The 121,896-nt window shown below is 41.6% G+C and overlaps 16 protein-coding genes across 18 annotated transcripts; 4 read left to right on the forward strand and 12 right to left on the reverse strand.

Moving 5' to 3' along the window:
• Window positions 1-14,676: 14,676 nt before the first annotated feature.
• hyal1 (hyaluronidase 1) lies at window positions 14,677-18,169 on the reverse strand. The gene is made up of 4 exons (XM_068712223.1): window positions 18,086-18,169; window positions 16,438-17,348; window positions 16,254-16,343; window positions 14,677-15,661 (listed from the first exon to the last, which is right to left on the reverse strand). The coding sequence occupies exons 2-4, from the start codon at window positions 17,344-17,346 to the stop codon at window positions 15,335-15,337; spliced, it is 1,326 nt and encodes a 441-aa protein (XP_068568324.1). The 5' UTR covers window positions 17,347-17,348; window positions 18,086-18,169; the 3' UTR covers window positions 14,677-15,334.
• Window positions 18,170-19,293: 1,124 nt separating this feature from the next.
• On the reverse strand, window positions 19,294-24,374 carry hyal2a (hyaluronidase 2a). Its single transcript, XM_068712224.1, has 4 exons — window positions 24,127-24,374; window positions 22,595-23,567; window positions 21,922-22,011; window positions 19,294-20,405 (listed from the first exon to the last, which is right to left on the reverse strand). The coding sequence occupies exons 2-4, from the start codon at window positions 23,522-23,524 to the stop codon at window positions 20,013-20,015; spliced, it is 1,413 nt and encodes a 470-aa protein (XP_068568325.1). The 5' UTR covers window positions 23,525-23,567; window positions 24,127-24,374; the 3' UTR covers window positions 19,294-20,012.
• A 3,998-nt stretch (window positions 24,375-28,372) lies between these two features.
• Window positions 28,373-30,765, reverse strand: tusc2a (tumor suppressor 2, mitochondrial calcium regulator a). The gene is made up of 3 exons (XM_068712227.1): window positions 29,589-30,765; window positions 29,147-29,267; window positions 28,373-29,052 (listed from the first exon to the last, which is right to left on the reverse strand). The coding sequence occupies exons 1-3, from the start codon at window positions 29,735-29,737 to the stop codon at window positions 28,987-28,989; spliced, it is 336 nt and encodes a 111-aa protein (XP_068568328.1). The 5' UTR covers window positions 29,738-30,765; the 3' UTR covers window positions 28,373-28,986.
• Window positions 30,766-30,853: 88 nt separating this feature from the next.
• rassf1 (Ras association domain family member 1) lies at window positions 30,854-42,118 on the reverse strand. 2 transcript variants are annotated; one of them, XM_068712225.1, is made up of 7 exons: window positions 41,816-42,118; window positions 39,958-40,307; window positions 38,691-38,815; window positions 32,755-32,859; window positions 32,379-32,664; window positions 32,158-32,273; window positions 30,854-32,070 (listed from the first exon to the last, which is right to left on the reverse strand). In XM_068712225.1, exons 2-7 carry the CDS (start codon window positions 40,271-40,273, stop codon window positions 31,924-31,926), a joined length of 1,095 nt encoding a protein of 364 aa, XP_068568326.1. In that variant the 5' UTR covers window positions 40,274-40,307; window positions 41,816-42,118; the 3' UTR covers window positions 30,854-31,923. The 2 variants fall into 2 exon arrangements, with proteins under 2 accessions (XP_068568326.1, XP_068568327.1); XM_068712226.1 differs by lacking the exons at window positions 38,691-38,815; window positions 39,958-40,307; window positions 41,816-42,118 and adding an exon at window positions 34,958-35,471.
• Window positions 42,119-42,511: 393 nt separating this feature from the next.
• LOC137873498 (zinc finger MYND domain-containing protein 10-like) lies at window positions 42,512-47,545 on the reverse strand. Its single transcript, XM_068711716.1, is given in 12 exon segments — window positions 42,512-42,859; window positions 42,861-42,914; window positions 43,178-43,303; window positions 43,400-43,521; window positions 43,613-43,738; window positions 44,170-44,342; window positions 44,425-44,519; window positions 44,831-45,081; window positions 45,931-45,984; window positions 46,067-46,183; window positions 46,359-46,467; window positions 47,335-47,545. Coding segments are annotated over 12 exon segments (1,353 nt in total). The 5' UTR covers window positions 47,424-47,545; the 3' UTR covers window positions 42,512-42,822.
• Window positions 47,546-48,225: 680 nt separating this feature from the next.
• On the reverse strand, window positions 48,226-52,041 carry nprl2 (NPR2 like, GATOR1 complex subunit). Its single transcript, XM_068711717.1, has 11 exons — window positions 51,544-52,041; window positions 51,155-51,246; window positions 50,834-51,002; window positions 50,621-50,729; window positions 50,307-50,443; window positions 49,901-49,998; window positions 49,553-49,589; window positions 49,072-49,165; window positions 48,870-48,987; window positions 48,610-48,752; window positions 48,226-48,528 (listed from the first exon to the last, which is right to left on the reverse strand). Exons 1-11 carry the CDS (start codon window positions 51,622-51,624, stop codon window positions 48,461-48,463), a joined length of 1,146 nt encoding a protein of 381 aa, XP_068567818.1. The 5' UTR covers window positions 51,625-52,041; the 3' UTR covers window positions 48,226-48,460.
• Window positions 52,042-52,252: 211 nt separating this feature from the next.
• hemk1 (HemK methyltransferase family member 1) lies at window positions 52,253-58,493 on the forward strand. Its single transcript, XM_068712228.1, has 11 exons — window positions 52,253-52,553; window positions 53,780-53,953; window positions 54,053-54,144; window positions 54,236-54,329; window positions 54,435-54,572; window positions 56,218-56,282; window positions 56,373-56,422; window positions 56,522-56,627; window positions 56,854-56,949; window positions 57,218-57,328; window positions 57,555-58,493. The coding sequence occupies exons 1-11, from the start codon at window positions 52,491-52,493 to the stop codon at window positions 57,616-57,618; spliced, it is 1,053 nt and encodes a 350-aa protein (XP_068568329.1). The 5' UTR covers window positions 52,253-52,490; the 3' UTR covers window positions 57,619-58,493.
• cisha (cytokine inducible SH2-containing protein a) lies at window positions 58,285-60,989 on the reverse strand. Its single transcript, XM_068712229.1, has 3 exons — window positions 60,180-60,989; window positions 59,418-59,581; window positions 58,285-59,233 (listed from the first exon to the last, which is right to left on the reverse strand). Exons 1-3 carry the CDS (start codon window positions 60,197-60,199, stop codon window positions 58,737-58,739), a joined length of 681 nt encoding a protein of 226 aa, XP_068568330.1. The 5' UTR covers window positions 60,200-60,989; the 3' UTR covers window positions 58,285-58,736.
• Window positions 60,990-66,046: 5,057 nt separating this feature from the next.
• twf2 (twinfilin-2) lies at window positions 66,047-75,683 on the reverse strand. The gene is made up of 9 exons (XM_068712233.1): window positions 75,343-75,683; window positions 71,823-72,001; window positions 70,621-70,716; window positions 70,398-70,502; window positions 70,263-70,277; window positions 69,844-69,969; window positions 69,543-69,693; window positions 66,966-67,087; window positions 66,047-66,726 (listed from the first exon to the last, which is right to left on the reverse strand). Exons 1-9 carry the CDS (start codon window positions 75,437-75,439, stop codon window positions 66,559-66,561), a joined length of 1,059 nt encoding a protein of 352 aa, XP_068568334.1. The 5' UTR covers window positions 75,440-75,683; the 3' UTR covers window positions 66,047-66,558.
• Window positions 75,684-76,684: 1,001 nt separating this feature from the next.
• Window positions 76,685-81,319, reverse strand: wdr82 (WD repeat domain 82). The gene is made up of 9 exons (XM_068712234.1): window positions 80,950-81,319; window positions 79,859-79,956; window positions 79,414-79,480; window positions 79,207-79,306; window positions 78,975-79,091; window positions 78,739-78,894; window positions 78,386-78,455; window positions 78,105-78,247; window positions 76,685-76,910 (listed from the first exon to the last, which is right to left on the reverse strand). Exons 1-9 carry the CDS (start codon window positions 81,108-81,110, stop codon window positions 76,881-76,883), a joined length of 942 nt encoding a protein of 313 aa, XP_068568335.1. The 5' UTR covers window positions 81,111-81,319; the 3' UTR covers window positions 76,685-76,880.
• A 74-nt stretch (window positions 81,320-81,393) lies between these two features.
• glyctk (glycerate kinase) lies at window positions 81,394-85,643 on the forward strand. Of its 2 annotated transcripts, none has more exons than XM_068712230.1 (5): window positions 81,394-81,616; window positions 83,722-84,093; window positions 84,169-84,320; window positions 84,414-84,589; window positions 84,685-85,643. In XM_068712230.1, exons 2-5 carry the CDS (start codon window positions 83,738-83,740, stop codon window positions 85,579-85,581), a joined length of 1,581 nt encoding a protein of 526 aa, XP_068568331.1. In that variant the 5' UTR covers window positions 81,394-81,616; window positions 83,722-83,737; the 3' UTR covers window positions 85,582-85,643. The 2 variants fall into 2 exon arrangements, with proteins under 2 accessions (XP_068568331.1, XP_068568333.1); XM_068712232.1 differs by lacking the exon at window positions 81,394-81,616 and adding an exon at window positions 81,649-83,127.
• Window positions 85,644-85,886: 243 nt separating this feature from the next.
• Window positions 85,887-88,190, reverse strand: tcta (T cell leukemia translocation altered). Its single transcript, XM_068712235.1, has 3 exons — window positions 87,797-88,190; window positions 87,655-87,706; window positions 85,887-87,317 (listed from the first exon to the last, which is right to left on the reverse strand). The coding sequence occupies exons 1-3, from the start codon at window positions 88,005-88,007 to the stop codon at window positions 87,275-87,277; spliced, it is 306 nt and encodes a 101-aa protein (XP_068568336.1). The 5' UTR covers window positions 88,008-88,190; the 3' UTR covers window positions 85,887-87,274.
• A 754-nt stretch (window positions 88,191-88,944) lies between these two features.
• On the forward strand, window positions 88,945-94,847 carry mon1bb (MON1 secretory trafficking family member Bb). The gene is made up of 6 exons (XM_068712236.1): window positions 88,945-89,051; window positions 89,667-89,761; window positions 89,855-90,451; window positions 90,551-91,343; window positions 92,083-92,230; window positions 93,206-94,847. The coding sequence occupies exons 2-6, from the start codon at window positions 89,683-89,685 to the stop codon at window positions 93,431-93,433; spliced, it is 1,845 nt and encodes a 614-aa protein (XP_068568337.1). The 5' UTR covers window positions 88,945-89,051; window positions 89,667-89,682; the 3' UTR covers window positions 93,434-94,847.
• Window positions 94,848-96,459: 1,612 nt separating this feature from the next.
• brpf3a (bromodomain and PHD finger containing, 3a) lies at window positions 96,460-105,112 on the reverse strand. The gene is made up of 13 exons (XM_068712237.1): window positions 104,791-105,112; window positions 102,376-103,905; window positions 101,954-102,110; window positions 101,393-101,524; window positions 100,723-100,851; window positions 100,303-100,615; window positions 99,859-100,206; window positions 98,958-99,500; window positions 98,798-98,858; window positions 98,265-98,353; window positions 97,959-98,056; window positions 97,692-97,846; window positions 96,460-97,607 (listed from the first exon to the last, which is right to left on the reverse strand). Exons 2-13 carry the CDS (start codon window positions 103,884-103,886, stop codon window positions 97,424-97,426), a joined length of 3,720 nt encoding a protein of 1,239 aa, XP_068568338.1. The 5' UTR covers window positions 103,887-103,905; window positions 104,791-105,112; the 3' UTR covers window positions 96,460-97,423.
• A 2,076-nt stretch (window positions 105,113-107,188) lies between these two features.
• On the forward strand, window positions 107,189-112,184 carry si:dkey-183j2.10 (glutamate receptor U1). The gene is made up of 10 exons (XM_068712238.1): window positions 107,189-107,297; window positions 107,468-107,553; window positions 109,388-109,419; window positions 109,516-109,695; window positions 109,903-110,126; window positions 110,290-110,387; window positions 110,484-110,701; window positions 110,777-110,996; window positions 111,105-111,349; window positions 111,615-112,184. The coding sequence occupies exons 2-10, from the start codon at window positions 107,469-107,471 to the stop codon at window positions 111,717-111,719; spliced, it is 1,407 nt and encodes a 468-aa protein (XP_068568339.1). The 5' UTR covers window positions 107,189-107,297; window position 107,468; the 3' UTR covers window positions 111,720-112,184.
• Window positions 112,185-112,238: 54 nt separating this feature from the next.
• plch2b (phospholipase C, eta 2b) lies at window positions 112,239-121,623 on the reverse strand. The gene is made up of 21 exons (XM_068712716.1): window positions 121,272-121,623; window positions 120,108-120,254; window positions 119,204-119,447; window positions 118,929-119,058; window positions 117,699-117,869; window positions 116,984-117,077; window positions 116,651-116,854; window positions 116,423-116,543; window positions 116,143-116,314; window positions 115,911-116,030; window positions 115,586-115,669; window positions 115,417-115,508; window positions 115,243-115,331; window positions 114,956-115,141; window positions 114,761-114,868; window positions 114,553-114,677; window positions 114,376-114,460; window positions 114,145-114,291; window positions 113,620-113,699; window positions 112,453-113,527; window positions 112,239-112,326 (listed from the first exon to the last, which is right to left on the reverse strand). Exons 1-21 carry the CDS (start codon window positions 121,621-121,623, stop codon window positions 112,265-112,267), a joined length of 3,888 nt encoding a protein of 1,295 aa, XP_068568817.1. The 3' UTR covers window positions 112,239-112,264.
• Window positions 121,624-121,896: the final 273 nt, after the last annotated feature.

Genomic DNA, 121,896 nt, shown 5'->3' on the forward strand with positions numbered 1-121,896 from the left:
GCCTTCTGACAATAAAAACCATGGGGAGAAAAAAAAAAAACATCATTTTCTTCAGGCAATGCTGCTTTCCAGTGCTAGCTGCTACATGAACACCTTCACAAAAAGCTGGAAATGCGCATTTTAGTCGCAGTTTCGTGTGAATTGCATTTCTACTTCAAACATAAACATTTTTTTACTTTCATCCCAAGGAGGCGGATACGACATGGTGCAACAGAAAGGCTGCGACAGAGTAATGATTTAATTGCTGGCAAGAAGTAAATAGAAGCAAAGGCTGTGATTTTGCTATACAACATTTATCTTGTTTTCAATTACAAGTTACACCCAAACACAAGGTTATAACTGCCACTGAAGACACAAAGAGATCTTTAGTTTGTCCTTTTAAATGTTCACTTCCCTTTTTGACATAAATTAATTCATATTTTCTCTCACTTTTTTCCACTTTGAAACAAACATTTGAGGCCTGCACTCATTTGCCCTTACCCGTGAGACACACACACACACACACACACACACACACACACATACACACACACACACACACACACACACACACACACACACACACACACACATGCACGCTTATATGCAGTAAATGAATGAATGCAAACATACAGATGGGATGCTGCAAAAATATCTGGGCAGTTTCAGTGCCAACCCCCCCCCCCACCTTATTCATACATCCATTCTCATGCATGTATAAATAACTGAATCAACAAATAAACACAATAAACAAAAAATAACTAAAGACGTGCATCTGTTGCGGTTACAGAGTAATCGTTTAAGGACTGTTTAAACCCCGTATGGGTAAGTAAATATTACTAAAAAAGTGCGAGGCTGTGTGATCAATCTGAAATCGCAGCATACCAATAAGCATGAATATAACGCCCTGTGTGATTGTTGAACATCTGATTCCAAACATGCTAGGATTTCAGCCTCGCCTCTTCTGGGATGACTTTCTGCATGATTTTGAAACCTGGCTGCAGTGATTTGCACTCATTCAGTCACAGGAGTGTTGGTGGTGTTGGGTGATGAGGCCTGGCTCAGAGCCTGCCCCAGCTGACCTCAAAGGCGTAGGATGGGGTCAGGGCTCCGTGGGCCAGATCAAGTTATTCAACACCTGACTCGCTTTGGGCTTTCCACAGACTATTGCCACAAATGAACACAATTGTCTACAATAGACTACTTTTTGCCTTTGCCATTATTTCCTTCATGTGCGTTCACATCTTTCTTTTTGCTAAAAAAATAGGTATTTTACTTTCAAACCTCTGTAAAGACGAAGTGTTACAGTATTTCATAATAAAAGAGAGCTGAATGAGAGTTGGGGTCCAAACCTGGCTGACAGGGAACACAGATATTGGACAATTCTTAAGAACCTAGGATTATGTTTAATGAAAAGATTATACAACGTGATTACAGTTCATGAAACAAAAAAAAAACATTAATTGTAAGTCTGTGACTACGACTGTCTAATGAGCCCGAGGCTGGACCGAAGGCCCAGAGGCGGAGTTGAATAAAATGCTCTACGCTCCACATAAAGCAGTAGGTCGCCAGAAGAGCCGCTTCATTTTATCTGAGTTTTTTTTTACTTGGAAGTCAAACCTTTTGACGTTTGCTTCATGTGCATCTGAGCAACTTTCATAGAAACAAACAGGAGTCCACCTCCAACACTGTATCCATTTGTCTTCATACATCCGTGGCCTCGCCTCATTTCAGGAACACTACTTCCTGTACTGGCACTGCAAATGTGCACTGGACTGTATATAAGAAGTCGACGTAGTCAACCATTGGTTTAAAGACAGTTTTGAACCCTCGGGTTCTGTATTTTGTCCATCGCCATCTTGGCTATTTCCAAACAGAAGTGACACGAGAGGGTGGAGCTAAATACAACCGAACGCTGCATTTTTTTTGGTGTCCAAGAAGGTTACAATTACTTTTATGAGCTGAAAACACGCTGTAAAAGGGTTGTAAGACAAAAACAAGGACAACTCCCAGACCGGACAACGCGGTGGTAACAACCTGTCCATCAGGAGGTAGCCACGCCCCAAAGCATACCCTGCTTTATCTTCTATTTTACTCTAAACGTGACCATCATTTATTTAATAAACATCATGCTGTATTGGAGAAGCTTTGGAACTAGCTATTGAGATCATACATTTATGTTTGCAATGTTTCCTGAGGTAATAAATCAAGTGAGAAGTAGGGACATTTTCTCACTTTTTTTGCAACCAGAGGAGTCGCCCCTGATGGCCATTAGAAAGAATGCAAGTTGAATCACTTCTGCATTGGCTTCACTTTTCAGACCCTGAATTTGCCATCTGCACTGGACATGAATTGAAGCGTATTTCTTGGGGATACTTTGCTGTGGACTATTCTCCGACTATGACACCCCTGCATTAAAAAAAAAAAAATCAGGCACATACATTTTGTTCAGGTATCCAATATTATGCAAGACATCATCCATTATGTTTGGCTACTTATTGCTGTAAAGAACATCCCTCTCTTTTATCTTATTTTCTTTTCATCTTTTGCTCCCCTTGAGGACACAAAACTGACTGAAATTTAAGATGACAGGACAAGGTGAGTGAGAGGAGAGGAGGCTCTAAGTGACTTAAGAGTAAGAACTCTCCAAGAAAGAAAGAATAAGAGAAGAGAGAGAGAGAGAGAGAGAGAGAGAGAGAGAGAAACGCAAACCCAGAGTGAGAGTTGTAAGAAATGTCTTTGAGTGGCAATAGTCTGGGGCTTTGAAAATGAAAGGAAAAGTGCAAAGAAAGAGGGTGAAGGAGACAAAGAGAAAGAGAGAGAGGACAGTGGTTGAAGGGTTAAGGGCGAAGTTGGAGTCTATGTGACAGTATCAAAGCCACAGGAGCAGCAGAGAAAAGCTGTTAACGGGAGCTCACCGTGCCTTAATCGATTGTGAACTGTGCTGCAGAGCACAGCCAATCACGAGAGCTCCTGGAGACTTCTCTGGGTTAGAGCACTTACACGCTGTCTGCCGCCCGATCAGGGAGACGACACAGGGAGAGGAGAGTGAAAAAGACAGAAAGAGAAAGAGGGAGTAAAATAAAAAAAATAAAAAACCAAGAGATGAGGAGAGAGGGTGACGTTAGTCAGGGAGACGGAAAAGTGGGACTTCAAGATTATGGTTTCGCTTTTTCATCTTGGTGACCTTGAAAGCCCTTTTTTAGGGGGTGTTTATTGGAGTGAATATGCATCAAGTCTCCTTTCTTTTGCTCAATTTGTCTGTCTTCTCTCTATCTGCCTGATTACCTTTAAGAATTCCTTTCTCAACTTCACATGGGTCTTTTCTTCTAGATGAAAATATGCTGCATGCATGACCTTTAAAGGCACGTTGCATGGCATCAAATGGAGATCTGAACATTGTAACAACACATGACATTTTGTAAGGTCTTGAATGCGTCTTGAATGGACAAATCCCTTTGACGTGAAACTTCTGGAAAATCTTGCCCTTGCAGAATATTTTAAAAAGCCCCCAGATATGTCTGCAAATACTCAAATGAAATCCTATTTTTCTGACACAAACCCAATGAAAATGTAAATAGATGCAGCAAAGCTGATTATATCATCTGGTTCTGTCATCTTCATGTATTTGTTTGATCTCACTATTCCTGCCGTTAACGTTGTAACTGCCTCATTAGTTGAAATAACTCACAAAGCATCCATTAAACTCAACAAGTGACATACTGATGTGACTTGAGACAGAATGAACTGACTAAAAGCTATGACGTGTTTTTGTGACGACTGCAGGACTCATTTGTTTGTAGCTGTAAGTCTTCAGTCTAATTAACATTTGCTTGCTGTGATTTGACATTTGTAAATGAGCACTGTATTGTAACAGCTCAGAAGTGACTCAGTAAAATGGGGCTTTCTGTCACAGAGAGAATACAGCGGTGTGTGCTGCCTGGTGCCTCGACTGTGAACGGAAACTGTTCCCGTTTTTGAAAACCATGAGTCTGCACAAATGATACAGCATCAACTAGTCTCATGGCATAATAATCTACACGACGATGAAGTAATAGCAAGTAAATATAACTCTGAATCATCTGCTCAAAATTGAAATTAAGGTTGAGCTTTGAAGCACTAAAAATACCTTCACCTGCAGATATTTCAAAGGAAGTTAGAAGTTCAGAAAATAAATTGGGTCCAGTCTACTGTATCTATCCAGTCTATTTAATCACAATTTTAAGGCCTCTACGGAAATAACTGAAACGAAAAAGAAATGGTCTCTTCTCTTTGTTCTTTTTTCAAGCATAACCGTTGTTTGATTTGCTTGAATAAAAAAATAATACAATAATGGAATTTGTTTAACTGTTGTTTTTAAAAAAAAAAGTCAAATTGAATCCAGTCTGGACCAATACAATTGTATCCTCAGTCAAAGGATCAAAACATTGATTATTTATAGATGGTTTATCTTGCTCCTGATCGAGCTTCTCAGGTAAATACATCTGTGTATCATCAGCATAGCATTGAATCTAACCCACCGTGACACTCACAGTATGGCGCATTTAAATGAGAAATGAGAAAAGACTCTTTCTAAACTGAAACTCTGAAAAGATATTTATTGCACATTATTAGATTGCAATCAAAGATAATGTGTATTTATACAATACTTTAATTGAATCAATCTCACAAACACAGGACTTTCAACCACAAGACCGGTGTTGTTGTGGTTTTGTTACGTTGGTGACAGTTTTCCTAAAGCTAACTGTACGTCGGAATTTTAAAACCAACCATGACGTTTTTCCTAAATCATTTTAAGTGCTTTTGTTGCATAAACCTAACTTTCGCTTTGTAATGTAATGTCCTCCTGAAATAAGTCGTTCCAAGTGACACAAAGAAAACTGACGATTTGTGTCGCTGTGCATGAAGATTGCATTTTGTTACTATTTCACAAACTGTCGTGAGACTGTGTTGAATTAACATTTTAAGAATTGATCATTGTTATATTACAGTGCTTCTTTTTTGTTACATTGTTATAAACTGAACAAATCTTTACAGTCACTGGCGTGCGTCACTTGACAGGTGACTCACTTTTACGAGTCCCTATATGGTTTTGGACAGAAGACTAATGTGGCCTTACCAACACTTGGGACTAAATCTGGATTCATAGGACCGCTTTGAGGGTTACGATGTAGCTGCATCGTAGCTGATGTATGCCTCCTCAAAATGTAACCACACTGAGTTAGCTTCTTTTCTCCCACAAGCTTCAGAAGCTTCAGTGAAGACAACATTAAGCAAGTCAGACTCGGTATTCTGCTCATTTTCTAACGTAAACCCAGTAATTGCATGTCAGCGGTCTCCTATTCAGTCGGCCAAAGAGACAAGAAAGAATAAGGCCTGAACAATCCAGTTTGAAAATCAGGATCTCCGGACTATGCAGCTTCCATTTTGATTTCTTTTATAAAAATCTGTCTCTTGTGAGTCCAGCAGTCTTACAGAGGTGGAATACTAAATCCCTGAAGAATCCTTTACAAATCTCCCTGTTGAAAATAGCCAGAGGCAAATCCTGTGCCGCTACTCTGAGGTGAGAAATCCCATTATTTGTGCTTGACTGGTTTCACCTGTTAGTGACTAATTTCACCATAATCATCGGTATGAAACAGGAGATGGGTGGCCAGATTGAGACGTCAGGCTCTGCGTGTGTCCCCGGTGGTTTCATTTTAAATGGTGGTGGGGTGGTTACACCAGCATCTACATGAACCTGTCGTCCTGTTACTTAACTGATCTACGCCGGCCGGCTTGCTCATCTCAGCCACACTCACAAAGAATGACTCAAATCAATCCATGGAAATCTTTTCTTGAATTAAAATGTACGCTTTTTTTCATCCTGTTGCTCCACGCAAAAGGAAAAGTTCTCATATAGTTTGCGTCTGACGTTGTTTGTTCTTCTACGACTATCAGCTGCCATGAAGGGACAGTGAGTTTGCTGGGAGCTTCAGGGGGAAAATAACAAAATAGTCACCAGTTGAGCCAAACAGTTTTCAAGTGCAAGCAGAGTGCTGGTCAAGGGCAAACAGTCAATAACCAGAGCCACCCCTTTAAATGTCAGTTGTCTTGGAAACAGGTGCAGAAATGGAGTATTTCGGATGGTGGCTGAGCAACTGCCGGGGAGCCGCTGTTTAGTAACGCCCAAGAACAACAGCATGCCGAGAGAATGTCACCCCATGGAGCCGCACTGCTCCACTGAAGCACCGAAAGATGCAATTCAGGCAGACTGGGGGGTAAAAGAGCAGGAAAAAAAAAAAAAAACACAGAGAGACCACCTGATGTTATAATCCTCATCTTCAGTGTAATTCATGAAGAATAAGCGTGGGACTCACAAAGCATGCAGAAGTAAACAGTTCGAAAGAATAGTTGTTAAAATTAACATTTCACGCACATTTCCGCGGTGAAATGTTCCCGCAGTTCACATATATTTACACACGTATGTCTTTAAGCATGGATGAATAATGATGGAAATGAATGTTGAATTGTTTGACTTGTGAACTTGCCCAGAAACACTGATAGAAAACCGGCATCTTAGTTTAGGCTTTGTCACCGTGCCTCTCAGCGGAAACACTATTCACTACTGCCCCCTGCTGTGAGCATGAATCTAACCTGGAGCCGAACGCAATCACAAGTGAACACGTTCACCAGAGGTTGATCAGATCATCCTTCCTGTGTAGAACTGAAGTTACATCACTTAAATAACAGTAAATGTTACTTGTGTTGAGAAATATTCAGTAGGAGAACATTAGCAGCTCATTTGACCACTGAAAACGGATCACTGTGACATCATAGTGATTTTTCTTTCCATTTGAATATGCTGCTACTCAGTAACGCTTTCTCAAGGTCGGTTTTATAAAATAGAATAAAATTGAATATCCACCCAAACAACACAGCTGTAACTCTATAATTGTTTTCAATTCCCAGAAGCATGGTAAAAAAATCATCACAAATGTATGTATGTAAAAATAGAAAGAGCTTGAACATAGTTTAGTTAATATGTGTAACTCAACATTTTTTAAGGATGATCTGTGCTTTAAACCACCTGGTCTGTCTCACATGTTTAGTGGGAGAGCAAGTTCAAAGGCTGGAGTCATTTTGTCCTCTCCATCCTCCATATGAAGTATCGAAAAAGGGTGAGAAACGAATGCATCTCTCATGCCGTCGCCTGTTTAAATGTCTGAGTCAGCTGGTTTTATGTCGCATTATCACTTCATGTTCATTGTTTTATAAGTACATAAAGTGGTTAGATCCACCACTCTGGTCCAGAGTCAAATACTACTGGATGGATCGCCATATAATTCTGTAAAGAGCTTTCAGACTCAAAGCACCGCTGTGCCTAACTACAGTGCAGCCTCACAGGGCCGCTAATGTGTCCGTTGACTCTTGTTATTATATGTTTTATGTCTCATATTATGTTTTATTTTCAAGTCCCGGTGTGTTCTGTGCTTCACCTGGCTGCAAGAGAAATTCCCTCTTGAGGGACAATAAAGCTGAAAGTAGGACACAGTGATGGACACGAAACATGAATAAAAATGAATTATTTTTTTGCAATGCAGAGTAAACGGTTTTCCTTACTCTACCTATAACTGTTATTATCAACATGCCGGAGGAAATAAAGATTTAGTTAAGATGGAAGGAAGCATCCCTGCGGCTGCCTCTTTTTTTCTTTTTTTTTTTTATGCACCATAGTTTATGTAATGCAGATCTCCATTTGTCTATCCAAGCTGACATCAAGGACAACCTCTGATCTGTGTGGTTGAAGCAAGGAGCTGACATTGTCAGTTTCATAACTCACGACCCGTAGTGACAGATACACATGTCAGCACTTGTGCAAACACATCTGCCTTCTAATACCACATCAGTCTTTTCTCCCCCATCTCTCTCTCTCTCTCTCTCTCTCTCTCTCTCATAACCCTCTCTGCCATTTAAGCTACAATTTAAACAAGAGCAGCTGAGACTCGGCAAATTTACTTTTCGATTTTTGCATCGCTCTCTCATTCTGCGTCATGCTTCTTCACGTCCTCTCCCAAAAACGCACAGGGTGACCCAGCTCCCATTCTCCAGCCACACAGCTCATTAATCGAGGGCAGGGAGATGCAGATTCGGCGGGACAGATCAGATCCTTGAGACTTTGCGACGTGCCGTATTGTGCTGGTGTGGCTGAACTGTGGAGGCAAGATAGCCGGTGGGCATGACTTGGATGGGGACCTTTCAAATCAAATCGCGTCGCGTTTTGCTCCCCCGTCCCGGGCCCCGGCCCCACTATATCAGAGCAGATAACGTGCTCCGGTAAAGGTTAAGACTCACAATGACATTTGTGTTGAGACCCAGCAATCCTTGAATCCCCGTGGACTAATCTTGAATTCATACAAGTGTGTGCTTCTTTGTGTGCGTCTGTGTGAGTGTGTGCATAGCGCTGCATACTGTAGTTGTTTAGAATAAAAGTTGGTAAATCAAATACAGGAGGAACAGACAGTCCATTAAGATAGTGGAATAGGAGTCAAGAATCCCATTAAATCACATTCTGCCTTGATGTGTTTCAGTATCAGAGACCAGAACCCTTTTCCAGAGGCAGGAGATGACCGTTGCACCACTTTGATGACCTTATTCATACGTAATATAAAGACGAGAAATCATCAAGGAAAGGAAATGATTTCCTGTTCTCTTGAAAACAGTTTTCATTTTTTTTTTTAACTACACAGCGACAGTGTATTAGGTTTTCTAAAGTGAAATCACTTTACCAAGGTGTCTAGAAAGCTTCATCTGAGCTCATATTAAATACAATTTAAAACAGCAATACTATAAAAACATCACTTTTCTCACTGCAGCTGACTTCTGTGTGTGTTTATGTGTGTGTGTGTGTGTGTGTGTGTGTAGTGTGTGTAGTGTGTGTAGTGTGCCTGTGCACATGTGGCACTTATGGGTGTCCACAGGAGGCATTATAGTTGGTGACAAATACATGCTTATAGATGCTTACGACTATATTAGAGTGAGTTATAAAGAGTAGTGGAATGTACTGTACTTTAGTGCAAATTCAAGGTACTTGAACTTTACTTGAGTATTCTCATTTTATTTAACTTTATACTTCTCCTCAACAAATCTCAGCGGCAAATATTGAACTATTTTCTCCATTTATCTGACAGCTTTACATGTTTTTCAGATTACAGTTTTTTTCTACTCTTCCTGTCCGATAAAAACCATGTATCTCAAAATATGGTGATTTTGAATGTTGAATGTTTTGAATCTGAAGGGTGAAGTGTTCCTTTATGGGTTGAGAAAATCATCCTATTCTGAAGCTAAATAAACAATTTTAATTCTGAACTCAGGCTTGTTTTATTTTTTCTTACAGAACAGCTATTATGGGATTAAGGTTTAGTGTTGCTAAACTCAACAACCTGTTTGTGGCGACAAGACTTCTACTCAATCCAACATGGAGACTGGGATCTATGGTGCTTTGTGAATAAAACCCCACTTTCCCATTTCTCTTCACATTCAAACTTAAAAAAAAATTTAATAATTACAAGTCATTATTAATATTCTGTATTAAATTGAATCTGGTATCCAATCAGCAATTTCCCCGCTGAGGTGACCAGAGTGACACAGCAGTCTCCACTCTCGTAACAAAAGCATTTTTCTTCTGAGATCCACTTCATTACCCAGACTAATATGGAGCAAAATGTTTATTCAAATGAGCCAAGTTCAAATCCTTCAAAATGAATGAGGAAAATGCTGAAATGGATTATATGCTTGCAGAAAAAAAAAAAAAATCATATTTGAATTAATTACAAACTGAAAGGGCGTCTGGGTTGAAAAAAAGGGGGAAAAAAATGCTTATTCTCTTTCCATTTCCTTCGTTACTTTCTTATTAACTCGCATTTATTTATTCACGCAATCCGTCACTGCCCAATGCCATCAATATGTGTCCATGAAACACAAGGATAATTGCATTTTATCACAATCAACAGGACGACTGCAGGCATTGTGAGCCACTGATTGGCCATTGTTTCAAAAGGAAAAGGCTCATCGTGAGCATTCGATTGGCCGCTGCCGGAGGAAAGACCGTCTCTTAGCGAATGATTGGTTCAGTGTAATTTTCCACCTGAATGGCTCCTGGAGGGGGGGGGGGGGGGGCGGCCCACACACGCAGTTATTGTGTGACTGTGGCAGGAGCCACCTTTGTATCACCAGAGAGTGTGTGTGTGTGTGTGTGTGAATGGGAGTTGCTCTGAAATGGTAGGCCTATTCTCCGAGCTCCGATGGGGTCTTGAATTGAAGGTGGGGGGGGGGTAAGTCACATGGGACAGTCTGTCAGGTCACCTCTCATCAGGAGGCATACCGCAGAGAAAGCAAATCCTCAAACGCACACAGTCACTAAAACACACTGCGATACGTGTTATTTATTCGTGCGCATCCCTACAATCTTGAGTTCTCTACAAACGTATCGATAAGCATCAGCTTGTCTGCATCCGACCGTGCAGCGACGCACTCCTGCAGGTATAGTGATGCTGGTATAGTGATGCCGGTATAGTGATGCCGGTATAGTGATGCTGCCGGTCCACGAGCCGCCTCCACGCACAGACGTATCAGAGCTCCGTCTCTTCACAGATATAGGACGCTGTGACCTCTCTCACACTTCGCCTCTTCTGCCTTTTCATTTCACGTCTCCGATGCCCTGCTCTGATTTCAGTTACGCACATGGAGATGTGATAAAAAAATAAAAAAAAGTGATTCAAGGATCCTCCTCACTCACAATCAGTTGCTGTAAAGTGTGAATTAGCGGCATGTTATTCTTGCTCTTACAAAAAAAAGTGCAGCTTCCCATCTGACAGATGATCATGTGGAGCTGCTTTTCATAACATCGTTTTACTTACAAACTGTCAAAACATCATTAGGGTTACAAGAATATTTCAACATTTTGGCACAAAGAAAGAAAATGCATCTACCCAGCCCCTCTAAAGCTCACAAATCAACGTGTAACATTGTGTCCGTTTAATCTGCACAGAAACCGTCTTCAAGACGTCACCACCAAGAAACAGTTTGGCACATAATCACTCGGTAACAGTTTAGGATCAAACGAGGTGGCCTGTAGGGTGACGCCAAATAGTCGACCGATTCAATCTCACAGTTGAATCGTCGCAGTGACGGAAAATGTGGTAAACAAACAAAGGCTCATTTATAAACAACATGGTTATTTCAAAAATCAAAGAATAGGCCTAAATGTAGTATTCTGAGCACTAAAATAAGAACGTAGTACAATCAGAGTGCTCAATATATCTGTTCATTTTCTAAATTCGACAGCTGTTTGTGCCTCTCTCTCTCTCTCTCTCTCTCTCTCTCTCTCTCTCTCTCTCTCTCTCTCTCTCTCTCTCTCTCTCTCTCTCTCTCTCTCTCTCTTGTTTACTGTCTCTTAGCTTCCCTGTTGTTTCCCTTCTGTGCACAATGAGGAAAAAGGGAATTAGGACCGAAAGTTGGATTTACAACCATAAAAAGGAAGCAGGACAATGTCTATGGATCTCTGCTACGTGTACTACACACAAACACACACTTCACAAACAGGGCTATCCGTTGTTCTGAAACAAGTGATAGTAACATGAATCTTGGCCAATAATTTGTTTTGACTATTATTTTTTTTAGATACATAAAGAACAGACATGATTTGACGATCAGTTGATTGTAGGCAAGAGTTGACCAATCAGACTCAACTATGTAAGGAGCAGAAGTCGGGGACACCTCTAGTCGACTGATATTAAACAGGAATCGGGTGACCGTGGCTAAGTGGACAGCAGGGCCCGCCTTTCAATCAGAGGGTCGGCGGTTCGATCCCCGGCTCCTGCTCTACTAGTCTCATTTCAGTGAGTCCTTAAGCAAGACACTTCACCCCAAAATTGCTCCTACGTGCGTCAACGGTGTGTAGATAGATACTGAATTCTAAGTTGCTTTGGATGAAAGTGTCTGCTAAATGTGGCTCAGTAACACTAGCATTTAGTTTGCCCTTTAGACAGAGCCATGCTAAGAGTTTCCCTCAGTTCCCAGTCTGTGTGTGAAGCTAAGCTAACCAGCTACTGTCGAGTAGATGGTTGCATTGAGTGACATCGATATTCATACCCAACTATCGGCAAGACAGCAAATAAGTGTATGTCGAACTTCTCCTTTGAGCTCCACGGTTAATAGCCCGATCGATGCGCGCGGCTTTGGTGACATGTACGCACAATAAATCACGCAAAACAAGTGCGCATCACGTCTTTAAGAAACCTGATCAGAGAGTCGAATCCTCTTGAAGGACAAAGACACAGAGCGTGACAAAACAGTTATTAAACCACGAGCAAGCGAGACGATCTCTAGACCGAGCAGCAGGGAAAGGGGAGACGTGACCATGGAGGGGTGACAGAGCGAGACGCCAAAATGAAGAAATGCAGAGATGAGAGGATAGAGAAATAGAGGGCCTGCCACACCTGACAGAGGGTGGAGGGAAAAAGAGGAACATTCAAGCCGGATAAACAGATCAAGACCGGCTTCTGTTCGTGGAGTGTATGAAAGTATTATGGCATTGAAAGGTAATTTTATAGTCTGTGATCTAATTTTTAAAAAAGGCTGCTCAAATTGTGTCAAATTCACCGTGTTATGTAAAATATTACAGCAGTTTATATTTCAACCTGTTGTAACACAATGCAAGTTTTGCTTTTGAATGTTCATGGTCTAAATGTGCAAACACAGGTGGAACATTTTAACTGTGACATTTTGAATACGATTTTAATACTGCAAACAAAACAAAAAAACTTTAATGAACCCAAGCCGATTAAAACACATCATTATTATAACTCCTGCTCTGTATTTGGAGGGAGTTTGGATTTTAAGCCGTCTGGGCGAAGACAACAATAATAACGAACAGACTGACAAGCGGCGTTTATTGTCAATCAGTATGAGAGAGAGCCTTGTTGTGGGGTTTTTTTCCTGCCATTATCACGTAACGCCAGGTAAATACGGTGTTTTAGCTTAGACATTAAATTCTGTCCTCGGCCTTTGGAAGTCAATTGAGCAGTTTGTCTGATTCAAGAAACTAAACAATCAACTCCAAAGACTAAAATTATATTTTTTTAAAAAAAAAAAGCTCACCGGCTGCATTGGAAACATCATTCAAAAAAAAAAGTGTCTGTCTCCTGCTTATTTCCTCACAATCAAGTGAAGATAAAGCCGGAAGTAGGAAACAGCGGGGCCTGGTGGGAGTCTGTCCTCCGGGGACGGAGGGGGGAAATTACTACCAGCGACACCAGTTTGGAGCAGCGGTGGCCATCAGATAAAGACAACATTGTACACACCGCTTGTAAATCAATCGAGGTCACCTTGTTCTTCTCTTCCAGTTACATCATCATGAACACCTCAGCGGCTGCAGACTCGGGGTGGAAAGTTATCAGAATCTGACATACTGAGTTAAATATGCTTATTACTCTACGGTGATTTGACTCTTCTTGTGATTACCGTCAAAAGCCAGAGCTCTGACCTTGATGGCGCCTACGTCTCTTCTAGTTAGCTGTCCAACAGCACCACCTGCTGGTCAACACCGCTACACAAATATTGTAAATGAAAGCCACAGCACGTGGATTACATCTGGTTGTTTACTAAACTGGCAAACAAAACATCTGGTCTTTTACTTTAGTAGTTTGATTCCTATAATGTATATTTTTGGATAACTTATGTGTATCTATAAAGTAGGTGGCTTTCACAGTACAATATGTCACACTAAATGTAGTATAGCAGTAGCATAAAGTAGCATAAAGTAGCGGCTGAACCTAAACTTAAAGCTACTATGGGGCGGGGCTTAAACAGGCTGACGTTAATTGACGCGCTAGCATCGCTTAATCTCTAGTAGCTAGCTAACGCTAAATAACAAGAGTAAAACTTCTGCGTCTTTGTCTTTGGTGGAATATTTATTGCTCACCGTTCATGGTCTTCAACGAGGCAGCGTTCACCTAGCAACACGTGACGGTTAGAAAGCTATTTGTGCTCCTCCTCCGTGCAGCAACACCTGTCACCTGAGTGAAAGTTCCTACCTTTATTGCGTTCATGACCCAAATCTCCTACCGGACACACAACTCAAGAAGCAGCTCCTACGGTGGTAAATACCATGTTAACTACAAGTACCACAATTAGTATAGTATATGAGTAAATGTACTTTTACTTTCCACCACTGGTTGTTTTGGACTCGGAATTACTTTTTAATTATTTTTTTTTGCAATTGCCAAGACATAAAAGCTAGTTCTTGTGGCACCAGTATTGAAACCACTAACTCATGTGATTATATACAGACCAGGTACACATTGTTAGTCTACTGTTAGAGATTCTAAAATGCACTCAAAGCAAACATTCACACGCCTTATTTGCATTTGGAAACATCATTCAAAACTAAAAGCCTGAGTGTCATTTGCTTAACTCTGCCACTGAAATGCCACACACTCAATTGTCATTACCCTATCAACACCTGTAACCAAATAGATCACTTAGAAATCAGAGCTTGAACACTATAGATATGATTCAGGTTTGCTCTTTGGTGTGTAACAATGGGCCCTAGTTTCAGAAATTGTGGTTTAGCAATTTAAAAAATACTGTAAGCTGTGTTTACTTGATAACTAAACTCCCAACAATGGTAATATTAAAGACATCCCCAAGACACACTTTAAGACTGAAATACTCTTTATTATTTGATATGATTTTTCCACAAAAGAAGTTGAATTTACTACTTAACAACCAGAATCTATGAATGTGCAAATATTGGTAATTTCAAAAGTTCAACTTGCTGGACAAAAGATATCTTCTACTTGTAAGTCCATTCTCACTGTGTGTTACAATACCCGTACTACCATATATTTAATATGCCAGAAAAAAGATTTTGATACATACTATTTCAAATGCAGTATGACAGAAATTCCAGGATGTTTGACTACTTTTGTGGCTATTCTGACCCACAGTCGTTTGCCATGTTATGAGGAAGTAGTATGTCCCAACTGAATGCAAACTGCATAGAACAGTATGCTCTTTGTAAGGACAGCTGCAGTATGCACTACAAGTAAAAAGAAAAAGTATGCACACAGCATTCTGCACAGTGAAGCTCAGACATCATAGTGAAGTAACAATAAGCAAAACTCTGAGTGGAGGGGGACTTTCAGAGTGAAATCTCAGACAGAACAACATTCTTCAATTATTATAGTATTTTTGTATTAGTCTGCTTACATTGTTAAATGGGGATTTAATCAACCATTTAAATCAAGGAATCGGTATTAGGTAAAAGGTATTAGTTAAGAAAACACAAACATTCTCCCTCCAGCAAAGTCTTTTATCCCTGAATTTGTTTGGAGCAGCTCTCGCCGCCCCACCCTGGGTAACACTTGCACTGAAACTCAGACTTCAAGAACGTTACCTCGCGCGTTCTCATCTGTCCTATAACTGTGTAGTTCTTCCGTCTGCCTGGTTTCTTCTCAGACACCACCTTCCACGCGGTCGGTTCCAGGTGGAGGTAGACCCTTGAGGTCGGGTTGCTCCTCTGGCATCTTCCCTGAGAGGAACAAATGGTCTGGCTGCAAAGAACGGCCGCCGCCGTTACGTTCACCAGGTAAGGACCCAGAGTCTCGTCGATGTAGGACTTGATAGTATTACAAATGACCTGAAAGAAGGAAGGAAGCAAGTTTGAGGAAATGATTTAGCCTTTAAAAAATGAACTGTATATTTGTGCTCCATGTTTAAAAGGTGCATATATTCAGTAGGAGTGCCATTGGATGGGATTTGCTGACAAGAAAAGAGATGCAGAATAATGGCAGAAGAACAATTCTAACACATGAACTATAACAATAAAGTAATGCACAATTTAAATAGTTTTAAAGAAAGATTTTTTTTTAAACTCTGAGGAAGGAGTTACATCTCCAAAACATATTGGTTCAATACAATTTACGAAAAGGATCAAGTTGCTTTTCTTGTTTTTAAATTGTCCATCAAAATGAAAACATGCCACACAGCTCTGCTCCAGTACACTAAGCTTTATCTTTATGTCATTTTTTTTTTTGTCTATCGCCATAATTACAGTTTTTTTTACAAAAGTCTCTTGACCAATAAAGAGAAATATACACGATCATAAAGACAAAACGTGCGGGCAGGTATTGAAACAAATTGCGTGCGTTGGTTTCAGTATCGGAACCAAGAAAGTGATGAGCGGATCACCTCGACAGCCATCCAATCGATCTCGCTAACTGTTGGCCTACCTGAGATTTGGAGAAGGCATGGTCGCCCCAAAGCACCACCCCGGCAGATCCTAAAGCAGCACTCTCTCCAATGGTGTAGACCAGGTGCTCCTGCAGGAGGACAAAAACCAAGAGGTTAGGCAGAACGTTCAGACAAACCATGACAATCCCAAAAGTGCATGGAGTTAAAACACCTGCCACTTGCCTGAGAGAGGAAATCTAGCGTGTACGTGTAAACGATGCGAGCGTACGGGAACACGGGCGGTGCTGACGGAGTCAGCCGAGCTCCTGCTCTCATGGCCTCCAGGATGCGGTGGTGGGCGTAGAGGAGCACCTCTCTGTCGAGGTGTCGCAGCTCGAGGCTGAGGTAGATGTCAGGATAAAGAGCAGAGGAGACGTTCCACAACCACGACAGCTCGTCGTTCCTCTTTAACTCTACGGGAGGACACTCCCCCGTGTAGTTTGTGCTTTTCTCACTGTAGTAGTTGTAGCAGTTGGGAAAACCATAATAACCCCACAGCCCATTTGGTCTCTCTTGCTGCCCGAGTTTCAGCGTTTCCTCCATGAACTTCCTGCCAGCTTTCTCAAACTCCACCCGAGCTGCAGCGTCTACCTGAGCAGGGCTCCAGTCGGGATGCCTGGACCTCACCAGCGCTTTTGATCCCACCCAGTACACCTGCTTACTGTCCCAGTTTCTCTCCCATACAGGTCTCCAGCTCTCCCAGTCCACCACAGCCAGACCCTGAAAATCCCCGTCAGGGATCCAGGTGCGGATATTTTCAGAGGCCACTCTGAGGTGTTCATCGAGACTGGCGTTCTGCGGCACCCCGCCGTTGACAGCCACCGCTTGACTGGTGTACCTGGGATACAGGCCGAGCTTTTCAGAGTAAAAGATGGTTATGTTTTCTCCCATAAAGGTCTGGTTCTCGTTCTGGACGATGCTGAACGTGCCCAAGTCGAGGTCCACGCCATACTGAGAGAGACAGCTGGCAGTAGGAGCGTTCCACACAGAGAGGAAAGGCACCTGGGAAAGAGGTGACGTCGCAAACTGCAGCCCAGAAACGAGGCTGATCAGGTTTAAGAAAAGCGACACCTCATGATGAAAGGAACTCATCCCTGCAAAAAAAGGAAAACACAGCACTGCTGATATCCAGGAGTACAGAAACGCAGAGTAGCTTGTCTTTGTTGTTCTGTTCATGTCAGTCAAATCAGTGACTTTTTAATTTTCTTTTTGTTGAAATCTTAAGTCATTTTACCATTATTTGTGAATTCAATTAAACTATTTGGGCTAACTAAGCTAACTAATTGTTTGCGTTACATTAAGGTAATTTGTATCAATGATTATACTACACACATATGTTATGACTGTGTCATAACATATGAATACAGCTTAAATCTTGGTTCACTGTTGTCTGCTGTCACTTTTGGTGTGTCTTTACAGTCTATGGTCTTTGATTTGAGAAACAAAGACAAGAAGAAAAGGTGGATGTTCCTGTATTCCAGGAGCCAATCAAATCAATGACCAGTATGACCAGTCTCCTAATATCACTCAACTGTGTTGAGAAATACTGACGGGATATTGCACAAAACAAACACGTTTTTTTCAAGTTGTGATGCAACTGATGTTTGTAAGATCACAACTCAAAGCAAATTAGTTGTTGTTGTTTTTTTCAGATTCTCAATAACTCACCAAAAAACTTCAGCTTTTGACTTTACATGTTATTTCTTTATCTAAAAATCCAGCATGGTTTCTCTGATAACCACACATGTTGATGTGGTGAAGCTACATGGACCTAAAGCAGTAATGTAGTGTGACACAATGGTTTTGGACAAAGTGACAAACAGTAACTCACCTATTAAACAACTGGGTGAGGATTTCGCTTTGCAAGACTGCTTTGTGTTCTGAACGTGAAGGGAAAATCCACCAGCAGTCTCATGATCCGAATGACACATACATGAGGAAGGAATGGGGGAGAAACAAAAGTGAGCACGTTCAACCAACCAATCAGAGGTGAGCAAATGTTTTCAAACGACCAATCAGAAGTGTGCACAGAATCTCTGCCAGCCAACTACAGGAACTATGCAGATCATTTTAAGGAGCAGATTTAAAGTCACAGGCAAATTCAAAGTCTGAACACAGTTTTCAGTTTGTTTGAATAAAATTAAAAAGTAACTGAAAATAAACAGTTCGCTGAAGAGACTTGACCTGGAAAGGCAATATAGTTCTACTCTAAATAGCTGTCAAGCAAGCCAGAATGAACTCTTCCTCCTCTCCTGCCAATTTAAATGTATGCCTTGCTCGACTCTTAAAAGCAGTAAAAATAACTCTTGGCTTAACGGCACCCTACAATTACATGGGGAAGGGGTATGAGGCAGCAGCCTGCAAGATGTGTCCCTCCCTGAGGTCTAGCTGGCTTTGCCTCTCTTGGTGGACAAAGACAATTTTCCTCCCCTTAATTAATGGACAATGATGACATGTCCCCCCCCCCCCCCCCCAGATGCTTGTTTTTTTATTGACTGCAAACAGCAGAGCCAAACCTCTGTTATCTGAATACCAAGTTCACTTTATGGATGGATTTTAAAAGGCTAATACTCGTCTATAAAGCATTAAATGGTATAAATCTATGATTGTAGGTTATGAAGCATCCAGACCCCTCAGGTCATCTGGGACAAGCATCAAAACCAAGCAAGGTGAAGCAGCTTTTACTTTGTACTTTACTTTAGAACAAGCTTCCTGAATACCTGAGGTCTGATGAAACTGTCGGCTCTGTTAAATCAGGGCTTGAATCATTGTTTACTGCGGCTTTTCAATAAACTGGACACATACTGTTAACTTTCATTTTTAAAAGCAATTTATTCCTAACTACCTATTTGTGTTTTCATTGCCTTATAAATGCAGTTTTCATGGTTTCTTAAAGTCTAATGTTTAATATAGTTGTATGCCTCTGTAAAGCACTTTAAGTTATATTGTGTATGAACCGTGCTCTATAATATAAATTGCCTTGCCGTTTACTCTTCCCTCTACATTGTCTTATGTAAATCTTAAAAGAAATTACACATGGATATTAACAAAGTTTATTTACTTGGACAAAAGTCAAAGTTGAGAAAACAGCATAAAGAGTTCATGTAAGTGAAATTGTGGAACATACAAAGTGTCATTATTTGTTTTTTTTAGATTCGGATGTAAAAAAAAGCTTCTGAAATACAGAAAATACCTTTTTAAGAGAAAACTAGTAGTCATGTTTTGGACACAAAAATAAGAAAATATCATACAAAACACCTAAAAATACATTCAAATAAATAGTAATACTGTGATTTCCTCCAGAAAAACATCAGATGTCAAAGGCCATGTTGAATAAAGATCAGGCACTTAAAATACATTGTGCTATTACCAGATTAAGTGCATCTATTCCACTTTCATCACACGCCTGCTGACATACATTAACTTGTTCCTCACATTCCCAAAACACATACTCTCTATGAGAACCATGGAATTTGACACCTTGGGAAACAGTGACCGAGAGGAAACTGAGAGCAAAGTGTAAACAAGGTCATCTCCAGCGAGCCCTCCATTGTTTAAAAAAAAAAAGATTAAAAGTTCTTAAACAAATAGAACGCTGCAATTCCCACAGTGTTTCTTTCACAATTTCACTTTGTGTCATCCATATTTTACAGCAATTAAAAGAGGAAAAAAAAAAAAAAGGACACTCCTCACACATCTCGTATGCTCCAGTATTTAGACATATAACACGCAGCCGGAGCTACAGTATTTATGGTGTGTTAACAGAGGAGCAGAGAGACCATCAGTAAGAGGACACACTGCTGTGCCGACGGCGTGATTTGAGATGCCGCCCCTCTTTGGTGTAGAGGGTCCGTCTGGTCGCAGCCCTCTCCCTGATAGCCGCTGTAGCACTGGCACTGAAACTGGGTTCGAAAGCTTCTCTTCTCTTCTTCGCCGAGCTCCCCGGTGACCACCGGCTTACCGCGCTGCGTGACGACAGCGTGGCTGTCGGGGTTCAGATGCAGGTAAACATGGCTGTCCGGATTTCGGCGCAGACAGCGGCCGCGAGAAGCGCACAGTGTCTGGCTGCATAGCTCCGCTGCCGTGGAGACGTTGAGGAGGTATTTACTCAGCGGACCCCGGAGATACAAATCCAGGTCAGAGCAGTTGTTCTGGAGAGGACAAAGGGGAAAGAAACACACAAAAAAAAAAAAAAAAAAAACAGTCATCACTCACTTCAGGATTCACGATAAGACAGGTCTGCCCTGTCGGCCTTTAACACAAAACCTGCCTGTGTTTAAACATACATTGATCAAGGGTGTGACTTTTAAAGTGTTTCAACAGCTTTCTGTGTAACATTCAGCGGTAGAAGAAGTATTTAAGGCGCTCTTTCAGAAAGCAGGTTTAACAAACTCTGAGCCTAACCCTGAAATCAGGAGTTTTTCGGGTTCCTGAATAGCGGAGTTTGTTCAATCAACTCTGAGTTTGTTTACTCTGACTTGAGCTCGTGCTCGGTGAATGAAAAAAAAAAGCCATCATCAATAAGGCATAGGTACCAAAACTCACCACGGAAACAGGTAAACAAAAAGGCAGAGCCTCCATTATAATCCTAGTCAGAGCAGGGAAAAGTGTCTTTAAGTTAGCACAAAGTTTTATTGAGTATTGTCCATTAATTCAACACTTACCAGACTTACATTTCCTTAAAGGATGATAAAGTGTCTGTCTGACTGTGGCCTATATTCCACTTTAAATATATTTGTCCAGCTTTAATCAGACGGGGACAAAACACAGCAACTGAAGATGCAAAATATAGTTGGAGATCAAAAAAAATATATAGATCAAAAGACAAAAGATGATTGCAAGCTCACAATCTGATCTAGTGATAATGTGTTTGGTGGAATACAGTGGATTTTAAATGTTAGACGTCTATTTGTAGCTCTGCTCAACGGCATCCAGTTGCTTTACTGCAGCTACTTCAAGAAAGGCAAAGTACATTTAAAACACGTTAAAACACGTTCAGACGCATACGCAGCCAGACTATTTAAAAAAAAATAACTTACTTTCAAACTACTCTGCAGCTGCACCACAATCCTGCTCACTCAAAAATATTAACATATAATCTCCAATATTACGGGAATCATGTTCCATCGGTGACAGCTGACTTCAACTATGTGCAGTTTTATACATATTTTTATATAAAAAGAGAACTTCCACTCACAAAAAGTAGAACGTGCAGAGGTTTTATTCTGAGCTGACTCGACGCTGTGTAATAAGATGGATGGAAATGTATACATTTATAATATCAAAAGATGAGGATGACCCTGGTTAAAATATAGCATGCGTTTGTCCTCATAAAAAGTACAGTTTAGAGGAGATGCATCTCCAATTAATGCTTGTCCATCTTGCACATTTATAAGAAGTGTTTGGTCATTCACTGCGAGTAATTATTTTATCTATTTAAAGTATGGATCACATCTGAAAATGAACAAACATCTCCTATGTATCTGAGAACATCCATGTGACTCGAGCCACTTCGTTTGAACTGGAGCCCTGAGGAATAATTGTTAGTTATCAGATGACACATCACTGACAGCAGCAGCAGCAGAGTCGGCACTTACCAGATGATGTTTTTTGGTCAAATCTGTGAATAATGTGTTTGTTTTGTAATTAGCGAGTGTGGACGCTTACTCTGCTGCTTGCATAAGCTGCATCTCCCCACATGATGATTCCAGCTGCTCCCAAAGCCACGCTTTCCCCGATGGTGGAGACGAGGTCGGTCTGTGAAAGACAATACAGCGCTTTAAACCCCCGTCCCATTCAACCTCACGTATCTCCGAGAAAAGAAAAATACACTGTTCAGTATCACTATGACAGGGTCAGCGAGTTAGTGGGGCATAAGCTACTGTGTGTGAAGCGCAGCGCCAGCTCTTATCAGTTCATTTTTCCATAAGGAAACGGTCTATAGGGTGTTTGCTTGACCAACACCCTTCCTTGCGCACTCAACATAAATGAGAGGTATTTGGATGTCTGTCTGTTAGCTGCCAGAACAGGAAAGGACTGCGGCTGCCGATAAGAAAAAGCAGAGCTATAGCTCCCTGCACTGATCAACTGAGAGAGAGAGAGAGAGAGAGAGAGAGAGAGAGAGAGAGAGAGAGAGAGAGAGAGAAAGACAGAGAGAGAGAGAGAGAGAGAGAGAGAGAGAGAGAGAATGCTACTTCCTCGATGTTATCATAAATCATTATCATACATGACCAAACCCGCACAGCAACACAGTAGTCATCTTAAACTTCATCAGATTGGGGAAAGAATGAAAGAAAAGTTGAGGAAGCACCCGGCATTGTTTCTAAAGTGGGAGTATCACCTCTGTCAGCTGTTCCAGGGAGTTGGCGTAGGTGGGCCGGGTGTACACAAAGACAGGACGTGCCAACCCATCGCCTGATGAGGCCAGGCGCATCCCCTCCTTCACTCGGTTGCGGACAAACTGACGCCCAGAGTCTGAGGAACGCAGCACGGTGGCCATGTAGATGGAGGGGAAGAGGGCCGTGCTCTCAGTCCACAACCACTTCAGCTGCTCGTTGCGGGCCACCTCCACATCAGGACAGCGGCCCGTGTAGTTCTCCAGAGTGCGCCTGTAGTCGTGGTTGTAGCAGTCGGGGAACAGGTAGAAACCCCACAGCTGGTTGGGCCTCAGGTTCTTGGCATGCCTCAGCGTCTCCAGCATGAACTTCCTGGCAGACATCTCAAACTCCTGCTGGGCCACTTTCCCCACCTGCTCCGGAGGCCAAGTGGGGTTCTTCTGACGCACCAACTCACGAGAATGTCGGCGGTACACATCTTTGGTTTCCCAGTTCCGTATCCAGAGTGGGCGCCACTCCTCCCAGTCAATAACGGCCAGACCCTTGGCCCCCGTTTCCCTTATATACTTCTGCACCCCCTCCGGCATCTTGTCTAGGTGCTTGGTGAGACTGGCCACCTGCGGCAGCCCCCCGTTCATCGCCGTTTCATCTGGTTTAAAGTAAGGGTACAAGCCCAAGCGGTCCCCGTAGAAGATGGTGAGGTTCTGCCTAACAAAGCCCTCATTGGGAGAGGCCACAATCTGGAAAAGGTCCAGCTGAAAGTGAATACCATGCCGCGGGGCACAGTCCTCAGTCGGGGCATTCCAAGCGAGGAGCAGAGGCTTTTGTGAGTACAGTGGCCATCTCGTGGGTTTCAGTCCCAAAGCACAGAGGCGGTCCCATAGCAGCACGATCAGCAGCAGCACTTTCCAGTCAGGCAGAGTCCAGCACAACATGTCTTCAGATGTGAATGGACAGATGGGGCCGTCGCTCTCTGCTCTACAAGGTTCAGAGGAGATGGAAATTTAGTCTCTTCAAATAAGTGGCAGTCGGTACATTCCTTCATTAAGTTAGCTACTCAAAAGGCTAATTAAAGACTTTATTATTAGTATTTAATTACAGCAATGCTTTAAAGAAAAGCAACGCTTCAATCATAAACTGTGAGGCTCTGTAGATAATGGCAAGAACCTGTAGATGTTTTTTTGTTTTTAAGTATTGAAAGCATCTAAGTTATTTGAGTCTTACATTTATATCAACTGACAGAAAGTGACGTTTTACTGTTGTGCACTATCATAATATATTTTTAAAACACGGCCTTGTAAAATAATAAGAAAATAGAAATCTAGCTAGTTTTCGTCTTCATTTAATAAAAATTTAAAAAAGCATCCTTAACATAGTTATATATGCAGATTCCTACTGCTCTACCAACCGTTTTCTGTTACAGTTACTATAAGATGGCTTCAATTAAATTACAGTTTGGGTATTTTTTTTTTTAGCAATGAATGGCGTTAAATCCACAGCAACGTGAATCAGTCTCTCTGCAGCTGGACAAACTTACCTTTGCTCGCAAACTGAGGAAGCATTCCAAAAAAACAGAAGCCTGCGACTTCAAGCCGCGTTTTTTTGTGTCGCCTCAAAAGAAATTGGACTAATTCAAAATAAACATTGCTTTAAAGTAAGAAAATGACGAGGAGGTGACTTTACAAAGTCACGCGTGGTACGGTCGGTATCTCCTAAGAGAGTGAAGAGAAGTTGCCCCCCTGCGATGTTGTCAGTTGAAACTCTACTGCTTCGCGAGCCAAACCACTTTCAGGATGTTCCATTCATGTGGAGAAAACGGGGGTGGGAGTGGCGAAACCAACCGGACATCCTAACAACTCCGTTAGCGCGTCGTGTGTTACAGCGACGCGATTCTTAACCTCAAATCTCCTCTTAACCTCAGGTATAACTTCTGTGAACCTACGCTGGGATTTAATCCTACTGTTTTTTTATTTCTCGAATAGATCTGTCCAAGAAGTCCGCCACGGATGCCGTGAAACAGATACACTAAAGAGCAATGTCAAGACTCATAGAAGGTCACAGCGGGCCATTAGCCACATCCCTAAAAATACGATCATGCCCACAAATGACCACTGTGTTCCCGTGATCTTTAAGTTACGTTGCAATCAGATATATAGCTTGTGAATGCTGTGACATTTAGGAATTGTGTGAAAACTTTATATTTATATTTGTTTGAAAACACGAGAAGTATTTATTCGCTTTAAAGTAAGAATGAAAAAAACAATGTTCTAATTTGTTTCCAATGTGTTCATGTAGGATCCCATTGCTTGTAATACGCAGATGATTAAAAAAGTACTCAGACATTCTACTTAAGGTAGGAATAGAAGGATTTACGTAGCAATACCACACAAATACTCCATCACAAGTATAAGGTTGTAGCTGGGCAAGGTTTCACATTGTAGCTGCTTTTCTATACTGTTTGGTTGTTTAAGCTAAAAAAAAAAAAGATATTTCATAAGCTGTTATAGGTTTTATCTGAAAAAAATATAGTGGAGTAAAAAGTATATGTGCTTTTGAATCATATTAAGGCTTTAGTATAAAGTAGAATAAACATGAGCACTTGTGGAACTATAGTTGATTGAATGTACTTGCATTACACCCCTGAAATACATACATATATTATATATTATCTGTCACTTGACATGGTGAGATAATTATTCACAATTGGTCCTTTTTTCCGATAATTCAAAAGTAAAATTCTGAAAACAGCTTTTGTTGCTTAACACGCTTCTTTAACATTCTCGTGTTGCTACTTGAGTGAAGTGATTTTAATGTTTTGTTTTTTTCTCCACTAATTCTCAGAGCACACTTCAGAGAGCGGGCACAAGGCATCTGGCATGCAGATGTCCCTGCTGCCCGAGGCATGCGATGACAGCCACTGGCAATGGCTCAATGAAGCAACCAAGTACCACATGCCATCCTGTTGCCAAGTACAGCAGATAGGACGGCGCAGAGCCGGGGTTAGACATGAGGGATGATGACCATGGGAGAAGAGGGCAGTGGCCGCGCACTGACACATTCACCAAATATACCCACCTGTTGTCAAACTCTGAGTGAATTGGAAGAAGAAAATGTGAGTGTGGACAGCCGTCAAAAGTGTTTCTGTCAGCGACGTGTTGAAGAACGGCGTGTTACTCTGAAAATCAGACTTGACGGATACTCGTGAGCCGACGGATCCCTGAGCACATGATTGTGGGGTGAGGTCAAGGCCTGGAAGTGAGACGTTTTCCTGTGTCAGAGTCCGTTCCGCTGTTTGTTTTCCGAGCTTTGCTGACTCACCTCGCCATGTCATCAGCTACTCTCTCTCTCTGTTGTGTTTAAGGAAAATGTAGAGCGTGAAGAACCTATGTGAATGAAGAGGGGAGGGGGAAGGAACAAAGGAACGGCTCGGTTTCCCTCAGCTTGCCTTTGACCTCTGCCTCCTGAACGTACATCAGCAGAACTCAGCGAACGTCAGGAAGCAAAACACAATGGCAGGGGAAACTGGAAGCACGCCCTTCCACCTTCACTTTGCGTCCCACACACTTAATGCATTGCGATACATTTGGGTAATCGTGTGAATTGGTAAACTGGGATATAAGGAATTTCTTGGGTTAGGCGTTAAATAAAAGTTTACTACCTCATTTGCCCTGATTGCACTGGCCGAAAACGAGATCCAAAACACCTCATTTGTATGAGAGGAAAAGTATCTAAATGATCTATTAGGGCCCATAATGCATGCTGGTATTCCACTGCAGCTGTTTGCGCCTAAACCCACATGCTCATGTGGCTTTATGTATTGATTAGAAACATAGGATGTTACCATACATTTTCCTAGATCAGTGTTTCTTTTCTTTCAGCAACTCTGTTCAGTCACATGCACTGTGTGTGATCACACTATACCTCAGTAACATAATCCCAATGTGAAAAGAGATTAAAAGCAAAAAAAAAAGGCTACACTGCTGTTTTACTTCAACCAGCTACAGTATGTTATGTGATCCCTGAGAAAACATATCTCTTTTATTGTTTATAGTTCAAAGCATTTTTTCAAGGCTGCTGATAATTTATAATGACTATCTCTCCCGCCCACCATCACATGGACAATGTATCCCTTTCATAAGACACCCTGTAGACACCCCAGAACACATTGTATAGATCAACAGAGCTATACGGTTTCATAATCATTAATTTTTATTTTTTTTATGGCTTTATGTGAAAAGGGGTTCATCTTTTTGATCCAAGCTGGACTTTTAGCAAAACATCAAAGACCAGTGGAGAGGAAGCACATCAAAGCGACTGACCTCTGGCCCCAAAACACACCCACCAACCACATTCCACACAATTACAGACATGAGAGAATGTCTGCAACGGAAGCCCTACCCGTTTATTGTAGGGATTTGTCAGCTATGCTGAAATATGTTCACATTTACCGTTAAAGTTTCATATTCTGCCATCTGGAACAATTTGAGTCTTTCAGCATGTCCATGAAGCAACATTTAATTAAATCTTCCACCTTTGTGGTCAGTCTAACTGCACAGGATTCTCATTTGGAGGTAAGAGAGTAAACATACAGTGTGTGACACAACAAACATGGTCACATCAACTCATTTGAGCTGGTTACAGGTAGAGCTTTCTGCTGCCATCTAGAGGGGGTGGGGGGGATACCTTACATGTTGTTGAAGTGTAAACGTGTTGTAATGTCTGCAGATTATCTCCATCTTTGCATAATTAGGTATAAATGAATTGAATCTGGCTTCGGTTGCACACAGCAGCCGTACAGCTCAGCAAAGGAAATTCAAGAAGGCAATGAGGAAAAGCTAAAAATACGACTGGAGATATCAGGGTTATAATTACAGCCGTCATGGTAGTGCAGGAATTACTGACTACATTTTTCAAAAGTGACCACTTGACTGAATGTAATCTCCACTTGTGCATTCACTTCCAGCAAACTGAAATGATTGCACTGAGCACACAATGAGTTTTCATTCTAAAACTGCAGTTCTTTCTGGTGACAGTTACTTACTACATTTAGGAAAAAAAAAACGTGTATTCACTTCTTTTGTGATGTGAAACGATTCATACCACTTTCATGTCTGTGCATCCAGTTATGAATGGCTAGCTTAGCTTAGCATGACGACTGTAAACGGGGGGAAACAGGTTGTGTGGGTCTACTCAAATCCCTCTGATTTTCACATTTCATCTTGTTGGTTTAATCCGAGAGTGGTATAAATCTTCTCATCTAACTCTTGGCAAGAAAGGAAATATGCTTTCCTTGTTTGTTTTAAAAAAATCCTTTAGTTGAGAACCTTTTCATCAGTTAACATTAAAAGTAAGATTTGTATGGGACCAAGAAATAAAATGTGTTATTTGACATAACTCAATACTAATGAGGCCATAAGAAACATAACAGAAAAGGTCAGATATTCAGCTCAGTAAACCATTTATTCAAGTAGTTCCAACTAAGAAATCTGATATTATTTACAGTACATTATGTTCACTAGTGCAGGTCTGAGCTCCGGTTACTGAGACAGACTCAGACGTGACAATACAGAACATGACCATATATATATATATATACACACACACATATATATATATATATATATATATATACATACATACACATATATGTATATATATATATACGTATATATATATATACATATACATATATGTATATATATATATACATATACATATATGTATATATATATATATATACATATACATATATGTATATATATATATATATATATACACACATATATATATATTTATTATATATATATACACATATATATAATACATTTCTCAATGCTTCATTATTCTACCCTGTAACTACATCTTTCGTTCCCGTCTCTCACACACTCACTCAAACAAACCTAAGTGCGCACACACACACACACACACACACACACACACACACACACACACACACACACACACACACACACACACACACACAGTTTTACTCTACGTCTCACAGAAGGCATAAACCGTTAAAGCCTTTTTTTCACATCAAGGATGTTTTTCCCTGCAAAAGAACTCACATGAGAAGTACATCTTCATCCGATGTATTCTCTAAGACTGCTTACATATCAGCTGGGTAGTGGACACACAACCTGGACCAACACTACTTCTGTGAATATCAAAATATGGATTTTTGTGAACAGGGAACCCTCTGACCGAAAGTTGAATTCAAATGTATAACATTTCATTCAATATATCAGTTTTAGACGACGGTTTGAATTTTCCTTTCGCTCTCCGGACCACGGCTCCAGTCTTGACTTTGATGCTCCGACATTGGGACAAAAAAAACGTTCCTCCGGGAAGAGTTCCTGTCGCCGCGCTTCATAGTAGATCAGTCCTGTGCAACTGTTCACACCTCACAGAGGACGATGGGGAAATCTACATGTATACAGGGGTGGTCAAGCTTCACAAGTCCCTGAAAAGATAAGTACAGAAATATTCAAATCAACAAATCATTCAGAACATGCTTCACTCAGATCAGCATTGCCAAAAATGTGTCCCTGGCTCACCTGTGGAATCAGATTTTTTTGAATCCTCTTCAACTTGGACTTTTTCCTGCCGTTTTTTGTCACCACGGTCTCTTCGTAGAACTCGTGAGCAAGGTCGCCGTCCTCGTCATAGTACAAAGAGCTGTCAACAACAGCAAGTCAACATCAGTCTAAAACGTATTTTAACCATTTATTATATTATTTTGTGTTCTTAGCTGAATGTGTGCTCTGCTGTTGATCGTTTTTAATCTCTCTTTCCCCTCATTTTGTGTCATATCTCTACTTCCAGCTATATAATAGAGGCGTAAAAAGCCTTTATTATACAGCCGTTCACCTCCATTGTATTTCCAGGATATTCTTATCTCAAACATTAAAAAACAACCTCCACTAGGATTACTTAAGAAAATAAGTTGTTATTTGGGTGAAGCGAACCGTTGCCATTTTCCGATCATGTATTATTTACCTCCTCCTGGTAAAAACAAACGGAGTGGCGTTTCTGGAACCTTTGAGGCGGGCCACAGACTGCTCGTTCCCATCGCTGGGTGAATCCCCTCCAGCTCCACTGCCTGAGAAAGGCCAGACACCTTTGGCTTTGGATCCACTTCCTCCCATTCTCAGAGATAAGACATAGTTAGTCTCCAGTTAATGCTTTCAATCTGGTTGGTGGCCAGACGCTCTCAATTCCTTATCAAAGCCAGGATCTGAGAAGAGAAACACACACACACACACACACACACACACACACACACACACACACACATCAGACTTGACTTTCTCTGCCTGGTGTTCAGGTAGCTGTGTGACTACTTGTGTAACTCTTTGTTTAGCAAGTGACTTGTGACTAGGTGGATCAAATACTTTATTGCTGAATCACTATGATACACTAGATGTAATGCATGATCCGTTTACCCTGCAAGGAGTCAGAATTGACTCAGAAACGCACAAGAACTGACGTCGAGCTTAAAATAGACGAAATTACTATTAAAAAATATCAGTTCACTAAACGAGACAATGTCGAGGCTAACGTTGTATTGTAACCTTGTTACGTTATGCTAGCTTCTCAGGAAGCTAACACACTCAGCCATATAATCCTAAACACGAGCGATCTGATTCTTAACGGTAGTTACATTGCCATATTTACGGTATAAAAACGACCGTCATTTTAAACGTAACGCCCAGAACATGTCCCATAAAGCACCGCCGTAGTATTGGGCCAATGTAGCGAATAACATGTAGCTAGCTGTAGCTAACGGCACCTGTATATTTAGGTGAGTTAGCCTGTTAGCTTCCGCCACTGACGCAGGTTAGCTACAACAGCTAAGCGTTAACGAGCCAGACAACACAGCGACATGTCGCCTAAACAAACACTAAATCATCTTTACCGTAGACCACCAAACGCAAAAACAAATGTATTGACAATATCCTACCTTATAATACCGTATTAAATCGTCATATCCTTTCATAACTTTTACCCCCGGCTACGTTAAGCTAGCGTTAGCTGTTTTGGTCCTTACGATGGCGATCAGCTGATCGAACAGACAGGCGGTACCGAGACAGTTACCGGAAATCATTGTACTTAACACCATGACGGGGATGTTAATCTAAAAGATGGTTGGATAAAAAAAAAATGCATTTAACTATGTCTACGACGTGTTAGGGTTTTGTTTGTGGAGAGCTGGGTTATTGTATAGTCCTGTATTGGGGCTTATCACCCAGATCTAACGAGGGCATATTTCAACGTTTATTTACGATATACAAGAAATACAGAAACTTATTTGAACTGGGTAATTCTTTACTGACCGCGATGCACATTTGTCACATTGTGAATTGTAGATTCAACATGTAAATACGTGCACGGACGGATACAATGATAGTGAATTGAAAAGCGAAAGACAAACACTTTCTTAAAAAGGACAGAAAAAAAACAAAGATATGAAGGAATGACGAACAGCTTTCAGTGAAACACATGTATACCAATATTCATTCAAGGTTCCAGTCAACCACAGTGACACTGCTCTCTCTGACATTCATAGTTGCATACAAATGTCCATACATCAGTCAAATTCACAATTTGACCGTAAAATAAAAAACAAAAGAGTTGCACCCATCAGGGGTGTCGAGAGGACATGGCAGATTTTTGAGCCTGGGTCAAATGAAAAACTAAATACTCTTCAGCAACAAATGTGTGTTTAACTTTTCCAAATGGCAATATGGAAGTTGATGGTTTTCATGGCAGGTTGTTCAAGGACCAGATTAAGTTGATCTGAACTCGGCAGTAATGTCACGATTGGACATGTTGCCAATTTTGTAATCTGGAAAATGAAAAAGGAATGCAACTTCCAGACATGTGATTATCGGCTCAATTGCAATATGGGGCTTGACTTTAGCACTGCATCTACAAATGTACATTAATCATATTTTTAATCCAAAAAAAATGCTAAAAACCATCCCTGACATATTTTTTAAAGTTAAAGTGACACAGCTGAGGTACACGGGATTATCCCACATTACTACATATAACCACAGTCTCATCTGCCAGTGTCGTTTCTCTCAACTCAATTCTCTCAGGCACATCAGACTCTCCAGGTGTAAGGCACTTCTCATCTCTCGCATCATTTCACACGCACATTCGCGCTAGCTCTCTCTCATTGTCTTGCGCCCCATCTCACTCTCTCGTTCACCCAAGAGGCGTTTAGAGTTGTATTATCTGGGATCTTTGGATGCAGCGATGACCGGTCATCTTCAGGCGACTGTCCAGCCAAGCGGTGCACGTTCAAACCCCCGAGCGCAGAGTCGTCTCAGCCGGGGGTCGAGCCGGCCAGAGCCTCCCGCATCCTCGCACGGGCTAGAGCGTACCGCTGCACGATCTGCTTGACGTGCTCCTCCTCTTCACGCTGCAGAATGCGCACAAAGTTCTTCAACTCAGGCATGGAGAAGGCATGCCACTGTAAGAAGATTAAACATGCAATTAGTCCACTTTATAAACTTACCACAGGGTTTGGCCCTTACTCTCAAATCCATGTTACACTCACATTGACTTCTCCAGTTTCATTCTCTTTCAGAACAAAGCTGAGGACTTTCTCATTGGGCCCAGAACACAGACGCAGGCGGAGGGGACTCTCATTATCAGAGACCTTGCGAACATAAACTGAAGAAAAAAAAATAAATCAAATGAATGTAAAGCATGCACATTTTGATTTAAAAACACTTACAGGAGGTCCAAATGTGTAAACACAATGAAGTGGAGTGATACCTTGGTCATGGCGCTCGCTGCGCTCAAACAGAGCAAACTTGCCGGGATTGTCCACCACAGTGAACTTTTTCAACAAAACCTCGATGACCTCACGGGCAGAAGTGCGTGAGCTTATGTGCAGATGCTTGGACGCGTCCTTCGGGAGGTAGAAAGAGGTGCGACGCTTCACTCCGCTAGCCTTCCTCCCTCCGGCATCGTGACCTCCTTTCTTTGGAGGTGGAACTGACACGGGACGGGCCAACTTGAACTGCACCTTTATAAAGCCAGTGTAGGAGCCATCCTTGTTCTGTTGAGTAAAATAAAAAATGTTTCACCGAATGAAAAAACCCTGGCGCTTTAAAATTGCATGGATGTGTTGTAGATCCTCGCTGCTCACCGTGTTCATGAACAGATTGCTGTTGATTTGAGCGTTGTATTCCTTCACCTTCTGCTGAATATCTGCAGTGGTCAACTCCTGCTTTCCCCATTCAATTTGTTCATCCTGGAGGGGACAGTGAGGAGTTACAGCGTTAAACCACCAGGTGGCAGGGCTCATCTCCAAACCACAGCAGGACCCCGGAGAAAGAGCCGCACAACACCCACAATGCACCGGTACATGAATGGACACTGGACACGTTTTAGTTGTGCATTACGTTCTTAAAAATGGTCATTCTGGAACAATTACAAACATTGTGGCTGACTTGCATTTTTGTACCAATCCTAAAAACATAAAAAATGTGTTGAAAAGTAAGTTTTCAGGAATTGAGAAAGTTGGAAGAAGGTGTGAAGCTATCATGTAAAAGCAACAGTAGCTCGATCCAAATTTGATTTAAATAAGTTCCTCTTTCAAAACTAATATTGTTCAGAAGAGAATTACAAACAGCCAAACTTTAGTAAAGCTGTAGTTATTTAACTTCCTGTTAGGCCACCGCTATTTCTAACAGTGAGCACCAGTTGCATCAGACTCAACTTCCTGACAACGCAGCAAAGGCAAAAAAAAGCGATGATGTCAGCTCTGTCCAATCCTGTAGGACTGCTCTGACTCCTTCGGCCTAGGAGGGGATAGAGGACGGAGGGGTGTGTGTGCGACTCGCAGCTGTTTGTAATGAGTGCGACCAACGGTTCTGTGTTGCATTCTTTGACTTGGTACTCACGTAAAAATAGCATCCCCTCTCTCCGACTCACACAAGTGGGAGAGACAAAGCCCTCCCTTGTTTCACAGACACATCCTGTGAAGTCAGCTGCCTCATCAACCGCACCGTCTCTGTCATGTTCCAGTCATGCACATTTGGCCATTAGCTTTTCCTGAGTAAACTGACCAACTGGTATTTCCTCTACAGTAAGAAAATGCTACAGAAGTGCGAGGCAGCACACATTTATTTTCCACGCTGTGCTCCAGCTCATTCCTTGAGGTTCATGGGAGCAGGGGGGTTTCCTGAGGAGTAGAATCCATATCCAGTATCTGTGGACGCTGCATTGATACTAACGCAGATTTCTCCATTATTACAAACAAGCATTTCTACATTAATAGAGGGTTTTTTTCTTCTGCAAAATATTGTTTAAATGTATCTAACTCTGCCTTGCCTCTCTCTATGTTCATTACTATGGAATCATGAAAACAAACCAGGCAAAGCTGCAAGCTTTAAACGGGCTGGGCAGCTTATAAATCGACGTAGAGCAGAAGAAGATCAATGGTGGTGATCCTTACGCAGATTGAAAGACTGTAGAGTTAATATGCTGCTGTTAGCAAGTCAATAAATCAATAATGTGGGCCATGTTGAGCTTTCCCATATGGTAACAGGAGGAGGAAAAATAACATATGCAACAACTGCATTCCCACATGTCCACAAAAGGAGTGTCCTCTCAAAAAGTGCCAACAGTGTGAATCAAAAATGGCTTCTGCACAGAAACACAAAACAGGGTGAGCGTCACTGAGTTTTACAATAAACAGCGTCTGCTTTTCAATAAAGAAAGCTGAGATCTTTAATGGGCGTGGGTGACTAAAGGAACAAAAAAATTAACAAATCCAAAACAACACATGAATCATCAGAGATTGAGAAATAAGTATGAGAAACCTGAATAGTCAATGAATGGTGGGTGTTAGTCTGGAAACTTGAGAAGCCGGCGTGCGTCACAAAACATTACAATCGAGTTGTTCTCTGCAAGAGTTCAACTGTGGGCTGTGCTTGTTACCATTAAAACGTTGCACTGCTGGATTGTGGTTCTTATGCCAGTGCTGACATGCCTTTTATTATAGGTTCTCAATCAAATGATTATTATGAGTCTCAAGTCTATTCACTCAAAACTGGAGGAACCAGAGCTCCACCCTTTAACCTGCAAGCTCACTTGGCAAGCATCCCCTCTGCTGGAGTGCCCTTGAGCAACACACAGTTGCATTTGACTCCTAAACATGTGGATAAAATGCTCAATTTAAGCAGAACAGCTGTCAAAGAGAGCAGAAACCTTAAACAACGCTAACTTTAGTTATTTAGATGAACCACTCCCAACACCCATCTCACTTCTCCTTTTTACACCGAGGACTGGACTTTTTGTATTCAAACCTAACGTTATTGTTTGTTAACTTTGTTCGAGCTTCTCACCTGCTTTACTTTAGCAGTAACGTTATCTTTCCGGGTTTTGGGGAAGAACGACGTCCGGGCGGTGAAGTACTGCTCGAACTCAGAGTCGGACTCCTCCTCGCTGCAGTAGCCGCTGCTGGTGGAGCTGCCCCAGGTCATCTCGAAGGACGGAGTTTTCTCCGAGCTGCTAGCCGCGTTTGTCATGCTGACTACCGGTCAAAAAGCACCTATAGCACGAGGGTCAACAACCGTGAACTTAAGATACGACGACTAAAAAGTGTGAAAGTAACGTTAAATCACGCTTGGTTAGCTCAACACAAAAACTGGGCTGAATAGAAGTCTGGCTGAAATGTTCTAAATAACGGCAATTAACGGCTAACTTCAACGGTTAACTAATCTCTCAGCGGACGTAATATCGCGGTTGCGCCTTGATAACAGTCTAAATCGACTAAATACAAGTGTCTTTTTTTTCTCCTCTAACTTCTACCGGCCACGTTTCCACTGTACTCGGTCTGTGTGAAACAGGATGTATTAGCGCCCCCGCCCTTGCTGCCTTCGCTTCCTTCCCCTCGCCGAGGCCCCACCCAGGTCCCACCCAGGTCCGTTGAGCTGAGTTTGGAAAATACACAAACCCATCGTAGCCGGTCGCCATTGGACGGCGAGGGGAAATGCCAAAGTCGTGACCTCCTCCCTCCCTCCCACCTCCCCTCTTCTTTTTGCCGCCTCTCCCACGGTTGCTGCTGCTCCCTCCCCGCTGAGTTTGTCACGTGACGATAGGTCTGGTCCTACGGTCTATAGTCAACATGTGAGTTTATTCATCAATGTATGAGCTGTGAGTACATATGTTGAACTCATAGGCACCAAACATACAATACTTGAACTTAGACTGCCAAGTTAGGAGACATTTTCCTTATTTAGTTATAACCACGTTATCTCTCAGGGGGCAAGAGGGAGATACCCCAACCATATGTCACTATATGGTTGGGGTATCTCCAACCATATGGGGTATGGGGTATCTCCCATTTAGTTGGGAGATACCCCAACTAAATGTCACCATATGCAAACACAGGCACTTTTTTGATATGGCTGTGACATTTTCAGTTTCACTGAAACAGTTTGTTATTGAATCGATTAGTCGATCAATAGCACATTTGGATTTCTCCATTGACTTCCATACAACCAAGGAACTCGAGGAAGAGGAAGACTAAAAAATAAAACATAGTCAAAGCAGCGGAGGCCGAGATATCATAACTTGCAGTGCCTAGTAGCGCTTCAAACACTGGATTCCACAATTCCCATAATGCAACTCATTAGGATCCTTCATTATGCCGCCTTCATGTCGTATTTGAGTTATTGTAAAATTAGTTTTTCACTTGTAGAGAGTGTTCATGTAAACTTCCAAGTTCCAATCATGACTGGCAAACTGAAACTTTCTGAATGCTCATATATATATATATATATATATATATATATGTTATTTTTGTATGATTGAGATGTTTCTATGTTTTATTTGTTATACGACTTGCTTCCTGTTGCTGCCTTTTTGGCCAGGTCGTCATTGAAAATGAGAACTGGTTCTCAATTGACTTATCTGATTGGATAAAGGTAAAATAAAAAGTAAAAAAAATATGCGAGTTGGCACGTACTAACACGGAAGTGTCTGAAAACTAATTATCTCTGGGTTTTTTATCTTTATAAATGAAAGATTTTGGCGTTTTGGACAGTTATATACAGTTAGGAGCAACATGAATGTCACCCTGGGAAATTGTGAAAGACATTTGCCAGCCTGTTCTTACATTTTATAAACAAAAGAATTAAACAAACAAACTATTAATAAAATAATTGAGAAACTGCTCTGCAGGTGAATTGGTAAATAACAGGGATGCATCAATCCAATATGCCAAATTGGTATCAATCCCACATGAATAATGTTTCTTTGTCAGTGTCATAAAATCCTATGTTTTCATAAAAATGTTACATTCATTTACATGGAGAGCCGCCAATCTTTCTTTTGTGTCACAACAATTATCACGTTCATAAAAATGTGTCAAATGAGTCCCCCTGAGTGAGATAAACAGATTTGAACTTTGGCAACAGGACAGATCTGACATCAGATCAGTACTCAATAGAAAATATTTTTTTTGCATCTAATAATTGTGGCATCTCAGGTCACATCTGCGTGTCAGTGTGTGTAAAGTTGCAAATTTCATCTTAAAAAAAACCTATGAATCCCTAGTTTCCAGTATGCTGCAATGTGAACTCTTTTTAAACCATCAGGCGGACTGATACTAAAACATGACTAAAGATGAGGACTCGGTACTAAGTTCATAACCTTGTAGTGAGAATCTGGCTACAGAAAATTATAATCAGGTATGTTGATAAAATTATCTTTAATTTCTGCATTTGAAGCTATGATTTTGAGACAGATAAACAATCCTCCTTTGTTCATCTGGAACATGCCGCCCCTGGCGTAGGCTTTTAATCGGTTCAAGTAATAACACAGAGAACATAAAAACCATGGGGCACGTGTCCAACTGGTGAAGACATTTGTAAACTACCCTCAGTCTTTGTCTCACACGCTGAAGAGTTGCTCATATCTTTTTGACGATCAGCACAAGTACTGGCTAATGTGTGCTGGGCAGGAAATACTTTGGAGCCTCCTAGTGTAAAGCTACGAGTTCACATTATGTGGACTGCTGCACCCAGACATCTTCCTGCTGTTCTCACATTAAACTCTGATTGAACCAATTTTGACACCTCGAACTCTGATTTTGTGGTTTGGTTTTCACTGCTTACTGGTACACACCACTATCACAGAGCCATCACCAACGGTCTATTAGATCCACCTGTACGTTCTCCTGCTATGTCAAGTGAAAACGTCCGTCGTGTGAAAGGCCTTATGCACCAAGACAATATCTAGCAATGTCTTCATACTGTTCATACTCTGCTGAAGTTTTTACATTCCAGACATCCTTTGATAAGCAACATGTGTTGGATAGAGAGGGAATAAAACCTGTTACCAAGAAACCAAAGCCAGCTGCCTTGAACGACTATGGGCTTGTAGCCTTGACTCCCCTCTTTATAAATAACAATGTGGAACAGAGAAGCACAGTGAGGAGTCTTCTTCTGGTAAGATTTAAGATGTAGAGCAGTTAGGATTGGGTATAGTATGCTTTTTGGCACTTGTTATGCCTTTATAAAAAGCAAAGCAAAGACAGGACTAAAATATGAAACTCTAAAATTAAAGTGAAAACATTTTACGGTACATCATGCTGAAAGAAATTCAAAGTGTTTTCTTAAATCTATAAAACAATGGGTGTAACAGCTGGCTATGGGACTCTGCAAACAGATGTTTCCCTGCAGTACTTAAATAAACTGAACCAGATGGTGCAAAATCTGTTACCTGTAACATTTTGTGTTTCTCAACAACAACAAACTTCCCCAGTTTGCAGTAAGTGGAACAGGATTAACGCCGTGTTTTCATTGCCGTGTAAAATGGTTCCCATTTCTGTCGGTTAAACATGTGATTTTGTTCCTAAAAGCGGTCCAGCAGAATTACCAGGTAGCACGTAATGTAACACGCAAAGTAGAGGCTGGTTAGAAGCTACCAGTTTCCTCACTGATTGTCTACATTTAATGGTAACCATAGTGCTACAATAATGCAATAACTTCTTGATGATCGTGAGCACGGCTGCTTATGGACAACCAAGAGAATACTAGGCCGGTCGTAATGCCAAATCCAAAAGGTCCTTACCACATTGGTGTCTGTTTCTATGGTGTGCTCCACTACCGATGTGTGCTCAGCCACGGAGCCTCGGTCCCAGCTGCAGTCCAGCCGGATCAGAGCACGGCAGCGGTAGTGGCACGTGAATCTACAATCTGTAAGTGTAGAAAGTCACGGGTTTACTCAAACGCTGCCAAACACATAAACACACATGACATCAACTGTAAGCACGCGTGAGATTATATATCGTAGAGTACGATTCTCAATAGGAGATGTCCTCCTCTGGCCATGTCTGGTTATTGCTGTACCTTTAAGTTAAATTCAAAATGTGTGTTTATTACTGAGGTCGTAGTTAAAGGTGGTGTTGTACCGGACAACATGATATTGAGAGGTGTATCTATTTTTTTCCCCCCTTTTAATTTGCATACATACGGGGGCAGAACAGTAGAAACACCACTGGATATAATGCGGCTCGGTTCAACACCAGCTTTATATACAAGGACCTCAATGATAAACATACTATATAATCAAAATTACCCATTTCTGACAATGTCACCAAGAACTGAACATGAAATACATCCTAATGGTAGACTTCATGGTGGAACAGTTGTATTGGATTGCATTAGATTGTGCAGGTGTACACGATTAAATGGATACCGAGTCTATAAAGTATAAATAAAGAGCAAACACCTGTCTTGAGAGACACAATTAGCAAACCTGCATCTGTTGAGTGCAGCTGTGAAATAAACAAAGCTAAATTATACAATACTCAAATCAAGACAAAATATCGGATGTCTGGATCGGATATGTATGAATGAACATATTTATATTTATGGCATGTAAGCCCAGTAACAGTGTTAATGTTTTGTTTCCTTTTTTGCTTTCTCTTTTGTTATGATGTCATGATCACTAATGCCTTGAAACAAAGGTGTGAGTATATACATATTTGAGAGAAAAAACAGTTACACTTATGACCGTAAAACTTCTGTATTCACGTCAACGTTTCTTTGTGATTAAACTGCGTTTTTAATATTTAGATAACTGTAAAGAAGCATTTTTTTATTTTTTCCTGCACATTAAATGATTTACATAAACCACAGCTACATGTCAGTGGGTTTCAGTTGATGAAAAGGAAGTTCGAGACTATTGCAACTCTAAGATGAGTCTTGAGCGAGAAGAGCACACAGGTCTGTATCGGACCCTGAGCCTAGATTATGATCCCACCACCAAAACCACTTGAACAACTGCATGCATGGTAGATTCTGCTACTTCAAGCACGCACAAACAGCCTACTCACTGACACACCGCAGGCTCTGCTTGTAAAGGCCCCAGATGAAGTCGCCGCACAGGTCGCACCATGTGGGCTGAGAATGGCTGCAGGGCTGGAAGTTGTGTCCCTCCCCCTTCTCCTCAGGGAGCTGGGGGTCCTGGGTGCTGCTCAGGACTCTGATGATGCCCGCCCGGCTCAGCAGGTCCGGCACCTTCCCCGGGCTGATTCTCAGGGCGTTGGCTCTTTCGAGGCGTGGAGGTGAGCAGGGTGTGCCGTGTGTCAGCTCTATCTGCTCTCTGTCCGCCCTCAGGTCACGGAGCTCGATGAACTCCCCCCAAGACATGGTGTCACTCAGAGCCCGGCTGCCTCCACCATCACTGACAGACAGGAGAACGTACAATAACGCACGGGTACTGCCAAAGACGACATGGCAACAGTTTAACACTTACAACAATGGGATCTTGAAATTATAAGCTTCTATCTCAATTTAAGATCTAAAGAAATCTAAATTTAAGACTGCTTTATTACTTTACAAAACATAGGATGATTCTTGTGAATATTCCTTTTTCTTAGGTCTGTCTTTGAAAAGAGAACAAAATATCAAGAAGTGCCTGATTATATATATATCTATATATATATATATATATATATATATATATATATATATATATATGCTGAGGAGTTGGTCATATCTTTTTGTCTATCAGCACAAGTACTGGCTAATGTGTACTGACAGGAAATACTGGCAGAAGTATTCAGATGCTGTACTTGAGTAAATGTAGCAATACCACAATTTATTACAAAAATACTTAATTACAAGTACAAATGCGCCATTCGTATTTTTATTTTTATAAATGTACTTAGCGCATCAAAAGTAAAGGTACTCATGCAGCACAACGGTCCCTTAACATATTATATTATTGGATTATTATTGCTGATGCTTTAAGGTGTAAACAGCATTTTAACGTTAAAGCCCGCCAAGGTGGAGATTTCAACAAATGTGTTCTGTTAGACAGATTCATTTGTATCAATACTGAATCAAAAAACAAAGGACATGATGTTTGTCTGTCCCTTGTGCCAAGGTGGTGAGCACTTCCAGGAAATTAACCTTGTTTTGAGTGGTTGACTATCGACCAGTGGGGGTTTTCCGGCTTGTTTGTGTGGGGTGTATCTATCTCGGTCTGGTATCTATCTCGGTCTGGTTAAGCTTGTAGAATTTTGGGACAGTTGGGCCCAGAACACATCGTCAGTAATGCTCCCTTGTGTCGTTGGGTGTTTTCGGCCTTTCAACACTATACACCCTCCCCAAGGGCGGCCGGCTGCAGGATGATCAGCATATAACACACATTAGTATATTTTATAAACCAATCATATTCAATACAGCTGTCAAATGAATGCAGTAGAGTAAAAAGTACTAAAGTTTCACTTTAATTGTAATGTAGTATAAGCTAAATATAAGTAAACTGTACTTCAGTAACGTTACTTTGATTATATATAAGTAGTCTTTTATGTCAGATCTCAGATATGTTTTGGATATGGTGGTTTAGTAACCATATTTGGAAAATGACACGTTGGTTCCTCATACATAACATAGGCCTCCTCTATAGAAATAGGGTAATTCATATTTGACAGTCTGCCAAACTATCATAAGTAAAGCAGGGTATTAAAGTAGCCATAACAGCCTAAAGTCAAACAAACTACTTTAACATGTTAATGTGTCAGATGTGGGCTTCTCTCCCGTTTTACCACACATAAGTAGCCTCGTAATTCCTGTAAGTAAAACAATGCAATTATGAGAGCATAAACTCAAATGTTCAGTCCCAGAACAAACAGGCTTTGGTGAATTAAACCAACAACTCCAAAGTGAATCTTCAGTCTAACTCACCGACACAGTGGAGAAAAACAGCCCCGTGGAAACCGCTTTGTCTCAAAACTTCTTCCATCCGAAAGAGAAAAAACTTTCCGCAGCAAGTCTCTGACGGTTTCCAAGTAACGGAGGTGTGCAGCCGCGGCTACATCTCTGGAAATAAACCGTTCATCACCGGCCGGTTCCAGCGGCGACGGAGCGCCAAACTCAGTCTCTGTAACATCAGTGTGACCGCGGAGTCTGAGCACTTCTCAAGACACGGAGCATCTTTCGTACAGTCGTCAGAGCGTGTTGTAGGAGGAAGCAGCTTATCAAGAAAAACAGAGAGTAAGATGATCATGAGCTGCACCGACATCCGGCATGTTTTCACATAGGGGGTGCTTCTGAGTCCGGAGCTCAGCTGAGTGGGCGTGCAAAGTCCCCCACCGCTGCAACCACTGTCTCCAGCTGTGATGGATCTGGGTTTCATTTACAGCAGTGGAAATCTAAAATATATAGCCTATTATATACTGTATTTATACATCAAACTATAAATATGTATTAGGCTTAAACCTGCAGCCAATCTTGATCGGACTTTTTTACGGACAGAAAGTCAGCAATCCAACATTTAGGGTGAAGTCTGAAGGTAAAAGAAGAGGAGCCACTCATTCACTTTAACTAGGGGACTCTATCTGTTCACGTTCTTAACAGCAATGGGCAAGAAGACAAGGCAGAGAGAGCTGTTCAAAGTATTTTATTTGTCGCTGGTGTGAATAACAAAATAACAGTGTAAGTCTCTTGACAGAAAGGAAAGAACCTTCTTCAGATAGACAAACGATTAGTTAAAAGGATATGACATAAGGTTATCATAAACAAACAACAGTGTTCAAATCAAAAAAGGAAACAACAACATTCGGTAACTGGGCATAAACTGAATACTCACTAACAGAAAGATTTAAAATCTAAATTTGCATTGTGCAGAATCTGTTTCTCCCATCTTCTCCCATCCACCACCGGTCCCTTGCATGTGCTTCAGTCTCTCTTGGTCAGCTGTTGACGTGCAGCAGGTCTCTCTGGATCTTCAGCCGTGAGCTGACAGGCTCTCTTGTGTTTAGTCCAGTGCTTCACCTGACATTCTCTGTGAAGATAAATACAAAATAAGGTGAACAAAGACGTCACATCAGCAGACACAGAACACACATTAAGTGTATGATATCCACAAATCTCATTCTTTCATTCATTAAAACATCAACGGCTAAATCACAAGCTTTGTCCTCAGGCTCAGCCGCCTCTTCACCACGACAGTCCAGCAGATCTTCTGCATTACTGTATATATATATATATATATATATATATATATATATATATATATATATATACATATATATATATATGTCTTACCTGTGACAGTACCATTCTCCCTGACATCGAGAGCATCTCTTTGCTGCCTCTTTCCCACAGGATCCACACTTTGGCTTCTCAGGGAGTAAACTCTCCATCACGTCAAAATTGTACACCTGGTACAACCTGGTGAAACAATCGCAGTAATAATCACGGAGATGCTGATGGAGTTGATTTATTCATATCTCAGACTTGTGTTTTCAGCATAGAAACTAAAATCACCTCTCTGCCAGCAGCTTCAGTTCACTTTCAGATGGGCTGAAAGTTTCTTTGACTTGATACTTTGCTATCGCCTTCCACCTCCCAGAATTCTCTCTCACAATGTGGTTCCATATTTCTGGGATCTATACATAAAGCAAAGCTTTAGGGTAAACGCACAGAGGACATAGTCACTTGTAGGTGCAGAGATATATGTGTGGATTTGTGAGCGTGCACCTGTTCCAAAATGAGTTCTTTTTTTGGAGGGGCGGGGTCTGCAACGGCGAGATGAGCCAGGTAACGCTGCAGCTCCACCAGGTTTGGCAGCTGATCGATCAACACCTCTGTCATGAAACCTCGAAGCTGTGTCACATGAACGACAAGCCCACAAATAATCCTCAGTAACAAAAACAAGTCAACTCGTCAGAACTTTCTACATCAAGAACAGAAATGCCCTCAAAAGAGGATGCACAAGGCTCTCTGGTTATACAATCAATGCGACAGGAAGAGGATGAGAAAGCATATAATAGGAGGAAACATCTGAGTCAAAACAACCATTGGAAACTGAATCTGTGTTTTAACAAGCAAGGAGATCAGATATGATGTTGGAGGACAATGATCTGGCACTCACACACTTCCTGAGCTTCAGTTTACAGCTGATATACAGTAGCCTCTTAGAGTTTGGAGGAGGAGTTGATTGATACCATTTAAAAACGTTGATTAGCTAAAAATGACTCAAAGAACATAAAGGAATGATGAAAATAGAGTCAGTCAACAGTTCGTTCACAGTATACCTTTAGAAGCTGGTTCTTGTTATAGTTGTTGAAGTCGTATTTCCTTTGGCAGTCTTCCTTCAGCAGCAGATTGTAAAGGGAAATCCAGACCTGACCGTCTAGTTTGCTCATCTTTAAATGGTCCTCAACAGGAATCTTCTGCCATCTGCCATTTATGCACTTTTCTAGCTCACCTTCAGCAGGAGACAGAGTATTAGCCCAGAACCACGCGTTCATACGAGGACACGTTTGATATGCAGGAGGTGTGACGTATACCGTCTTTACAGCGACTCCAGGGACAGCAGTCAATCAACTGAACCAGCACGCAAGGCATGTTGTGGGTGCACAGCATGCGATTGATGACACTAATGCTGTAAAGAAAAGAAAAAATGTCCTTCTGTCAGGTGAAATGAATGGTAAATGAATAAATTAACAGGACGATATGAGTGACAAATCGTCCATTTTCAAGCAAAATGCAGAACGACCCCTGATCCCAGATCCTCAAATGTGAGAATTTGCTGCTTTTCCCACTTGTGAAATGATGAAAATAAGTTAGTTGCAGCATTAGTAAGTGCAATGCAATGACTAAGCTTGAAGTATAAATGCCTCAAAGTGTTGGGACGACTTCTCAGGTTCTCTATTGTAAACTCGTAAACCTTCTTTGGTCCAGACACCGCCGTACCTCTCGGTGTGATCGGTGATGAAGCGCAGCACAGAGACGGTCTTCAGGGAGATTTCAAACTCCCCCGCAGCGCTCTGCATCTGTAACTCGTTCATCAAGTCTGTCGAGGACGCGACAGCTTTCCCTTTAGGGCTGTGTTGGTCGTGAGTCGCTGCGGCTTCCCTGGTCGCTTTGCTGACCAGCAGGGTGAGCTTGCGGTGGCAGTAATCCACCAAGTCGAGGACAGAGTCACCAGCCGCCTCGCATGAATCCTGCACAACACACAAAACCTTTTTCAACACGTCACATAGAGCTTCATTCATAACAATATGTATAGAGGGAGAGAGAGAGAGAGAGAGAGAGAGAGAGAGAGTCTGGACTGCCTTGCCGCAGGATTACTTTGATGCTTTTTGTTTATTTATTACTTTTTTCCCACTCGTCTTGTCTCCCTTATGTTACAGCCTTTGAGTCGGGTTGTAACATATGGGGGCTTGTCCTAACTTGATTGACCAGGAAACATATTTACATTTGTGTAGTGAAGTTTGATGTGCAGAGACTGATCTCAGAATCAGTGCATGAACTGGCCCTGCTTCTCAGTCATGTGTACCAAATCACTGTGTAATCTCTCTGGCTCCTCCACATGTTGGAGTTGCAGAGTGGAGATTGGTTGGCGGGGGGGGGGGGGGGGGGGTATGAAATCTGTAAATTTGAACTCTGTATGTAGTTTGCATTGAATGTAGTTTATCGGTATTCCTGGAGGAGGGTGTGACGACCCCTCCCTTCCACTAGGGGTCTGTGTCCTGTTTCCTGTCAGTTTGTCTTTCAGGATGTTAATCGGCCACTGATGAGCGACACCAGAACCTGGTTTGGTCACAACTATAAAGGCTGACCCTCTTCTTAGGCTCCTCTTTTTGGCTGTGACTTCCATGGCTGCTTATTTGTATTGATTGATTGTTTAGTTTGATGATTTCTTCTTAAATAAATGTATATTTACTACTTTTTCCACTCGTCTTGTCTCCCTTATGTTGCAGCCTTTGAACCAGGTTGTAACACTTTAACACATTTTAAAATATGATGCAAATCAATATCATTTTGGGGTATGTATTTGTGTACATACTGACCTTGTGGTACATTATCGTTTCAAGTAGGTTTATGATCGTGGCTTCATGGTGGATCTAAGACGGAGACATTAAAGTACACACAAAATCAGTTATGAGCGCTGCAAGCTGATCATCATTTTACACACGTTACACTCACCACCATGTAAAGGTGAAACGTGTCCTTGGGATTGAAGTCCTCCAGCTGACATAAAATGGGGAACACTTTGTGCTTCCAAACTTCGACAAGGATCATTTCATGGACCAGAACAGGTATCTAGAAAGAGGAGAGGGGGGAAAAAAAAGATACAGCAGATTGTTTATTGAGATATCATATGTAATTATAGCGTTAGAAACAACCACAAAACGTGTTTCAAGAGACTTTTTCTCATAGGGATTCACTAGATTCCACTGACATTTTAACATCACAAGCAGAGAGGTATAGCAGTCACCTTTCCATAGGACACCAGGAGCTCCTTAACAAACTCATCGTGCATGGCAGAAGCATTCAGTATCGCCTGCATGTTAAGTTTCTCAATGTGCGCATGCTGTCTGAACCACCTGTCAACACACAAAGAGAAAAAATCATTAAAAAAAAAAAGCACGGCTACTTTCTCATGAACCGTGTCGAGGCGTCATTCTGTTTCCATGCGCCTCATATCTGACATAAACGATTAATTCATGTCTTTCATATCTTATGTAGAGCACTTTCTTTAGCCTAGAGTAACATTATGGCCACACTCCAAATTATATGCATACACACCACTATGACGTAAAAAGGCAGTTTTTAAAGGGCAGTTCATTTTAAAGAATCCAACAGACACTTCTTTATTCTACCAGTCAACAGTACTCCTAGTCACAGCAAGAAATGGGTCCTGGAGACTTTATTTTGAGTTTTACAAACAGAAAAAAGTCACCATGGAGTTTATTCATATTTATTAAATAGATATAATATACTATCTAATGTCAGTTGTTTAATTTGTACTGTATGGATGTGTGTGATGAACTGAGCCCATACATCCTTATGGAAGATAATCTCCTTGAAATAAGCCTGTCAGTTAGTAGTTTTTTTACATTCCACTCATAACACTCATTTAGACTAGTGCGTTTAAGTAGTTTTCAATTCGACTTTTCTATTTACTAACACTGTGATTTGAGTATTTCTGTGTGTGTGTGTGTGTGTGTGTGTGTGTGTGTGTGTGTGTGTGTGTGTGTGTGTGTGTGTGTGCGTGTGTTTTTGGATGTCTCGAGACCTTTCAACCTTCCTACCGTTAAATGTAACGTTCATTTCCTCGCCATCTTTTGGTTTTGTGTGCACTTGCTGCACAGTACAGCCTACGTCACTGGGTTTAGGTAGCTAGTCACAGACATTACGTTACATGTAAGCTAACGTTAGCATGAGTGTGTGTGTTAGCTGGTTACTCTCACCTCTCAGAGCCTACTTCCTTGAGAGAGAAAGTTTCCAGACTTTGAACAAACCCCTCTGCTTCGACAGGTAGAATCACAGACGTGTCCATGTCGTACACACCGTCAGGTAAAACAAAAGAATACTCTCACTAGCTAACGTTAAGTTGGTTCGGAGTAGCTAACAGTTAAGTAAACTAACGGTTAGTGTTAGCTATACCCTTCGTTTGCTGTGGTTGGCATGGTGAATGTATACGAAGCGCACCCAGGGCCAGAGCGCAGTACCTCGATGCCGCCAGAGGGGGGCAGTGCTTCTTAAAGTATGAATCGTCTTTAAATGATCGTCTTTAAATCCCTTTCCAAAACAAAAGGCTAGTATTTTCCGAAAGCCATTCCTGATTTTATTTGAGTTTTAATTCCTTTGAACTGTCTTTTATTTCCTTGGATTTTATACTCTTTTTTTTTTTTTTCAACTTGATGTTTTTTGCTGCCTTTGTGTGGAATTAAAAAAAAAAAAAAGTCCTCTATACGAAAAGTACTTACTGCTGCAAGTACGAGTAGCATTTACCGGCTGATCTAGCTTATCATATTTTTATGCAAAAGCTTGATTTGTAAAGCAAAAGGAAATTATAGCTGTCAAATAAATGTAGTGGTGTACAAAGTTACATTTTTCAAAAATTGACGATATTAAAATATACAAGTACAAAAACCTTTCAATTATAGAAGTAAAAACAAAATAAAAACAGATATTGACAATGTTTCTTCCTGTAGTTTTTAAGTTAGATATTTGATTTCACAGTCTGATAACATGAGACTTCTGTAGCTACTTCTGTATCAATCTGAGGCTCATCAAATGTGAAATTCTCGACTTGAATGCACTGTGATTTAAGACAAACGGGTCACATTGTTGGATAATCTCTTTTATTAGTCACAAATTCTCTTTTGTACAATATTAATAAATATAACCATCCTCACCTAAACAAAATGCAAATTCTTGATGAGATTTGTAAAAACAAAAACACACACTAACATAACAAAAATGACAAGATACTACTTCACTTTCACCAGTATTCCAAGAAAAGTCTTGCCATCACTGAAGGCATCGTTGGTTGAGGCATCTCTTTATCTTTCAGTCCGTTTAAAAATCCGCTCACTTCCAGCACACCACGATGTTGGGATCGTTTTCCAAACGTTCGTCAAGCTCCTGGTAACTGATGCCTGTAAAATGACGACACTGTAAGCAGACTCGTTTGCCACCATTCGATGTTATTCATACTCAACACGCAGAGAGAAACCTGCCTGTTTTACAGCAGATCTCATCATAACTGTGACAGCCGGTAAAGAGTCGAGGCAGCCGGCTCCTCTCGTCACGGATCACCTTCACCGGATATTTCTGCAGCCGTCGTATAAGAGTCTTCATCAGTCCAAATTGGATCAGCCTCCTAAAAAAAACAAAAAAAAAACAACAACACATGACATGACATACATGTAAATAAAAGTCACTCTGACCTAAGTTTTTAGTAGTATTTGCAGGAACTGATAAGGTGATTGACGCCGACCTCTCGTCAACCCTTTGAAGCTGCAGCGAGTAGCGAGAGCAAAGGTCTCGGACCGTGGTTCCTGGACTCAGACCGCAGTACAGCTGGAACACATCCCTCAGACTGGCACGCTTCTGACCTGACCGACAATCAAACAACGAACGTCACAAAAGAAAAAGGACAACAAGAACACTTGTGTTCAGCAACTATGGCCCTTATTTACCTTGCTTAGTGACATAGTTGAGGCACTCCTCCTGAATGGACTTATCATCTATGAGGCTCTGGACTTTGGGGGTGGTGCAATACACATTAGAGTACTGGAGGGAGGTAAAAAAAAAAAAAGGCACAAGACCATCACCAAACATAACAAACCCTCAAACTGTTGTCACACAGAATTAGTCTGCTGTTAGGAAAAAATAGAAATATTTTAAGAAAAAAAAGTTTTATATGTAAAAATGTTGTAGTTGTGGAAAATATAGTAATATTATTCAACAATGTTAATACTCTCAAACAGATATGAGCTTTGACGTGCCAACTGAACGATGAGGATGACCTTAAGTTACGAGTTTCGCCAAATCTTTTTATCATGAAATTAAGACTTTTTCTTTCTTTTTTTTACAAAATATTAGGACTTTTCTCAAAATATTTACATTTTACTCTCAAAATCACAGTGGCCTCATATCAAACATATAGTACCACCATACCTGAAATATGGACACCAAGGTCACAACACCATAATACCTGTGGAGGAAAAGGAGGATTTCAGCGTCTCTCGTTTTTGTTCCGTTTGGAAATAAAAGTCTTACAACACTGAAGTGAGAGAAACACACACACACACACACACACACACACACACACACACACACACACACACACAGCATAATTCAAATAGATGTGCTGCTGGCTGTCATCAGCACTGATAAATGTCACGACGTGTTGGTATGGACGGACCCTCGGGCTCACTGCACATACACAACAATGGATGAGGGTGTTTTGAAGCACATCAGCCGCCGCTGGTGTTTGTTGCCCTTTTCTCGCTGAAATGTACTCACAGAAGATTCTGCACCGCAATGCGAACAAGATTCAGCTCTACATCCGCCTCAGCAGAGATCTTCTGGATGTGTCTAAATCCATCGATATAGGGCAGGATCTGCAGTAAGCACGAAGTGGAACATTATTGGATTGTACTAATCTCGATGACCTGAATTGCTCAATTAATACGATTTATATACACTAATTTGTACCGGGAATTACACATTTTTCTACCGATAAATGGCTCCTTCTCCCGCACCGATGACTCATTTTCATCCATATAATAATGGATGTGAAACAAGTGTTCATATCACTTCACGTACTGCTGATAACTGGCCTTTAATCACTAATCTTCCTCCTCTTCTTAGAATTTTTGGCACATCTTATCTTATCACGACGTGCCTTGATATGCGCCACGAGGCCTACCTGTTGAGTGGTGAGATCCCACTGAGATTTGATGAAGTGGTCTTTGCACTGGGTGAAGACCGGCACGTCATACTCCTGCACAATCGGGGGGTCCTTTCGCAGCTGGATCAGCTTTAGGTGGATGGTGTTGGACTCGTCTTAAAAACGAACACGGAACAGAGACGGAGACGGGAAAAACAAATACTTAGAAAAATTGTTTCCACGCACACACACACACACACACACACACACACACACACACACTTTGCATTTCAGCACCATCCTCAGCTTGTATGTTAAAGAGATAGATATACACAGTAAAATACAGAATATACCTATGGGTAAGGTGCAGGCTCCTGTGGCGTTAAGTTCTTCTAACAGGGTCGACATAATGGGTAAAAGTTTCTGCTTGCTCTCCTCATTGGATATAAAGCAACTCTCCAGCTGCAACACAACAAAGCCAAAAGATGTGAGATCATCTCCGAGACGTCGTCGATGCAAAGATCAGAGCAATCAAGTCACAGTTATGAAAAGGCATCAGTCACAACCTCCAGAGTTGTGAGGTACCCAGACAGCTTCTTGACGATGGGCTCAAGGGCACAGGTGTTGGTTTGGGCGTCGCAAACGAGGCCGAGGTTGAACAGGAGGGCGTTTCTGCTGTACTTTTTATGCTCGATGCACACAGGACACCCGATTAACTTTTTTCCCATGGCGGTGCTAAAAAAAGAAAATATAAAAAAAATAAATAAAAAAAAAAGAGCAAGCGGGATAGTTTGAAACTGTAAAGAGCAACAAAGGCAACAACACAGATCTCAAGGGCAAAAAAAAAACTATTAATTGTGGCAAGGAGAAAGACGCATCATACGTACACTGTTATCAATTTGTTTTGCAGTTCTGGCTTGGTGATGATGTAAACTTGAACTGTGTCAAAGAGCTCTCGTGAAATGTATTCCTCTGGGACCTGTCATGAGAGGACATAGAGGACACCGTGTGACATAATGCATCCTATAAGGAACAAGCTTCAAGATGATTATGTACACTTCAATTCCACGGTCAACACCACAATATGTAGAGGGACTAAATGCCTGCTAAAGATCAAGCATAGTCATTCTAATTCCATTAAACAAATAGTCAATAAACTTATGGCAACTACGGATACTATGTACTTTATGTTTCTGATATCAACTGATATGATTACCACAACATTGTTATTACCTTTCCCCTTGTTAATAATGTAGTATTTGCACACTGAACTTACCTGATATGTTATCTTCGGACCCAGGGTGGGGTGAAACTCACTGAAGAATATACACTCTATTCGAGAGGTCATGCCCATCATAGACCTTGTTTTTCAGGGCAACCTCACTCCAAATAATGTACCAAATGTTCAGAAACTTTAACCCGGTCTCAGTTTCAGATGACAGCCTCCTGTTTAGCAGCTGAAGCTAGCTGCTAGCCTCCCGTTGTAAGGTTGATAAACAAGCTAGTGACCTCCTGTGAAATACATTTAGCACTTCTAACGTCTGGGCAACGTCCGGACTAATGTGTACTTTGACAAAATTGCTGTCAACCTAATAGCAAACTATGCAACAACTCTCCAATACTCGATTCATTTATGCACTCCAGATTGAGGAACAACACGGATGTATTCACGAGCTCCTCGTTATTTACTACAACAGATAACGGAAGTCGTAAATACTACGTAGACAGTGGACAGTGGAGGTTTAAACATTGACTAGCAGTTGCGTACATCTATTTACTATCAGCTGTTCACATAATGTATATTATCTCAACGTATAAAATCTATAAACGTCCCAGGTTTCAGAGACCCACTTTGCTCGGGTTTCCGGCAGCTTACGTGCTAAAAAGTTTCATATATTCGATAGTCCTTAAAGGCATCAGTAGTCACCAGGGTCAGTGCTGCGCAGTGTGTGCGCAGCGTGTGCAGACTGGCGTTATGTCAACAGTTGAAGAGTTGCGCCATGTGTAGGAAACACTATCGACAGAATAAACTAGCTTGCCATGGGCTACAGAAAATGTAGCTTAATGTCCATATAGTGCGGTTCAAATGGTACACATGACCGAGAAAGTGTCATAGTTAGGACAACAGGATACCTAAAGGATGCAGAGGGTGACGTTACAGCGGATGGCTACACTAACATAGAATGGATAATGATGTAAAAGGTGTGTTCGTTTAGGTTGATCATGTGGAGGACGTCTCTGAGTGCAGGCTACCGAAGCCTTGGCTGCAGGATTGTTGGACCAAAGGTAAACTGTCAAATTGATTTTTGTTGTTGTTTTCAGGGGGTCCTCTCGGTAACGATGGACTCTGCTTCAAGCACAGGGAAGTTAAGCAGGCTGTTAAAATGCATACATACATACATACGTTACATGAAAGGGACAAGTATGAAATTCAAGATAAATGCTTACTATTATTAATGAATAACTGTTATTACTAAACTTTAAGCGCTAATAGGTAAATTATTACACAACTGAACTTACAAACTAGTGCACATGTAAGCAGAGTCATCATACTCGTTTGTTCATTTATTGAGACATATTTTGGTTGATGTGCATTTACATTTGAATGGATTTTATGTGTGTGTGTGTGTGTGTGTGTGTGTGTGTGTGTGTGTGTGTGTGTGTGTGTGTGTGTGTGTGTTTGTGTGGCCTATTGCAATTTGTCTTACTGAATATGGGTCTGGCATTTTCAATTTCTATTCAATTTCAGTCTCTAATTGGTTCTGAACCATTTAAGCTTCAGAAGGTTTACAATCTAGATCAAATCTGGGTAAAATGTCACACTAACAGACTTTATCACCAAAATAAAACTAAGTGAAGGAGGGGCTATTACTACTATAGAACTACAACTGACTCTTCAATATTGATTAATCAATACATTAGATTTAATAAATCTATTACAAATGCCCACCTCAAGTTAATGGAACTTAGTGATATGTCTCAAAATTGATTATTTACTTTGACTAACAGTCGAAACCCAGAGGTATCATAATGGTTCATAAACCCAAAAGTAGCAACTGTCAAAGCAATAAACTCTAACATGGTTTATATATATATGCGAGCAGGGAAGGTCAGATGATGGAAGCGTGAATGTCAGGAGCTGGCTGGAGTTGTGACAGGTATTCTGTTTTTAATGATGAAGAAGCTCTGGGCCACAAATATTTTGTAGGCTCACTCGAACCAATTCATCTTAGTTTTCCTGTCATTTTACAGAAATCCATTTAGTACATGAGAGACACATAAATAGAAACACTACTGGGAATCATGCAGTCTTGGACTGGATTGCATTATATATTAGTGTATCTAATAATCTCACATAATTGATTTGATCTGCAATTCCTATATTTCACTTAAATGGCGATAGGGAATTCCCTCAAGGAGGAGTCACAACAAGGAAATCAACAAGTTCCTGTTAAACCAGCTGGAATGCAGGATAGCTGTGTATTTGTGTTTATTTATCTTTAATCTTTTAGGGACTTTGGGGCTCCCATGTGGTGCGTACATGCAGCACTCCGGCCATACCTGCAGGCCGGATCACAGCACTTCAGGCGGTGGATTTATGGAAGAATCACTTCGCGGAGAGAGGCGTGATGGAGCCTGACCACTCCAGCCTTTACATTGTCGCTTACCTGCTCGGCGCTAAAACTGTGAGTGGACATTTTTAGCTCTTTCAACAACGCCTCATGTCTGAATTGACACATTAACATTTCACAACATGCCTTCCTTTTCTCACATGACGTATCCAGATAGAAAGTCTTGAGCAGGAGAAGTTATCAGAGTTTCTAAGCCCAGAAAAAACAGAGCAGATATGGAAGCTCTGCTCTAGACGCCTATCCAGGTATAAAGTTTCTATGTACACCTCCATATAAATACGTATTCAGATGTTTTTCTTCCCTGAGAATACTCATAAATGTGTGTGTTCGACGCAGAATGCCTGTGCAGTATGTGATTGAGGAGTGGGACTTCAGAGATCTGACACTGAAGATGAGACCTCCTGTGTTCATACCGAGACCCGAAACCGAGGTTTGACAGGAGAACAGCGTGCCGCACATACGCACGACGTACAGTGAAATCCCATTGACCAATCACACGTGACCAGAGCAGTGTTTTCTCTGTGCGTTGGTGCAGGAGTTGGTTGAACTCGTGCTCGCTGATCTGAAGATGAATCCCGGGACTGGAGTTGGTGCAGACGCCCAGCATACATGCTTGGAAGTGGGATGTGGCTCTGGTGCCATTTCTCTTAGTCTGCTGAAGAGTCTGCCTCAGGTTAGGTTTGTGTTTATTGTAACAAATCGTTTTTTGTTTTTTTTAGCCACGCTAGCCTCTAGGAACGGCAGTGTCGGTCCAACACATTGAATCAAGCTGAATAATCTATTGCATGGATTGCCGTGGATTTCGGTACATGCGTTCATGGTCCCCAGAGGAAAATGCCTGCTGGACATAGGGGATCCCCTGACTTTTCCTCTAGCGCCACCAGCAGGTCAAATATTTCACTTTTCACCATCTCAGCGTCTGAAAGATGTACCACATTTTGTATTTAACGGTCCGCAGATGAATTATCCGAATGAGTTTGTTGTTCATGACTTTTCAGCTAGTGACACGTTGAGGTTGACATTCCGGGTTTTGAGTGAAAACAACTATTCAATGGATTTCCATCAAATTTGGTACAGGCATTCATGGTCCCCTCAGGATGAACCTGAATAACTCTGGTGATCTCTTGACATTTAATCGGGTGCCTGATACTTGCAAAACTAATGAGCCTCAGGTGTACTTTGTGTTTAGTTATAGTTAGCAAATGTTAGCATGCTAACACACGAAACTAAGATTTAGTTTAGTATGTTAGCATGCTAACACACGAAACTAAGATTTAGTTTAGTTTAAGAACATGTTAAATATGACACCTGCTAATCATTAGCATGATAGCATTGCCATTGTGAGCATTTTGCAACGCTGACATTAAAAGAGTCCAGTTTAACTTTGCACTCTTATAACATTGTCAAGATGTCTTTTGTTTCTTCCATGCATTATATTTCCTTGTTAAAACATGGCGCCTACATTACCCAGAGTGCAACAGGAGCACCAGCATTCCAGCTGGAGATTTGTTATGTGTCATGATTAGCCTCGAGGCTCAAGCAGAGGCGAGGAGCGGGCTTCAGAGTAAGCTGAGCTCACTTCTTTGTAACGCCACACCCCCAGATGTGTTTCCATTTTCAAATGGTTAGACTCTGTAGCCATGAAAGGCATTACGCCAATGTTTCACATATAGTACTTCTCAAGGCCTGTAAACGGACTTTAATGTGTCAAATCTGGAGTTCCAACATTTAGCATGGCTGTAGACTCTTTGTCTTGTTTTGTACTGAGATGATAAGTTAGTTAAGTAGGTTCAGAGAGAATTAATTTGTCCCTATTGTGATAAGTAAAGAACTAAACACTGGCTGGTATCAAAGTAGTTTGTCAGTTTCCTATCCTTATAAGATAATACTTAACTCTGTGGGTTTTAGACTTCTGTTTTGGTTATAGGTGACGGCCATGTGTCAATTTTGACATTTTAAGGACTAAATAATTCATCACTTAATAGAATAGTTTTATAGTATGATTTAAAAATCAGTAGGTTAATTGAAAAGGACAAAAAGCCATTAGTCACAGCTGTAGAAAAGATACACATGGCTCAGTAAAAGAGCGCTGCAGTAGAATACACTGTACTCTGAAAGCACAGTACTTCCAGCTCGCCGCTGAACCAAACAAGCTTTCCGCCATCCTGTCATAAGTTTAGCATAAGTCTGTTTATTTTTGTTGCCACACTGTTAACAGATTGTAAAACTGTCTTCCAGAGAATAGATTATTTTCCCTGGGGAAGTTTCCAAACGGTAAACATCACTTTTAATTGCCGTGTTTGTTTCTCTTTCACAAGCTTAAAGTTACTGCTCTGGATCAAAGCCAGGATGCTGTGGATTTAACGGGAGAGAATGCGTTACGGTAATTGTAATGTAGCACACGTAAGCAAGTTGTAAATGTCCTTATTGATTTACTTTTATTGTGGTTAAAAGATTTTTTTTTTTCCTGCAGGTTGGGGCTTCAGGACAGGTTACAGGTTCATCATTTAGACGTACTGAAAGGTGAGTGAAAGCAATGCTTTGCAGATAGACAGAAAAATGCACCTCAACATATTGCTGATAAAAAAAATTCAAATAAGTCGTGTTTTGTGTTTTTGGCAGATGCAGAAACTGTGTTAAGCCTTTGTCGCCATGTCTCAACTTTGGTCAGTAATCCCCCGTACCTGTTCTCAGAGGATATGACCACGTTGGAACCTGAAATATTTCGGTGACTAAAACACAATCAGCTTACTCATTAATTTAAAAAGTAAATACATGTTTAAGCAAAATTGTATGTCAGACCTTTTTGAAAACGCATAAAATATCAAAAATGAATTTTCATCTGTGCATTAGGTGTCCTTTAGGAATGTAATTTTTTTTTTTTGTGGGGGGGGGGGGGGATATGTGACTCAAATGGATGTATTTAAGTGATTTATGGATTACTGTGGGCCCAGGTTTGAAGACCATGCTGCTTTAGATGGAGGTAACGATGGCCTGAAAGTAATCAAACAGATTTTGACTCTGGCTCCTCAGATTCTATCAAATCATGGGTGAGAAACTCCACTGCCCGACACACACACACACACACACACACACACACACACACACACACACACCTGGGTTTAATTCCCACTGGCTGTGGCTTGTCACAACACAGAGGAAAACACACGTATCACGTTGCCTCCTTAATGGGTTCGGCTTTTTAAAAGACTTCCCGTGAAAACGGTTCCAGTGACATGCCACCGTTGCTTCAATTAATTCTGTCCTGTTCATAATACACCGTAATCCATTATGTGCTCTCTTTCTGGTGAAAAACAGACGTGTTTACTTGGAGGTGGATCCCAGACACCCCCCGCTCATTCGCCGGTGGGTGGAGGCGAACGTGGAAGAGATGCGTTACGTGGAGACGCGGCACGACATCACCGGCAGGTCTGTTTAGAGAGCATCTCCGCCTTTATGTCTTCCGCCATATTGTCATCATTTAACCTACTGTACCTTTATGCTAATGTGCTCCACATCACTGTTTTGGATTTAAAGTACGAGGCCATCATTTTAAACGCTTCTCTTAACCACATGATTAAGCTGAATGCACAGTTTGTGCTAGTTTTGCATTTCAGGCCCAAATTCGGAGTGCGTTTGATTTTTTGTTTCTTAGGCCACGATTTTGCATCCTTCGGAAAGAGAAGTCAAACAAGGACCACAAGCTGGATCTGGATTGAGAAACTGAGATCCTATTACGCTGGCTTTAGCCCAGGTCACCACAGCTTCAGCTCCCCTGCCCCCACTGAGCCGCCGAGCACGCGCTCGCACCGACTTCATTACTCAAAATGCACCATTTGCAGAGGCTCAAATCGTTTTCATGTCACCGTTGCACTTTTAATCTGCAACATTTGGGACCACATCCTGCGCCACAATAAAAACTGTGTGCGAGGTGGCACAGAAGCAGGCTGAAAGCTGAAGGTAATTACTGAGGCTTTTCTTAGAACCCTCCCTCTCAGAATCTCACCCTCCTCCCAGGAAGCATTCAGCAGTTCTGTGAATCCGCTGATGAATGGTCCTCCCCTTCGCTCGTCCACTCGCTGAGTCAGATGCAGGCTGCACGCATTGTTGAGCAAAAACACACACACACACACACACACACACAGACACAATGTGGCCTTTACTTCCTCACACAATCCGCATCTCTTGCACACTTAAAGCTCAAAGTCTTTGTGTTTCAAAGGTGATTTGAAGCAGAAAATATTTCGTAACAAGTGTCACAAGAGCAAGTCATCATGTGCCGGTAAATAAAGATGATGATGATGATGATGATAAACAGTACTTCTCTTTATCCTGTGAGTAACACTGCCAGTTGAAAAGAGAAAATGATTTTTAAATACAGCAAGTTGGACTCCGATTGATTCTTTTAATATAAAAATGTACACATGTGAAAAGTAGAAAAAATGTTTTACTGAGAAAAATAAAATGGCATAAAAGATGTCTCAATGGAATCAGTGTACCTCTTAGGAACAGTATGTACTTCCAGAACTGATTATGGTAATACAGGTATGGACAATTTCCACATCCATCATGAAATAAAGGATTACAGTACTGAGGCTTGTTCACAAGTCTTTTTCTTGTCTGGTACTTCATCACTCAGTCCTCGACAAATCAAGTCTGAAACCAGGAGCGTCAGTATTAACTGAACTTGTGCGCATTTCTTCAGCAAAGACGTGACCCTGTGTCCAGTATTTTCGGGACTGGCCTCCAACTGCTTGCGCAGCACTCTTTGTAGGACAGGACCTGTTTGACAGTTTCTTTTTTCCTTCATGTCGTAATAATAGACTTGAGAGGCCGCTTATACCTTGAAGGGATAGTCCTGTATGTAGCTCAGCAGAGGCCTCGGGAGTGGTAGCTGGTCGGGGCAGTCAGAGTTCCTGTTAATAACGAGGCGTGTGAGGTGCTGTAAAGAGGGCAGACCCTGGGGCTTGAACACAGCCCGCTTCAGTTTTAATACCAAAGATGTCTCCTGAATCGTCTGCTGAGAGGGTTTTGAAGGCGCGTCCTCCACCACCTTCCCCTCCTCTGCTTTCCTCCCTGGTCCCATGTAGTGCTGCACCAGGCTGGGCACGTTGGGGAAGGTCGACAGGCTGGGCCGGGCCGGGGAGCTGGAGTCCAGCAAAAACTGGGCGCAGCTGTACTGGATCCGTATACTGGTGGGACCGCGCGCAGTCCTGACCGAGAGGGTCAGCATGTACAGAGGGTGGCTGCTGTCTCGCACCAGGAACGCTCCTTCAGATGCCTCTTGAAGTGCAGCGTGGGCCTGAGCTGCAGTTACAGCTCCCCAGTACCATCCTACACACACAGATTCCTAATTGTTAGTCACTCCGAACACTCTGTTCTTTTCACTGTCCTGCGCTTTATTTTACAGTTAACAGTCCACCATTAAGCCATTTAACCAAATCTCTTTACAGCAGAAGATCAAATGTGCCAGTTTGTGAATTTTAAAGAATCGTAGCATTTTTTTTTTTTAATGTACCTGAATTTTCTAGATAGCAGAAGTTGCTTGCGATTGCCCGCAGGTCCTTTGTGGGGTCCCATAGTGGAGGGGTGCTTTGAAGGCATGGGGTGGAAGGTACGGTTCCTGCCCGCATACCCCGCGGGGTTTCAGTGGACGGAGCAGTGGGCAGACAAGCACTCGGACTGAAAATCAGATGGAAAATATGTTTTTAAAAACATGTCACAGCAGGCTTTCCTCTTCCATATCAATGCAAGATCCACGTCATACTAGCAGTTCAGTGTTTATTGCTAAATTAGGAGAAGAGGAAGACGTTCACTTCACTATCCAGTTTAAACTTGAGAACCACACAAAGTCTTATTTGGTCTTATTTACAATTTTCTAATCACATTTTTATTTTACGTAGATTTTGTGTCATATTTTGTGTTACTTGTGTTTTGTCTTTTATTGATGGCAAAGACACTTTAAATGATCAATGTGACCACAGTCAGGCTCAAACGAAGGTTAAATACAAAAAGTACAGTATAATTACTTTTATTAGTATGTTTCTAATTATTTTTTTTCCTCAGTGAAAAAGCCCTTTGTCTTTAGATTTGTTAGACTCGATTTAGAGACCTCACCCTCAGAAAAAACATGTATAATCAAGAATCTCATTTAAAGACTTTAAAGATAAATTAACACTAATTAAGAGGGCATTACTTTAACAGATACAATGGTTTTGTGACACGTTCTTTACACAGACAATAAAAGAGAACACGCAGAAACAAAGAAAAGTCAACTCACCCCGGTACACAAAGAATCATACTATTTCTAGAATCCTCTCGGCTACGATCCGGTCAGTATTTCTCCTTCAAAAATTAAGCAAAACATATAGAGACTGGGCTCTAAAGAAATAAAAAACAACTTAGCGAGAAAACGAGCGTTAACATCGGTGAGATACGAGTCGGACAATAAAAGAGCACCGTGTATCCGGTACGGGTTTGTTCCTGTAGTTTATATAAAAACACCGGATACAAAAACACTGGATACAAAACGTTCAGTTAAAAAATGAAAACAATGAATTTTATCATAAACATGAACAAAGATCTCCGTAGCAGCGGGTTGGAGTGTGTTGTCACTAGAATGGGATCCAAGTGTGTGAAGGGCAGAGTGTAAAAGCTCGGCTTTTAAAAATTGCCGTTTCCTAGAAGTCTATTCTGAGAACAGCACCGGCGGCTCTGACGTCACATCGGCCGCACCAACTCCCATTCCGCACCGACCACCGCCGGTTGTCTCGCTCCGTGAGAGACGGCGACTGCTTTCTGCGTGTTTGCTGGTTAAAGGGATTTTGCTTTTTTTTGTTTTGTTACGCTCAATTCTCGGGATTAAACCGCGCCGAGCACCGTCATGTTTTGTCGGCTCGTTTTTTTTTTTTTTTTTTTTTTTTTGGAGACCCGTCTCTCCCACCGCTCCTGCCTTCGCTGAACCAGCGCTCGCTCCCAGGAATCGCGCGGCAGCTTCTCCCTATCTGCTTTCCAGGAATAATTGCAGGGCTTGACTCCGCCCCGCCGGGCGGCCCTGACAGAGCCTTCTTTCTGGGAATTCGCCGCCTCAACATTAAAGATAATAGGAATGCACACAGGCTGTTTCCAGTAATATAGATTTCCCTCGACCCTGGTGGAAAACACGGCGAGAGGTTTTCTCGGAGGTTTGTCTGAGATAATTACGCTCCAGAAAACAAGTTGTTTTTGTGACAATAAACGAGAAAACGGGTTCTATTGTTAAGCCACAGACAATGTGATTTTGCTCACGATTTGTTCCTCACGATTTATTAATGTTAGTCTTGCCTGAGGTTCAGAATGTTAAATCGTATTTCTGTTCATCATCTCTCCTGACGTTTGTTTTCTAGGGAATCCATCTCGGAAATATATATATCTTATCTTTTCTTTAGATTACACGCCCAAATAAAGGCTGCTGAGCATAATACTGAGACTGGATTTACACCATATTGTTTTTCCAGTTTTTAAAATACAACAGTAGTCTGAGCCATCTCACAAACACACAGACGATCTGAGGATCTGATGGAAGACGCAAGGCTGCAAACCAATGAAGGCAGACACACACACACGTGATTGGAATCAAAGAAACACATGAAACTATTCTGTATCATAATCAGAGCCATATGAGAACCTACTGATCCAGAATAGCCAAACACCTTTTTCCAAGAAACCCTAGAATGCGGCTTTTTTCCTAAGAAGTCTTTAGGACTTGTATTTATCTCTGTCAGATGCGGTTGAAAAAAATATGTTTTGCGAGCGCCACACCTTTATTCTAACGAGATTATCTCTTTTGCTAAACCTGAGGAACTTGCTGCATGCACAGTCAGTTTACAACGATCACGTGTAGCACATTGCAACATGGACAGACAGGGGAAAACCCATATTTAAAGATATGAAATACTTCAGAAAAAAAAACTTTGAATGTGGTGTTTGAATGCATGATGCAGTGGCAACATTTCCAACTGAATGCTGTCTAGATATGGATAATGAATTATGAAAATGCAGTTTTGCCAAGAGAGAAGGGACGGTTTCCTGCTAAGTATGTTACACATACAATACATTTGGCTTGGTGATTGGTGCGTAACAATAATGTAATAGTAAAATACATCATTTAAAAATTAGAAAAACATGAAAATGTACAATAAACTATGATAAACTAATTAACAAATAAGTAGTATACGTTAAGACAGGTATGCTATTAAAGTGGCAAGTGTGTATTTAAAGAGTGGAGTTGTGCAAGGATGTGTGACTGTAAATTATTGTCCTGAGGGTGTAAGAGTCCGACTCAGTCCCGGGCTTCCTGAGCCCATCTGCAGATGGTGACAGCTTGGTTCCTGGAGAACATTTTATGAGGAAGGCAGGGAAATTACCAAGAACTTGAAGATGAAAAGGACGATAGCTTACTTTATGAACTGTCCTAGCTCCATGTCCTGAGATCATATCAGTATAATTCAATACAGTTTTGAAGCACTACATCTGAGAAGATCATTGTGTTCAGAGCTAATCGAAGTGTGACATGGCCAAACACATCCAATTTGAGAAAAGAAGACTCTGCACACAGTAATCCAAATCCTTGGTCAATTGTACTCGTGGATAATCCAAAATATTTGGACTAAGTCTAATGGTCTAATGACTATTTTCATTACAATTTAATTTTCTTTATTAATCAAAGAAAATGGCCATCACAAGTTCCCAGAGAATAAGTGTCTTATTTTGTCCGACTAAGCAGTAAATATTCACATTTATCAAACAGGAACCAGTGACCATTTTTGCCAGTTTTGCCCTAAAAATGACTTAAATGATCAAATGATCATCATAGTATTGCTAATTTATTATCTGTTGACTAAGTGACATATCATTTCAGCTCTTGTCTGGACTTTTGGGAACTACTCTGAACTGCATTTCCCATACTTGCATGAAAACGCTTGGTGTGCTCAGCTTAATGTCATTATAGGCTTTGATATTTGCCTAATGTCAATGAACAAATGTCAATGAACACATGTTTGGCTTTATTACAAAATTAAATTGGTGTGCAAAACAAACTCCATTCTGGGATTTTTATTTTGAACTGTGTTACACTACTGAGAACTATACAAAGACAGTCATGATTGATTGTTTTTTATTAAAACAAATGTTATCTTATGATTAGTGTCCACAATTCCTTAATAAATAAGCAGCATGGGTTTTATGATGTTTATCCAAAGGTTTGTTGCTGGCTTTGCTTTTTACTGCTGTGAGTTTTACAGTAAATATTATGGATTTGATTACAAAGTCACTACTTTCTCTGCAAGCCAGACAAGGTCTCTGGAAAAGTATGTGGAGCAGACAGCATTTATTTGGTAAAGCCTTGTGTCCTCTGTGTTCCACATGTACATATTGTGTATTAATGAAGAAGTAGTACAACAACTAGATCTTCTCCTAACATGTATAAACGCGGACATCTCTTGTAACTAAAAACACACATTCTCAAGTGGCAAAATGTATAGCCTACAGATAAGGCATATTATTATTTTTCCTATAACAAGTTATTATTGTAATTTTTTTTGCAAAATCTAGTAATTCCCCACCAGATTGGTAGTTTTGTTTCCATTATTAACACAGTCAAGCCATTGTTCGGATATTACAGTAAAATACCTTCCCATTTTTTTGTTACAGAAAACACTTCAACTTCATGAGATTTTCTTCAAAATATACATTTTTGTGTACTTTCTTTTGTTTTCCAAGATCCTCCTGAAGCTGAAGCTGATCCTATACTTTTCCTTTTGTGAAAACACTACATACTAAGAATTGTTAAGTGGATTGATGTGTGGGACAATGCATCACTGTTGTTCTCTTTCAAATTGGAGGAAAGAAAATGGGTGTTTTCCAGAGGATTCTGAGAAAAGCTTCAATTGCCTGAAACTAGCAACTTAAATGAGCTTTATTGATCAGTAGAACTTTGTTCAAAGGGAACAAGAGTAAGGCTCTCCTCCACCAAAGTAAGTCTTTGTCAACTTTAACAATTTCAACTAGTAGTTAGTTGTTTTCATTTGCAGATCAATGTGGTGTTGCATAATGCACGATGTTTCAAATGTGACCGACTTTTTCCATACTAGTTGGGCTGCTGCTTTGGTCTAGACTGAAATATCCAGTAGTTAGTACAGAAATGAACTGTCCCCAGAGGACGCATACTGGCTTTGGTGATCCTGGACTGTTTATACAGCACCATCATCAGGTCAACATTATACTTCAATCAGAACTTTGTTTATGACCAAATCCCTGCAAAACTGATGTCATCCCCATTATGCTGTACTGCTGCCTGTTGCACTTTGTGTTTAATGATAATTAACAAATGTTAGCATGCTAAACTAAGATTGTTAGCACAGTGAATATTAACCCTGCTAAACATCACCATAGCATTGTCATTGAGAGCGTTGTATCTGCAACCCTGGCTGTGGACTATTAGTTTTGTTTCAGTAATGACTGAGCTTTACTATTCCCAATTTTTTTTTATTGGGACAATGAATGCAACTAATCAGTTTAAGATTTTTTTTTGTCAACCAAGACACTTATGGCTAATTAGTTGACAAAGGGAAGAGAGAGCAATTTGACCCGGTGCATTTTTTTAATCATCCAAAAGTGGTCAGAAACCAAAAAATCCTAATAAATATAGTTTGTCCCTCATCACCAACTCCATTACTAACAATTCAATCAGTATTTAGTGGAATGGAGTTATTCACCCCTCCATTGATCATAGTTCAATTAGGATAACCCATTCGTTTTCATGAAAAATACATGTTCAAACTATTTTTTTAGGTACTTTGGAAAAACTTAGATATAAATTGCATTAGTCTACCATAACATGTATTTATTTCAAAACATTTTTTACATTTTGAAACTTTTTTTTTTTCATGGGGTGATGTAGATAAATAGAGATGAGACACCTCTGCTGTTCAGGGTCATATTGACCCGCTCACTCAAAATCAAGCCAAATGAGTCATAAGGATTTGTATTGAAAGTAAATTTGATTTCTGTTTATTTATAGTGTTAAGGAACAGACATTTACAAAAATGAACAAGAGATGAGCACAATGAACGAGGTGTGTGTGTGTGTGTGTGTGTGTGTGTGTGTATATGTGTCTACACAGCACACGAGTGACATGTCGTCACTGTGTGCTTTGTTCAAATACATTTTGTCTTTATAATATTTTCGGCAGACAGTCTTGGCTGACGTGTATTGGGTGAGGATGACCACAGTATTTCACAATTTATGACACGAATGTCTCGCTTGGAGGAACAAGTATATCAGTTTCCTCATCTGACGGTTCATAATCAGTACCGTCATAATCTGAATTGACATAAAAGGTTCCCGTCAAAGTCAAAATAGTATCTGTATTTCTCTCACAGGTGGGGTAGTGAGAAAGAGTGTGTGAGAAATGGGGTGAAACATGGTGGGAGGGAGTAAGAAATACTTTGTCTCACGTTTTCAAAGAAAGAAATGGTCTAAACTTGACACTTCTGACCCCTTATAGCCTCCATTTTCACTGCCGGGTCAGAACATCATCTCTGTTATATAAACCTGCAGGGGGTTGTTGCAAATGCATGATATATATATATATATATATATATATATATATATATATATATATATATATATATATATATATATATATATATATATTTTTAAACGTTAATTACAACGTTGATTTTCAAACTTTGACACGGGTCAATTTGACCCGCAAGATAACAGGAGGGTTAAGAGAGCGGTTATAGGAAGTGAACTAGGAGTCTTGATTTGTGGCTTGTTGATGGTTTGCACGTGTACTTACTCTGTAGCCTGACGCTACACTGGCCAGAACTCCTGCTGAATTGATTTCCATGCAGTTAAATCAACACAGTGCAGTCTTTCAAACACTGCAACCTCACCGCCGTGACAAGAGGTGGTTGTCGTGTGGATGCCTGGATGTACAGCCGTTGGTCGAATTTAAAACCACAATTTAATTTATCTCAACATAACAGGCCAACAACACTAAACAAGTCCCCCCCCCCCCCCCTAACCATGTAGCACATGTAACATTTATGTAACAAGAAGTATGCATGCTTAATAAAAACACACAAATCTCTACCAAGAAGGTCTAATACCACAGTATAAACAGAATTTATTTGGAATTTCCTTTCATATTGCCGTACAAACATTATTGGTACAAAACTTGTATTGAAGGCCAGACATGAGGACTGAAACGTCTGACTAAGCATGTACAATTCATTACACATCTATTATATTGTAAACTGTAGATCTATTTTTTATAAGTATGGAAGAAACAGACAAATTAGCTTCACAATAACAAGGCCATCTGCCAGGGTTCCAGCCCGACTCTTTTTTGTTTTTTAATTGAGGAAGTTATCAATACAATTTTGTATATATATATAAATGTTTGCGTTTAAGACTTGTCTGTGGGAGAGTCAGATACTTTATCAGCATATTTTCCATCAAAAACACATTAGTTATACAGCACAAGTGTTTCAAACAACAGAGGACACCCGTCACTGTGCTCCTTCCTCTGTGCCTGACGAGGTGTTAGTGGGTCTGGGGCAATAGGGAGGGCTGGAACTGCAGACTCGACTCTGGGAGCGCTGTGTCCCCCTCTAGCTGTTCTGTAAGGTCTCTCCTGTCCCTTTAATGAGGCGCTTATGTCCCCTTTTTCCTGCTGGGCCGCGGGGCTTAGCGAAGGCCTGTTTGTGAGCGTGCTGCTTGGGATGGACCTCATCGTACAGAAACTCGTCTGTCAGTTCATCTCCGTTATCAATCTCCAACTGCGCATAGATGTAGAAAATGCAGGTGAATGAAACATTGTGCTTGGATTTCAGGCTGAACATGAATAACCTGGATATTAGAAATGCTGAGGTCATGAGTCAAATTTAAATATATTGAGTCAAAAAACAGAAATCAGCCTCTGAAATAAAAATAAACAGAGAACGTGACCTCGGTGTTCTCACTGCAGCTACAATCCTGTATGAAACTGTGTTGTGTCATTTTTCTATCCTTCCATTACCTTTTTAGCTATTTCCAAATAGTAATCTTTCTCCACGTCCTCCAGTAGTCGACTCTTGCAGCTGGAATACAACATCCGCTCCTTAATGCTACAGCTGTATCCAGGCATGGAGTATATGAACACTGCAGACAGGGGAAGAGAAGAAGATGATTCATAAGCATTATAAGTAAATATTTGATGTTTATGTAGTGGTTTGAAATCTGGGGACAAAAACCCACAAAGAGGCCCAAAGACTGATCTGGAGGGTGTCTAGATGATTAAATGAGTTTAAAAAAAAAAAAGGAAAACATACATTTCTGTCACATTAAAAATGAAAAAAATCTTCTAAATTTAGCCTTTTTTCTTGTGACGTATTGGATACGTTCACCTCTTCATGGTAAATGAGACTTGTACTTGATTAGCGCTTTTCTAGTCTTCCGAACACTCAAAGTGCTTTAACGCTGCATGCCTATCAGGACTGTCTAATCATTCATGCCCATTCATACACTGCAGGGACAATCTGGGGTTAAGTGTCTCGCCCAAGGCCACATCAAGATGGATCGGATCGCTGATCCTCCGATCGAAGGACGACCCTGCTCTGCCACTGAGCCACAGTCGCATTCAGGCCTTAACAAATTCTTCAAAGGAAACAATTCCAAAAGTAAAATCAGTATTTGGTTGAACTGAAAATCCTGGTGAGAAGTGTCACAAACTGGCTTGGGGAATGTGACAAACAGGGAGTCCGCGCAGAAATGAAACTCAACTTCAACTCAAATGAACAATGGAGTGTGTAGATCAGCAATGTCAGCAAATGAAAGCAGTGCGTCATGGATGTGTGTCACATGTGCTGTTGCATGCTGGAGGTGGTGCAGGGTGGAAGTCAGCTGTAGGAAGGGAGAGAGACAGCGATCACATGGACCAGGGCTGCGGTGGAAAGGTCCTTTTTGCTTAGGAAGGTTAACTGAGTGAAATGATCCGGAAGTATCTAAATGGCCGCCATGATGAGAGCTGTTCGAATTCTGTAAATGCTCAGGAAAGGTGCTTCAATGCTTCCTTTCTTATCTCCTTTAGCAAAGGAAACACTGGACCTTCCTTTACCAAAGGAAAGAAGATAATGTCGTCCCACAATTCCTTGCGGCGGAAACATTTAAGGTGACTCACCATTCGGCCGTCCATGAAAACAAACGATATGCCGTTCTTGAACAGTTTTAACAATTATACTCATACAGTCATAAACTAATGGGATTCATGTTGATGAATATGAATAGACAGTCGTTTCATTTTAGATGTGTTTATTTACTTTGAAAAGTAACAAATAAGTATAAAAAAACAAGAATATTAAATAAAATGAACAGTAAATATAGTAAACCGTCAATGAACAAATTCTCATTCTCAATAACAAGAACCATCAGTAGAAACAAAACAAGCTACGCCTATGATAAATTATTGAACTGTTAAAAAGCTAAATGTCCCCGAACCGTTGAATTTACATTATTGCACAAAGGAATTATTGATATTGAACAGTTTCATAGATATTGTGCGAGTGAATTTCGAGTTTCTGCTGGAGGCAGTGTTGATCTTAAGTGTGACAGCAGCAGGAAAGATAGACCTTTGGTTTCTCTCTTTCACATGCCACGAGTGAAGCATCCTCTCACAAAAGAAGCTCTTCATAAAGCCTGCATGGATCTGACTTCGCATCATAATTACATAGCTTAATGAAAGAAGATTTGGATTCTCTGAACTCCACGTTTGTCTTTTCCTAATTCCTCATGAATTCTCCTTCATATATTTCCTTGAACCCATGACGTCTTCCATAGAGGTCAAGGAAAAGTGGTTAGGAGTAGAGGTTAGGAGGTAATTGTTTTGACCGCAGCCCCGGTTTTATAGCCTGGAAGGCCCAGGTGTGCTGAATCAAACTAACAAGTGGGAGGGGCATAACTGTAGGCCCTTTTCACAGCAGCTATTAAGACATGTCATTTTAGGGTAAACACAGGTGTCGTTAATAACATTAATTATGGCCCTGTTGCATTTAGGTGGACCAGGCTCCTGGTATTGTGAATGTTGGCTCACCAGAATGGCTGGATGGGTCCAAAATCCCTTTTTTCATCAATTACGTCTGTGTTTACCCTGCTATACAATGTCCAAATGGCTGTAAAGAAGTTTAGTCAAGTTTTTTATATCATTTTTTCTTTTTTTTAGTTTAAAGGGTATGATTTTTGTTGTTTTATGTTGATTCTCATTATTATCTACTCAAGATCTCAAGAAAAAAAGTAAGTTTGAAATGAAATCTTAAGTAAAGAAGTAAAAATTAAAGCCCAAAGTATGGTTTACATTTTGTACTACCTTGTCATTTGCAAAGTCCTTCATCATTTCAAGTGTTAAATGTAATAAGAAATGTTAAGAAAAAGAACCTATTGCTTCGTTTTTAGGGGTCACAATAGGACCCACCGATGTAGAAAGTATGTCATGCGCTGTTGCTCTCTTTCTCTCAGCATCTGTATTGCAGCTGTAAATGTGTGTTATTGCGTTCCTGTGCACATCTTGTACAGATTAGGAAAAAAAAGACGATTATCAAAGGACAAGGATTTGGGGACATACCGACAGATTCCAGGTAGTCTCCTTCGTGGGAGTGCTTGTAAAGGAAGAAGTGGTATCTAGGAGTGTCTTGGGGAACTCTGCGGGGCAAATCACGAGTGTCTGTCGGGTTGGAGTGGACCAGCTCGATTGTCTCCTTCTCTACATCCAACCTCTGAAACACAGTAATAAAGCACAGAATACAGGATGCTTTTCTCTCAAAGTAAAACATCAGCAGCTTAATATATCAACACGGATTGTGACAACGACTCTGTCGTTTTTTTGGGGGGAAAGCTCAGTGTTGTATGGAACTCCTCAGGCTCACCAGTTGTATGTAGTTGATGCGTTTTTGGGCGAGTTGCTGCAGGGCTCGTTTGGCTGTTTCCTGCAGTGGGAAAGCGACGCCCTGAAATGTCTGGTGCTTACTCTCCACGCTTATCTCTGTCTTCACCTGCAGGGGGCAGCAAGCGCGCACACGCACACGCACACACGCACGCACGCACGCACGCACGCACACACACACACACACACACACACACACACACACACACACACACACACACACACACACACACACACAGTCTTGACTATATTTTCAAGCCTCTAAGGGAGATCCAGAAAGTGTGTCATTGGATAACATAGCTTTACATTTTCCACACTGTAGTACAAAAGTATTTTCATAAATTATGACTGATAATCAATAGATGTGTAGTTCTGAAATCTGTAAATAATGCACCAACATACCTGTTTAACTCGGCCCTGCAAAGGAAACGACAACGAAACGTTACATTTCAAACAAAGGAAGTTATATTACAGACACAAGCAGATCGTAAAACATACAACGATGACAGCACTGCTGAGGACGCGTTGACCTCTGACCTCTGAGATCTTGATCCTCTGGAGCTCCTGCTCGGCTAACGTGAGCGGGGCAGGACCCGAGCAGGACGACACATGATGCTGGTAGCCCAGCAAACAGATGTCCTCCTAGTGTTTCAAGCAAAACAAAAGGCCCTTTACAGGCAGAACGGGACAAACACCTCTAAAACACGTCATCACATCTGTCATCATGATAAATGATCATGAATTTAAAAACATTTCTGACCTCAGCTGTGCCGAACATCTCGTACTTCAAATGGCCACCGCCAAACTCTTTCTTCACTGTGGCACGGGTGGCTGCATACAACATCTTTTGTTTTACCTGCAGCCAACAGAGTGGAACATATATGAACTGTTTGTATTTATGTTGCTGTCAGGTGGAAACCGTTTTTAGGCAAGATCGAAATTCAAGACTGAATTGCTACATTGCTAAGTAAGAGCCAGCGGTGAACGTATCTTAAGTAAGGTAATGTCTTTATATTAAATTAAAAAAATCAATCTTACAGTGAAAAAATGCTTTGCCTTTAAATTCTTGCTCAAGGAAAATTACAAACGTTTTAGCATTAAATAAGAAAAGATAAAGTACTTTTTATGCAGAAAGGCCCATTTCAGAATGATATTACTGGTTTATAGTTAGGGATGCAATAATGTATCCATCACCTGAATGTTGAAGCTGGTAAAGATGGAGCTGCTTTTTATTACTTTATATTGTATACAAATTCTAGTGATAATTAATAATTAAGTAACTAAAGCTATCAAATAAATGGAGTAGAAAGTACAAAATTTGCTTCCAAAATGTAGTGGAGTAAAGTTATCTTAAAATACAATACTTGAGTAAATGTATTTAGTTATATTCTATCCGTTGTAAAAACAAGAGTGCTTTTTTTCACTCCACCACTTTTCTTCCACTTCCTTTCATCATAACCCTATTCTTAAACTCAGCTTCTTTCTAGCAGGCCTAACACAATGTTCTCTGTAGGAAACATATCCATCCCTTGACATTTACATTTCTTATTGTATGATAAACATACTATTACTGCTTACAACCGGATGATGCCAGTGCAGTTGTGTTTATGATTCATCTGTATGGATCTTTAGAGGGGCTGCTGGTAACGGTTGCTAGTTTTTCTCTTGGCTATGTTTAAACACACATATGGTACTGATGCTGCTTGCCGGTATGAATTTTGTCTAAGGACCAATAACAAAAGTGAGTACATGTGATCGACAGAGTACAGGATTGTTCTGTTTGGAAATGCAATACAAAATTGTTGGAAGTATTTACTTAAAATGTTAATGTTACATTTGAGGCTCTCATTATCAACAGCAATGTGTGTGTGTGTGTGTGTGTGTGTGTGTGTGTGTGTGTGTGTGTGTGTGTGTGTAGCTTTACTATGTGGTGCTGAACGAAGAATATGTGGCACGACTCACCGGAGACTGATCAGGAGACCACGATATGAAGAGCCACTCGTAGCCCTGTGCATTCTGGGAGTCGAGGCGGTAAAGGATGTAGCAGGGCTCCTGGTCGTCCAGGAGAGGAAGCAGGAAGTGATCATAATCCTGGTCCCAGCTCTTTTCTGGCTCTCTGTAGGCCCCCAGCACCAGCTGCTCTGAAAATCAGAGCTCCACTCATCACATACCTTACCCCCCCTATATACAGCACAGCCTTCACAGAGCACATTGATACATACAGTACAAGTCAGACTATGGTCTCCAGTCAGGGATAGCAATGGTTTATATGTAGGAGGATTCATGCTTATTGAGCCTTTATACAATACAGTGATGTTACAACGTTACTCTATCCACACTCTTGACTTTATCACAGTTTTATATCTGTTCACTAACTTATTACTTTACTTCTTTAAACTCAGATGAGCTACATAGTTTTACTCCTTTAACCGAAGTACAACGATGTTTTACATTAAAGAGGAATGGGATGTTTCTTTAACACACGCGTCTAATTTGAAACAACTTTTAAACACTTTCAGTATAGTATATATAGTATTTGTAACATTTCAATATCTTATTAGTTGAAGTGGTGTAAGAGATTATCTATAGAGTATATGTGACAATTCATGAACCTACATATTCTCATAGTAATGTAGTTGAACTTGAACTCAACCTTTGCTATACAGACTATTAAAATAAGGTTTCATCAACCTTTATTCTTTTTTTGGGGTCAACTACAGGTGTAGCTAAGAATGATGTTCATTAATGATTAAAGTGCAGATCATTTTATCCATTAATAGATAAATAGTGTTTACAAAACAGAGAAAAGAGCCGTTAGAACCTGAAAAAGTTTGACATTTTTGGTCGATTGTGAAAACATTTTCCGACAGACTAATCGATTGACTGTTTGTTTCGGCACCGCTTCTCGTGTGAACACACGAAGTCCGACTGAAACTCTCTGTCCGTGAGGTCTCACTGTTTGCTCCACGTGGTGAAAGAAGGCAAAGACCAACTTCTGATTGATTTCCGACTGCCTTGACAGGATGAGGTTAAATCTCTCAATGAAATTGACAAAACCAAACCAGAAAATCAGAACTCTGCGAGCTTGGAAATCACGAAACATACTCTAAAGTCTGATGTCCTTATGGGGTGCAGGGGGATTTCCTGACCATCTCTTGGGGCTTGTTGCTATTTTGAGCCACAACACATTCCAGCTCTGCACGCACACATACTTTCCATCAGACATTCTCTCTTAGTCCCTGTTTTTATAGGTCTGTATTAGCATCTGACTGTATGTAAATGACTCACTTTAGGTTTCCCCTTTTTCCTTCATGTTTAAAACAATCAAATCAAATCATAAGCTATCGGGGGGGGGGGGGGGGGGGGGGGGGGGGGGGGGTCAGTTTGGTGAGAGGAAACCAGGTGGCATACCGAAGCCAGCGGTGATGAAATCGACCAGAATGATCTTGTTTCTCTTTTGACATTGAAACGAACACGAGTGTCACGGCAAGGAACCGAGTCGCGTCACACTTCGCTCAAAATAGCCAAGTGACGCCTGGAAAGACCACAGCGCCGCAGCGAGGAAGTGAAACAGGCCTGACAGTCTTTCAGCTTTGCGACGGCGCGTCCCTTGTCGCACCGAGCTCACCTCTGTTGACATCGATGCTTCAAATATGAGACTAAATATTTGATATGAGAGGCACGGCTCACAAAGATAGCCCCAGAATGCATCTGTCACGAAGCAGATTACAGTGTCATATACCAAAACAAGATATGAACACCTCGTGAACATATCAGTCCACCTTCATAATCTGCTACCTAGAGACTTATTGCCTCACTGACCGCTGCTCAGCTGACACACTGACCACAATCCTCTTTTCTTGGATGTTAGACAAAGTCCATAGCAGTGTTTCAGCAACTTTGTTTTTGGTTTGTGACTCCTCAATATGAAGCCACGCCCATTAGTGACGCCTCGACGCAATTCTTACTCGCACGAAAACAATATGAGAGTCCTAATTTGGTTTTCAATTAAGCCACAGTTTGTGCTCTCATGTTTTCGGGATGAGAGAGTGTTGGAGAGGTGCTGACCACGGTGACAGCACAAGAGTAAAAGGAAAATAGTCGCGCAATCGTAGCCACGATGCCAAATATATTTCATAATCTACAAACGTTTCGACATGTCGTGTCGAAACATCGTTACATTTTTTTAAAATATTTTTTGCGAGTGTGCAACTATTTTCCTTTACACTGCTCATGTTTTGCCATGACACTCAAGTCACAAAGACAAGCATCTTTTTTTCCCCCCAAAAAAATAGTTCTGAAGATATTACCACAATCTTTTAAAGAATCTTCGAACTGGATACAAAAATTACACTTTTTATAAAACCCAAACAAAGATGGTAGCTGGAAATAACAGTTTCTTGCTTAATTTCTAACATGTGAAACTAAATTTGAGAACTCGTACAATCAGTTATATTAGTTCAAACTGATGTTACATTGAACTTTCTATTTTTAATATTTACATTTGTTTGTCTTCATCATTTATATGGTGTAATAAACAGAATGTATTTCAACAACATAGAAGAGTTAAACAACACGTTTGTTACTTTCAAAGATAACCAGTACATTATTTTCACAAAGAGGGATGTGAGTTACATGTGACGGTAACATGAGAGGCACAAACTGCAGTGATTACTGTAGATTCATGAGAATATATTTTAGAGGTAAAACTAAATGTAACTTTATTTTTACAAGAAAAAAAAGCTAAGATTAGAAATTGTACTTAGAAGTAAAGATCATTTTGTATTTTAATATTTTCTATAATCATCTTGTGACCACTTATTTAATCTCACGGCCCCTTGTGAGGGTCCCGAACCCCAGGTTGGAAGCCATAGGTCTATGGTTTAAAAACAAAGAGTTTACAGTTAATAGAAAAGGGACATGACAGACCACTGGAAGCCACTACAGCTATGCTTTAGGTATAGATTCAATCATAAAGTAGTGGTTTTGAACCTGGGGGTTGGGACCCCACAAAGGGTCCCAGGAAAAATCTGAGGGGTCAACAAATGCTGAACGGATAAAGTTAAACTATTTTCATATATATCTGACACAAAACTGTATATTTGTCATGATTTCTTGAACACCGAAAACTTTCAACACTCCATGACTGAACTGTTCACACTTCATGTTAACAAAGACCACACTGTGTGATTAGTGGTCACAAGTAGACATTTAAAGGGGCCACAACCCAACAGTGTTGGTATTCACTGTCGGAGCGAATGTATAAAGAACTTGCTTTCGCAGATGACAGTGATTTGTTCTGGAGAGTTGGCCAACACATTGTGTAAGATGTTTTTTTTTTTCTCAAACTCAAAACAATCTATGGATGCTATAAATCAAATCACACCGAAACACAAAACTAACTTCACGATTCATGTCTTACAACCTACTGAGACCCAACTGATCCTCTGGTTGGACTGCTCCACTGTCCTGGGTCACTCACCATCTTGGATGCGCACCTTGATGAGGCGCACTACTCCACCTCTTGCCCTGGCCAGGAAGTCCCTCAGCTCCTGCGTCACCACTAGCGCGAGAAACATGGCGGGTCAGCAGTCTCTTCCTCCCGCCAAGCACTGCAGCAGGCTCGTCAAAAGACAAGAAGAAGAAGAAGACGAAACAGACGGGAGCTCCACAGCGCTGGGCCCAAATATTCAGTCCAGTCAAGAGACACTAAAGTCCAACCAGAGGAGCCTGTTGACAAAAACCTTCCTTCACTTCAGATGATGTGACTAAGTTCAGTTCTGACTGCTGAAGAACAGGATCGCTGAATGTGTCTGGACTCGTTGAGAGAGTGCGACAGTGTGAGAAGGGACATCGCTCAAGTAACTAGGACAGTATCATGTGCACACAGACATGGAACCTGATCACCTCGCTCCCAAATTTAGCTCTCAATGACTGACTGGCCAGCACTGGGCTGTGACACCCCCCCCCCAACACAACACAGCAGGAGACCTTGACCTGCAAACCTAATTGCCAATTTCTGAGCCAAGAACAATTCAAGTAGGATGTGCTGTCATGAGAAAGCTTTTGGTAGGATGACAGATTTCTGGGGGGAAGACACCCCACTGAACTATTTTACTGTTAACACCCAGAACTGCTCTCATGTTGGAATGAGTTATATCATGTTTAACCATGTTTGAGCGAAATCACCTGCTGTTTATGAATCACAGAGCAATGATTTGGGCTGAGGTGGGGAGGAAAATTACAGTGTGTTGCTGTTTTTGGAAAGTTTACCCAACTCATCCAACTTTGTTGACCTCAATTTACAAATGACCGCCGTGACGGTCAACAGATTGAGTAAGATGTTTTTGCCGTCACAAATCACCTGGACGTGGCGACAGCATTTTCCAAACCCCAGATCCCCAAACTTACAAGTGACATGTATTTACTCCTGATTTAAAATTACTAAATCATTTTTAACTGGAAATCAAACATTAAATGAATATTACACTGACAACTTAAACTCATAAGCAAGATGTAAAAATAAAAGTCTAGATCAAAAACTGCAAATGTGTTTAGAGTTGTAACCTATTCATACTTCTAAAAATGATTTCCTTTTGTGTTATAGAAATGTGATTAATAAAGCAAAGATGCTATATAAAGTCCACTACATCATCTAAAGGCTTCGGCCATTTTAAACTGACTTTCTAAACCGATACAAATCTATGAATCGAGACAAAAATAAGTAGGTTTGGATGGAAAATCTGTGGTTGAGTCAGATAAATATGACTTGTGTAATACACACGTACACACATCACAATAATAAATTGACAAAAACCAACGTCTTACCAAGAGACAATTTAATGTTAAATAGAAATATGAAAAAAAGAACAATAGACAAATGATCTATTTCTGCAAACTACTTATTTACAATTAGAACTGTATAATAACGCTTCCTGTGAAATGTACACCGAGGTGACTGAGCTAACCCCAGCCGCTCGCTTGGCCTCCAACAGAAGCTCGGCCTCCATTGTGTTGTCATCAGTCATCGATGGTCGGGAGCCAGAACGCCTGAAAAACAAGAGAGCATTCAAACCATTTTGTAATTGCTGGTGCTTTTGTGCGCTCCATAGAGAGCAAAGTGTGAAACATCACACTTGAAGTACATCCATTTAATTTACTTTCACGTTGTCTTGTGCACATTAAGATATAAGAATCTAAATCTCTTTTCCTGTTTGCTGACAGCGGAAAAATAACAAACTGAGCTGAACGACATGAAAAGCTCACAGTCACTCCCTTACATTACATTACATTACAGTCGTTTAGCAGACGCTTTTATCCAAAGCGACTTACAATTCAGTATCTATCTACACACCGTAGGCGCAGCTACGGGAGCAATTTTTGGGGTTAAGTGTCTTGCTCAAGGACGCATTGACATGAGACTAGTAGAGCAGGAGCCAGGGATCGAACCGACGACCCTTTGATTGAAAGGCGGCCCTGCTCTCCACTTAGCCACGGTCACCCCTTAAGCTGTACCACGGGTGCACAGGTTCAGATGGTACTCATTGTGGGCCCTGAGAGTGTTACCAAAAAACACAATAATAAAATCACATGACTAAGACGATTGTTACGTTGATCGTCACTGTGAAATGCTCCGTTTAGTGACATCATTACACAAACACGTTATTAACACTTCATTCTCATAGAACAACTTAAACCACTATCGGTGGGTCTCACAGCACCACCTAGTTGGACGCGGATGTACTGCCAAAGGGACAGATTCAATTAAAAACATATTATTTTAGGTAATTTACAAAGCGAGTTACTTTTCTATCTAAATGTTTTATATCTAAAAAAAACCACATAGTAATTCAAACAAAGCAGCATTTTGTTGACCGGCTAAACACATCATCACGTGGCAACAAACATGAACTTGCTTATGTTGTGCCTCGCATGCAGCGACACGAAATGGACCAACCTGCGCCAGTAAGAGCTCCAAAGTGTGTGGTGAGAAAATATGACCCTGAATGCACCCTTCATTTCACATCGTCTGGCAGCAAAGCAAAATATATATATTTTTTTCATTACAGCTGAAATGGGCAATTTTTTCAATCATGTTTTTGTTTTTTTCCCTCATTTATTTGGGAAGCTGGTTCTTCCGTAAGATTCGAAAGGCTGAGGCCCCCTTGTGTTCAACTACTTAATGCAGCTTCAAAAGGAATCCTAAAGGAATCTGCTTGCGAAACGCTTCTTGTCCTCACTCACCATGTTGGAGCAGGCACTTGCAAACGTCATGAACTTGGGGTTGAACTGCAGGCAGCTTATCGGCCCCGTGTGCTTCCCGTCCAACAACGCCACCTTCATGCCGTTCTCTGCATTCCACACGTGGATCTTTCCGTCCTCAGAGCCTGACATACACGGACAAAACCAAAACAAACGTTTCATGAAAACATTAGAATTAAAAATCCAATCACTCGGGGGCTTTTAATGATTGTGATAGAACTCCTTACGTAAATAATGAATGAATCTATTTCTGAGAAACGTACCGATCATAACAAACTGTGAATCCGGAGTGAACGACGCCTCCAGGTTGACAGCTTTACTGTTGTTGTAGCCCTGTGGGTTAATAACAGCAGCCATTAGCAATGATTCTGAGCACATTAGTACTGCAAAAGACAACAATTTGTTGAGAAGTTATCAGATCCTCATTTAAAAAACCCTCAATCAATAGCTCCACCGTTGTAAAGCGCCATTGAACCGGTGGGATTTGACTGAGTCAGGGTTTTCCAAACATTTGTCATTTTCACTGCCGCACTGTCCCAACTGTGTGATTCAGATGTGAAGTCTGTCTTTTGTGTAGTAATAAATATTTTCACACATTGTGCATGTCCTCTCTCACCCCGAAGGAATGTAGCACAGCACCCTTAAAAGCATCTAAGACACGGAGGGCTCCGCCATTTGTAGAAAGAAGAATGAGCTTTCCGTCATTGCTGAACTTGAGTCCCGTCCACTCGCACGTCCGGTCGTACTGAAGCTTGAAGGTGGCGAAAGGACCCTGTTTGACAAGAGGCGCTGTGAATATCTTGCTCTTATTAAATTAAAGCCATTTCATTTTACTCTTCCTATCAAACTTACCTTGTCAAACGACCGCAGGTCATAAAGTTTAACCATCTCTGAATTTATTCCTGCAGCAAAAATTAAACCCTCTGGATCAAAGGAGCACACTGGCTTCCCCTGCAGGTGCATCAAACCCTAAAATTGACAAGATGACAAGAGAAGGTTGACATCAGCTATCCCTTTTTTTTTTACAATTTCATATTAGTGCAACAAGTGTGGCTGCTCACCAAGTTACAAAAAACAGACTCACCTGACAGTTAGGCGACCGCAAATCCCAAAGTCTGATGGTTTTATCTAATGAGCCAGAAATAAACATGTCGTCCACAGGAGACATGGAGAGAGATGTAACCCTGGTTACACACACACACAAAAAAAAAAAAAAGAGAGGAAAACATGAGAACCGAGGAACTTCCAACTCAACACCACATCAAATCAATGTTCACACGGACCGTCTCACCTTTTGTTGTGCCCAGGAAAGTAGCGGATGTATTTGTTGTCATGAAGAGAAAGGTATCGGATAGTATCTTTACAAAAAACAACACAAAAAACAGACATGAAACCTCGCCGGCAGCGGCAAGAAACAAGCCGACATTTAAAAAAAACACAAAGTTGATGACAGGCAGCTGAGTTGAGTTGACTCGACCGTGGGCAAGGCAGTCACTTGTACAGTTAGCTCCTGTATGGGGCAGAATCACAGACCCTCAAACTGTACAAACAACTACCTCAGACCAAAGTGAGCAGCGGGCCGCGCAATCCAGCAGCGGTCCGTCGGGGTCGTGTACGTCAACAGGCCAACACACTGTGCCCTATGGCTTATAATGTAGAGCGCACTAACAAGACTAGGTCATGTTGACAATTTAGACAAAAAGCTACGTAAAAAAAGTCTTTGTGCGTCAACGTACCATCGATTTTGTTGGAGCTGTAGACCACGGTGTTTGCAGCGTGCGTGTACCGGATCAGATCCACTCCATACTTCTTGCTGTAGAGAGTCCTCTTAGGTCTGCCACAAATCATATCATGAGAGAGAGGGGAATAAGTATATGCATTTAAATCATTGTATGGCATTAATTGCCTTGTTGTGGTTATTACTCAATGCACAGACACATTGCTTTTTCTTAAATCTTTATGTTCTGAATACTGACAAATTGTTTTTACTGGTGATCAACTATTTGAATACACTGCTTTGAGCACTGACATTTAAAGGTTTTCTTTCTGTAATTCAGATAAATGCTGATAGATTAGTGTACGGCTGTAATTTTCAATTAGGCTAATCATTGGTTTTCCTTAATAATCTATTATTTACTTGTTTTACTAAATGTCAGAAAACAGTAATAAATAAATTAAACACTACACATTTTAAATTGCTTGGTTTGCCCACCCCAAACACTACGATATCCAATTTATAATTGCATAAAAAAAACGAGAAAAGCAGCAAATGTTCACATTCAAGAAGTTACAACCAGCAACAGTTTCAACTTTAATAATATTAGTGAATTACCTAAATATCAAAATGGTTGTTTTTTTCTCTGCGCATTAACGTTACCTCATTATTACAGTGCTATTTATGTTGACATATTACTCAAACGTATTGATGTTGACGAGTTAAGCCCAGCTATCCACCACTGAGAGGTTTATTTAAGAACTCAAACACAACAACAGTCACGAGCCTATTTGATTGTAACTCAAGTACAACTGATTTTAACTGCTTGTGATCTACTTCTACCTGCGATTACTAACGTTACATATGCATATTACCGTTACTTACTACCTTATAACGTAAGACAATAGAAGCGGACTGATGGTGTTTGCAGTTGTTTTCAAACCCCACGCACACACAGACACGTTACATCCAAACACAGACACGTTACATCTCAACACAGACACGTTACATCTCATTCATTCTTGAGCGCAGTGCAGCAGGCCTCGCTAGCTAGCATAGCAACTAGCTAACGACAAAAACAAGAGAGCAAAATGAACCAAAATCCGCTCTTACTTTCCCTCTGTACAATCGTACAGGACTAAGGAATCGTCGTCGCTGCTGGAAATAATAGATTCTCCGTTTGAACTGAAATCGAAACAGTTAATTTTGTCCGAGTTTTCCCGGAACACCTTAGCTACTCTGAAGCTCCGCAGCACATTGTCCGTGAGCTTCATGGTGGCCTCTGTCTGTCTGAGGGGAAGCAGGCCCTCGTTCTACTTTAAATCAGCTTACAAATGTCACTTAATTCAGATTCACGTATGTGAACTACAATTGTGCCAACAGTTGTTGTTTTTAAAGAAGTATAATTCAAAAACAGCGACGTAAGCCCGCCTGCGATACTTCTGATCCACGGGGTGTGGGGAGGGAGGGAAAAACAAGCCCCGCCTCCTCGAACGCGGTGACGCGGTTGACACGCGCGTTGGTCGGAAATAGCAGTTATCGCGATAGTTGAATAAGTGGGTCCAAAGTCATAAACAACATTAAGGAATAAACAATAACCCGCGGATCCCCGAAGTCACAACATGTGACATTTTTATCTCGTGCACATAAGTTATTGTCTGGTTGGATAGCGGGGCTCACAGAGGAAAGCTGAGTATAAAATACATTTAAAAATAAACCTCTGCAGCTTCGTCTCAAGGAGGGGGTCTACAGAAGAGGAGACGCTCAGCTGTTATTCTGCGTAAGTATATCGAGGGAGATCAACAACAACAACAACAACAACAACAACAGAGTTTTATGTGCATTTTGCACGCATACTTGGCACATATAAATTCTGAAATATGATCTCACTACTATATCATCTGCTAGTCAATTTATCTCTCCCATCATATGTCAACAGCTACTGCTCTGGTATCAAACATCACTTGTATAATGTTGCTGTGTTTGCTCGTAGTGTGAACGCAGCATTATGCCAACAGACCGTATGAAATGTCAAGAGTGCGGACATTTGCTCAAATTGTGCAAAACATCGACGGTGACCATGATGACGTGCAAATTCGGGGCTCATGGAACCAAGGCTTTGGAACGTCACAACGGTTTTAAATAGAATCCGCATCACTTCGATTAAACTTTGGCAGCCATTTTGACCTTTTAACATTATTACTCACATAGACACACATGTGTAGCACAATAAAAGAGAAGTGACTGTTAAGTGACTCTTTACATATTATTCAACAAGTGTTAAATAACCAATCTTAAGACATTTGTATTTCGTGAAGGGTCTAATGCAAACAAATGTTTCAAATATAGGGATTTTACATTTTGTGTGCTAAGGGTAGGCAGAGGTGATCCTCTATCAAGGTAGATGTCATTTTGTGTACATAAATATGTAGGCTATCAGAATATAATGCATTTTCTATCCACCCATTTTCAATCGGGGGGGGCTGTCTGTCTTTGGCTCATCTGATACCTGCCAAATCAAAGTACTTTACATTGGTGCAAAAAGTCAAATCAAAATCCAATGTTGCTATAAAGCATTCCTGCTCTCTGATTTGCAACATTTGCACATTAGCCTCGTACAACCAGAGACGTTAAAGGAAAAGACACCGACAGAACAGCAAAAGTGCTGATGGTTGACCAATTTAACTCACCCAGTGGGCAATGTACTAATTCTTAGGAGCTGTGCTGATCTGATAATTTACAAAACAGTTTTTATTCTTCTATCAAATCCCATTTGGTCAGTACCAACATTTTACATCTAATTTCATTTGCTTGTCTACCTTCCATTTCTACAAATGAGAAAAAAGGCGACTTTCAGCTCTCTCAAACAAAGTGCACACTACATGCCTTTTCAAACGTTATGAATGCAGGTGTCTTCACAACTCAGACAAAACACGACTTGCAACCAGTGTGCACATGAATTCAATGTAAAGTAGTTTTTGGTTTTGTACCCTTTGAACTGTGCTGCAGCACAAACGGCTCCAAAGTCTTTCAGATAGGCTACTACTCTTTTTTTTTTTTTTGTTTGTTCCCCCAGTCCGGGGGAAAAAAACAATGGACAAACGCACAGCTGTGTGATCAGTGATCAGTGGTTGGATGTGTCCTGTGGAGCATTCAAGTCAATCATTACACACAAGGTACACAACTGTAGTCAGTCTCTGGTCTGATGTCTGCTACACTGCCTTACTGCTGAGCTGGAGGGCATATAACAGGCTTCCACAGGCTTTATTTCCCATTTTACAACCTGCACAGGTAGGCCACCTCATGCGTCTTCAGAAAGCACCTTTTTACCGGGGAATGTGTAACCGGCTTAGGATGATAACAGCTATTATCTTTGTAAGGTTTTGGTTGTTTTAATTAAACACAAAAGGTAGGCAATGGTCTGAACACTTTTTCAGCCTTTACAAGTAAGCTAACAAGCAACACATGGACACATTATTCATTAAGTGAGTATATGAATATGAATACAACAGCACCACACGCTAGTGTACTTCTTAAGTCTTTAGATTTAACCGGGCAAGATCAGAGCTACCGATCAGTCTGAGGACTGTGCAGCTTATTAACCTGAAGTATAACACAGTGTTACAATAGAAGTATTGATTTCTTGGCCATAGAATTGTATTTATTACAATGCTGCAAATTGTCCCTGGCATTTTAATCTTCAATGCATCGTGCTAGTAATTCAAGTTTTTCAATTACCTCACTGTGATATTTTACTTTTCAACAGTATTCGCTACACCATGGTTGTATTCAATGTGTTTTTTTTTTTTTTTTTTTAAATAAAATGTTTCTGTGGAAACTGTCTGTATAAACTATGACTTTTTAATTTCTCCTGAACCTCTTCAGACCCACTGAACTGTCCATGGCCCGTATTCTTTCCCTGTTTCGGCCTCAGCCTTTTCTGGTCCACGTGGGCAGGAGAAAACCTATGTTGTGCAAAATGTCAATGGACTCGCGGGCGCGCAAGGTGTTCGCAGCCGCGGTGGAAGCTGTGCATCCAGACACGGCGGTTCGGCAGAGTATAGAGCGCAAAGAGGACTCGGTCGTTATTAGTGGTCGTGAATTCACACTCAAGCACAACCTGTACTTGGTTGGCTTTGGAAAAGCTGTGCTGGGAATGGCTGCTGAGGCAGAGAGGATTATGGGGGATCATTTGGTGAAAGGAGTAATAAGCGTGCCACATGGGATCCAGCAGACGTTACAGCGGCATGGAAAAAAGTAAGCAAAAGTATGTCAACAACTATACAAAAACAAGATTAAGCAGCATAGTAACATTTCTCACTTCCATCACAGTCATCTCTTGTTAAAAGAAAACAGTCGCATCAGAGTGATGGAGGGAGCTAAACACAACTTGCCTGACATTGATGCCCAGAAGGCAGCTGAAGGGATCAAGCAGTTAGCCAGTGAATTGACGGAGAAAGACCTGCTACTTGTACTGATTTCAGGTAAAAAAAACAAAAACCTTCTTTTATCTTTGATTTTTCTTCATACCTTTTTAAATGTAAATCTCTAATACAAGGTGGTGAACCTGTGTTTAGGTGGAGGCTCGGCGCTCTTACCTGCCCCCATCCCACCGGTCTCACTGCAAGAGAAACAGGACGTTACCCGCAAACTCGCAGGTGCTGGTGCCACAATTCAAGAGCTGAACACTGTGCGACGGGCCCTTTCTGTCTTAAAGGGGGGAGGCCTTGCGCATTGTGCTCACCCAGCCCAGGTAACATACTTTTCCTTAATTGGCTTTCTATTGCAGTGGGGAACTCATTCCAGCATTGTATTTTGAATATCACCCCTCAAATCACTCCTTCACAGGTGGTTTCACTGATATTGTCTGATGTAATTGGGGACCCCCTGGACTTGATAGCCAGTGGCCCCACAGTGTGGAGTGAGGTGAGGCCTGAAGAAGTTTTGTCAGTCCTTGAACGGTACAAGCTGCTGAACTGCCTACCGGCCTCAGTAAAGGAAGTTCTTGGGAGACCAATGCCAAAGTGGAGGGAGAATAAAGGTGAATCCAATACATCAGGACACGTTCTCAACACTGTGATTGGCTCCAACAGCGTCGCCCTCAAATGGGCAGGTCTCCGCGCTCGGGAGTTAGGTTTCCGCCCCGTCATCCTGGCACCGGGAGTGTGTGGCGATGTGAGGTCAGTCTCCCGGCTATACGGCCTCCTGGCTCGCTTTGCCTGTTCTCGAGAGGAACCTCCTCCAGAGATTGCGGCTGAGCTGCTGAGGCTGGGGCCCGAAGTAGGCGTGGAGAGCTGGGACCTCTGCCGCACCATGCAGGTCTTGGGTGAAGGCCGTACGGAAGGATGGGGCTCCACGTGTCTGTTAGCTGGAGGCGAGCCCACCGTGGAGCTGACGGGCAAGGGTCGAGGTGGTCGAAACCAGGAGCTGGCTCTGCGAGTGGGACTGGAGCTGAGAGACCTGATGCTTCCGCCTAATGGTCCAGTGTTCCTCAGTGGCGGAACCGATGGTCAGGATGGACCCACCGAGGCAGCAGGGGCCATCACTGATGGGGGGTTGTGTGAAGAGGCAGAAGCACAGGGGCTGGACGTCGACAACTTCCTTACCAACAACGATTCTTACACTTTTTTTACACGTCTTTCTGCTGGCCAGCGCTTACTTGTACCTGGCCTAACCTGCACCAATGTGATGGATGTGCACATGCTACTTATTCCACCCATTCCCATTATCATAGGATCATTTTAAACATCAAATAAAATGATCTTGATCTGGATAAATAAATGCATTAATGGCTCTATTTGACTTGGTATTGTAGTACCTGTTTTTTTTGTTCGACTATCTACTTGAAAGCACGACTGGTATTGTTAGATTGAATTCTAACAACCACAAAGTAAAAGATAGGAGAGGAATACAAAAAATGTCACAAGTATTGTTTTCAGCTTTAAGGTTTCAAAGTTTAGAAATAGTGATTTTACTGATAATCTTTCTTAAATCACTGAAACATATTTTTACAAACCAGCGCTTGCAATTAGAGGCATTACAAACATCAGTAGTTTCAAACACAGCAAATTTAATATCAATCAAGTTATTTACACAAAACATGTATCATCTTTGCTGCTGGTCTCTCTGATTTTGTTGTTTATTTCAGGACTATGTATATCAGAACATTTCAGTAAATGCACACTGTAGTACATTGTCTTGTACCAACTTATCTTTGCCATTATAATTGTTGTAACTTGTCAGATACAAAAGCTAATTGTGATTATGGCTCATTCAATGCCCCTTTGACTTATTCATATTTTATTATTTTTGATTTGACTATTAACTACACTTTTGACACAACAGAACAACTAGTATCAAAATGAAACAAATTGAAGAGCACAAATATGTAAAAATGATTCCCCCCCCCCCCCCCCCAAGTAAAAAGGCACTTTTGGCAGAAATTACTGCTTTGAATCTACTCAATATGTATAGGTTGGTTTTAGCTTTGCAAATCTGAATATTGCATTTTCTTCCCCCCATTCTTTGAAAAACTGCTCAAGCACCTTTGACTGAGATGGAGACAGGATGAACAGCAGTATTCATGTCCTTCGGCTTCAAATTAGAGGTGTGGACACTAAATTAACCACCACAGGACATTTAAATTATTATTCTTAAGCCATTTTTAGCTTAGTTTTCTTGCTTAATGTAGCAGCTTTTCCTCCAGAACTTCCCTTTTTGTGGCATTAACTTTACCCTCCATCATCTAAAGCCACTAGGTCCTGCTGCAGAGAAGCACCTGCACAGCGTGCCACCATGCTTCATGGTTTTTGCCAAGAAGTTGATAATCCGGCTGATGGTTTTCAGATACATATTGTTCCATCATCCGTCACCTTGATTACACACACAGGTGATTTTCATTCAAATTGTGCACTTCAAGTCTGTCATAGACAGGGTCAATTTGCTAGTGTAGGTTTATTTAAACCTAATTTTGATAAATTCGTACGGGATTTGTTTTCACCTCGACACAGACGTTCACTGTGAGAAAATGTATCGCGATCAACTATTTTGCTCATGGTCAGAATGGAACATTTTATGTCTGCTTACTCCGCTGTCATCACAGCACCCTTAATTTACACACAAACCCATCAACCTCTGTAGAACTGTGTATAAATATACAGGCAGAACAATTATTCAGAGCAAGGTTCTCCTCAATGGCCAATGTTGACGAGCCAAAAATAAATATCTCACAGCACTATGTAGTTGAAACAGTGGATCAGTGTGACACAGCTGGTTTGCATTAACTGATGTTTTTCTATGCAGTTGCCAGAAAGTGCATCCATGAATGCACTGAAGAAGCCTTATTATCAGCGAACTCTAAACGTTGCGTTTACTGTCTCATCACTAGAGTCCGGCTCTCACTTGGATTAAAGTCAAAAGTCCCAACACCATTGTCCTGTTAATCTCGATGAGTCTTCGGGGCATCTCCTGCTTTGCTTTCCCTGCAAGAACAACACAATGTCATAACTAACAAAACTATTTTAAAGAGCAGTAACTGTAATAGAATTTAAGTATGACTAGTATACATTTGTTACCCCACCACCATCAGTTATATGTTGGCAATACATGCTGCAGCTTCAGCTGACAGACCATAATTACACTGTATCCATTCAACTAGAGGCAGTCTCCCTTCACCATTGGATGCTCACTCAATCAGAAGAAAAGCAAAGATCATAAAACCAGCTTTCACACTAATTTAGCCTACAAGCCTCGTTGCACCAGACTGTGTGAGGAGGACAATCTACCTGTTCGAAGCGACACGGACGGTCAGAAACCTACCATCCACTCAGGTGGGGTGCTGTGTCAGGTGTGCCTCCGTTCTGTCCAGTCCCTAAACATGAACACCAACAGAGATGAGGCCAACGTGGCTAGCACTAGATTAGCAACTTGATGGTAGAGATTACGGTCGAAGAAAACTCACCTTGTCGATAATACATGTCGTTGACTGTATTCCCGTAGATTTTCCATGCAAAGTGAATTGCGATAAGACTTATAATTAACCAGCTGAGTAATATTTTGAATATGGCAACTCTCATATCGTTGGCGAGCCAGTCGTCAACAAATTCGGATAGGAACGACAGGCAGCTGTCACCGATGCGGGACAAAAACTCAAAATCCCACGGTTCCGCCATAGTTCGGCTTAGGTAATGTGAAATCAATATGGTACAATCCTCATCCGACGGATAACTGTAAGAACATCACTTTGACTATGTAACGTTAGCGTACGACATCCAGAAATGAGAACAACATCGCCATCTTTACCGTTACGATGTTTGTATGGCGAGGGTTGAGGAATCGGAAATGACGTAAGTTACGTAGAGCAGCCCCGCTACGGTACACCGCATCCTGCAAATAAATAGTGTTATATTGTATTTCTTCTTTAGCTGAACTGCACATCTTATTATGTCTACACTATATTAGTTTTGTGCATAAGGGGTTGGATCTCCGGTAGTATTTTATAATAATTACTATTCTGTCTCCCAGGAATGAACGGTTGACCGGAGAAAAGCTTACGTTTAAACCTTCAACTGGCCTGAAAATATTGTATTTAAACGTCCGTGTCGCCTAAAGCAAACATTTTACTAAAAGGACATACAGGTCACTTATCTCAGAAGACACAAATAACACTACATATCCAACACGCTTCTGGTTAAAATAACGTATAGTCTTTCTCCCTAAGATTTCCTTATGGAACACTATGAGCAGCGTACAAATGTGGCTAATTAGCTGCTGGCTACGTTAGCTGTCATATCAAAAATATCCCCTAATGTCTTCCCTGGAAATGCATGTAGCCGTCCCTGTTTTATAGTTTTATTATATAAAGCGATACAGTCCGTACATGTTTAGTTATAATCGCTGAAACATCCTAAAACACTTTGAATATTTAGCTTATCCAGCTCAAATGTGCGTTACATCGCTATCTGGAACGTGATATGAGGGGGCGGGGCTAGCCGGTGCCACCGAGTAGACTGATTGGTCAGTTTAGCCTGTCAGTACCACCGAGTAGACTGATTGGTCAGTTTAGCTTGTCAGTAGAGATTCCGGATGTCTGCTGTCGTAAGAGGAAAATTTGTTTTCTGCTTCTCATTCTTGACAGCTTGTTTGCTGCCGGGCTGCTGACGAAAGTTGATGTAGTGAATTAGATGTGCAACCCTACGTTTCGACGGTACAAAATCGTAAGTGTTAATCTTTGTCTTTATCTGTCTAATTTTAGCTGACCACGGTTGCTTGCAAAGCTCACTGATAAGTCGAGGCCATGAAATTGATCTGTGTGTATGTATGTGTGTGTGTGTGTGTGTGTCGCTTGCTAGCAGTCAATGTTAGCCATGTAACTACAGCCAGCATTTAGTGAGTTGCATTGGAATTCACTGTCAAATATTTATCAGAGTAAAAACAGTAAGTTTTCTTTACGTGAGCAAGTTAGCAGAGACGCCCACATTAGCTTTACAAGTAAGTTAAGCCATTAGAAATGTTAGTTAGTCCTGGCGGTCAAATACTTTCGTCTCTGCGTCCAGGCGACTGTCGTTTATCTGCAGTATAACATGAGCCAGACTGCTGGAGGTTCTAATCAGTGTTGAAGAGTCCGGTGTCTTGGAGTTGTAATTTTCTGTAACCAGTTTTCTCTTGTGCTCATGTGATGTGACCACTGGTCCAGCATGAGTGCTCCTATTCATAAGATAATGTGATGCATGCAAGGTTCAACTTCGACCACAGAAGCACATTTGGGTATAAAGCTGTTTATCCTGATTTGTTTGGTTGTGGTGTGTGTGTTGTGTGTGTTTAATCTGTAGAGACTGGGATGTTATCATGGAGAGAGACAATCATCAAGAAGGAGAGGCACAGGGAGTGAAGATTTGTGATCCACCCTGTGAGAGAAATCCACCCGGTAAATGATTTAATCTTTCATTAAATCTCTTAATTAGCTTACATCTTACTCTTTATCATTCATGTCGTAATTACATTTTTGTTATTATTTTAGCTGACACCTTGGCGACTTCTCTCTCCCTCTTGGGGAATCACATGTTTCCCGATCCGGTGGAGAGAATCAACAGCACCACCGTAGACAAACAGGAGCCGTCAGATTCAATCCTGTCGGATGTGACGGCAGAGGAGAAGAGTCTGGATGCAGAGCCCCAATCGAACCAGGTAACAAAGCTAGAGACTGAGGAGACGGACATCTCTGAGTGTCAGAACGATGAGCCTTCCCAGACGCTTGGCGAAGGAACCGAGGATGCCGCCACTGACAATGACCGCAGCGACTCTGGGGAGTTTGTCGTCGCAATGCTGGCTAAGGCCAAGCTGGAGGAGCAAGGAATAGGTGTGAAGGGAAGGTCATCTCCCTTGTTGGAGGCCGGCATCCAGGAATCTCCCGCTTTTATGTCTCATCGTGACGAGGATGTGACGGCTGAAAGCTGGCGGCAGCACAGGAAGCATGTTTTCGTGTTGAGTGAAGCAGGCAAACCCATCTACTCCCGATATGGCAGTGAAGAGGCTCTTTCATCTACAATGGGAGTCATGATGGCGCTGGTTTCCTTCGTTCAAAGTGGAGATAATATCATCCGCTCGGTCTATTCAGGTGAGAGCATTTCTTGGGATTTTTTTTCCCCCACGTAACTTTACGTTACCTTCAGTATTGTCCTTAATGTTTTCTGATGTCTTTTCTTCCTTCCATCAGCGGAGCACACCGTGGTGTTTTTACAGAAAGGGCCCCTAGTGCTGGTGTGCGTCTCCAGCAGTCGTCAGACTGAGCAGCAGCTCCGTGGGGAGCTCCTCTATGTGTACTACCAGATCATCAGCATGCTCACCCAGGCCAGCATCTCCCGAATCTTTGAACACAAGAAAAACTACGACCTGAGGAGACTCCTGGCGGGCTCAGAGAAGATCCTGGACGGTCTTCTCAACCTGGTGGATTCTGACCCCAGTTTCCTGCTTGCAGCAGTACACTGCTTGCCCTTAGCCTCTTCTCTCAGGGACTCTCTCAGCCAGATCCTGCTGAAAGCAATCACCCCCAATCTGGTTTTCTCCATCCTCATTGCCAACAACCAGCTGCTCACCATCGTCCAAGAAAAGACGGTCATCGAGGACGCCAGGCTGGAGCCCGCTGACGTCCACCTCCTGCTCAACCTGATCGGAGCTTCCTCTGCCTTTCAGGCCGGGGAGATCTGGACTCCCATCTGCCTCCCCCTCTTTAATCCTGACTGTTACTTTTATGCATACATTTCTTACCTGGACCCTCCAGAATGCACTGTTTGCTTGCTGCTGCTCTCGACAGACAAGGAGGCGTTCTACGCCGTGGCCGAGTGCAAGAGGAAGATCGAGGAGGCCATGACGGCTCAGAACTCCCTGAGCCTCATAGCCAAAGTCCAGTCGTACAGCGTGAGCCAGGTGGGCGTCTCAGACCTCAGACACTTCATGTACAAGCCCTTTGATGTGCCAGACAACTACCGCCAGCTAACTCAGTTCACCAGGTGTGTGTGTGTGTGTGTGCGTGTGCGTGTGTGTGTGCCTGTTATTCTCTGTGCAACTACAGCAGGGACATTTTAGCGTAAACTGCTGCCTTATGTTTAAGAAAGGAGAAAAGTCATTCAATTTGTGCTTTTTATAACACAAATTGCACTGAATGTAGGCAAGTTAGACAGGGATGCTTGTCATGTGTAATACCTCTTTTAGTTTTTATAAATGCGTCTGAGAGAGAACATTTCTCAAGAAGTGTAAATACCTTGTATAAGAGAAAGCATGAAAGCCCATTTCCTCTATTAAGAAAATAGAGCTTAGTGTGGTTTGGTGTTTAAAAGTCTAAGTGCCCTGGTCAGAATACAGTGGGGTTTTTTTTTTGTTTTTTTTAAATGAGCTTCCTGTTACAAGCGCACAGAGAAATAAAAAATGATAAGAAATTCAAATTGCCTTCCAATAATCCTGGCAATTCACTCCACTTATCTCTCAATGAGCTCAACTAAAAGCATTAGGCGCTTTATTACACACGCCAGCTGCCAAACGAAACCTTGACAGTGAAATCATACAAATAATCACAGCCCTACACGTTAAATGATATATAAAGTTACAAAAAGACCGTTTTGTTAGGCCGTGCATCTTTGTGTCATCGGTACACAATAGCCCTTGTGTTTTTGTATATCACTCTCTTTGTTTATGTGGGAACTTTGTATGCCTTTCCTGTCTGTAACTTGAACCATGTGTTGTTGCTTGCAGCCCAGAGATGGAGGCCCCATACAGCAGCGATGAGGAAAAGATGAGACTGCTGGACCTCTATCGTTATATGCACAGCCGCATCCACAGCACCTCAAGACCCCTGAAGCTCATCTACCACGTCGCTGAGAGGGAAACCCTGCTAGCCTGGGTATGTGGATCCATGATCTCTGTCACTGCATACAACTTGTTCTGGATACTGTCAGTGCATTTATTCAGTTGTCTTTGACATCAGTGTCTAAATATATTTAGGATTTTTAAATATTACAACATCTTTGGAAATACAATTTTTATATCATTGACTATATATTATAATATATTTATATATATAATAATATATATAATAATATATATTATTATTATTATTAATAATAATATATATTAATAATAATAATTATATATATATATATATTAATAATAATAATTTTATATATATATACATATATATTATAATAATAATAATAATAATATTGTTTGCTTACTTACGGAGAGTTGAGAACTTGCTGTTGTGGTTTTACTGGGGGTTGTGTGCTGGAATACTTCTTGAATGGAAACAGGAGCTATATGTACATAGCCTGTTAATTAGTGAGCTTTAGCAGTGCTGGTATGTGGATCTTTTGACCTTTTGGACAGAGCAGAAGTAAAAAAAAATATGTCAAACGATTGGATGGGAGGAATCTGTAAAGTGAGTAGTTTAGGGAGTGAAAATGTCCCGCATGAATATATTGTACCGTTGAAAACAAGGCAAAGAAACCAGACGCCACCACAAAGCACTATTGGGGTCCAGGGAGATCTGCAACCCAAGGATTTCTGCTGCTCAGGCTTTTCTGCGTGGGGCACACTGGGCCCAGTTGTGTCCAATGATGCTGATTACTCTCCAATCAGGTGTGCAGCCCTGGAGACACAGCAGAGGAACCACACAGAGGGTTAGGCGTCTGTAGCTTCTTATTAAACCAACAGATATTAGAGTATCGGTCTCCTCTAACTCTCAGAGAAAAAAAAAAGCGAATAAGAGTATTTCCCAAAATGTCAAACAATACTAATAATACTAATAATGTGGACAGTGCCTGGTTGTTTCAGTTTGCCAAAATAACACCTGAACTGTTGATTTTCCTCTCTGCTGTAGGTGACGAGTAAGTTTGAGCTGTACACCTGCTTCAGTCCTCTGGTGACAAAGGCCTGCGCTATTACCGCTATCACTAAGCTTCTACGGTGGATTAAAAAGGAGGAGGACCGTCTATTCATCAGATACCCCCAAAAGTATTCAACCACCCCAAACCCCAGCAAGAGCTCTCGAGGCGGGAAATCCGACCAGCAAGACTCCACAGAGAACGGCTTCTTGTCTCTTCTATAGGAGCCTCTGAGCGCTCGGCCTCATTCAACAATAGTTTGTACACTGGTTCCAAGATATTTTTTGAACACCCCTTTTGACTCTGTGTTGGACTCGACAGACATCGACCACTGGAATCTCTACAACACTACAAGAGTTTTACACTATTTAAGAAGGAATGAACTCTTTCAAGCTCGTATTATTTCTTTACCGTAACTAGGAAGCATGTCATTGGATCACCGCTCTCCCATCAGAAACAGTCGGGGCAAAAAACAAGAGTCAGTACGTTTTAAAAAAAAATCGAAACTGTGGTAGAAAATAATTGCGATGATATTTAATTGTATGTTTTTATATTGTTTTATTACTGTAACAAGAAGGAAAATGTCCTCACGGACAGTGAACGCATCGCACAGATGACAGTTCATTCATATGCTATAACTATTCATGGCAGTAAGTGAAGGTGAGGACTGAAATGAACTTAAGCTACCTTTCTCAGACTAGTTCTTAGATTTCTTTCATGGAACAAAAAAAAAAAAAAAAAAAAAACATCCCGGTGTTACAAAACAGGATATGCAAAGAATTGATGTATGTTGAGTGTTTGGGCTCAACATGAACTGGAATGGCAACAAACTGGAACTGCCAGAACAGGGATGGGCCACCATGCGTCAGGCACATCCCCGTGACGGAACTTGAAAACATGTCGTTTCATATCCCACTGATGATTCTATATCAAATTTGAAATGATCAGGTTTTCGTTCATGTTACATTATGTGCAAAAAAAACAACAACCAAGTAGGACGTCCCAGCCTGTTACACCTGATCACTTTACATGTCATTGTTAGTGCTTTCATTGTCATCTAGTTAAGCTAAGAAGACGCCGCTGAGCTCACGCAGTGTTTATCTGCAGGTACTTCTGCTAAGATGATCACTTGACGTAATGACTTCAGGCGACTCGTCCTTTTGGATAATAGTTTTGTAACGATTGTCTATAAACGGTAGCCTCATCCTTGTGTCCTTTTGAGGAATTTCCTGTCAATTAAAGTCTTAAGAGTACGTCTATAGTATTATGAAATAAATCCCAGGTTGCACAAATATACACTTGTTCTGATTAGTTAGAGATGTGGACGCGAATGAGCGTCATTTATGATTTAGCAGAAAATGACAAATTAACTTTATAGAAAGAAACGCTTGATTTTCTGGGTCTGGCATTTCTGAAATATTTTCCTAGGAGTTTCTTGGACTTAATTTGGTACTAATTATTATTATTATTAAAATTAAAGGAAAAACAGGCAGTTGGTAGACTGCCAATTAATTGCTTGCGTAACTTGAGTCTTTTTTTTTTTTTGCATGGCAGGTGAGATGCAATTATGGGAAAGGTATTTAAAGGGGAGCATTCAGTTCAACAAATATGAAGAATAAAGTTTCCAACAGCAAATGAGTACCGAGTGAATATTTCCTTTGATTTCTGAGAAGTTACATTACTTATACTATAATCAGCACCATATTACATCGTTCTTTTCCTGGAGACATCAAAAACGTTATTAGGACTTAAAGGACCCATAAAAATCAAGCATTACCAAAATCTAGTTGATGTTCTTACCGTGGTGTCTTTGTGTCATTCTGCTGAAGGCCGGCTCTCATCCGACCCTCCGTTACAGTAATTACCCAAAACGGTGTGACCTAGAATCTGCCTTTTAATGGTCAACAGAGTGTTAACACCAGTGGTTAACTGAGATGAGTTTCAAGATAATTATGTTTGGAGTACAAGCGTTGACGTGTGACTGAATACATTGTAGACACTTGGTAAATATTGTTTTATCTTTTTCAGTAACCTACTGTCACACCAACTCGCAACACATCCAGGAACTTGCAGCGACTTTTATTTTCTTGGCCGCAATTGACGCCGTAGAAATGGGTGGAGCGGGTGACCGGTTAGGATGCGTATTGTTTAAGTGTCTTTAGCACGTCAGTGTGGGTGAAGCAGAGTGTGCAGCACTAAAGCAGCACACAAAGACGGGATCTTCAAGACGAAGACCTTGAAATATTTACCTCTTATTTTCCTAGAAGTGTAGAAGAGCCTGTAGTGATGTGGGACTCGCAGGAAGCCACTTTTCACTTTCATGCTATCTCTCTTCTAATACATTACATTACATTACGGTCATTTAGCAGACGCTTTTATCCAAAGCGACTTACAATTCAGTATCTATCTACACACCGTAGACGCAGCTACCGGAGCAATTTTGGGGTTAAGAGTCTTGCTCAAGGACACATTGACATGAGACTAGCGGAGCCGGAGCCGGGGATCGAACCGCCGCCCCTCTGATTGATAGGCGGCCCTGCTTCTCCACTTAGCTCCACTTCTATTCTCTCTTGAAACGATTTGTCGACTAAAAAAAAGATGTGAACTCAGGTAATACCGTGTACTGAGCTGAGCAGGTGAACCGCGATTAGATGACACAAACACACACACACACACACACACATGCAGTTGTTTCAAACAGCATTTATTCTTGTGTGAGAAAATATTGTCTCAGGCAGATTATGGATCTTGCAGTACAATTCAAATGACAAGATCAAAAACCTCCTGTGCCACCCAAGAAAAAAACAAAAACGAAACCAAACGGCTTTTGTAGACTAGTGCGGTCACTGCTGCCTACTGAGCTCGGGTCTTGTGCCGCCTCACTTCTACAGAATATATTCGGACATGTTGGTGAATACCATCACTGTTACAAAGAGCTACTTAGCATCATACATAAATCTTTTCAATATTTTACTTTTTAAATAACACTCTCGACTGCCACAAATTATAAATTAAAATCTAAATTTGATTTTTGCATTCCTTAAATTACTTCATGTAAGCCAATATAAACATACATTTACATATTTACAAAACTATACACATGCACCTTTACTACACTGAGGTTGTATTCATATATGTATATACTGTACACACACACACACACACACACACACACACACACACACACACACACACACACACACACACACACACACACACACACACACACACACACACACACACACCGTTTTTGCCACATATATGGCTCCAGGAGTCACCAATCTTCTTTAAAACTCTTTGTGCTTTTCAAGTCATTTCAGCCAGATTTGTGAGTTCTTCAGCGAGTGATTGCAGTAGAAGTTGTCAAAACCACATAATAATCAGCTTCATCTTTTGTAGTGGCTTCACACCTCACTAACCAAGTAGCTGCACCGGATACTCCAACGTTCTACTATCATAACACAGTTTCACAATATGGAAAAAAAAATAATTAAAGACCTCCAAAGTCCCACCTCTGACACGTCATATCCGGACTGAAAGCTCCACATTGGCCTCGGCTCCTGGCGTCGGTATTTCTATTCATTTCAAATTGTTCTTTTTGTATTAACTGAGCAATTCTCAGAATTGTTGAATAAAATGTGTACACACCCAGAACATATTCTAGAAGTCAAACAAAGTTATGATCCACTGCTGGTTTGTAAGTGGTTCCCTTTACATTCATTTGAATAAAAAGTTAGAATTATAATTTATAAATGTAACTCTTCTGTGGAGTCCAGATAGGACGGGATCATTCAGTGGGACTTTCACACTTTAAACACAGTGACATTTCAATGGCAAATACAATCCAAATATATTTGGAATCAAGACGTTCCCTTTGACCATTTCATATTTACACCTCGCTCACCTAAGTCTTCACTCACTTTGGCCTAAAATAAAAACTTTCTATCGACACATAGCAACAGTGGTTGTGTAAAATCTTTTACAAAAAAAAAATAAAAAAATCACATGAACAAATGAACAAATTCATTGAGGAAAATGTCTTCAAGCACTTCTCTCTCCATTTTTACAAATCAGAGAAACAGTTTTATGACAGAAATACACCAACTGTTAACCCTTTGTTTTACTTCCCCACCTTTTTTTTTTTTTTAAGATGAAGCTTCTATACATATAACCACACGGCCTGTTTAAGATGATAAAATCTTAAAGCTAAAATCTTATATAAAATTGGACGGAGTGAAGTTGAGATTCCCTCTCACGTGATTTAAATGCACCATGGCCCGGTCGTACGCAGTGTGTACAGACTTGCGAACGCTGGGTTTCTTTCCTTCCATCAAGCGCAGTTTGTCCACGGTGTCGTCCATCCCCATCGGCAGTAGTTTGTTCCGAGGGAGCCACTGCCTGAAAACCAAGAGGCACAATTTTTCAAAAGTGACCATTGTTTTAAAATATTAAAATGTTGTAGCCTGCCTGTCCGAATCTTACCAAGTTCGTTTGGTGTCAAAGAAAAGCACTAAGAAGAGCTTTTCCCCTTCTTCCGTTTCTCTCCAGTCGCCCAGTTTGAGCACCTCCACGGGAGGCACAGGAATGGGGATGCCGTTGTGAAGAAGCCCTTCCTGGGGCATGTCTGGATCAACGATCTGCAACAACAACAAAGCATGTCAGTTGAACTCGACCGAGTTTTCGTGCCCCTCTATGGGACGCAATGAGGCCTTTTTCCTTTGTCAGCTTGGAGAGCAAATAGGTCCTCACCATTGCTGGGTATGATGGATATCCTCTGCATTTGGCCCAAACTAGGTCCAGAGGCCCGAGCTCGGCCTCACTATCTACAGACAGAAGTGTGGACTGTCCTGTGAACAAGATATTTCAATACATCCAATTCATTTGAAAGAACACCTCTTGAGCCGAAACTCAAAATTTCATGAAATTGTACTGCTCGGAAAAAAAAAAGAAAAAAAAGAAGCTTTGCGTGCAAAAAAGGTTACATTACGCAACCGTTAAACACTCAGAAATGTGAGGCATTTCCCTGTATTTTCATTGCCTTCTCATCATACACACCAGACCCACAGATGTCTCCATGCTCACTGTTAGGAACTTTTGCCAACGCGGGTTTACCGCGACTTCGTTTGGGTGGAGAGACACTGCAGCTGTAAGCAAGAGGAGAGAAAAGCAAGAGAGGTTAACGCACAATTTAGAAACAAGATAAGATAATCCTTTATTAGCACCACAGCGGGGACATTTGCTACACAGACAGTCAAAGAGAGAGGTGGAAGCCACAAACAGCCGTTTCAACACGCCTCCCCCTGTTGATTTTAGAGAATCGTTCGTAAATTCAAAACATATCTAGCGCCTGGATTGTGCATCTTTCTTATGGGAGTGCTCATATTAATACACGTGTTGGATTCACTAAACTCTCTGGGCTCTACAAACCTGTCGTTAGCGCCTCGTTTCAGCCTGATGAATGCAACGTGAGGTGCGCATTTGTGAGATTCGTAAGATAATTAGCATAATCAACGCCCCCTAATATTGCTATAAAAGGCTACCTGTTCCCGTCTGTGTTGGGCCCGTTGCCTCTGTGACTCAATACTCACCTTAGTTTTTGGTCGTCGTCGTCATCACGGTCTGCAGAGGTGTGCTTTCCATTTGTCAGGCCTAGCAGAAACACCAATGAAATGGTGACAAATATGGACTTTTTAAGAATCTCTCGCTGTATTGAAGTGGTTTTATGTATTGAAGGTATTTTGTCCTTACCTCCTTCTCTGGGTGGTGGGGGGAGTTTGTCTGCCTCATTTTCGGAGCTCGGGCCTCTGGACCTCAGGTGGTGTGAGGAAGGAGAGGGAGGTGCAGGGGAGGCGTTTGGAGTGGGAGGTAAGGTGGTGATGTTGGTCACACTGGGTGAATTTGGGCTGGCGGGGGTGCTGTCCAACCCGTTGGTTTTACCGTTGTTCTGTTGCGGTGGGGACTTGTTTTTCACCATTCGCGCCCCATTTTTAGCTTTTTTAAACAGAACAGACGTACGACGACCAACTCCAACCAAAGGCAGAGTCGGGGGCGTCCCCAGCGGAGTGACCTCATGAACCGCCTCCTGTTGAGACGATGGCGTTTCACCGACTTCAGCCTCATCTTCACCTTGGCTTTTGCTTCCACTGCGGGAGGACCTCTGACGCTTGTAGGAGCGTCCGGGAGACCGCCGGCCTCCAGGAACGATGCCCAGGACCGGAGGTTCTAGAGGAGCATCTCCCGGCAGCGGCGATGATACCGGGCAGGTGAGCTCTAGCACAGGCGGAGAGTCATCTGGATCAAAAGAGAAATGTATTGAAGGATCAGAAATACAGTTGAAACGATGAGTACAGAGATGGTTGCAGCTTCTCCAATATGAGGATTTGCTGCTTTTCTATGTTTCATTCATTTTAAAATGATGATGATTTTCTCTGTTGATCAGACAAAACGTCACATAGGACTTTAGGGAATTATAATAGGCATCACAATTTGACATGCACTAGACAAAATTATTAAAAAAAAACAAAACGGCAGATTAATCGATAATGCAAATATTTGTTAGTTGCTCTAAATACAATAAATAATCTGCCTACATTATGTTAGCAATGGCCAAATGGCACATAATATATTAAAAGTATTTTTTTTTTTTTACCTGTCCCAGAGTTTGACATGGCCGTCAAAGGTCCCTTTGTCTTCTTCTTCTTTTCCTTCTTCTTCTTTTCCTCCTCCTCCTCCTCCTCCTCCTCCTCCTCCTCCTCCTCCTCTTCTTCCTCTTTTCCTTCGTCCTCCTTGTCGTTGCCATTCACAGACTGCGAGTTCTGCTGCTGCTGGTTCATCTTCTGTCTGAGAGAGTTGATCTCTCGGCGCAGCAACCGGATGCGTTTGGTTCGACCGCCGCTGGTGCGCATGGATGCAACCACGTCCAGTTTGTCCAGTAAGGCCTTCAGCTGTTCGTCTGTGGTTAAGTGCAGTCTGTTTTCCGGGTCCAACAGAGAGTCGACTGAAGAGGGCATTAAAAACAAAAAAAGAAGGAAACAGATGAGGCATGAGGGTTATGATCGTGGAGGAAATAGCTCGTTCCCCGCTCTCAACTCACCGTCGTCCCATGTGCAGTTGTAGAAGCCATGTCTGTTCGGGGACTCTGGGAGATGCATCCCAGTGCTGGGGTCCAGGCCGATGCTCTGAGACTGCCTGTGGGCGTGACGGACAACGGCTCCACCCACCTCCCGGAGTTGTAAGGCCGTCTTGTGAAACATGGTGTCCTTGGAGTTGTACTTGAGGCAGTTGGAGATCATGAGGTTAAAGTCCTTCTCTAGGTCCGCGATGGAGCAATAGGCATGTCCCTCCAGTTTGGTACACATGGTGGAGAAGTCCATGGGTTGGGAAATAAACTCTAGGTAATCTGGGACCTCAGTGAATGATGAAAATAAGACCGTTAGCCGAGTCAAAGCCAAAGCATTCATGCTGCCTGATATGAAGTGTGTATTTAAGCAGACTGTTTTCTAACTGCACCAACCTCTGACAGATTGACCGGCTGAGAGAAGATTTTTGCTGTGTCCTTCTCCTGCAGCTGTTCCAAAGTGGATCGCAGAAGAACCAACGCAGGGGTCAACTTCAACTCAAGAGCAGCCTGCTGAATTTTCATCTATGGAGTCACGATGTACACACACACACACACACACACACACACACACACACACACACACACACACACACACACACACACACACACACACACACACACACACACACACACACACACACACACACAGGTGAGGAGCGGACTAACAAAGCCACTCTATGGTGGTTCAAATGAATAACAAACTCTAAACAGAACAGAGATAACGATTATTTTCATTATCGAATAATCTTATTATTATTTTCTCTTCAATGATTAATCATTTATTAAATCTCAGAAAAGGTATTTAAAATGCATGTTTTGTTCGATCAGACATCCCAAACTTAGAGATCTCCATCATAAATGACAAAAAAAAAATAACTTTGGATTTTGTTTGCTTAAACAATGAATCCACTATCAAATTGTTGCTGAATAATTTTCTCACAATTACTTGCGAAATAGTTTCAGCTCTAACAGATGTGCTTATGAATGAGAATGCTGACAGGAGTCCTGTAAAAAAAGAACCCCTAATAATTATAGCTAGTCTAGCACTTCCTCTGTAACGCACCTGCTCTCTCTTTAGCCTCTCTCTCTTGCGGATGAGTTCCACCAAAAGCCGGGCTCTCTCCAGGTCTTGCCTCAACTTCTGCCAGTATCGTAGCTCCTCTCTTGCGGCACACAGCTTCTCATCAGGCTCCCTCTGAACACAAAAGGAAAAAAAAAAAAAAAAAAAAAAAGCACAAAGAGAAAACACTTCTTGTTTAGCTTTAATCTACCAGTCTTTCCTCTGGCGTTGTGTTGGAGAGCAGTGAGGAAATATTCTGTCTCTGAGACTCAAGTGTGCTGCAGGTTCCAGACTCATACTGGAAAGTGTATTTATTAGTCCCCCACAAGTTTTCCAGCAAGAAAGAAAATCATAATGATCAGGTCATATGTCCCATAAGCAAAAGCAACCTTGGGGACATTACTGAAAACATTTTGTCATAATAATGCATTTTACAATCCCAAAACACATCCAAGAGTAAAGATTTTTAAACACTGTAACAGTTTAAGGCATCCCCTGCCATCTTTGTTAAATTCTCTACTTTTCATTTTAAAAGCACACAGTGGTCATCATCTCTCTCCTCACCTGCTCTGCGGTCCTTTGAGCCTGTAGATGGGAATGAAGTCGGCGTATTAAAGGCATCCCATTTCGTGACTGTCGTTTCAGTAACCAGTAGTTATGAAGCCTCTGCATGAACTGATTCTTCCTCTGGACTTCAACTCCTGTGCAGATCTTGTTCAGCCTGTGGAGATGTAACCGTTACACATTAAATCCTATGTGGCGGTACTGGTGGTCATAATAGCCCCACTAACATATGATAAGGTGGTAAGGTTATTTTAAGTAGCACATACAAGTATAAAGTACTCTTTCTTAATGCACTAGATCAAAAACGAATTACTGTGGAACCCTGCAAGAATACTAATAATATCTTGTAAGGTAGCAGACACCACAGTAAATTAATAAGGCATGCTGGGTATGTAAATTTCGACAGTATGCAAATGTCACACCTGTGAGAGGGGATCTGAGGCACGAGCAGCACAGGCACAGTTGAGCGGCGTGTCGACCGACCAGCCCCCTTCGCGTTCTTCTTCTTCTGGCCCTTGGTAGCCTTCTTGTTTGGTGGTGGGGGCGGGGGGCTTTGAGTGTAGGACCTTTGACCCCGGTTACCCCGGCCCCCCACCAGTCTCCCTTCAACTGACTCGTCTCCAGACCCGTCCCGCCGAGACCCCACTGGAGAGTGATGCTCACAGAAAGCCGTCTTCTTCACAGAGAAGGTGGTACCGTTGACACCCGTCTCCCGGACTGGGTCGATCTTCATGAACAGGCCAGCCTTCTGGGCGCAGGTGACATGAAAGGCCCTGTAGCAGTTGGCTTTGTGGCACTGAATGGACGCTCCTCTGCCTTTCTGCTTACACAGGTAGCAGGTGAGTTTCCAGCGAGCAGGAGGGATGTTCTTGACCCCCTCAACAGGCTCCAAAAACACAGTGTTGGCAAAGCACACCTCTGGGATCCATATGGCGCAGACGACGTGGGCCCAACGTCCATCGCTTGTCTGCTTGAAGGCACCTCCTCGGTTGGGACAGAGCACACAGTCTACAGGACGGGAGGGGGACTGCAGGCAGCAGCGGCACAGCCACTGACCCTCGGGTACGTAGGGCACGCCGTAACACTCCTGGTGGACGGCCAGATTGCAGATGTCACAGAACAGGATGACGTTACTGTTCAAACATTCGTCATCCAGACAGACGCAGCAGAAAGCGTCCTCGTCCACGGCACTCTGGGACAGAGCCTGGCTTCGGGACTCCAAGATGGATTCCCTCTCCAGGCGGTCGATCAGCAGCTCGAAGGTGTCCGCGGATACGGAGGCATGGCCGTCGCACACCCTCTTTTGGTTAACCATCTCCAGCCAGGCCAGGTCCTCCTCGTCCATGTCGTACTCAGCCACGCTGTCCTGTTCCTCCATCGACTTTTCTATGAAACGATAGTAAGCTGTCGGGAGAGGAGGAGCCTCAGAGGGGCAAACTGAACTCAGCACACGAAAGATGGGCTCAGGCAGAGGGATTTGTTGGGACGGTTGCTGGAGAGAATTAGTAGGTCCCGTGTGCTGCTGGGAGCCGGACCGTTGGTTCTGGTGAGACATATTTTTACCACTCTTCCTGCTTTTACTGTTTGGGGGTTTCCTCCACGATCTAGTTTTAGTCTGCGTTTGTTCGCTGTTCTCCTTGTTGCTGTTGCACTCGGCAATGTCCTGGGCCATCATCTCGTCCTCGGTAATCACTGGCAGAGCATCCGTGATGTTAATGCGATGGAGCCTTCCCTCTAGGTCCACTTCCACTATTTTCTGCGCCTGAGCGTACGTCAAAGTCTCCCTGGATGGAGAGAGCTGCAGTCTGTAGGGCGAGGGGGGCCGCAACTGTCCAGATGAGCCCCTGCCCCTTCCTCTCCCTCTGCCTCGGCCCCTACCCATGTTGAGTCCGCTAGCAACTGTCTCACATTCCCACCTCCTCACCTTCCGCATGGGAGTTCAAACCAGCTCCCTAACAAATAAAAAGGAAGAAAATGATTCAGTGCAATGTGTGTCAACACTTTCTACTTTGCATAATTGCCTTTAAATATGAATAGTTAAATGATTTGGTTACAAAGTGATGTCATATTCTGCCCTCAGAGCTCTGTTTTATATTGGTATGAATTTTGTGTTACCCTGATTTATCGTGCTCCTTTATGCTGCTGCCAATATAAAGAGTGCAATCTCATTTGCATTTTTGTAAGATTTGTTGCGTTTCCTTTTCAATTCCAGACACAACAGTTACTGGGGGGGGTAAAAGAGGTCAACTCTGGTGCTGTTGTAATAAAAACACAGCATGTTACCTCAAGTACTCTTGCTGCACAAACACAACTACAGTGAGTTGTACTGCTTGCATGTATGCACCTAAGCTGCCTCTCCATTGGTCCAATCAGGAGTCTGTACCCGCCCCCCATTCCCTCGGCCCAATCAAATGCCAGTATCCTCTATTTTTTTTCTCTCCCCTGTTGCTGTGCGTAGTTAGGTTGACGAGCGCTAAATACCAACCCGAGTATCTAACATCTGTCAGCCATTTTAAGCGCACAACAGCAGAGACAACATTTGGATTGCAAGTTGATTAGTAGCCCAATTACACATGCCAACAGCAACCAGAAAGCAGACGCACTGTATGCGCCGTGCCTAAAGGCATACATTACTTGCATGTATACATTAGATCACGACACCGCAAATGTGCAACGTTTCGTCTACAGCTTTGTACTCCAGACCCCTGCAAAAAGACTGTCTCGTTGATGTGATAACGATACTCGGTCGGACAGGACACAGAAGTCGTGTAACGTTAACAAAAACGGCAGGTTTCCTCAGCAACGCTGACAATGCTGAACATATCGGAGTGGTTTACCTTGTAAAGTCGTCCTCTGCAGTGCGAGTGCCAAACGGAATAACTGCACCTAGCTAAATGTCAGCTAGTGACAGACTACAACCAAGGCGGACATGCTAGCCGTTAGCTTAGCTAGCCGGTAATTTCAGGAGCGACAGCGTCATCTTCAGCACTTCAGTTCTCCGCTGTGACTTCGGTCGAACACACAGACTCGACCTGGTTTCATAGTTGTGGTTTAAACCTGTCAAACGATGTCGGTTCCAAAATCAAGGGTTGCGAAATTCTGAAGATATCAAATTAATGTTCCTTGGATGAGGCTAAATATTCAGTCGAGATGGGTTGAAAAATACGCCCCTTTGGAAAAAAACCACCTCAGCCAATTGTAGGTCGCCGCTTCACCTCGCGCGCAACGCGCATTGCTCTCTGATTGGTCAAAAGGATAAACCGAATACATCGAACTCAATCTGGAGATCACAACAGAAAGAAGCGATGAGAAAAACAACGAGACGCATATTGCGCGCCTTATAGCCCCGTCTTCATCACCCATAGATCCATGTTGTACCTGTTATAGACCTACACCTGCTGTCTCTGGGGGGGCTGTGCGTTTTATAGCTCTATGTCTCTGTTGGTTTGTCACTGCGTGTGCAATGAGAGCCTTTGAAAACAAAAATTACAATTATGAACTTATTTGACATATAAAACTGATTGCGGGATTCTCCTTTTACTACTATTAGGCTATACAAATCCTAAAAAAGATTTGATAAAAACAAAATTACAAAATTACATTTTGGTATGTGATTTAATGTATATATTACTGCAAGTGTGAAGACTTGCAGTTCAAGATGAAATTGAACTGTGACACTTAGCTATAACAGTGAAATTAATAAATATAATGTGGAATCATTATCTCAGTATTGCTAAAATCCTGCCTGCAACCCTTACAAATTTCGTTCACACAACTTATTTGTACTCCCATTAGCTGATTAGACAAATGTGACTCCATTAGAATAAGTGTAGCTAGTTTTCTGACATTCTGGTTCCACTGTTACAGTACTAGATTTGACAATAATATTATGGGGTTGAGGCCCATCAAAGCCAACAATGATTTTAACTTAATTAAGTTCACCCACTGGCAGGAGTAGATACTATAATTCCTCCAAGGCGAGCAGGCTTTTGTTGAATTTATTTATATGTTATAACTCACTTTATATACTGCATGATCAAACTGATGAGCTGATCACTGGCTGACTAAATGTTTTAGGTCATGAGAGCTATAAAATGTCCGCTAAACACACAGTGACTATTTCAGTCCGCTATCTTGCAATAGAAACAATGCCTGTTGTCTAGACACTCAAATTGATTTACGTATATCAAGCTATATCAAGTTGTCCCGCTGTAAACGGAGCACAGGCTTCCATTTGAACTTGAATTTATAACATCATTTATAATGTAAACAAAATGGAAATACTAAATTGTTATGTATTACATTGTTAAACATTAGCTCTTTCTCTTACATTATTATTTTTACCTTGCTTATTGTTTCAGATGTTAATGTTAAAATATATATAAATACAAATAGTTCATTAAAACATACACTAGCATGTGGACAAGAGCATCCAGAGTACAAAATATCAAATATTGATTTTGGAGGTGTACAGTAGAAAAAAGTCCTGGCTCCCTGCTAGCATTCAACAGATTGGTAGTTTTTATTTGTGCCCATTCCATAATAAAAGATTCTTACTTTTTACACCATTTTATTGAACCTCCAACTTCTTTCCATGGCCATCTTTGAGCTACATCACAATCATGTTCAGTCCTTCACCATGAATATGTTCACTCAATATGTTTTTTTTTTCTCTCTCCGTTTTTCCACAATTTGATGAACCTTCAGGGCCTTTCAAAATGTGTAGCCGGTCAGTCAATTCTGTGGTCTGATTTTTTTCCTTTTAAAGTGTTAATAGAGAGCAGAGAGTGCTGTCCTGCTCCAAACGCTGGTGTTACAGCCGGTCTAATACTGATTTTGCACAAAATCTTCCAAAATATTCTACACACGTAACATTCATATTCATCCCTTTAATAGAAGTTATTCAAGTATATTCAAGAATTTTTTTTTTTTTTAAATAAACTTATATACAAGGACAACTGGTTCCAGCAAATATTCAACTTTGTTCACATGTAATGTAAATATTACAAAATCTGTGATACTCTGCTTCACTCCAATATAAATATAATGGTGCTGTTCTGTAACAAGATAATGATATTCATTCATATTATTAAGATATATTGTTCATTGTTAGTATAAATAACCACATTTTGTTCCACAGAGAAAGCTATATGTTCGTATCTCATGCTGCTTCTTCCCACCCCTTCAAAATTCTTCCACTTACTCCACCCACAAAAACTTCGCTTGCAGTCTCAACACATTTGAATCTGAAAAACTTTGGATCACTCTGCATCACAGTCGCGCTCACTGGGGTCTGTCTGAAGTCTGACGTGCCAGCAGCAGCCACATCTTGGACTCTTGTCAGGTGCTATGGACTTCCATCATATGCACTCCACTCAATGATTTGCTCATTTGATCCACAGCTTTGCATTTGTACCAAGAAAGGTCTTAATATACTGTATATAATGCATTTAAGTTTACCCGTGGGATTCATCTGATGCACAACCAACCACTATTTGTCTTTTGTACTTGTAGAATGCAAACCAGGAGAATCAGGATGCTGTCTAGCTTCTTTGTATTGTCTGTTGGGTTTTTCCTGGACATGGGAGTGTGCACTGCAGGTAAGGAACTATCTTTTATTTTTAATCACGGATTTGTACTATATGCAAAAATAGTATTGACACACCTTATCAATGTAACATATTTAACCAGGCTTGTTAGACAACACTGATCAATTTTAGACCATATTGAAAGTGACTGTGCATGTGCTGATGTAGAAAGTGGTGTGATTGACAACATGAAAACAATTTCATTTAGTCACTTTTTACTTATATTTCAAAGTTTGATCCGGTCTCTGCATTTTTAATTCAGTGTGGTGTCAGCTTGCTGTAGTTCTCTGCCAAATCTTCTCATGTTTTTCGCTGCTGGATTGGTAGAAATTTCTCAGGCTTGTCGAGACATAAATACATAAACAGTCAGCTCGGATCAATATCAAAGTGTAGCGCTACATCCTGTCCAACTCTTGTAGAAAAACAGAAAGGGAAGCAGGCCAGTTGACACTCTCACCAAAAAACGGTAATAAATCAACTCTATGGAGCAAACAAAGGCCTTGTGTCTCAGAGTGGCCAAAAGTCTTGAAGAGCTTGTATACGTGTCATCTTTTGAATAGGAGGATCTGATGGTTGCCAGGATCACCCTGTGGTGATGGATCCCCAAGACCTTGGCCCTGAATCAAGGCTTTTGATACTCTTTGACTTCCCTCCCATCTCACAGTGCCACGGCATTGAGACTCTTTGAATTAAAACACTGCTCTAAATAGATTGTGGTGTGCAAACCGTTTGAAGTATGAGAGGAGAGTGGCCAGATCTCTAGGATACAGGAAACCAGTTATGTCTAGAAAGTCAACACATTTGCCCCAAAGTTCACCTCAGACATCTCTGCATGTCAGAGTAAAGTCTGAAGATGGCCAATGCACAAAGGGCTCTTTGATTCTGCTAAATTTAGCTGTGAAAAAACCTGTCTGTCAAAATAAATCAGTTGTCAGCTGTCATAATGTATCAATGTCATGTGTTGCTCCCTCACACCTTTCTCACTTTTCATAGTCAAAACAAATGATGCTTATATATCCAAAACAGGCAGCTATTTTCAATGTTTCACCGCATAATTAAGAACGAGGCAACATTGATCTCATCTACATATTACATTACATTTTCAAACATACTGTAACAGAACAACCAAGCAATAAAAGTAAAAATCATATAAGCCAGACTAAGAGTCTGCAGCTTTGTGAGGCTGTTTGTGTGCACAGAGCTAAATGCTATTGTCAGAAAAGTCAAGAGGTCACTCAAGTCAGTATGGATTCATCCTCTGGGAACCGTGAATGTCTGTACAAAAGTATACGTGCCAATCCATCTCGTAGATGTTGAGATATTTCATTGGATAAGTGAAAACTAAGACATGCTGGTCGTAGATGAAATATCAGGGGATCACCAAAGTTATTATGGTTCATCCTCTTGGAACCATAAATGACAATGTTTCATCCTCATCCATCCAATACCTGTTGAGATATTTCAGTCTGGATCAAAGTGGTGAACCAACAGACCGACATTGCCATCACTGAAGCAGGCTTGGATGAAAACAGTTGCTACGTTGCTTTTTGCTCTTTGAAGTTCAACCAATGGGGAATTTTTTTCATCTTTATATTGTTTAATATAAAGAATTGTTGGAGGCCTGAAGAAGTCAAAATATCCAGTATTTTGATTAGGATTATTTTTCTTTGTTAACCATTTAATCATCTGGTGACCCCTCAGATTTGTTTTAAGACCCTTTGAGGAGGTCCCAACCCCGAGGTTGAGAACCACTGATTTATTCCCCACTATACATATTTGTCCGACACGATGAATGGTGTTTGTGTCTAAAAGTTATTGTCCTAACGTGTGTCTTATTTTTCTTCAGTGCAATCAGAGATGAGAATCACAACAATAAAGGTAGTTCACTTGTTTATTTCGAGTCTCTAAAGCTAAATACACAATTTAAAGATAAAACACATTTCACTGATTATCTTCTGACATATTTTGCTTTAGCAAGAGCCATATGCAATGTCCAAAGGCTCACAACTGGAAGGCTTTTGCATGGACCTGCTGTCTGAAGTAGCAAAGAAACTGGGCTTCAAGTTCAAAGTGCAGCTGGTGAAAGACGCTTCGTACGGCAGACAAGATGACAACGGCAACTGGAATGGGATGATTGGAGAGGTGGTGAGAGGGGTGAGTACATGAAAACTGACCCTTGGAGGGGTCAAAGGGCAGTCAACCACTCTGCAGGAGCTTGAATTACCCAGCTGGCGTCTGGATATATTCAAAATCAATGAATGTGAGGTGTTAACAATATCAGCAGGGTTATTGGTGCAATTAGAATCTCTTAAATTCCTTGAGGAATTTCTATAAATGTAGAGTGTTTATGCGTTCCGACAGGAGGCCGACCTTGCGATTGCTCCGCTGACTCTTACTGCAGCTCGGGAGAAAGCGGTGGGGATGACCAAACCGTTCATGCAGACAGGAATCAGCATCCTGCTGAGGAAGGACATCTCAGAGGGAACCGGCTTGTTTGATTTCCTGTCCCCCTTTGCAGCCGAGACCTGGGTCGGCATACTCATTGCCTACCTGGGGACCGCTGCTTGCATCTGTATAGTTGCCAGGTTGGTGATAGAGGTAGTTTAATGTCTTCAGGAAAGTGATAATAATTAGTTTTTTTGTTGATTGTGCTGTGGATTTGAATATCAATATACTGGATATTTTCACATTTCTGCTGGCAGTGGAATCCATTTGAGTGCGGTCACATTCATTTTTATGTAAATGCAGACTCAGCCCATGTGAGTGGAGTCAGCCTCAGAGTGAGCAGAACAGATTCAGCCTCCTCCACAGCCTGTGGTACACAGCTGGAGCTCTGACACTCCAAGGTAAATGGAAAAAACAGACAATGGTTGTATTGATTTGAAAATTGTCTCCCTCTTTGCTTGAGACTTCTTTTTACTGGTCTCTTTTTGTGCTGTCAGGTGCTGGGCCACACCCCAAAGCTCTTTCAGGACGTGTCATCTGCTGCAGCTGGTGGTTATTTTCCATTGTCCTCCTGGCTTGTTATTTCTCCAACCTCAGCTCCTCTAAAAACTCTGAATCCACTCACCTGACAGTGAAAGGTTTTGAGGACTTGGCCAATCAGGATACAATTGAGTATGGCTGTTTGACTGGCTCTTCCACCCTTGCCTTCTTCAAGGTACACACATCAGATCACTTATCACCCCCCCCCGTGTCACTGCTTATTCTCTAATACTGTTTATCCTTCATGCAGAATTCAAACAATCCAGTGTACCGCAGAATCTATGAACACATGGAGAGAACCAAGAGTCTTGTGTCATCTATGGACGAAGGGGTCCGGCGTGCAAAAGAGGGAAACTTTGCCTTCATTGGAGAGTCTGTTTCTTTGGACTTGGCAGTAGCACGCCACTGTGAGCTGGTCAGAGCACATGAAGTCGTTGGAATGAGGGGATACAGCATCGCTGCCACCCTTGGTGAGCCTACTCATTTAGAAAATTAAAAATGATTTATATATATATATATAAAAAAAATACAATAATGAAAATTGTATAATAAACAATATACCTATCAATTTCCTCAAGGCTCACCCATCATAAAGAACCTCAGCGTGGCAATCCTGCAGCTTAGCGAGGCAGGGGAGCTGGCTTACCTGAGAAGCAAGTGGTGGGCCAGCAGCTGCATAGCAGACAAGGCCAAGTCTTCAGCTGTGCAGCCACACAGCCTCAAGGGGATGTTTCTGCTTCTTTCCCTGGGCCTGGGGCTGGGAGCACTGCTGGCTGTCCTGGAGCTCACCTCCAAGAGCCGCAGAAGTGCAGCTGAGCAGAGGGTGCGTGCGTGTCAGGCGAAAAAAACCAACAACAACCACCCATCTCCAAAGTGTTAACCTCTCCGAGACTAATTCAAACAGCCTTGTTTTGTGCTCCACAGTGTGCATATGTGTTCATTCAATCAGGGTTTAAACTGTTTCATAAGCCTAAAGGGCTGCAACGTTTGCTCTCTCATCCACACAACAATGTTTACATTAAATTCATCAACATATTAATGGATTGATTTGTTTCACTTCTGTATATATTTATCTGTCCTTCCCACAGAAATCCTGCTGCACCGTGCTGACTGAAGAACTGAGTCTGCGCTTGAGGACCAGCAACGCAAACAAACCCCAAGAAAATGTGGACAAAGATAAAGAAAAAGCATAAACATCCTAGGAAACATGTAGTTTTAACAAGTCTAAAAAAATGTACTTTTATTTTTTTTTTGACTTGGACATCAACTTAATTGTAGGTCTGGAACCTTCTTACTTGTAGAGAAACATCTGATAAAAAAGAAAAAATACTGCTTTTAAAAATGACATTTTATTAAAATAATAATTTCATTGATTTTCAAGTAAGAACGCTACGATTTGAATGAAAAAGCAAACATTATAGTTTGAATATTATAAAAACAAATATTGAAATGATCCAACTAACAAATAATGCTCATGTACTTAGTTTTTTAAGTTAACTGTTACTTTGTATGACTCTGCATCGTGCTGTTTTGAACAGTTGGCAATGGCATTACATGATATATATAAAAAAAAAAAAAAATGTATTTCATGCATAAAAGCTTTGTTGACTTACAGCATTTCTAAAACAATAAACAAAAAAAACGGTCTAATTGTGTAATTCTGCGTGGTGTCTTCCTACTGATCTAGTCAAAAAAAAAGAAATTCTTCCTCCCACACCTCCTCTTTGTGCTTATGTTGTCACTCTTTTTCTTTGTCTTCTGCCTTGGTGTCTTTGGAGATATCAGTCAAATCTAAACGGTCTAATCTTAAAGAAAGGAGGAAAAAAACAGCACAAACTCAGATTTTATACAACCACTTAACTATTAGTTTGCAGTTCTTTTTATTCAACTTTTGCATACATGAATGCCACATCACCTATGACTCACCATTGAGAAAAAGCGGTGATTTACAGTTGATCTCTCTCATCCTCTGGTCAAAAAGGGCCTTCATCTCCCTCTGCAGGGTCCCCTCACGTTGCTCCGCCCCAGCTGGCACACAGGAGGGCACAAGCTCCAGGCTGTCGGTGCTGCTGTCGCTGCTGCTGGATGTGTCGTCAGTCAGGCAGAGGCCGTTGGGGATGGGCCTCGCCTGGCTGCTGTAGCTGTTGTAGTTTCCTGCTCCCTGTGTCTGCCAGTGGATTGCAGGCTGGCGGTTCATCATCGGTGTCTGGGGAGATGTAGCCGGCTTCCGAGGGCAACTTTGTGAGCGTGCCTTTGTTCGTATTTGGGCGGACGGTCGGGATCTGGCCGAAGCCTCTAAGGTCCGTCTCACCCTGGCAGGGGACGGTGGAGGGATAAGTGAAGAGAATTTTGCTTCATGCCAGAGCATATGCTGTGTCGCGGGCCGAGGCCGAGGGAGTGAATCAGTCTGACTTTGAGTTTGTGTTGGTTGTTCAGGTCCACTGGAAGTGACCTTGTCTGGCTCTGGCAATTCCTCAGATTGTTCAGGCTGCTCTGGTTCAAGCATCTGAACGGTCTCCTGCTCAGCACAGTTTGATTCATCAGGTTCATTCTCCAACTCTTCTTGAATTCGATTCTGGCTGTCAGAACCATCAGAACAAGAAGCCTGGGGTGAGGTCTCTAGGTCAAAGCTGTCCGCCTTCACACAGGGAGCAGCCCCGATGTAGTGGGAGTCAGTGGAGGACATCCGGCTGAAGATCCCTCTCCTTGTCTCTGGTGGTTCATGAATTTTAACTCTGTGAGCTCGCTTCACTGGCTCACTCATGGCCCCTTTGTGGATGGCAGCCTTGGCTGCTGGCCCTTGTAACAGAGGAAATATTTCTCCATTCCTGCTGTCCTGAGAAATGGTATCCAGATCCTTGCAGAGGAACAGAGCGCGTCCGTCTTCTGAGGACTGGACAGAGAAGTCCAGAGAAGGCTGCTTTTGAGGACCCTTCATATGCTTCTGGGCTGCTTTTTGGATGTGTTTTCTGGCTACTTGCACCGCATTTGCGGGTTTGATCTGTTTCACAAAGGACACCAAAGGTTTTAAGATAGAGTTGTCGGGGGAAGATGAAATTAGATTGAGTGAGTTATTTTTAAAAAGAAACCTACCTTTCCGGTGAAATCATTGATAGCGACATGTACAAAGATGGATGACGCCGCCATCCCTTCCAGGTACACATGCCGATAACCTACACATTTTGCATTTAAAAATCATTCATATTAAAAGAACAGTTTCACTTTTGGGAAATATGGCCATTTGATTTCTTGTAGGGAGTTTGCTAATCAACATCTTATGTTCTGTTTGTTTGATCTGTACAAAAAACACGTGGTTTAACAAGGAGCTATGTATTGGACTTTTTCTTGACTCACTACAAGACGTTACTGGTTAGTAGTGAGTTTTAGAGGTGCTGCTCGGCAGGTTTTGTTACTTTTGGGAAGAGCCGGGATAGCTGTCTCTCCCTGTTCCCAGTGTTTATGCTAAGCTAAGCTAACTGGCTGTCGCCTTATTGATCTGACACACATAAGAGTGGTATCAATCTTCCCATTTAACCATCTGCAATAAGCGTATTTCCCAAATGACTTACTCTGTGCAACTCTGGAGTGTGCCTACAGGTATCTGATCATGTAATCTACCTGGCATCATACTGCTGAAAGCAACAGTCCTCTGTCCAATGAAATCTCGTCCAATAGGATCATGGTCCCACACTTGGAAACGCACCATGGCGATCTTTGGCATTTGAATGTTGAAGACGAGGGTCTCCTCCCACATTGGGTTAAAACCTGAATGAACATTAGAAGGATGTTACACAAATAGAAAAACTGGAACATCGACTGTCGGTTTTGAGATCATGAGACGAGACGTACCGTTATCATCCACCACCCTGGTCTGCTGCTTGGAACAATCTACATTTAGGCCAATTATCTCAACCTCAACAAAAGGATCGATGATCTGTACGAAGAAAAACACGAGTAATTCTGTGATGAGAGAGATTTTTTTTTGTCAGGTGTCTCAATAACAGATCATGTCTGCAGCGTGTTCACCTCTCCTCTGTCCCCAAACATAGAGTCTTTGGGTTTGGGAAGCTGCTGTCCGCTGATGATCTTCAGCACTAGCTGAGTCTTTCTGCGTCCTTGTAAAGGATCCTCCAACATGGGGTTGAAGGCAGCTGAGAAAAAAACAAAACAAGAAATGTCTAATCCTTCACAGACAGGTGCTGTAAACCTGCACAATCTGCATACATGTACATACCTTTACACATGCACTTAGGCCTCAGAATATATCCACAGTTTCCATTTCTTGAGAACTTGGCTTGGTTCAGTTCAAGCATACGGCCCTCTGTTTGATAATTCATTGCAACTAAAATGAAACATATATACATAAATCAAATGTTGTCTTTGTAATGTTAAAGTATAGGCGGTATTGTGGTCTCTGCGACGGTCTTACCCATATGGCATCCCGCGTTCCAGTATGGCTGTGGGTTGAAGTTGCTCGAGTCCACTCTGTAGTTGGACGGGTAGACTCTTATAAGTTGCCGTTGGTTGAAACGGACCAACTGCCCCGGCTTCAGCTGTAAGATCTGGTTCATAACGGTCTCGTTGAGGGACGATACCTGCCAACTGTTCGTAAATGCTACCAGGCAGAAAACAAAACACTGCATCACATATCTGTTCCGAAACGATATGATGAACTTTAAGATTGTGTGTGTGATGTTCACTTTGAAGATCCTTTACCTTGTGTTTCTATGTCATGCACACGGACAGATTTTGTGTACTTGACCAGGTCAGACAGAGCTCGGGACAACCTCATTGTTTTCCTCTTCCTGAAGGGAGAATTAATAGACAAAGTTCAAGTGTAACTGCTGATGCTAAGATTATTAAATGGCTTAATTCAGTGACTCGTCTTACTTGGGATGGTAAACAATTTGTGTCTTCTCCCTGCTGTGGTCTGACTCGCCATCAGACTGCATCTTACTTCTCATTCGGACTCTCTTTTTCCTCTGAAAACAAAAGCATTATTTGCAATTCTTCTGTAACTTTATACAAATAAGTTTGGAAAATAAGCAAAAGAGCTGACCTTTCGTTTGAAGCTCCTCATGATTGAACTTCTAAATCGCCTCTTCTTTTTGGTTTGATTGGTCGAGGTGATGATACTCCCGTCCTAAAACAGTCAAACATAATGCATAATTATCTATCTATTTATCTATCTATCTGTCTGTGTGTCTGTCTGTCTGTCTGTCTGTCTGTCTGTCTGTCTGTCTGTCTGTCTATCTTTCTATCTATCTATCTATCTATCTATCTATCTATCTATCTATCTATCTATCTATCTATCTATCTATCTGTCTGTCTGTCTGTCTGTCTGTCTGTCTGTCTGTCTGTCTATCCATCAAGGTTTCATTTGCCTGTGAGTTATCAGTATCGTCTTCGTCGTCGTCTTCCTCCTCTTCCTCATCCCCGGTGTCTTCATCAGACACATCACCCTCCTCTGCATCGGGATCAAGGTTTGCTGGCAGCTTTTTCCCCTTGAAAACAAGAATGAATGACTGTATATTAGAAGTCCGTGTGTGCTTGTGTGTGTATTCGGGCTTTGTTCGAGTATCCTTGAGTAGCGCATGTTGCTGTAAACAACTTTACCTTGACTAAGACTTTCCATTTCAGGATCTCAGGGGAAGGCAGCTTCTTGCATTCATGCACATTGACACTTGAAAGATCCAGCTTGTCCTGCAGCACCTCTCTCAGATACTCAGCCATCTTTTTCTGCTGAGGCACAGTGCAGTGGTTCTCTATGGACAAGATCACTGGGTACCTGGGGGGGTGAAGTGACACCTGAGCTACAGGTATGATGCTTTTTTTTTTTTTTATTGTGAAGGTCGGACGAAACACATCATCATCATCAGGACCCAGAAGCACTTACGGTGATTTTGTGAAGGCATATTTGTTAATTGTTTCAATGACATCTTTGAAGAGAATTTTGGATGTCAAGGTGTAGCCGTGATGAATGATAGGCTCCCCGTCAGGCCCGTCCCAGCAGTCCACTGAGGGAGGATGAAGGAAAGCAAACAAAAGAGTGACGAGTGAGTCACATTGTCTGTCTTAAAATCACAACGAAGAGAGCCGAAGTTCTGGCTTTTCAGGCTCTTACCCTCCACACAGCGACAGCCTGCCTGGAGAACATAGGCGTACATTTCCACTCGAGACTGAGACAGCAGCTGGTCTCCGGTCAGGTAGGTGTTGTGCGAGGTGGCAATGAAGTAGTTACTTAGAGGCTGCGTCATGTCCTGGTTCACCTGATTGTGCTCGGGGTTGAATATATCACCCGCAGGGCTCCTCATGTAGTTGGTAAAACCTGAAGGAAGAAGGTTTCAGAGCAGGTGTGTTTTTTTTGTATGTTGATGTCGTGTCTGGTCCAAGTGACATATGAGATCTTATCGATGCATTGTTAAAGAAGTTGTTATAATTAGCAAGTTCCCTGTACCATCAATGCCGAGGACTGTACGCTGCAGGTTCTCAGGACATGGTTCAAACTTGGCCACTATATCGACTAAATACTCTTTGGCCAATCCTCGCATCTGCAAATAAAACAATATCATGAATGTAATTTTTGGTTCCACTGATTCGACATTTAACACACACGTTTCATCTGTTGAATGCTTTTATTGTGAAGTAGGAAAATATCTTTTATAGTTCTTTAAAGGTCTTTTATATCAAGGTTTAGAGGTGCTAAATTCAATATTCAGAGCATTATCAGAGCAGTAAACAACTATTTGCTTTATATGCCTTTTATTAAATTACATTTGGGACTATAATTTGTGTCTTGCACCGCACTGTGCTGTAACTTTAATTCTACTGTTTTATCAGTTTTATTCAAACTTTATGTTTAATCTTTTTTCTTTTTTAAGTTTCTAGTAAACAGTGAGGCTGGCATCAATAAGATGAAAATATAAACAGTAACACTGCATTACATGCATGCACTGTTTCCTGTGAATCCCCTGTGCGGACTCCGCCAGCAACATAGGGAGGTAATTACTGAACATTAACACATCGCATGGTTATTGTTGAAAAAAATCCCTGTTTTATTATAATGTAATATAAGGGGATTTATTTAATGAAAATCTTATGATATGAGATTTTAAAACAAATACACACAAACACAAAAAGCTGGCATTAACCATTTTACATTTTGTTTGTACCTTCTGTTCGTTTTCCAGAAAGCGTGCGAGGTCGTGAAGATCCAGGACTTCTTTCTGATTGCTGTAGGAGATCATTATCAGGTAGAGGTCTCTGCGTGTGGAAATCATCTTATAGAACAAACAGAATTCTTCAAAGGCCAGAGAGCCCTGGTTCTCGTCTGTGTCTGCTTCCTACAGATAACGACAAAAAAGTATTTCATGAGCAAGAAATAACTCTCTCAATGTTAGAGATAACCACCCTGCCAAAGAAAATATGTACCACCATCAACCCATCTGAAGCACATATCTCTATCACCATCAAACATGATGCTGCGCGTTCACAGAGACTATCACCATCAGGAGGGGAGACAGTGAGCTACTGAACTAAAGCTATACTGCAGTGCAACTAAAGCCATCTGTTCGGCTGTGGTCATATGGTCTTCCTGTGGCACTCTCATGCAGTGTTCAGCCAAAATACTGTGAATACATATTTGTCTGCTGGCTCCATCTCCATCCTTTTATCTTTTTTGCGGCTCTGACTGAAAAGATGTGAGGATCACACAAAGAATAGGCCTCTTAGGGAAACATCCAGAATCTTGCAACATAAAAACATTTTTCCTGTTTATCCTTTTCCTTTTTCCAGCCTGTTTTCTTTCCATTATGTTGCACGCTGAGAAACATCAGTGCATTACAGTAAGACATAATGTAATGTAATGTAATAGCCCTGTCATGCTGCTGCTCTCTGTTTTGTTTTCTGTTTTGTTTAAAAGCATTTTGTGCTGGATTTCATTTATTTTGCCAGGTCCAAACCTGTTTCTCTATTTTTAGCCATGCTGGTACTACTTTGGTTCAGACTGAAGTATCAAAACAACTAGTGGCTGGATTGCCTTGATATTCTGTACCTACATTCATGGTGCCCAGAAGATGAATCCTACTGACTTTGATGATCCTCTGACTTTTCCTCTAGTGCCACCATGAGGTTCACATTTGTGTTTTTGAGTGAAATATCTCAACAACTTTTGGAAGGGTTGCCATGACATTTGGTGCATACATTCATGTTCCCCTGAGGATGAATTGTAATAACTTTGATGATCTCTGACTTGTTCCACTAGCCCCCCCCCCCCCCCCCAATCAGGTCAACAAAAGTATTGTTAAATGACCAAGAACCTGCAAAACTAATGACGTTGCCTCAGATGTACAAATGTGAGCCTGCTAAGATGCTAAACAAAGTCTATGACTTGAAATTCTTACTTGAAACATCTCCCTGACTTTCTGCTTCGGTAAATTCACATTGAGTTTGTGGAGCAGCTGGTGAACCTCCCCAATGCTCAAGGTGCCATCTCCGTTTTTGTCGGCCTCAGAGAAAGTCTGCTTTAACCACCTGAGGCTTCAGTTAAGAATCACAATCAGGTCAGTTCATGTGTGTTGTTATGTCTTTAACTCCTCTCTATAGAAATAGGAGTAATGTATTCGCAATAATTAGTCGCTCAGAGATTAAACATGTTGAGACGCTGGATAAAGGATATTGATCACGGGTACGTTGCCTCCGGGCCAAACTGTCCTCATCACTGATGCCAGCCATGAGGTATTTCAGCCCACTGATCCAGGTGCGGGCCTCCTCTGCGTTGGTGGAGACCAGGTCCAGGGACTTCACTCGCTCCCCGTAGTAAATACTGAAGCAGTAGTTTGGGTCGAAGCGGTTGTCTGCATACCGCCTGAAGATCTCTGACTTTTTCCCCTCGCAGACTTCATGGATGGAATCAATAGTTACTGGAACAGATGATGAAGAAACGTTAGCTTCATCTAATCAGTAACTTCTTTAAGCGTCTTGACGGAAATAAAAGAAACTCAGGTTCAAAACAGCATAATAACCAACCATTTTGGATTGCAAACACTCAGTTTATGATATTCACACAATATAATCCTCACAAATGAACAACCCTTTTAGGATTTTTGAAGCATGAACGCAATCAGCATAAGTAAAATGCTAACTTTAGGCTACAAACAAACTACACCACGGTCGCATGAGTGCGAGTAGACACAATGAGGCTGTGAAGACGTGATGACGTCTTGCAGTCTCATTTAGCCACTTGTTAGCAACCGCTATTTCCAGGTTTAAGTACTCATTCTTGCAGCACTCCACTCAAACTTTATGTGCAAAACCAAAACGTTACAATCAGTTGTGATTGTTCATTTTGATCAGAAGTATCAGAGCTATTGATATGTGGACTGATAGCAACATACACCAAGAGGTTTATGTGCAAGCCTCACTTAAACGGTAGATTAGAGAAGAATAGGGAGTTCAATTTATGTGCCTGAATTCGTCTTGGGAGCTCCATCAAAACCAAATCCACTAGAACAGCCAGCTGTAGGTATTCAGCGCTGCAAACACAAACACGTGGTGGTGGACATGGTTTGTTGTTGGCTCACTTTTGGCCTTGTCATGTTTCCTGGAGGGCCGCCACCGGATGCAGGACTTGTGCTCGTCCAGATAAAAGAATCGGACCAGTCCTTTCTTCTTTCCCTTCATTTTGGTCATCTGAGTGCCGGTCTGCATGGTGCACATACACCTCTCCACTACAGGGGAGCACAAGGAGTCAAGCTTGTCAGAAAATCCACAGAGGTCATCGTATTGTCAGTTATTTACCGCCAACATCAAAGGGAGTTTGTGCAAATAAAATATTCAATGTACTGAATATTTAGTGAAATGTTGTATGCTGGTGCCGGAGATTGTCCACTTTGCAGTTGATTCATCAAAAGTGCCTTATTATTGTTATTCAAATTGTTTCTAAGATGATTTGTCATATATTAAAATAAAGCATTAGATGTGTTGATGTGTGATTTGAAGGAAGACCTCAGGCAGTCGGGACAAGAAGAGGTTTACCATCAGGCACTTGTTTATGAGATTACAGGCTGCGTCACACAGGGATTTAAGTAGCTGTTGTTGTGTTAATGATAAGAGGGAAAAGAAGGAAAAGATACAAAAACCCTGAGATGATCTTTGCATTAAAACAAATCTATCAGTTATCATTTGCCTTACAGCGATTCAAATGATTTCTCCAGACTTTTCTTTTGCTGATTTTTCGTACAACTTTCGAATGCCATCTGTGCACAGTGCTTGAACTGAAATAGCAGGTCAGATCTAACAATTATCTTGTAACGTTTAGGTCACGGTGAAGAGGTGTGTTTGTTTTTTTTGTGCTCGGAGCAGGTAACCTTTGTTTGTAATCTAAAGCTCAAATGCACGTGACGCATCCTGGCCCATCATTCAGGCTAATCCTAAAGGATTGTCTACGGTCCATATGCCCATTATATACTCACAGGCTTCCCTACAACTCTACTCTGTGATGTTAGAACATTCACTCATTTTACAGGCCCATTGCATGAAGGTTTCATGGTTAAAGTTTAAAATTCACATGTTGTGGTTTAGAATATCATATTAATGTCATATGTTTGGAAAAAATATATCTATAAAGCTCCCCTCTTTAGGTTGCAGCAGCTTGTAGACACTTCTGCTAAACAACCTGTTGACACTGTGCAGTAATTTGAGTGTTTGCAGACGACATCATTGAATAAGTCGTTAGTGAATCTTACCTATCTGACCCAGTCTCCATTTTGGCTGTGCGACCACACTACCACCGATCCAGAAAAACTCCTCAGCGAGTCTGGAGATGGATGCTTTCTGCCAGAGCTTTGGAGAACTCATGATGGACTGGGTGGATGAAGTCAAGGGACTAGAGGCCTGTTTTGCCTGAAGAGTGGAGCCCTTAGCAAGCGAGGGGGAGAACACTCCCGATGACGGAGATCCTAAGGACTGAAAGGTGGTCTTCTTTGGTGACAGAGAGGAGAGTGGTGGGATGCCACTCGGCCCTGGAGACAGAGGTGCCATTGCTGGGGTGCTGTTCATCCCTGAGCTGTTCATTTGAGTCCGACTCTCCTGTCCCATTCACACCACATTAACCCACCTTCCCCTCACTCCACTGGGCTCTTGAGCAAAGTTTGTTTGTAGCACAGCCTCTCTTATGCAGCATATCCTCTTCTTCCACTTAAAGTCTTCCCACGTTGGATTAGTGAAAAATATTCCCATCCTGAAGGTTCATTCCTCGTCATCCTGTGTCCAGTGATCCAGTGTAGCCATAGGTTCTTCCGTATTTATTTTTTTGCCGTCAGAGAAGGCTCGCAGAGAAAGAGCGTGCAACATGTGTCGGTCACTAAATCT

The sequence above is a fragment of the Cebidichthys violaceus genome, unplaced genomic scaffold (genome assembly GCF_023349555.1).
Source record: "Cebidichthys violaceus isolate CVI_PGR_0920_01 unplaced genomic scaffold, fCebVio1.0.p SCAF_17, whole genome shotgun sequence".
Classification (NCBI taxonomy): Eukaryota; Metazoa; Chordata; class Actinopteri; order Perciformes; family Stichaeidae; genus Cebidichthys; species Cebidichthys violaceus.

Excerpts from the sequence above, each read along its gene's own strand:
- tusc2a (XM_068712227.1), bottom strand. The coding sequence starts at position 29,737 with ATGGGAGGAAGTGGATCCAAAGCCAAAGGTGTCTGGCCTTTCTCAGGC. Across the intron at positions 29,268-29,588 it reads TTTGTTTTTACCAGGAGGAG|CTCTTTGTACTATGACGAGG; the intron begins GTAAATAATACA and ends TGTTGTTGACAG. Across the intron at positions 29,053-29,146 it reads AAAAAAATCTGATTCCACAG|GGACTTGTGAAGCTTGACCA; the intron begins GTGAGCCAGGGA and ends TTATCTTTTCAG.
- twf2 (XM_068712233.1), bottom strand. The coding sequence starts at position 75,439 with ATGTTTCTCGCGCTAGTGGTGACGCAGGAGCTGAGGGACTTCCTGGCC. Across the intron at positions 69,694-69,843 it reads GCATCAACTACATACAACTG|AGGTTGGATGTAGAGAAGGA; the intron begins GTGAGCCTGAGG and ends ACTGTGTTTCAG. Across the intron at positions 66,727-66,965 it reads ATTTGGAAATAGCTAAAAAG|TTGGAGATTGATAACGGAGA; the intron begins GTAATGGAAGGA and ends ATCTATGCGCAG.
- brpf3a (XM_068712237.1), bottom strand. The coding sequence starts at position 103,886 with ATGCGGAAGGTGAGGAGGTGGGAATGTGAGACAGTTGCTAGCGGACTC. Across the intron at positions 102,111-102,375 it reads CCTCAGATCCCCTCTCACAG|GCTGAACAAGATCTGCACAG; the intron begins GTGTGACATTTG and ends ACATCTCCACAG. Across the intron at positions 101,525-101,953 it reads CTCAAAGGACCGCAGAGCAG|AGGGAGCCTGATGAGAAGCT; the intron begins GTGAGGAGAGAG and ends TTTTGTGTTCAG.
- hyal2a (XM_068712224.1), bottom strand. The coding sequence starts at position 23,524 with ATGTTGTGCTGGACTCTGCCTGACTGGAAAGTGCTGCTGCTGATCGTG. Across the intron at positions 22,012-22,594 it reads CCCTGGAACAGCTGACAGAG|ACCGACCTCGTCTCCACCAT; the intron begins GTGATACTCCCA and ends TGTCTTTCACAG. Across the intron at positions 20,406-21,921 it reads CAGCTTATGCAAGCAGCAGA|AACAACTGCTCTGACCTGGA; the intron begins GTAAGCGTCCAC and ends TGTCCTCTCCAG.
- cisha (XM_068712229.1), bottom strand. The coding sequence starts at position 60,199 with ATGATTCTTTGTGTACCGGG. Across the intron at positions 59,582-60,179 it reads ATGATTCTTTGTGTACCGGG|TCCGAGTGCTTGTCTGCCCA; the intron begins GTGAGTTGACTT and ends TCTGATTTTCAG. Across the intron at positions 59,234-59,417 it reads CTGCTATCTAGAAAATTCAG|GATGGTACTGGGGAGCTGTA; the intron begins GTACATTAAAAA and ends CTGTGTGTGTAG.
- glyctk (XM_068712230.1), top strand. The coding sequence starts at position 83,738 with ATGGCCCGTATTCTTTCCCTGTTTCGGCCTCAGCCTTTTCTGGTCCAC. Across the intron at positions 84,094-84,168 it reads TTACAGCGGCATGGAAAAAA|TCATCTCTTGTTAAAAGAAA; the intron begins GTAAGCAAAAGT and ends CTTCCATCACAG. Across the intron at positions 84,590-84,684 it reads ATTGTGCTCACCCAGCCCAG|GTGGTTTCACTGATATTGTC; the intron begins GTAACATACTTT and ends ACTCCTTCACAG.
- hyal1 (XM_068712223.1), bottom strand. The coding sequence starts at position 17,346 with ATGAGTTCCTTTCATCATGAGGTGTCGCTTTTCTTAAACCTGATCAGC. Across the intron at positions 16,344-16,437 it reads CGCTAGATTTCCTCTCTCAG|GAGCACCTGGTCTACACCAT; the intron begins GCAAGTGGCAGG and ends GTCCTCCTGCAG. Across the intron at positions 15,662-16,253 it reads ATGCCTTCTCCAAATCTCAG|GTCATTTGTAATACTATCAA; the intron begins GTAGGCCAACAG and ends TCCTTCTTTCAG.
- rassf1 (XM_068712225.1), bottom strand. The coding sequence starts at position 40,273 with ATGTCTTGGGGGGAGTTCATCGAGCTCCGTGACCTGAGGGCGGACAGA. Across the intron at positions 38,816-39,957 it reads GCAGAGCCTGCGGTGTGTCA|ATTGTAGATTCACGTGCCAC; the intron begins GTGAGTAGGCTG and ends CTACACTTACAG. Across the intron at positions 32,071-32,157 it reads ATGAAACTGGAGAAGTCAAT|TGGCATGCCTTCTCCATGCC; the intron begins GTGAGTGTAACA and ends ATCTTCTTACAG.
- si:dkey-183j2.10 (XM_068712238.1), top strand. The coding sequence starts at position 107,469 with ATGCAAACCAGGAGAATCAGGATGCTGTCTAGCTTCTTTGTATTGTCT. Across the intron at positions 107,554-109,387 it reads CATGGGAGTGTGCACTGCAG|TGCAATCAGAGATGAGAATC; the intron begins GTAAGGAACTAT and ends ATTTTTCTTCAG. Across the intron at positions 111,350-111,614 it reads GAAGTGCAGCTGAGCAGAGG|AAATCCTGCTGCACCGTGCT; the intron begins GTGCGTGCGTGT and ends TCCTTCCCACAG.
- plch2b (XM_068712716.1), bottom strand. The coding sequence starts at position 121,623 with ATGGGACAGGAGAGTCGGACTCAAATGAACAGCTCAGGGATGAACAGC. Across the intron at positions 116,315-116,422 it reads TATGCCTTCACAAAATCACC|GTACCCAGTGATCTTGTCCA; the intron begins GTAAGTGCTTCT and ends TCACCCCCCCAG. Across the intron at positions 113,528-113,619 it reads TCAATGATTTCACCGGAAAG|ATCAAACCCGCAAATGCGGT; the intron begins GTAGGTTTCTTT and ends TTTGTGAAACAG.
- nprl2 (XM_068711717.1), bottom strand. The coding sequence starts at position 51,624 with ATGATGGGCATGACCTCTCGAATAGAGTGTATATTCTTCAGTGAGTTT. Across the intron at positions 50,730-50,833 it reads GGTACCTCACAACTCTGGAG|CTGGAGAGTTGCTTTATATC; the intron begins GTTGTGACTGAT and ends GTTGTGTTGCAG. Across the intron at positions 50,444-50,620 it reads AGCCTGCACCTTACCCATAG|ACGAGTCCAACACCATCCAC; the intron begins GTATATTCTGTA and ends TTCGTTTTTAAG.
- hemk1 (XM_068712228.1), top strand. The coding sequence starts at position 52,491 with ATGTGGAGGACGTCTCTGAGTGCAGGCTACCGAAGCCTTGGCTGCAGG. Across the intron at positions 54,145-54,235 it reads TGCTCTAGACGCCTATCCAG|AATGCCTGTGCAGTATGTGA; the intron begins GTATAAAGTTTC and ends TGTTCGACGCAG. Across the intron at positions 56,423-56,521 it reads TCATTTAGACGTACTGAAAG|ATGCAGAAACTGTGTTAAGC; the intron begins GTGAGTGAAAGC and ends TGTTTTTGGCAG.
- mon1bb (XM_068712236.1), top strand. The coding sequence starts at position 89,683 with ATGGAGAGAGACAATCATCAAGAAGGAGAGGCACAGGGAGTGAAGATT. Across the intron at positions 91,344-92,082 it reads CAGCTAACTCAGTTCACCAG|CCCAGAGATGGAGGCCCCAT; the intron begins GTGTGTGTGTGT and ends TGTTGCTTGCAG. Across the intron at positions 92,231-93,205 it reads GGGAAACCCTGCTAGCCTGG|GTGACGAGTAAGTTTGAGCT; the intron begins GTATGTGGATCC and ends TCTCTGCTGTAG.
- tcta (XM_068712235.1), bottom strand. The coding sequence starts at position 88,007 with ATGGCGGAACCGTGGGATTTTGAGTTTTTGTCCCGCATCGGTGACAGC. Across the intron at positions 87,707-87,796 it reads CGACATGTATTATCGACAAG|GGACTGGACAGAACGGAGGC; the intron begins GTGAGTTTTCTT and ends GTTCATGTTTAG. Across the intron at positions 87,318-87,654 it reads GCACCCCACCTGAGTGGATG|GGAAAGCAAAGCAGGAGATG; the intron begins GTAGGTTTCTGA and ends TTGTTCTTGCAG.
- wdr82 (XM_068712234.1), bottom strand. The coding sequence starts at position 81,110 with ATGAAGCTCACGGACAATGTGCTGCGGAGCTTCAGAGTAGCTAAGGTG. Across the intron at positions 79,307-79,413 it reads TTTCCTGGGCACAACAAAAG|GGTTACATCTCTCTCCATGT; the intron begins GTGAGACGGTCC and ends GTGTGTAACCAG. Across the intron at positions 78,456-78,738 it reads CTGTGCTACATTCCTTCGGG|GGCTACAACAACAGTAAAGC; the intron begins GTGAGAGAGGAC and ends ATTAACCCACAG.